This window comes from Scleropages formosus, chromosome 14, assembly GCF_900964775.1.
Source record: "Scleropages formosus chromosome 14, fSclFor1.1, whole genome shotgun sequence".
Lineage (NCBI taxonomy): Eukaryota > Metazoa > Chordata > Actinopteri > Osteoglossiformes > Osteoglossidae > Scleropages > Scleropages formosus.
In genome coordinates, this window is record NC_041819.1 from 12,362,755 (window position 1) to 12,464,442 (window position 101,688).

General features: G+C 42.5%; 8 protein-coding genes and 1 long non-coding RNA gene across 21 annotated transcripts in view; 3 read left to right on the forward strand and 6 right to left on the reverse strand.

The window, feature by feature from the left end:
• The window catches only part of LOC108920086 (serine/threonine-protein kinase SIK2-like), a 9,616-nt gene extending 3,488 nt beyond the window's left edge, over window positions 1–6,128 (forward strand). Inside the window, exons 4-14 of the mRNA XM_018728586.2 lie at window positions 563–626; window positions 953–1,114; window positions 1,376–1,500; window positions 1,662–1,785; window positions 1,999–2,204; window positions 2,484–2,624; window positions 2,732–2,839; window positions 2,948–3,173; window positions 3,369–3,617; window positions 3,780–3,939; window positions 4,064–6,128. Of these exons, the coding sequence (XP_018584102.2) occupies window positions 563–626; window positions 953–1,114; window positions 1,376–1,500; window positions 1,662–1,785; window positions 1,999–2,204; window positions 2,484–2,624; window positions 2,732–2,839; window positions 2,948–3,173; window positions 3,369–3,617; window positions 3,780–3,939; window positions 4,064–4,502 (2,004 nt within the window). The 3' untranslated portion in view covers window positions 4,503–6,128. The remainder of the gene's footprint in view (window positions 1–562; window positions 627–952; window positions 1,115–1,375; window positions 1,501–1,661; window positions 1,786–1,998; window positions 2,205–2,483; window positions 2,625–2,731; window positions 2,840–2,947; window positions 3,174–3,368; window positions 3,618–3,779; window positions 3,940–4,063) is intronic.
• Window positions 6,129–13,049: 6,921 nt separating this feature from the next.
• On the reverse strand, window positions 13,050–16,369 carry LOC108920039 (alpha-crystallin A chain-like). The gene is made up of 3 exons (XM_018728490.2): window positions 16,062–16,369; window positions 14,857–14,979; window positions 13,050–13,480 (listed from the first exon to the last, which is right to left on the reverse strand). Exons 1-3 carry the CDS (start codon window positions 16,257–16,259, stop codon window positions 13,271–13,273), a joined length of 531 nt encoding a protein of 176 aa, XP_018584006.1. The 5' UTR covers window positions 16,260–16,369; the 3' UTR covers window positions 13,050–13,270.
• Window positions 16,370–21,726: 5,357 nt separating this feature from the next.
• Window positions 21,727–29,868, reverse strand: LOC108920076 (cystathionine beta-synthase-like). 3 transcript variants are annotated; one of them, XM_018728567.2, is made up of 15 exons: window positions 29,712–29,868; window positions 27,038–27,289; window positions 26,663–26,769; window positions 25,959–26,093; window positions 25,477–25,556; window positions 25,143–25,347; window positions 24,883–24,974; window positions 24,447–24,572; window positions 24,155–24,239; window positions 23,821–23,926; window positions 23,536–23,613; window positions 23,100–23,234; window positions 22,809–22,917; window positions 22,542–22,626; window positions 21,727–22,419 (listed from the first exon to the last, which is right to left on the reverse strand). In XM_018728567.2, the coding sequence occupies exons 2-15, from the start codon at window positions 27,280–27,282 to the stop codon at window positions 22,289–22,291; spliced, it is 1,719 nt and encodes a 572-aa protein (XP_018584083.1). In that variant the 5' UTR covers window positions 27,283–27,289; window positions 29,712–29,868; the 3' UTR covers window positions 21,727–22,288. The 3 variants fall into 3 exon arrangements, with proteins under 3 accessions (XP_018584083.1, XP_018584082.1, XP_018584084.1); XM_018728566.2 differs by lacking the exon at window positions 29,712–29,868 and adding an exon at window positions 28,820–29,039; XM_018728568.2 differs by lacking the exon at window positions 29,712–29,868 and adding an exon at window positions 28,152–28,397.
• A 2,006-nt stretch (window positions 29,869–31,874) lies between these two features.
• Window positions 31,875–42,495, reverse strand: LOC108920077 (splicing factor U2AF 35 kDa subunit-like). Of its 5 annotated transcripts, none has more exons than XM_018728570.2 (8): window positions 42,407–42,495; window positions 38,945–39,032; window positions 35,295–35,361; window positions 33,949–33,998; window positions 33,721–33,819; window positions 33,490–33,623; window positions 32,834–32,926; window positions 31,875–32,278 (listed from the first exon to the last, which is right to left on the reverse strand). In XM_018728570.2, the coding sequence occupies exons 1-8, from the start codon at window positions 42,448–42,450 to the stop codon at window positions 32,158–32,160; spliced, it is 696 nt and encodes a 231-aa protein (XP_018584086.1). In that variant the 5' UTR covers window positions 42,451–42,495; the 3' UTR covers window positions 31,875–32,157. The 5 variants fall into 5 exon arrangements, with proteins under 5 accessions (XP_018584086.1, XP_018584088.1, XP_018584087.1 ...); XM_018728569.1 differs by lacking the exon at window positions 35,295–35,361 and adding an exon at window positions 36,630–36,696 and having other exon boundaries at window positions 31,883–32,278; XM_018728572.2 differs by lacking the exons at window positions 35,295–35,361; window positions 38,945–39,032; window positions 42,407–42,495 and adding exons at window positions 36,630–36,696; window positions 38,560–38,632 and having other exon boundaries at window positions 31,879–32,278.
• A 3,473-nt stretch (window positions 42,496–45,968) lies between these two features.
• On the forward strand, window positions 45,969–52,692 carry LOC108920033 (B- and T-lymphocyte attenuator-like). Of its 2 annotated transcripts, none has more exons than XM_018728485.2 (6): window positions 45,969–46,141; window positions 50,710–51,036; window positions 51,288–51,332; window positions 51,625–51,753; window positions 52,065–52,105; window positions 52,199–52,692. In XM_018728485.2, the coding sequence occupies exons 1-6, from the start codon at window positions 46,063–46,065 to the stop codon at window positions 52,595–52,597; spliced, it is 1,020 nt and encodes a 339-aa protein (XP_018584001.1). In that variant the 5' UTR covers window positions 45,969–46,062; the 3' UTR covers window positions 52,598–52,692. The 2 variants fall into 2 exon arrangements, with proteins under 2 accessions (XP_018584001.1, XP_018584002.1); XM_018728486.2 differs by lacking the exon at window positions 45,969–46,141 and adding an exon at window positions 46,592–47,026.
• A 6,216-nt stretch (window positions 52,693–58,908) lies between these two features.
• LOC108920096 (OX-2 membrane glycoprotein-like) lies at window positions 58,909–74,139 on the reverse strand. 5 transcript variants are annotated; one of them, XR_003798153.1, is made up of 9 exons: window positions 73,676–74,015; window positions 71,325–71,406; window positions 71,019–71,096; window positions 70,472–70,792; window positions 69,148–69,477; window positions 67,434–67,718; window positions 65,605–65,706; window positions 62,312–62,402; window positions 58,909–58,935 (listed from the first exon to the last, which is right to left on the reverse strand). XR_003798153.1 is itself a non-coding variant. In XM_018728603.2 (8 exons), exons 3-8 carry the CDS (start codon window positions 71,086–71,088, stop codon window positions 62,398–62,400), a joined length of 1,113 nt encoding a protein of 370 aa, XP_018584119.1. In that variant the 5' UTR covers window positions 71,089–71,096; window positions 71,325–71,406; window positions 74,023–74,139; the 3' UTR covers window positions 61,543–62,397. The 5 variants fall into 5 exon arrangements, 4 of the variants coding, with proteins under 4 accessions (XP_018584119.1, XP_018584118.1, XP_018584117.1 ...); XM_018728603.2 differs by lacking the exons at window positions 58,909–58,935; window positions 73,676–74,015 and adding an exon at window positions 74,023–74,139 and having other exon boundaries at window positions 61,543–62,402; XM_018728602.2 differs by lacking the exon at window positions 58,909–58,935 and having other exon boundaries at window positions 61,543–62,402; window positions 73,920–74,015.
• A 370-nt stretch (window positions 74,140–74,509) lies between these two features.
• On the reverse strand, window positions 74,510–80,273 carry LOC108920007 (OX-2 membrane glycoprotein-like). Of its 2 annotated transcripts, none has more exons than XM_029258066.1 (11): window positions 79,735–80,273; window positions 78,260–78,598; window positions 77,782–78,090; window positions 76,914–76,958; window positions 76,553–76,631; window positions 76,027–76,089; window positions 75,811–75,840; window positions 75,625–75,657; window positions 75,011–75,040; window positions 74,855–74,881; window positions 74,510–74,661 (listed from the first exon to the last, which is right to left on the reverse strand). In XM_029258066.1, the coding sequence occupies exons 1-11, from the start codon at window positions 79,781–79,783 to the stop codon at window positions 74,649–74,651; spliced, it is 1,017 nt and encodes a 338-aa protein (XP_029113899.1). In that variant the 5' UTR covers window positions 79,784–80,273; the 3' UTR covers window positions 74,510–74,648. The 2 variants fall into 2 exon arrangements, with proteins under 2 accessions (XP_029113899.1, XP_018583966.2); XM_018728450.2 differs by having other exon boundaries at window positions 76,553–76,634.
• A 1,718-nt stretch (window positions 80,274–81,991) lies between these two features.
• On the forward strand, window positions 81,992–86,485 carry LOC108920097 (uncharacterized). The gene is made up of 3 exons (XR_001964975.2): window positions 81,992–82,332; window positions 82,525–83,146; window positions 86,052–86,485. It is a non-coding gene; the product is annotated as an uncharacterized LOC108920097 (long non-coding RNA).
• A 181-nt stretch (window positions 86,486–86,666) lies between these two features.
• Window positions 86,667–87,676, reverse strand: LOC108920005 (OX-2 membrane glycoprotein-like). Its single transcript, XM_018728449.2, has 3 exons — window positions 87,493–87,676; window positions 87,109–87,389; window positions 86,667–86,681 (listed from the first exon to the last, which is right to left on the reverse strand). Exons 1-3 carry the CDS (start codon window positions 87,674–87,676, stop codon window positions 86,667–86,669), a joined length of 480 nt encoding a protein of 159 aa, XP_018583965.2.
• Window positions 87,677–101,688: the final 14,012 nt, after the last annotated feature.

A 101,688-nucleotide genomic window follows, 5' to 3' on the forward strand; every position in this document is an offset into this window, starting at 1 on the left:
CATCGGTGTCCTTTTTACTTCACTCCTATACATTTATCATGCAACTAATTTGTAGGTCTGCCACAGGGAAGTTGTCAGCTGTCTACATCGAAGTATACACTTCTCTTTTCAGTTGTATTATTTTTTTCAGCATGAACAGGGAACATTTATTAATAATTTCTGTACAAACCTTCCCCTTTTTGTTCCTTAATGCATCTGGTTTAGGTATATTGCATTCATATCCCCAAGGCTTTATGAAATTGTAGTCTTCTTGTAAAACAGAAATTCTGGGAAAGGAGCAGGAAGTTGCGATTTTTGTGGTAGCGCCGAGTTCTATTTCAGTTTGCCCTTGTTCTTGTAACAAGCTGGGGCTTGCATGTAAACACTCCAAGGACCAAGAGGAATGATAGTATGGAAACTATGGTCTCTACTAAAAAGGGGCAGAAAGTGTGTATTCAGTTACATAATGATTAAACATATAGTGTAAAATTAACATTTTTGAAGTATATGTAAATATACAAATATCATGTTTATGTACACGTCACTAAAAATTAAGTATTTTTTTGTGTCTTGTGTCTTATAGGTAATGGAAACAAAAGACATGTTGTACATTGTTACAGAATATGCAAAAAATGGAGAGATGTTTGGTAAGTTATGATTGCAATTACCTCATTCACCATGTTTTCTCTCATAGCTGACGTTGCTGTTTAGTAAATGGATGTCTTGTAACTGCCTGCTTTGACGCACTCTTCAGCTCGAGGCAGCAGGTGGTCAAATGACGTTAAAGGAATAAACTGAGCAGCTGCATAGCAGAGAGATTTGTAGTGCTATGATCTGCCCGGTCTTGTTTAAGGTGTTTTATTACACTAGTGAGTTCAAAATAAAACAAACGAAAGTGATCTTCTCCAGGCTAACAATTTATGCCAAGACCTTTGAATTTTAAAGTAATCTGTAATTTTGGTTCCCGCTGCAGACTATCTGACTTCTAATGGCCGAATGAGTGAAGAAGAGGCAAGGCTAAAATTCTGGCAGATCTTGACAGCGGTGGAGTACTGCCACGAGCACCACATTGTCCACAGGGACTTGAAGACTGAGAACCTTCTTCTGGATGCCAACATGAACATCAAACTGGCAGGTACAAAAGTCTGTTAGTGAATGAATGCTTATGAGTGCTTGAGGGCTTCCAGCTGAAGATACGCAATTCGTTGGTAAAGTCAGGACTGCGGTGGATGATGCAAACGTGGACAACACGTGATTTCTTATCATGGCCGTTAGTGTTATGAAATGCTGAGTTGATTTACGTTACACTGTAACTGTAACTCAGCCAGTGCTAAATGGAAGAGAAACCAAACTCTGGTTGAGGAATGAAAAAGTTTCATTTCCCTTTTTCTTCTAGACTTCGGTTTTGGAAACTTCTACAGTCCTGGGGAACCCCTCTCAACTTGGTGTGGGAGTCCCCCCTATGCAGCGCCGGAAGTCTTTGAGGGGAAGGAGTATGAGGGACCTCAGCTGGACATCTGGGTAGGATCATTGTAGACATGCTGCAGCATTAGGACCGTGCTCAAAGCTGTAACTTTTCAGCACTTTATGTCTTGGCTTGCTTTTCTGAAGTGCCTTGATAAATGGTCACTAAAGAAAGTCTAAAGTGGATGATAATTCCTTATTGTTCCTTTCCCCACCAGAGTCTAGGGGTGGTACTGTACGTGCTCGTGTGTGGGTCCCTCCCTTTTGATGGTGCCAGCCTTCCTGCACTGAGACAGAGAGTCACAGAGGGTCGATTCCGAATTCCGTTCTTCATGTCACAAGGTATGCACGAGTCGTCTGTGGTCTCCTCTGATGTAGGTAACAGGCACACAGATGTTTTTCAAGGAATGCCAACTCACGTGCAAGCACATCTCTGCAAAGCAAACAAAAACACACGTGTTTAAGAGGAAAATATCCTCAACCAGTAATAAGCAGGCACCGATATGTTTCTGGATCCTAGATTCATCCTTTTCATCTCATTTTTTTTTTTTCCAGACTGTGAGAACTTGATCCGGAAGATGCTGGTGGTAGACCCGGCAAAACGGATCACCATTTCTCAGATTAAACTGCACCGCTGGATGTTGGCTGATCCGGCAGCCTCCTGTCATGTCCTTCCATACAACTCCAACCTGAGTGACTGCAGCGAGTCGGTGCTGGGAATAATGCAGACTCTGGGCATCGACAGGCAGAGGACCATTGAGGTACAAGGATTGGTGTGGTCTTAGTATATATAAAGGACTGAGCCATTAAAGAAACTGTACTTGATGTACGCATGAGTTGTTTGTGCTGCAGACACCTCGGTAGACACAGCTTCCCTTTATACTCTGCTAAGTAAGAGTTCTCTAGTCCATACAGTCCAGAACAGCTAATTTAGTTCCCACTGTGGTCCAAGAACGGATTAGTGTGGGAATTAAATGAGGCAAATCCTCTGACACTTGTCTGTAGCCATAACGACTCCCTCCGTCTGCCTGCCATTGCAGTCTCTTCAGAACAGTAGCTACAACCACTTCTCCGCCATCTATTACCTGCTGCAAGAGAGGGTGAAGGACCATCGCAGCCACCAGCTGGGCCGGCAGAGTGGGAACTGGCTGCGGAGTGCCTCCGACTCCTCCGCCGCAGAGGTGAGGTAACTTAGCAAGTGTGGTGGTTTGCATCATATTTGTACTGCTCTCAGCCGAGGCAAGGTTTGTGTGGAGTTTGCTCACGGTTTTATCCCGTTCTTTGCTAGGGAGTTGTGGAACCTTCTGAGAGCTTTAGGACAGTCTTTCCGTTCCCAGCTAAGGAAAACCTTCCCATCCACTCGGAGATGGAGTGTGGCACCAGCGGCTTGTTCCAGGTGAGCTGATTGTTCCAGGCCTTGGGGTCTGGTGGACAATTCAGTGACTGCAACGCTTTTCTTTCCGTGCATGTAGTGTCTCATGCAAATTTCGCCTTCTTTCCCCAGCGAGTGGTTTTCCCCGGAGAGGCCAGCCTCAATGGGCTGCTACGCACGCGCTCCATCTCACCCAGCAGCCTCCTGGACACCACTATCAGCGAAGAGGTGTGTCCTCGGGAGTTGGAAGAGGACGAGGGGCTTCAATCAACCTCCCCTGCCCACGTACTCAGCACCACCTCCCGCAGACATACCCTGGCCGAGGTTTCAGCGCGCTTCCACCAGTGCACACCTCCCTGTAAGCGTGCTGCATTTAAACATACATATTATGTGCGGAAGCATGGCTTGTCAGATTATCTGACTAAGTGGATGCCACAACAAATGCTGCCAAATGTAAAATAAAAGTTGAGCCTGAAAAAAACCATTTGCTTTCAGGGCCGTTCACATAAAGGAGCCCCTGTGTTTTTCCTGATGCATCTTTTTCCCGACACAGGTATCGTGGTGTCCTCTGTCAGCCCCTCGGATGGCGCTTCCTCGGACAGCTGCTTGAAGTCCTCATCCTGCTCCAGCAGCAGTGCAACTTTGTCCTCTGTCTTGACCTCTGCTGGAGGTCTAGGCTCCCCTGCCACCACAGGGATGCCTTTCACACAGTCCTCCAACCTGCTGCCTCAGGCTCAGGGCAGCCTCCCTGGAGCCAACTTTCAGGAGGGCCGCCGGGCCTCAGACACCTCGCTCACACAGGGTAAGTCTCCATGCTCAGTAACTCTGTTATCATCTCTGAATCAAGGTATTTTCTGCAGGAACAAATTCTGTTTGTTTCTGAATTAAGAGCCAGAAGGGATGGATTTTTGCTTGTAGGCTGACCATCAAAACACTTTCCTTTGGGCCTTCTCTGGCTCTCCAGGTCTAAGAGCATTCCGCCAGCATCTGAGGAAGTCTACTCGTGCCAATGGTCTTTTGGGACTCAACAAGATCAAGGGTCTGGGCAGACAGGCATGTGCCCCCGGTTCCACTGGTGCCCGAGAGCACCGTAGTCTACTGGAGGAGGTGCTGCTTCAGCAAAGGTGAGGGCACCTTCCAGTCAGCTTTATCCATATTTAGCCACACTCAAGTCCGAAGAATTTGCACCGATCCCTTTACTTGTGAAATTCCCAATACCGAATGTTGTTCGCTTCTGTTCCTCCTCAGAATGCTGCAGATGCAGCACCAGCAGAAACAGCCCATGTCTTCACATCAACCAAAGTCGACCCCATCATCTGGCCTCTTCTGCCCGACCGTTGTCTTTGTTGACCCCCCCACCACACCCCCGCATTTGACTGAGCCCCAGCAGGTACTTCCTCACTGCCCTGCTCCTCTTAACATGCAGACCGCCCTCTGGCAGCAGTCTGTAGAGTCTTCCTCGACATCTTTGTCCCCGGTGGCTTCTGCCGCCCATCTTCTGGAGGCTCAACTGCATATTAGTCATCGCCCCCAGGGCCAGGCACGACCTCAGCTCCCAGCACATTTCTCCTTCCTGCCCCACCAGGTAGGCTGGAATGTGGCCATAGCACCCAGCCGAGACTCGGAGCTGCAAAGGCTTGGAAATGTGAGACAGCAGCAGCTCAGCAGCTGTTTGATGGTCAAGTAAAGAGACACATTTTGGAATACTGCTCTAGGAAGTGGAGTACTGGCAAACGCATTCATACAACACTGAAATGGAAGAAGAGTAAAGTGAAGGCTATTCACCTGGAGGAAGACTGAGCAGACCACAGCTCTGGACAGTAGGATTGTTCTGAAAGGAACCGGAGACTGATTCTTCCAGTGCCAGTGTTTGAGAAAGAAATAAGGAAAGAAAAAACAGACTACAAGTGATAAGTTGTTTTTCACATATTCATATATATTATGTCTTTGTTAATGCGATTCTAGCAATAATGAAACTTCTGTGAAGGCCCTCACCCCGACCCTCAGAAAGCAATACTGGACTGGGATGTGGGGCTCAGAAGGTTACCATGCAATAGGTACGTGTCAGTCACTGGTCTCACTATAAACACTGACCAGTCTGCTTACTGTACATTAGAAATAATACTGATGGCACAGACGATCGGTTTGTTTGCTGGCTTATGAAGTTGAGGAATGCAGGAGGATTCTGCACCCCTGAGAACAACCTAGATTAATTTAGCTCACATTTGTTGCAAATAACCAAAGCTTCCTTGCTTGTAAGTTGGTCTTTGTTAGCGATACAGAATGTCTAAAATATGCAGTACCAAGCTTTTCCGAAACCTTGTAAATTAGTCCTTTGACTCCTCTTTGGAAACTGTACAGACAACAGCTAAGCTTGGGTAACACAAAGTAAAACCACAGAGGCCTTAGAAATGCTGCATAATTAGTGAGAACAAATATGCTTTCTTTTTGTCTGGAACAGAACTAATTGCAGACGCCAGAATTGTTGCCCGGCTCTATGCGGTATATTTGGTTCAGTGACATCCACATGCTTTGTCCTGGTGTTCTGTGTGTAGCAACAGGAAAGGACCTGCAGCTTATCCGAACATCTACGGGACTAAAGACGCAACAGATCCCATATTTTTCTGCTTTGACCACTACCCCGCTTTTGTTTTTCCAGCATATCTACCTCCTCGTACATTGCATGATCTCCCAGTGGTCTTGCAATTGCTGCAGTTCACCCTTTTAGTGTGGCCTGTTGCAGTTCAGCTTAATTTTTTTTGAGTGTTTTTAAAAATCGCTCCTGTTTTAGCCACTGTTTGCAACAAAGCTTTTTTTAATGTAGCACACTGACGTAGCATATGTGCAATATTTCAAAATGAAGTGCAGACACCAAGAAAATAGAAGGATAGGAAGCAAAGTTACTGCGCTTGTTACGTTTGTCTTTCAGATTTTTGTTTTTGTGTCTATAGGAGTAACGGAAGAAAAACATTTGTTTGAATGATCAAAAATAATAATAAAAACACATTTAGGAAGAGTCATTGGTTGCAGACGTAAGTAGGATGAAGGTCATTTTGTGTTGCCTTTCATATAGATGGCTTTATAATAATACAACAGCGTTAGACTAAGCCAAAGATGGGTCTACGTGTCCATAAATGCTGCTTTCTATTACACAGACTATAGAGAACTACTCGAAATCCTGCGAAACAGTGGGGTTGGTCTGTAAAACATACATCCAGTGTTAGATATTCAGGGTGACAGCCCATATCAATTCGATAGATTACAGTTGTTACTGATCTATTGGTTTGTACTTTCTACCCCCCCCCCCCCTTTTCAGATAATCAAAAAACCATGTGTAGCAATAGAATTCACAAAGCATTATTGCCATGCATCACGTATTTATATTTTGTCATGGAACCTTTTAAAAGATTTGCACTTTGCATTTTGCTGTTTACCAAATGATTTTTCTGAATTTGCTCTAAACACCACACCCCTGTAGTGGTAACTCCTTGTCTTCCATGATAAATAGTTCTAATAAATGACGTTATTATCAGTGTTATTTCCAGTAATGGTTGTGCCTTCTGAATAAATACAATGATGAAATGATCAAAAATATGACATATTGTAAACCAGCTATACGCGTTGAAAGTTGTTTTTAGCTCAGCTTAAAAGCAGAGACTTTCTGTGAAGCCATGAGCTAGAAGTTCTTCTATACTCCCAGCTCCCATATTTGTGCTATTTCAGCAATGCACTTTATTTTTTTCATCTCTAATATGTGTTTCTTTTGTTGACTGTTTGTTGACTTAGAGTGATGCATCTTTATTACATTCTGACTGAGGAATAATTGAAACACTACATTTGTGTTCTTTACGTTCAGAACAATGTCATTTTTTCATTGTTTTGTCATTTGCATTACAGAAATGTTTTTCTGATTTCCAAGTTGTCTTGTGTACCTGTATGCGAGATTGATCTATTTAAGCTGCTATTTATTAAAATAAATTTACTTTGAAATATGAAGTGTTTATATCACAGTGTTTCTCATCATTTGCTTTGGTACTCTAAAGGTCAACTACTCATGTTTAGGTTATGACAGGAATAACAAAAACATGAAACAATGTGTGATACACACCAAAAAATGAAATTCTACCTCTTTCAAGTTTCATAGTGACCATCACTTAATGCCATTACTCATTGCATATGAGTAAAAATGCTTGAGGTGAACAGCCTCATCAGGCAGAAAGCTCATCTTCCTTCTTATGTACCACAATGGATTCCAAAAACCAGCCTTTTCATCCCACCACTGCGTGATTCTTCTGAACAAAAAAAGTGCTCTCGTCTTCCATCGTCATTATTCTTCATCACTGTTATTCTGTGCAGAAGTACGGCATTTCCCTTTAGAAATAACTTTATGTGAGAAATTTCATATAAAGGTATATTCTTCACGGTCGAGGACCCGCACTGAGCGGACTCACCGAAGGAAGTGTGTGGGTGAATGATGTATCAATGTCAAACACCACAGACGCTGTTATGAAAACACTGAGTAATCTGTCAAGATTTCACCAAAGGCAGTACACAAATGAGAGATGCTGAGTCCAGGCCTCTCTAGAGCCCAGTCCATACAGGCGGTTACGGCTGTTAAGAAGACAAAGGTTTTCCCTGAAATTGCACGATCTCTATCTGACATTATTTCCCATGGCACTTAATTTCCAGAGGTCACCGAAAATTTTCCGTTCCAGACTTTTCCATTCTTATACAGTAATGACGGTACACACCAAGCAGACAACCGTGTTTGCGAGATGTGCGGGATAAAATTGTCATGATACGTTAAATTTTTCAGATTTTTTTAAGGTCACTGCATTAATTTTCATTAATTATTTATTTTAAATCTGTAATTCCGAACGAGAAAGGCCTGATGTGGCAATTGCTGACATCCTCACCTAAAAAGCACATAATTCCCAGCCCTAGCACCGTTTTTACACCATAACACGTCACAAAAAATTTACATGCGTTATCCTTCCAATTTCTGACGAATGCAAAAGTCATTAAACTCTCATCAGTCATCAATAAGTGATGCAATTCTCAAAAGGTCTCTGAATAAGTTAAAGAAAGCAAGTGTCTTAATATTTTGCCATTTTGAGAACGGACGCCACCGAACACCTTGACGTGTGCGGAGCGGCCCTTCCAGCTCAATGAGGGAAGGAACTCGTCCGCTTAAAATGATACTTTCTGTCCTTGTGCATTATGCTGCGAGTGTTTTCGTGGGACATGAGCATAAATATTAGAAAACCCATGAAGGATTCATTTACTTCTGACGGTTCGGCGGGTGACGTTGTCCTTTTTAGGAAGCAAATTCGGGAAAACAGGGAGGAAGTGAGACTGAACGGGAGAGGCACAGAAATGTGGTTCCCTGCTACCCCGTGCATAATTATAAATAAATTGTCGGCGACAGAATTATTTGGGTTAGCTGACGGTACGTTTTGTGCGAGGCTCAAAGAAAACAAACCTTTCGGGCCTCACCCGCGACACTGAAGGAAACCGCACTGGGGTATTGCGCACCGAACGTTTTAATTCACCGCCGTCGTGCTCTCCGCAAGCCTTCGTTCAAAGGAGCGTGGAAAAAACCTAGAGATAAAGAGGCACGGCTCTGCTCGGTGAACCTGAACACAAAAGGGCTCCGCTGGAATGTTTTGCCAAACAGCAGTGCCTCGCGTACAATATTAACTAGCGCTAAGCATTCCAGGGCACTACGTGCGTCATTGCGCTCACAGTTGACCCTGAAAGGCTGAGAGAAAATCTTTCTCCTGCTCTCCCCACCTCTCCCCAGCACACACGTTACATTATCAGGATGCTGCAATAACAACGTCCACATATAATGAATAACCAGCTCGGCCTCCTTTGTTCCCAGAGCCTTACGGGGAGCAGCTGTAAGACAGCGTGGCGGGCTCAACGCTGCCCAGTCTGCGCATGAACCCTCGAGCTCCCGGCGGCCGCGAGCTCCACGCTGGGATTTCTCGGCACGTTCCTCGTCCCCGTCGGAGCCAGAGCGACGTGGAGCCGGCGGGGCCGCGGCGTCTAGGTGTGGGGTGTTGCGAGTGTGCTGCCTCCCGGCGGCCGGGGCCCTGGCGTCTCAGCCAGCTTCGCAATAGTCAGCGTGGTCAGCAAGGTGCCTGTCCACCCGACTCCTCGCCGGGTGTGTGTAAACAGCTGGCGTACGCAGTCAGTGCTCAATCGGTGCTGTCAGTGCTCGGTCAGCGCTCGGTCAGTGCTCGGTCAGTGCTCAGTCAGTGTTCAGTCAGAGTACTTGGCTCTACTCTGCCTCTAACTGAAATTTTGTGATCCCTTGTGCTGGTGAAATCCAGTTTACTTCAACTGTCATACCAAAGTGAGCAAAAAACAGCTATTGTACTCAGTTTACTAAAGTGCTTCTCATATTAATTTTGTTTCACATTCATATTCTGCTGAAACAGAATATGACTGTGAAACAAAATGAATATGAGAAAACATATTACTAACTTGGGGGGCGTGGTGGCGCAGTGGGTTGGACCGCGGTCCTGCTGTCCGGTGGGTCTGGGGTTCGAGTCCCGCTTGGGGTGCCTTGCGATGGACTGGCGTCCCGTCCTGGGTGTGTCCCCTCCCCCTCCGGCCTTACGCCCTGTGTTGCCGGGTAGGCTCCGGTTCCCCCGTGACCCCGTATGGGACAAGCGGTTCTGAAAACGTGTGTGTGTATTACTAACTTATGGCTTAACACTCTCACGTTTTGCATTACCAACATTAATAAGAGCCTCAGGCCTTGTACCAGTCAGTCAGGATTGCTGCACTGCCCCCCCCCTTCCCCCAAGTCCCTTTTACTTAGCAATAGCATGTAAACTTTTAATCATCTTACTGAATTTCCCAGAGTATTTCAAGGGCTCCTTCCGGCTATGGACACCCTATTATACCCACGTACAGCCTTGAAATCCCTTGTTAAGTGATGTCACTGAAAGTTTGCTGTCATTTTAAGTGTTGAACCTCTTATCAAAGCCTCTGTATTATTATTATTATTATTATTATTATTCTTGGAAGCTTGGAAGCTCAGCAATAATAAACTGTTACTAGATACAGTGCAGAGAAACAACATATGTTCATTTTAGTTGCCCTTATGGATTCAGCCGTTTCAAAACAGCAAATAAAATTCAGAGTCATGCCCGTTTTTTCACATATACTTTTTTCCTGCACCATATTTCAGTCTGCCGCAGCGGTCGACCTCTCCCAGCCCAGAGGTGCGCTGTCCGTTCGTGCGCTGAGAGACTGCGCCGTTTCCCCGCATGACACACAATGCGGTGAGGGCTTGTTCAGTCGACACGTTTCTGCTCTCACATTCCCACGACACAGTTAAACAGCAGGCCCCCGCAGTCCTCCACCCCCACCCCCCACAACCCGCCTCCACATCACTTTCAGAGTACGTGCTGTGAGATCTCTGAAATGACTGCAAAGAGGGAGGGAGGGAGGGAGGAACAGGACACCTTGCTTCCACACTGACACCGTGCCTCCGAGTCTGTTGGCTCAGCGCTTTACTGACTGCTGCCCTCAGTCTAAGAGCTCTTATCGCAGTCTCCCTGACACATGATGCATCTGCCCCCCTGACGTGTCTCCGCATTGTGCAAGACGCGGGGGGGAACTGCGGATGATGTCTACAGATGGCATGACACAGTAATGGACTGCCGTCGGTCACACTACAAACACAGATTGAGGTCATCAGGCGCCATGTGCGTAAACATACAGGGTGTGCGTTGCCTCTATGTTCAGCATCACCCATGCCTTTCCGTAGGCTTACAGTACCGCAGAAGTGCTGTTCAGCAGAAGCACTGACACATTCTGCATTAAAATGGCAAGGCATCTTCTGCTTCCCACATACTCAGAAATAAGGTGACATGGAGTTGATTTTCTCACTAATTTAATGTTCTGTTTGCAAATAAGGAAAATTCTGACTTCGAAGAAAAAGCGTACCGTCTCTGAACTATGGGCTTCATGTTTTAAAATATACGATGACATGAATACTCAGCGTATTGTGAAATTTTCAGTTGGCTGCATTTTGAAACCACGATACAGCCGATCCTGTTAGGGCTCGTGAAAAACGATGAAAAGGAGGACTGCAGCTGATTGTTCGCAAAGATGTGAAATGAGTGGAAAAGAAAGGGGCAAATTTTTTGGAAAAATGCTTATGAATATAGGTTATACTTAAACTAGCTGCATTCTAAGAACTGGTAGTTCCAAGGTCACGGAGGGTAAGCCAGTTATTTTGCCTTTGAAATCATTAACCTAAACCATTTACATTACATTTACATTTATTCATTTGGACAGATGGTTTTGTCCAAAGCGATGTACATCTTAGCAAAAGTACAATTTATGCATGACATTAAGAGATAGAGACATAGTTGCAGACATGTGATTCTTAAGTAAACCTAATTTGTTACCTACCACTTGCTGCACCGAGGTTCATCGTTCAAGTAGGTGCATAAAACACGGGATAGACAAATCCTCATACCCTCCTACCAATTTCTTTTTTTTAAATAATATTATAAAACCAAATATATTATTAAACCAAGGGCAAAATGTGTTCCAAACGCATTTTCTGAGCAGGGAGGTGGGTCCAAATGACCCGTGACATGTTTGTGAGATAATTACAAATCGTTCTAGTCATATGTTGCTTCGCGGCAGCAACATGAGCCTGCTGTGTGTGACACGTTGCGTTTGCGGCGGTGATTCAGTTTGGCCCCAGGGTCACAAGGGGATGTAGAGCCGCTGTCCAACTGGAGCTGTCAGTCCAGAGTCCGTTTCCCTCCAATACCCTGTGCAGAGCACAGCCGTTCCGGTTCTTGCCGAACACTGAGTCCACTGTCCCGTCAGGAAAATGCTCTACTGTAGCAGAAGTCATGGTGTCGATAACCAAGAAAAAGACATCAAAACTGTCCTTCTGTGTCATCAACTTTGAGTCGCTGCTATGTACAGTAAAGATCTTAGTGCTCTAACATTTATTCATTTAGCTGATGCTTCCTTACCCTGCCTTTACACAACTGGGTAATTCTACTGGAGTATTTCTAGGGTGACAGGGGTGCGGTGGTGCAGCGGGTTTGGCCGGGTCCTGCTCTCTGGTGGGTCTGGGGTTCAAGTCCTGCTTAGGGTGCCTTGTGGTGGACTGGCGTCCCGTCCTGGGTGTGTCCCCTCCCCCTCCAGCCTTGTGCCCTGCATTGCCAGGTTAGACTCCGGTTTGCCGTGACCCTGATTGGGACAAGCAGTTTCAGTCAATGTGTGTGTGTGTGTGTGTGTGTGTGTGTGTGTGTGTGTGTTTCTAGGGTGAGTACTTTGCTCCAGGGTACTACAGCTGGGGCTGGGATTTGAACCTGCAACAGCTCCAAGCACTAAACTACCAATAACCCCTTCAGTGGCTCCAATTCAAGGCCTGTTCCACACTGTAGATAATCAGTACTGAACAGGGCAGTTAAGGTCACAGCGAGTGAAACTAGCCATGGCTGGGAAAAGGGATTCAGGAAATTAAGCTCTGGGTGGGATGGTGTCACCGTCTGGGTGACACAGCCTCTGGAATGTGCTGATGTCATGGTTAACACCCCATGGGACCGCTACGTTCGGGAAACGAGGCCATTTCGCCTTATTAAACATTAACAAAGTCAAACAGTGTTGAAAGTATTAAGGAACCACATGCACCCAAGGAGAAAAAAGAAAATCGGATCAAAATGATGGAATCTAGGGTCCCGGAGCGCAAAGAAAGCCTCATTTTACACTTAGTTCCAGGATTACTTGCTGATTTCTGGCTTTCACCTACTCCATAACTTTGTCAGATCTTCACTTGTTATTCTCCAAACTACTGAGTGAAACACACACAGACACACACACAAGTGTTTTATGTTACTTTTATAGCTTTATTCACTTTTTAGCAGATATCTGTCAGATGTCAGTGTGACAGAGCATGAAGTAGAAGATGAGGGGGGTGGAAGAAGGCATACAAGTGTGAAATAAGCTGGGTGGGTGGGTGGTAGCGGTGATGGAGTCCATCTTGAAACACGTTGTGAGACTGAACAGCCGAGTGCACATAACCCATTAGAACCCCAGTCGTTCTCCAGGTTTCCACCTCAGTTCTCCTTTGTCTCTTGGGTTTAAGGCAGACAAGGGTTGGATTCAGCGGTGTCACACATGGTTACTCCTTTTCCTTTGGATCTCAAATACCATCCTTCTCATTCCATTCTCGGAGCAGATCATCATAATGACGATGACTCTGATGATTAATGATGTATTAATAGTAATGACTATTGCTAAAAAGAGAACATAAGAAGCTAGACATGCGCTGACATCTATGAATGGCTCTTGGCGTCAGGGGACGAGGAATGATTGATGTGGTAAAGGTGTACCTGCACACACATCTGTCACTGCCTTTGCCCTCAGCACCTGTGCCCCTCCCTTTGGCTTCTGGGCCACGTCCACCTAAGAGGAGGCAGCCGAGTTGGGCTTGTCCTCACGGGTGATGGGGATGCTGCGGTCGCCGCGGTTGGAGTCTGTTGCCGAGGAAACCCTGGGCACGCAGAGGGTCAGGAGCCCATCGTAAGACAGTGTGCAGGTGATGGCTGTCTGGTCCACATTTGGAGGAAGGCGGTAGCGGCGATGAAACTCACGGGCAATAAACCCGTGATCATCCTGGATCGAAGCAGAGTAGGGAGGAAGATTGTAATGCAGAAAAAGAACAGATACAAAAGAAAGAAGCGGAATGGGAATGTGAGTAGCAAAAACAAGGACACGAATGGACAAAAGACTGGTCGACCAGTCGGTGTCCAGTGTCGTCTGCTCATAATTAATCTATGGATCATGTTAGGGTTTGGAGACTCTAAACATGCAGAAGTAATGCACTGAAAAAATCCCATAATAAAGAAAAAAGCCTCCAATTGAAAGAAGGAAAGACGGAGACTGTGGGACTACTTGAAATAGTAAATAAATGACACAGTACCAATACCAGCGTCACGCTATTTGTCTAACGGGGAATTACAGCATCCAGTGCCATCTACTGTTTGCAGCATGCGCACACACACACACACACACACACACACACACACACACACACACGCACGCACACACACACACAGAGGAATGTGTGAGGCTTTTGTGGGAATCATTGCAATTGTCTGATTTATAGCATCGCAGTAATTACATAGGAATAAAAAAATCATGAGAAAACTGTTTTCACCCTTGATTGGATGACTTGCGTCACATTTGTACTGGTTACTGTACGCGCTACAAAATCCAATTACTTGCCACAGTGCGTTCGCTGTGCGCAGCGTCTATCTGCCGAGGAGTCGGTCTCCAGCTGGGATTTGCCTGATGCGCATGAGTGTGGCGGCTTATTTGCGCACTTTGGAGTCATTTGTCTGCAAACGTGGCCCCGATACAGTGGTGTGGAGGAGGCGGCAGGCGATGACGGCACCGCTTCTCATGCTACGTCTGCTTTCTAACCAGGGCCTCTGCTCCGCAGGACAGAAACCCCCCTGTCTCGCACCCACACACACGTGACGTGCGGCTGCTCTCGTGTTGATAACGGCTACAAATGTTTTCAAAGGACATCTCAGAGAGAACGGAAGAGTCTGGGACCAGAAATTTAGCCCTTTTTTGCGCACACAGCAGCAGGAGAGATCCCTCAGCCAGCCTCACGTGATTCACTGAGAAGACCCACTAGACCACTGAATGACTTCTAAGGTCCTGGACACCTGCAGCATGAAGGTGCGAAGCATGAATTAGAGCGACAATGAGCCAGCATCCCCTGGAGCTCATCAATAACGCAGGCTGCTTTGAATCTCACTTGTTTAGAGTTCCTCAAAACTGGGCCAGATGAGATTAACGGACAATTACGTCAGATGATGACTGGTTTGTGTCAAACGTATTCCAGATGACCCCACAGACCCCAAGGGCTGAGCTGCCCACGCTGCTGTGGATTAGCTCGTCTGCAGCAACAGAATGGAACAGAACGCCTTTCCCGGGTGATCTGTGCCGGCTGCGCTGCGGTGGGCCAACCGGCTGCTCACCTGCCTCTCTCCATGTTTGCCGTGGATCTCCACGCAGTCGTCCAGAACCTTAACGCTGAGCTCATCAGGGGAGAAGTGCTTCACATCCAGGTGGACCGTGAACTTGTCCCTGTCAGACCTCACCTGTGGGAAGCACAAGGGATTGCTGCAGGTCACAGCTGGTGGAAATGGATTATCGGAAATGAGAAATGATAAAAATGAAATATAGAATTACAGATGGTCAGACCGCAATCACCGACCTCAAGATCATAGGTCAGATTTTTTTCTGGCAAATTCTCATAGTCCATGATGAACAGTGCATTTGTTTTTCACTGACAATAATTCCAACACTTCTGATTTAGTACCCATACATTTCCCTAAAGTCCATTAGCACTATGTACACATGGCTGTATCTGATGTGCATCCCCGAGCCAGACAAATTACATGGTCTGATGACATTATAGGTCAAGACATTTCCAATAGCTTCATCACACTGAGCTCTCAGCCTATTTTTACCTCTACGGAATAATATTGCATCAAAATAGACTAGTGCTCCACGGCGGAATGGACTCAAGTCTACGCAACTCCTCCTAATGGACAACGTTGTGTCTGTTTCATGTTCTACATATCAGGAGCACAGTCTGCCTACCTCTGCTTCACCTCGTTCTCTTTCCAAATGCAGGTCTACTGAAAGCCATGAAGTGCATTTTATAAATTTGTGTAATTTTCAGGCATTTCGCTTTGCAATATTCACATGCTCCCGCACCTATTTAGCACATTGTCAAATAACTGCTCAGATCCCAGGGATTCAGTGTGATGACCCATGATTCATTGCATCGATGCTGAGAAACCTGGTTTTGCAGATGCTGAAAAGACAGTGAGTGAGTTTTGACTGATGTGCTTTTGCTGACAAAAGCCAGTTCAACGAAGCTACAAAGGGTATGCAGAGAAAAAATAAGAACCATGTGACTCTTTGGAGACTCTGAACGTGCCTCAGAAAAGAGAGCATGAGAAAAAAATTCAGTGACACACTGCCCATAATTTTAGGGGGTGGTGAAGTGATTTTGTTTTGGATAAAATAAACAATGGAAAATTAACAAAAGGCAGTAAAGCAAAGCCAAGACAATTTGACAATTTGACACCGAGAAGACAAAGCTAGTAATTACTCTCATGTGGTGTGCTCCACATCTGCAGCTAAAAACGTCATTGCAGATCACATTTCGTACCTCAGAGATGCCAGAACTGGAGGAGTCCAGGAAGCTGCGGAACAGCGAATGTCTGTAGTAGGGACTGATGGTGGAGGAAGAGAATGGGAAGAAGTCGTAGTCAAAGATGCCCTCGGTAAAGAACTGGTCAAAGAGGCGGGGGGGGAAAAAGGGGCTCAGAGCACGGCGGAACCACGGGAGCTGGATGGCAACGTCCATGGTGTCTATCTTGGATGGGCTCCTGGTGCGGGTGCTTACTGGCAGCGACAGAGGCGCAAGCCGAGGGCTCGAGCTGAGCTACGGGGGAATGGGGCAGAAGAAAGAGCGAGCCCAAGGGCTGGGTGTCTCTTCTCCCTCTGCTGTTCCCTCTATATATACTTGCCCCAAAAAATGAGGGGCATTAGGCTGGATTTTTCTGGAATGGAATTATCTCATGGCAGCAGCGGTGCTGTCAGCAGAATGGGCCAGGGCGGTGCCGTGACCCGACGACAGCAGCCTGGTTGGCCCACTAGAGTCTGGACTTCATGCCAGTAACCGGCTTCTGCCAAAATAAACAGGGCAGCGAGGAACGGGGGGACAATGGGGAGAGGGGTTTCTGCAGCTCTTGCAACAAGATTCAAGTGTAACGGTGTGCACCAGGTGTGCACCAGGTGTGCACCAGGACCTGGCTGTCAAAGTGACAACACCTCCAGATTGGGGAGCAACCATTCAGCAGCCATTTCTTCTAAGTCAACGACTGAAAGAAAGCAGGCTATTCTGAACAAGTACTGAGGATGACGAGCTGCTTTTGTCTATTTAAAATCATGAAGAGTTTTGACAAAGGCATCGGGCACCTATGCATTTCTTGATGTGTGAACACAGATTAGATGTACAGTGACCAGTGGAGAGACTGTCTATGTTACAAGAACATAAACAGGGCAGGCTCCACATCACAAGGCCTTCAGGTAAACGAAGGTAAACCAGAGACACAGATTTCCTGATTTCTTCTGTTTTTGTGTATATCTCATACTAAATTGTTTCAGAAATTCAAACAAAATCTAACATAAAACAAAGGTAACCTGAGTAAACACAAAATACAGTTTTTAAATGATAATGTTATTTATCGAAGAAAAAAGTTATCCAATACCAACTGGGCCTGTGTGAAATGTACTTGCCCCCATAGCAGATTTCACCAAATTTATGAAACTGCATTCATAATGGGGTTCAGCTGGATTAGACGCACCCAGGCCTGATTACTGCCAGCCCTGTCCAATCAAATCAACGCTTAAATAGAACTCTTTCAGCCACATGAAGTTGGTTAAAAGGTCTTACCCAGTAACACACTATGGCAAAGTTGAAAGAAATTCCAGAAATGATGAGGAAGAAGGTGTTTGAAATACCACAGTCTGGGAAGGGTTATGAAGCTATTTCAAAGGCTCTAGGACTGCAGAACCACAGTGAGAGCCATTATCTCCCAATGGAAGAAACTCAGCACAGTAATGAACCTTCCCAGAAGTGGCCAACCTTCCAAAATTCCACGGAGAGCACAGCGAAGACTCATCTAGGAAGTCACAAAAGAGCCAAAGACAACATCAAGGGAACTACAGGCCTCTCTTGCATCAATAAAGTCACTGTTCATGACTCCACTCTCAGAAAGACACTGGGCAAAAATGGCATCTATGGAAGAGTGGCAGGGTGAAAACCAGTGCTAACCCAGAAGAACATTAAGGCTTGTCTGAATTTTGCCAACCAAAACCTGATGATCCTCTAAACCCTCTGGGAGAATGTTCTGTGGACTGATGAGCTGAAAGTGGAACTGTTTAGAAGATGGGTCACGTTACATCAGGTAAAAAAAAACACCAAATTCCACAAAAAAAATCATATCTATGGTCAAGCATGGTGGTGGCAGAGTGATGGTGTGGGGATGCTTTGCTGCTTCAGGGCCTGGGCAACTTGCAATAATTGAGAGAAATATGAATTCTGCTTTCTACCAGAAAATCCTAAAGGAGAATGTCTGGTCTTCAGTCCATAAGTTGAAACTGAAGCGCAACTGGATTAATGCATAAGACAATGATCCAAAGCATAGGAGTAAATCAACCTCTGAAGGGGTCAAAAAGGCAGGACCTTAAACAGGCAGCTCATGCTCGAAAACCCTTCAATATGGCGGAACTAAAAGAGTTGGCCAAAATTCCACCACAGCGCTGTGACAGACTGATCTCCAGTTATCAGAAGTGTTTGGTTGCAGTTATTGCAGCTAAAGGTGGCACAACCAGATTTTAAGTTTAAGGGGGAAATTAGTTTTTCACATGGGTGATAGGTGTTGGATAACTTTTTTGCTTTAATTAAAAAAAACTCAAGACTGTGTTCTGTGTTTACTCAGGTTGCCATTGTTTCGTGTTGTATTTTGTTTGAAGATCTAAAACGATTTAGAGGTGTGATATACACAAAAACAGAAGAAATCAGGAGGGGGGGAAAATACTCTTTCACAGCATACTAAATGCTCAGTTATTGAAGGTAACATTGCCATGCAGGCCTCATCCGATTGACGAAACAAAACATCTCACACTGAAAAACTTGAAACGATAGTGAAAATTAAACATTATGATCTTCCAATCTGTGACCCATACAGAGTCTCTGCGAGCAGCCTATGGTTTTGGAATAGACTCTGGACAAAGAGCACCCTGCAGAGGAAACTGGTTATTGAGGATGGATGGATGGACTTTTCCAGTGATGACCTCCCATCTGCGTTTTCGTTGCTCCTGCCATGTCCTCCAATCTGTATTCTTTTACAGAAGAGTCTGGTGTGTATGAATGCACTCTCTGAATACTTTATCCAGTATCTTGGCTGCTTGAGACCTACTGGCTGATGAAGAGTATTCTATTCTTCCAGCAACAACTACTACCGTGCTTTAACATAAGAAACACGATGGCATTTTTTATGGTCCCTGGACTGGTGTGTAATTCATCAGAACTAAATATGACCGATTGAACCTTCTTAGGAAAACCTTTGGGTTAGGACGAATTAAATAGGTTGTATCAAGATTTCAGGTCCTCAGCACAGATGCCCCCGACTCGGTGAACTGGGTGCGAGTTTACTGACTTCCAAGCTGGCTTTATGACAACTGTGTTGATGTAATCCTGAAGGGCTTTTCCCGAGCTCTGAAAAGAGGCTTATGGAAAACTGACAGCGCTGCCTTTTTTCCAGCCCAAAGACCAAAGTGGTATCACAAACAAGCATGGAATGCACAAGCGGTAGATTGTCGCAAAGCAGGGGCAGATGTAATGGGGGTTAAGCACTGGCAAACTTCTGCCCTGTCATCAAGTTTAGGGGTAAGATGTCTGTGGCTAAATTCTAATCACTTGGCTCATGCATTTACTTATGTGGCAGACACTTTTCTCCAGTGCAACTTACAATGTTAAGGTACCTAGAACTATTTACCCATTTATATAGCTGGGTAACTTTACAAGAGGGACTGAGGGTAAATACCTTGCTCAAGGCTACTACAGCCAGAGAGGACATACAAACCTGCAACCTCTGGGTCCAAAGCCAGCAGCTCAAACTACTATGCTACCAGCTGTCACATATGCATGTTTTTTTCCTTGATGCTCCTCCAAGAGCTGATTTTCAATATTTAGGCTTACATTATTTCATTTAACTGACACTTTTCTCCAATGCAATTTACAATGTCAAAACCATTTACAATTATAATTGTAAAAAAAAAAAAAAAATTAAAAATAGTAATTTTTTACCCATTCATACAGCTAGGTAATTTCATTGGAGCAATAAAGGGTAAGTACCTTGCTCAAGGGTACTACAGCTGGAGGTGAGACTCAAACCTGTAAGCGTTGGGTCTAAAGGCAGCAATTCAAACCACTACACTACCAGCTACCCCTACCCCAGAGTATAATAATATAATACACAGTGATAGCTGCAGGAACAGCCATCAGTATGTGGGGGAAATCGGTATGGAATCAGCTCAGTAGGGTACTTGGTCTTATTGACAGGACAATGCTGAATGTCAGCCGCTCTGTGGGCATCACAAGAACAGAATTTTTGAAACACCTAATCTGAACACTGCTTTGAACCACCAGAAGTGCAACAGTAGAGTACATTCAATCCAGTAACTGTGCAAATGGCCTCTTTCTGGTAATTTCCATGAACCAGAGGAGCACGTGCATGTGGCATTGCAGGGCAAGCATGACTCAGGGGACAAGAATCAATCAGCTTCAGCTAAACATCTGATTCCGAGGACTGCAAAATTCAAATCAGGCTGTCAGAGCAGGTGCTAAGTCCCCACCTGAGACGCAGGGCAAAGTAAACAGCACAGTGAACTAAATGCCAGTTGCAGATTATTTGTACAATTCTATTAGTGACAAAATTGTGGATACAACATATTGTGTACATTTTGCTGTAAGTTATGCATTAACTGTCCAAAGCGCCATATCTCTCACACACACACACACACACACACACACACACACACACACACACACACATTTTCGGAACCGCTTGTCCCATATGGGGTCACAGGGAACCGGAGCCTACCCGGCAACACAGGGCGTAAGGCTGGAGGGGGAGGGGACACACCCAGGACAGGACGCCAGTCCACCACAAGGCACCCCAAGCGGGACTTGAACCCCAGAGCCACCAGAGAGCAGGACCCGGTCCAGCCCACTGTGCCACCAGCGCCATATCAGTGAGTTCTAAATATTGCTCTTTTGATGCCCCCTGTTGGAGATACACAGGTGCAGCAAGCTGGTGCCCCTTAGCTACTGGTATGTCATGCTGCCGTGAGCGAAGGCCTGTATGGATTTGCCTTAACTTACCTGAAATGGCATGACAGCAAACCACCATTTATTTGGGCAAAATTGTAAACATTAACTTTGTCTTCCATGGGCTCAGCATTCAAATGTGGTTCCAAAAGTACTGAAACCATTCACCAAAAACATGACATAACACCTGGTTTGGGATGCATTGTTCTCTTAGAAGTTGTACAGTCTTTAAATGACAAACATTTGTTGTACAGGAACATCTGATACATGAATGAATTGAGAGTTCACTGTATTTAGAGCGATCAAACTCCATACACGTACGATTGTGTGTTGTACTTCTTATCCCACCTCTTCCTCACACAACTGGTAGTGAATAGTTGCAATAATACACCCACACCATACGTCTTTGTGCTGAGATTATCCAGTCATCAGAAACAGGAAGTCCTGTGATTGTATGCATGGTTTTCCATACAAACCGGAACCCATTTCCTACTTATTAGTCCATTGCAATCATGTACAATACTAGTAATACAAGACAAACTGAAACATCTACAACTGGAAATCAAAATGATTATTTAAGGACCATTTAAAGGCCTGCAGCAGCTGTCCTTAATTGCACCTGGGACAATCCACTGTGAATGCAAGTTTGTACACACACACACACACACACACACACACACAGGCTGAAGCCACAAATTAAACTTAATTTGTTATTAAATCATTTTAGACAGATAGTGTTGAGGAATACATACTATAGTGACAATACAACGGTGCATAAAGTGGAAAGAAACAAACTAAGTTTACTTAAGAATCACACGTCTGCAACTATGTCTCTCTTTCTCCTAATGTAATGCACAAATTGTATTTTCTCTGAGATGTACGTCGCTTTGGAGAAAAGAGTCTGCTATATGAATAAATGTAAATGTCAGTGAAACTACGCAGATACACTTGTTTTAACCAAATGTTCCAATTGCTGGATCACTGAAAATTAAATCAGTGAACATGAAGCTACAAAATGCAGACAACTGATTCAACAAAATTTTAGAAACAAAAGAATTATGAGTACATACTCACTGAAATCAATATATTCATCCAGACTACTTTTGAGTGTTTTAAAAAAATGCAGTAGATAGCCAAGCACTGCTTGAGCAATGCAAAGTATGCCAAGGACTTAAGTGCTAATGTGTTCATTTAACGGTTTACACTCATTCCATTCAACATTAAAAGCTCAGCTAAGTCCAAGTCAATACATTCTAAACAAAAACATACACAGTGGGTTGTCAGGGTTGAGACTCGTTGACCTAAAGCATCATGGAAATCACGTGACAAACCAGAATTGCCCATAACTGATAGGAAAGCCTTATAAACATCCTGACTTCTTCACTGATCCCAATTACTTAGACACTGTGACATCAGTGTCAGCAGCAGTGCTCAAAGGGCGTGAGAGAGCTGGTGTCTTTGTGGTACTAGACCATGCTCTTTCACACGGGAAGCTGCTAGAGATCTTCGGTGCACTCCGACACGGAGCGCTCCCTCTTCTCCCGGGCTGTGACAAAGTTGAGGAGGTCAATGGCTGTCACAACTCCAAACACCATCTGCTTAAGGTTAGAGGAGCCATCTGCCATGTCTGTGCAACCCAAAAGAAAGGAAATGGGAGAAACCAAATGGGTTCTCTTGTTACTATAGCAGACCTGATGATACTTGGTATGAACCCTAACCTTTATTTAACATATGGAGTCAGAGACTTACACTGTATTTGCTCATGGATCACCAGGGCAAAGTGATCTGTTTCAAGAATACGGGACAATTTGCCCAGATTGTCAGTCAGATGAATCTGAGGAAGGCAAAAGGTCAGAAGATGAATATCTAACAGATCTTGGCCATATTCCTTACAACTGTTAGATCCTATCCTGCGGAAGAGAACGAGGTCCTGGCCAAGAGGAAATGCAAATAACTGATCTAAAACTAAGCTTGGAGGAGAACAAACTGAGCTAAATCTATTGTAAATGGGCTTGCCTGTTTGAACTGCTTGTAGAGGACCTTGCTGACCGGGTCAGAAGGTTTCACTTTTCCTGCCAGGACAGACGAGAGCATGTTCCCGAGTGTAACCATGCCCAAAATCAACCTGCAGGAGGGTATGCAGAAGGCAGGAATCAGGCAATGATGTCAAGCTGGTTTATTATACTATCTGTAAAGAGACCATGAGCTGGTATCAGCACAGCAGCTGATGACCAGATTTAAGAGTGGCTACCAAGGCAAGAGCCTGACCCGGATCTACCATGATCTGCCATGATCTGCCATACCCACCCAGACTCATCAACCACGGGAGCCTGGTCAAAGGCCTTCTCCTTTAGAATCCTGATGGTCTTCTGGCAGGTGACAGTGGGCAGGACAGTCAAAGGAGCAGACAGGTTCAAATTCTGGAGCTTCAGATTCCACCACCTAGAAAGCAGAACCAAAAGGTAACTTCAGCTCTAAGTTAAAGACAGTTTCGGTTTGATTACCACATGTTTGTCTGACAGACAGTTTTAGGGCATGGTGTTCAAGGGTAGGTCCTGCAAAGAAGGTCACTATGCTATTGCATTTTGCACTCAAATGCACCAGGACAATCACCAGAATGCAACAATTTTACTTGACAGACTTGTGTTGCCATGATATGGCTGCAAATTCCATCAAGTGAGAACCAAGACCTCAGCCATCTCTGGCCTTCTCAATTTTGTTTCTGATGAAGAGAAGCTCTCACCAGGGCTTCGAGACCATGATGTCCTCCTCCCTAAGGAATCCTTTGTCACACATCCATTTGTCACTCAGGAATTTGGACCTGAAACAAGTCAGAAACTATAAGAGCTCATAGAGCAAACCCATCAATACCCAATATCAACGTTCTCCACCATACAAGGACCCACTACCCATTCTCAGCTGTAGGACAGTTAATAATTCAGAATTAATGCATTTTGTTCTCAGATACTTTGACCTGTTGGCTAGTTAACACCCATCCCTGTCCTCCAGCATTCCTCAGCACACTCACATGTAGTTACGGGTGGAATCGGGCAGGATAACCACACAATGCTGTCCTTCCTTCAGCTCCCTGGCTGCCTTCACTGCAGCTGCCATGGCACTTCCTGAGCTGCCCCCTGTGATATTCCAGAGGCCACTTTATCAGACTGTCAACTCCAACCATGTCTCCTGCCCTCGTTCCTCCAACTGCCTACCAAAACATCCATTATCCTTGACACCAGCTACCTGAGTTCATTCCCACTGAACCTTAATACCCTGCAGCAGCTCTCAGACAATGCATGCTCCTCACCACTCTCTGCATTTTAAACAACCGGCTCTTTTAAATTGTATGTCACAGAACATACCGCACAAGAGACCCTCATCTCTGATGAGCATGCGAGACATGGCAAAAGACTCCTCATCGTTGCACTTATACCAGCGGTCCACCACCTGTCACAAAAAACAGTTGATTCTCCGAGATTATGGCTCATTATGGTCCAGTAACAGGATAGTTTTAGATGGAAAATATGCTCTAATTTCTAAGAACTACTGGTTTTATTTCATCTGGCATGGGTCATTTGTTGCCTAATAACTTTGAATTTATTCAAGTGTGTTAGCAGACTGGCTAAGAGGAATAGATTTTGAAGAGAGACTTACGGATCTGTCCAGCACAGTAGGAATGAAGTCGTACCCGATGCCCTCTACCTCATACTGGGTCTTATCTGTCTTGTTGAGCTCCTCTGGTTCTGCCAGAATTGAGCCCTCAGGGTCCACTCCAATTATCTGGAAAACAGATGGAACAGTGTGAGAATAACCCCCATAGGAAAACTTTAAACTGCATAACCACCCATAAGATACACATCACAATCAAGACTCAAATCAGCCCTTTCTAACCAGTCTTTTCTAATCATTTCCACTGGTACAGGGCTCATTTCCTGCCCTTTGACTAGTGATTAGTCTGATATGACAATAAAATTTAAAAAAAAAAAAAAAAAACATCACCATGCAATTGATTCCTGTGAAGGAGACAACCTAGACATTTCACAAAATGAGTAAATGGCCCAGATGAGTTTGTGGTACAACGGGAACTGACCTTGATGTTTGGACATTTCTCTTTGAGCTTTCGACCGATGCCCGTGATGGTGCCCCCTGTGCCCGCTCCAGCCACCAGCATGTCCACTTTACCTGCATGAAATTGCAAAGTTTGCATGTATAAGAACAGAGACATACTACAGCTCAATAATGTACACCAATGTACTAGATTTCTCCTAAAATTCCACCTGCATCTGGCCTCTCCGAATTCACCAAAAATCATTTTAAAAAAAGTAGAGAGCTAAACAAGGCTGAACTCACCATCGCATTGGTCCAGGATCTCCTCAGCTGTAGTGCTATAATGAGCCAGGGGGTTGCTGGGATTGCGATACTGGTCCAGGATGTGAGAGTTGGGGATTTCGTTCTTTAGCCTCCAGGCAACACCCACGTGGGACTCAGGGGAGTCAAAACGAGCACTAGTTGGCGTCCGGACAATCTCTGCACCCAAGGCTCTTAGCACGTCGACCTGAAATGGACCAGTTGGTCTTAATGTTTATCTCAGCCCAGGGGTTTGCAGCTTTCCTAGGCAGTGGATGAATTAGCACTATTCCATTCATTTATTTCTCACTTCAGTTCTCAGTGTAGTAACCAGTACCTTCTCCATGCTCATTTTCTCAGGCATGACAATAATGCAGCGGTAGCCCTTCACAGCAGCAGTCAGGGCCAGACCAATACCTGAGGGAGAGAGAAGCCCAGTAAAAGGGGGCAGCTGGTGGTGTAGTGGTTAGAGCATGGCAGGTTGCAGGTTCAAATCTCCCCTCCAGGTGTAGTATCCTTGAACAAGGTACTTACATTACATTGCTCCAGTAAAATTACACAGCTGTACAAATGAGTAATTGTAAGCTGCTTTGGAGAAAAGCATCAGCTGAATGAATAAACGTAAACGTTTTTAATGGGAGGGACACAAGGCACAGTGATTTAGCCTGAAAACTAGTTACAGAACTACTACAGACTACAAGGACCAACTATGTATCAGTACATCTACAGTCTTTGTCAGTCATGCAAAGTAATTGCTCTCTATTTGGTCATTCGGGTTTTAACTGTTTGATTCTGGCGGGAATAACCCATGTCCTGTACCAGTGTTGCCGGATGTGGGCTCGATGATGGTGTCCCCTGGTTTGAGGATCCCGTCCCTCTCAGCATCTTCCACCATGTGGAGGCTAATCCTGTCCTTCACACTGCCACCCGCATTGAAGAACTCGCACTTCGCCACTGCTCACGGCCACAGTGTTACAGATGAGCAAAGAAAATTGGGGGAAAAAAATGGAAGGATACCATCAAATTATCTTAGTGCTGGGTTCATGTTTAATTTGGGTGAAGGGCGCTATAAAACCAGCATGGTAAGCAGGGAAAGAAGTAACTACAAAGGAAACACATTCAAAAAAGAATAAAGGCAAATATGAGCTCAATACACTTATTAAAAGAGCGATTAAAAGTATTTTTTGGAAGGCGATTAAAGAAGCAAAGCTCTTTGGCACGGTAACATTTGGCATCTGTTCCACAACATTCACTTCCCACCGGCTCATGAGTTCAAAGACAATCCAGGTCACGAGGATGTCTAGGAATGGCGTGTGTCTGACAAATACAGTACAATGAACAAGGCCTCACTATAGAAATAATTACTTTTAAAAAATGCTCATTCACGGGTGAGCTGCTGGTGCTCTAGCCTTCATGACATCTTAACACCATTACCAAGAACGGCTGAGCAGTAGGGCTATGAGCAGAACTACAACAGCCAAGCTGTAATACATAACCCAAAGAGTTCTGTCCCGGACACTCACGCAGCTCGCACTTGAGCCCAAAAGTCTCGGAAATCTTGTTGATGCGGACCAGAGGAGTCTCCCCTATTTTCTTGAGGATGTTGGGCAGGATACTGGAGGCTTTCGTCCTGATGAGAAGGGATGTATGTAATGAGGGCAACCATAGTGAAAGAACATGTGGCTGCTTAGAATGGTTACGTGCCACTAAAGTTTAAATTACAAATTAAAAAGCGAAATCCTTGGTGATTAGACAACTGCACATTGAAGCAAAGTCTCCTGAAAATCTTACAGGCTTAATCCAGACTTAACTCTCTTTCAGGGATGTGTACAGGGAAAGAAGACAAGAGAGCAATGTGAGGAAAGGCAAAGAGGTGGAACAGGAAGACTGAGGCCAACCTTTCGGGAAAGAAGTGAGGCGACTCGGCAGCTGAGCTCCCTAGGCGCCAGGTACACTTGCTGGGCAGGTCGGGACTGATCCACTTCCTCTCCATAGAGCTGTCCTCCCCGCTCATGCGGACAGATGATGACCAGATGCTGGTCTCGTCTTCAGTTGACTGTTGACTTCCAGACGAAAACTTGGTACTCCCCTCCAGTTTCATCAGGCCCTGCTCAACACCGTTCTTGGGGGGGACTGAAGGCATGACTCACCTGCATGGGATGACAGGTAGAAGGCGAGTCATCAAAACTTGACATGAAATAAATTACTGAGGCTCATTTATTACATTTAAATTTATTCATTTAGCAGATTCAGCTTCTCTCCAGAGCGACGTGCTTCACAGAGAAAAATACGAGTGCATTACGTAATTAGGTACAAGATTAAGGAGAGCATTGTATACCGTTCCTATTACTTAGCTGAAGTATAATGATCAAGACGTGCAAATGAGCAAAACTAAACGTCACTTTGGATAACAGCTTGAACAAAATAACAGAAACAGACAAGGGTGGCACAGGACAACTTTTCCAGCAAAACATGGTCAATATGTATAAAATAAGACTGTATTTGCCCATCGACCTATTCTGCACCCTATGTGTGCTCCTCAAGGAACCCACAAGAAAGACAAACTGAAAGCAGGTACCTCTTACCTGGGAATTTCAGGTAAAAACCACCAAAAGACAGAAACAACCACTATGACCCTGAGTTAACCTGGGAAAGATTAATGTGCACAGTGGACTCTTGACCCATTTCATATCTCACTCACACACACTCACACACACACTGGCTGAAGCTGCTTGTCCCGAGCGGGGGGCTGGCGACCTGGAGCCTACCCCAGCAACACAGGGCGTAAGGCTAGGGGGGGATGGGACACTAGTCCATCACAAGGCAGCCCAAGGGGGACTCGAACCCCAGACCCACCAGAGAGCAGGACCTGACTAAACCCACTGCGCCACTGCACCACCCTGCCCCCCCCAATTCATATCACATTTACCCAAATTCACTTGCTTTTTTCGGTTGTCTGTGTGAACCAAAAAGATCATAATAACTGGATTAATGTAGTCCTGCCTGTAATACCTGTTGCTCAGAGTTAAACATTCACCAGTGATCTGAAGGAACAGCTTGGCACCCATCTACTCTCTCTCTCTCGCCCCCAAACACATACTAATAAACCTGGAAAACATGAAAATGTACAAGAAACAAAAAGTGATGTTTTTAAGAGGAGGGTATTTTCCATTGTGGGGACAATGGAACAGGCAGCTTCTGCGGCTTTGCTGTTCCTGTTCTTTTAAAAAAATGTCCCATCAAGGAATTGAGAGGCAAATGAACACACAACTAATGTCTCCAAAAAAAAAAAAAAAACATACCTTAACTACTCTTCCACAATTTTTACCATAAGCCCTATGAATACTCCTCATTATTTTAAATGGGGAAAAAAAAGGGAATTAAAACAAACAAAAGAGTTAGATCAGAGGGAAAGAGATTGGAATCGAGCAGGGAAAACCTGAAGAATACAAGAGCTGCTCCCAGGAGTATGAGGAGCCCCAGGCTGTGATGCTCATCACCGGACCACATCGCCAGTTACACGGTTTCTGACGCCCATCGGAACTGGAGCGGAGAGGGTCCCTTCGACTCCTCTCGTCCATCCAGCTGTTGGCTTTGCTCTACCCTGCACGCGGCCGCGGTGGGAGATGCCCCCCCATCTGAGGAAGGCGATCATCAGGTACCCTGATGAAGGAACTTACCCTGAATTGATCCAGCAAAAACACCCAGCAGTACAAATAGGGAAATCACAGCAGAGCTCACTATGTACTGGTGCAAGTGACGAAAGTGGACAAAAGTGGACAAAAGTGACAGCTAACGAAAGTGCTGCAGTCCCTTTTATAAGTGTCACGAGGTTAACTGTTAAGTTGAAAAGGCCATAATAATGTCACACGTTAGAAACACGCTGCTGCTGCTACTACTAGTGTTATTCCACAAACGTTACGCAAGAGGGACGAGAAGTGACCGCAGTAACTCGTCAACATCGTCCGCAAATACGCGCGCCAGGACCTTTAAGTTTCTGCCCCCAAAACGGTCCTGCCTCGTTTCGCTGTTCGCTCCATTTTTCTGTTCTTCCAGAACTCGCCAACAAGCACGTCTCACATGTGGGAAATGTATTTCAGCTCTCTTTTTTAAATCGCATGTTTTTAAAACCCTCTGCACATTTGAAGTGTTGTTCCACAGTTTGTTTTTTTTTTAACTCTTTCTGTTGGCACGTGGCGTGAAGGGATCCAAAGTCATAACAGCACAAGAGCCGTTTTACTCCCAGCTTCTCGCACATACAGGCGGTACTACACGCTGTATTTATGAACGCAGGAAAGTAACGTTCCGTTGTCGGTGCTCCGATTTTGCTGTGGTTTCTCTCTCTCACACACACACACACACACACACACACACACACACACACACACACACACACAGACACAGACAGACAGACAGACAGACAGACAGAGGTACGGACGGACTCATTTCTCTAAATGGGGCCGCATCTCGTAATTATGATATATATACAACCCGGAGACTATTAGGCTCACAGCGCTCGACGATGATGAGGATTTATTTCATTGAGGTAAATGATGTGTTTGTGTCCCTTACCTGTTCCGGGGAAGCGGGTCGACGACGGATCGCTGCGCTGTGTGTCGGCTACTGTAAGGCACACTGACTGAGCGGAGCCGCGGGGCGTAAGAGCACGCGGCCAATGGGCTCCGAGGGAGCCATGTTTGGAGCACGAGCCGGGGCCCCGCGGTGCGTTCGGGTTCGGGTTCGGGTTCGGGTTCGAGTAAGAGTGGAGCTCATGTCTTCGACTGCTACTCATCTCACTGACTGTGTGTGGATTAAAACAAAAGTCAAAGGGTTCAGTCAGTGTCAACTGGTCTAGAGATTTCAATGAATTCCAATTTAATTATTTTCAGCAAAATGCACTGTGGCACACACACATTTTCAGAACCGCTTGTCCCATAGGGGGTCACGGGGGACCGGAGCCTACCCGGCAACACAGGGCGTAAGGCCGGAGGGGGAGGGGACACACCCAGGACGGGACGCCAGTCCGCCGCAAGGCACCCCAAGCGGGACTCGAACCCCAGACCCACCGGACAGCAGGACTGTGGTCCAACCCACTGCGCCACTGCGCCCCCGCTCACTGTGGCACAAACAGTGTGAAAAGTGTCAGCCGACATTTAGTAACATTTTCCCGACACCGACATGATAAAGTCCACTTTGTGGGTCTCCCTCCCGTCATTCGGCTCATAAAAGCGGCACTGGAGGTTTAGGACACGCAGTCCACGGGTACGTGGGCTCATTCCACCAGCGGAACCGTTTCTTTATTCCATAGTTCTGGTAAAAGTTATGCCAGTCAGCGTGGGCTTTCGGAGACCCAAAACCTAAACAGCCGAAGCCTCAAAAAAAAACAAACTTTTACAGCAAAGACCTGTTGATTCATCATGTTTAAATTGTATTTTTCCATTTGGCACTTTCCATTTTCCACTTGGCATTTTCTATTAGGGACATCTGCTAGTTTAGCGGTTAAAGCTGCTGCCTTTTGGACCCGTAGGTTACAGGTTTGAGCCCCACCTCCAGCCATAGTACTTACCCTAAAATTACTCAGCTCTATAAATGGGTGAACAATTGTCAAGTACCTTAACATTGTAAGTTGCTTTGGAGAAAAGTGTCACATAATCCAAATGGTATCTTGAAAGTTCCATCCAAAAACAAGTTGTGTAAGCAGTTCACTGTGGAAAATGACCAGTGGAAAGTACTTGTAGCAATCCTGTTGATTTAAAGTCAAGAGTTTTACACTTTAATATTCTGGAGCGCTGCGTGTGACTTCTGACACACCTTTAGTCATTGCTGCGGACTGAAGGCCATCACATGCTGACAGCGCACAGTGAAGCCATCACCGTGCCTCTCTGTGCCTTAACCATAGGGACTCGTCGATTTCCCTGTCTCCCCGCTGTTGATGCACTGTAGAGCAGCAGGGCAGGGGTTCGAATGACCGCTCCAGAAACTACTCACAAAATAGCAACATTGTCCTTGGTTGTATTACCACATCCCAGACTGGGCAGCCATTTGGCCTCGGACCCTCAGCTCTCCTGTACCAGCCGTGCTGTTTTCTTTTCCTCTGTTGCCTTTTATCCCCAAAAGAATTTTTACAGTTCTGTATCATTATCGCTAATGTGGTTTGTTGCGTTTCATCCGACCTTGTCATACTGTATCATGTTAAGTACTCTGAAGCAACAAGCTGGGAAGGGACAATACACAGAAATGAACTGAATCGTGACATGAGTTTACCAGTACACCCCAGGGACATCTCCTCTTTGTCAGCAATTTTCTCTATAGAAAAAGGCAGAACATATGACAGATCTTCCCAGAAATGGAATATTAAAACCATGTTTTTACACTGACTGCTTAAAATTCACAGATGGAGAACTTTAATGAAAAGGCTTAATTTAATGGGCTTGCATGCACTGTTTGCACAAATACCACTCATACTACAAGTGTTGCAAGTTTAATGGAATACAGGCACTCAGTGGATGATTTCCTGAACTTGCAGCTTAAAACAAACAGAGCAACACCCATTTCAAAATGTAGACTTTGCACTGATAAACAACACTCCAAACCGACAGTTATTTCATTACCTCTAAAAGGTACATTTTACAAAAACACAAACTTTTTAATTTTTGGGATATGTTTCCCATCATAAGGCTAATTCAGCATACTCCTCTTTGAGTGAGACTACGGGAAACAGAACTAAGAACAAACCTGTTTATTTCATAAGACAAGTTCAATGGCATGATACATTTTGGAAAAAAAACAAATGTAGGCTGTAACGAGTTAAGAGTACTTGGAAGTTCCTTCTTTACATTTTTTTTCCCCTCAATCCTGAACCAAAAAAAAAGTCAGTGAAGTTTTTTTATGAGTCAAAGTGTCTTGTTTCTATATACTAAAAAAAAAAAAAGGCCAAAAGTATCCAACTGAAGAGTTCTGAGACTGTCACTGGAAGACGACAATTCTAAGCAGGTGGAGGCGAAGGACATGGGTTAGCTCAGAAGCGTCCAGATCGTTCTCGGTCCCTTGAACGTCTCCTTTCCCGGTCCCGGCCACCCCCTCTGCCCCTGTCCCGAGAGCGGGAATGGGGGTCACGAGAGCGGGAGCGAGAGCGATGCCTGCAGACAGGAGGGCAGGAGATGTTAGTTCCCATATGAAGGATGGGCAGATTGAAGCCAGAATTCTTGCTGCTCTCTCAAGGTAACCTCTATGGAACAAAGCAGCCAGTCTGCCTGCTATGCTTATGGCATATATGTACACGACCAGTACAACAAGAATAAGGAAATGAAATAAATCATTAAATTTCTACACAGATGTTGAATTCCTTAGAAATTACTTCACAGAAATAGTAATGATGAACTCTTTCAAAGGGCTTCCTTGATCACCAAGGTTGATAATAATGCATAAGTCGATCACTGTGTCATTTTCAAATCTAAATATCTATGCTCTCCATGGACAAAGAACAGGTCTACATTAAGTTGTATTTAATTTTGTACATAGTTTTAGAACCATTACACCAGGCAGGCTAATGCATGCACTTTACAAGATGATGTGATCTTCAGGAGGCAACTTCATGCTTCGCATCATGTTGAAGGCTGAACAGACTTATGTAGTTGCCCAATATACTAAGATACTAATTTTCTAAGCCAGATAGAAAGAAGGTCATTTCTTACTTTTTACGACGACGTCCATACAGTTCCCTACGGAGCTCTCGAGAGATGGGCTTCAAATGCATGAAGTTGCAGAAACCACCTCTTGTGCACTCACTGTGAGGGAGAGAGAAAGACTTCACTTATTACAGTCTCTGGTCTAATGCTTTGTCTTATATCAGCGCAACAGATCAGTGTTCATGGTTAGTACCAAGTTTTACATTAACCACTGCATTTCTAAAACCTGTAAACATATTATATCCCAGGTCTCAACCACATATTTGTAACTAACAGCAAAACTGGATTTTGAAATTGTGAAAATCCTTGATGGAAAAAGAAGCATGGGAGAAACATACTAGTACTTCCAGGTGGTCATGTAAACTCTGAATGGTACATGTATCCCAGTAGGGATTCACTTATATCATTTGTGTAGAAATTGGCCACTTCCTAATTAATGTCTTTATATCAATGTGGATCTAAAACTCAATGATCTCTATCGCAACTTTGATCAAGAAGAAAATTTCACATACGCAACATGAAATCAGAGGTGTGGCTGAGATGTTAACTGTTCAAATGTTCTCGTTATTCAATAGGGAAATGAATGGGTTTTCACATTTTTACAGTCAACAAATACCAAAAACGAAGTATAAATGAAACTGGAGAAGCAAAGGGATACCAACCCCATCTCATACTGGCGACAGCAGGCTTCCCTGAAGTCTGTGACTGGGGAAAGCTCAGCATGGATGGGCTGCCCATTGAACCAGCGGTTATTCAGGTCCATAACTGCTTTCTCTGCATCCTCTTCACGACGGAACTGTACATAAGGGGAGCACATGTTTAACAAACATGGTGATGCCCAACAGCATATCCCATCTATTTATTATGGGCCATATGACTACATAAATATTTACCTTCACATATACATTCCCAACCAAATGGTCCCCAAGGTTGTCACAAACATTCATCTCTTCCACTTCTCCATATTTCTCCTCCATCTCTGTGAACACTTCCTGAAGGCAAGGATAGATGATATTAATGCGCAGATCACCATACCACAGGTCCCAAAAGCAGCAGATGTTGCCCACACTCCACAATGAAGAAGCGTTGCCTGTGTGAAACCCATGTCAACTAGCAATCACCTCAAAGAATTCATCATAGTGCTCCTGCATCTCCACATCACTGATTGCACCTAAAAAGGGCCAGAAATAGATACCCGTTAGCTGACAGGTTATCAGATAAATATATTAAAAAAAATACAAAACTACTGAATCAGACACCTTCCAGCAGTATAAAATCAAGTCTGTATCAGTCTTATAAAAATTATCCTAATATTCTCATAACAGTTGCATAAATCAAACAAAGCTAAGTTAGTCTTACTGCCAGTATTATAAAAGTACTTTAAATAAATGTGTAAACAGAAGATGGACTGCTTCCTCTAAGAAACTACATTATACTTAGGATTAGACTGGAAAATGTCTGTGGGAAGACTATTAAAAACACATTCGAGATATTTAGCTTTTTAAATGTTTCAAAACAGGAAAAGCTGGAAGGTGTATAAAAATCAAACTGAAACTGTGACATTTTCCCCATGTTGTTGTCTCCATGTTTTATTTATCGCTCACAAAACCCAAATGAGTACGATGTGTAGTACACACAAGCAAAAATAATTTAAGTTGTAAGCTCATTGGGGTATGCTCATTCTGTTACTGCTAGGGATGGAATTAGCATTGAAATGAATCTTAACATTCATAATCCTCAGTCTAGTTTGCATGCAATCACAGTTGACATAGCACTATATAACACAAATCCGGTCTTACTCTCACCCATATCCCTACTCATTTCCATCTAAACTTAAAAAAAAAAAAAAAAAAGTTCTGCATATTTGAAAGAGTGGAATACGGTGGACTGTTGGCTGCAGTGTTGTCAGATTTAAATGTTTTGTTGAGGAATTACTGTGTGGGTTATTTGAAACTCTTAAATATTTAGTTAGTGAGACAAAGACTTTTTACTTTTTTCTAAAAATGTGACCCACCCCACCCGCACAAGTTCGGAATTGTTTATCTTGAAACTCCACTGCGAGCCCTTTCCTGCTGGTCCCACTGAAAAGCATGGACCACTAACAAAGGAATGGAATGCATGCATGTTTAACTTGAAATACAAGTGTATGCCCTCAGCCCTGGTTGTGGATGAAGCACTTCCACGTGATAAATTAATTAGCTTGCTGTATCCCACCTAAGGTCTATGGCTGCTTCAGGCACCATTACTACTTAAAAGAGCTGAACAATCATCTTAAATGTACCTCTTCATGACCAGAGCTGAACAAACCTTTTTAGTCACGTAAACACTGCACATACACACAACTTAAGTGGACAATTTCAGTATTCAGTAACCAGGAGAAAACTACAGAAAACATACATTGTGTACCTATGTATAACATGAGTGATAAGTCAATGCCGCAGGATCCTGTAAACGAGTGGAAACTTACAGCGCAAACCATCAGCGGACTGGGCAGTGTTTTGAGGGTTACGGTATATGTTCAAGAGGGCAATGGTCTGAAATACAAAATGTACATTTTTGGTGATGAAAGAAATTATGCAAACTGAAGAGGCAAGGTCACGTCACCAGTTTCTGCTCATGAGACCAGGTACGCAGACTCTGCTGAAAGAAAGGGGTTAAGAAAATTCCATGGATCTCATCTGAAAAGCCAGTTACCATGAGGAACGCAGATGTACTCATTTTGCATCAGTCCAGTCCACAGTGGGACAAGGTTTAAAAAAAAACACTAGTTAGTGCTACCTCATCCAACCAAGAATTTCAGAACCCTAGTTGACACAAACTCACACTTGACTAGCCCTTCTTAAATAACCTTGTGCAGATTTTAGTTACCCAAATTATCATTTATTCTGAGCTCCTTATATGAGAAAGACATTTCATACAGGTTAAGGAAGACTTCTTAAACAGCCACTCTCCTGCAAAAGAATTGAAACCTTTGCTCACAGGATTCACAGTAACACTTACCTGTGCGGTAGCAAGTGGCAATGCGTCAGCTCTGCTAGTCGGGTCTCAACAGTCAGGTGCCACCCATGCAACCCGAATGGCAGAAAATGCTACATGGGTTTGGATGTATTGCACCCACAACAAGGCAACTGTGTGGTACAGCATTCAAGTGCGCCAAATTTTTTTTTTTTTTTTTTTTTTTTTTTTTTTAAAAAAGGCACCTAATGGTTGGCCACTAATACTGAAATTAACACTAGCTTAGAACAATGTACACAGCTCAACTTTGGTCCCTCTATACAAATTTGCTATTTTTTTTGTTTTAATTTGAATCAATGAGACGGACAAAAAAAAAAAAAAAAACGATGTGAGCCCGCAATAAATTCTGGGGACAGTCAAAAAAACTGAAGAGCTTATTTCTGTGCTTTTTGAATGCACACCATCAAAACAAAAAAATGAATGACCAAATAAGCCACAGGTTGTAAATCTTATGCAGGTTTTAAAATGCACAGCTGACGAGTAGTAACATAAAAAAAAGTAGAGAACGGATTTTAGTACTAAAGTGGCACTTTCAAGGTGTACACCAAAGACGATTCTGAGTGATTCTGGGACGGCTGATGCTATTGTGAGTTGCCATCTTCTACTGTTGTGCTATTGAGGGCCTGCACATGTGACGTGCTGAGAATTCAGAATCCCCGTGCTAACAGTGCTGAGGCAATCCCTCATAGCTCCACCGACACCAGGTCTTACGCAACCTAGATTCTGGGGAGGAAAAAGGGGTTTCTGTACACCTACATCTAAGAGATTTTTGAATTACGGGACTTACAGTGAGAGCCGTCGGCCGTCTGTGCACTGTTTTGGGGATTACGGTAGATGTTTTGAATCAAGATGGTCTGCAGAGGGAAAAAATAAAAATCAAATGAAATCCCATTGAAAAGGCTACTGAGTTTTTGCTGCTCAGTTGTTTGGGTTCATGGCCAAGATAAAGCTCTTTTGGGGGGGATTTAAAAAATAAAAAAATAAATAAAAAAAAAACTCAGAATAACCTCTAATTCTGAGTTTAATAATAAGTAATATATCCTCTTAAAATGTGGGATACTTTAGATTATCAATTTTGTGTATTCCCGAACTTTTCAAGCCTCAAACGCTTCTGAAAAATCATAACAGGAAAATAGGCAGAACTCTTCTGTACCACAAACAAAAAACAGGGCAAACTGAGACAAAATAGTACTGCATTGCTTGCAACCCTGCAATGACTAAGCTTTTGACATCCATTTGCACTGAATGCTTAAGAGAAACTGTCCCATCAGTACACTTGGCATTTAAGAGCAATGACTCCACAACAAGAGGTTCACTGGCAAAGTGGCTGTTTTCAGAAATGCCTGTGTCAATCTGCAGACCAAAAATTTTGCCTGAAAACATCCAGACTACACAAACTGTATTAACTCACAGCAAATTAGGCAAAAAATTATCACAATTAAACAAACTGAATATTTTCTTTGTTAAATGGACTTCAGAACAAGTTTCTATGTAGCTATAATTTAGTTAAAAGATCCTACGCAGTAGCAGGAAAGATGAAGCCATCACAGCTAACAGATGACAAGCTGCAGAAAGGATCAGTTTTCAGAAATGAAGTTCTTCTATACATGCTTTTTTTTTTTTTTTTTTACTAATTGAACATACAACTGCTGCAGAATCTAAAGGCAAAAAAAAATACACATGAAAAATTTTGTCCCAGGCTAATTACATGTACAGTGAAATGACAAGAACTGCATGTCCACTTATATACATTGTGCTTTCATCCACATTTCATGTTGACAAACTTTCCTATTATATCTATCAAGCTTTGGGACACTAATACTTCAATATTGAGAGGTTCATTCTGGTTCATGGTAATTCTACAGGAATACCTAAATTAATTCAATAATTAATTACAACTAAAATACAAAGATCTAAATGCAAAGAAACAATAACACAGTTCTAAAGTGGTAAAATCCAGTAAAAAAAAGACTGGAACTCAGCAATCCCTCAGAACTAGGTGTTCTACCCCCACTGCGGACAAAAACAATAACAGCACGAATGCAACAATATATCAGTTCTCAGAAATATTTATAAGAAAGGTTTTATGTTGGAGGCTCTGAAATACCCAGTATATTTTTGGAAACACCTGCACAAAATGGTAAGGCTTTAGAACAGACACATCAGTAACTTTCCTTGCACCCTGTAAATGGGATCTACATTATTATAATAAAAAAAGACACTCTCCATTTAATGAAAGCAAAGTTGCCACTGAAATGAACTACAGTAAAAATACAAAAAACAAAAAAAAAATTAAAAACTTCAAGGTTTAAAAATTGAATTCTAGCCAGTACAAAATGATGATTTCTGCACACACTGTCTCCCAATTAAATATGACCTGAATCATATAGATACTAGAGTTGCTGTTGCGGTACTAAGGCCGCCGGATTACAGAGAGCAGAGGAAAGGGAAAATAATCTTTCCTTTTGGAGTGGTATTCTGCAGAAAACTGTACACTTAAAACCGTCTATTCTGAGTTTGATGCACCTCCTTGTGCGATGAACATCGGTGCATAAAGTGGAAAGAAACTTAAGTTTACTTAAGAATTACACGTCTGCAACTATGTCTCTCTTTCTCCTAATGTAATGCACAAACTGTATTTTCACTGAGATGGATGTCGCTTTGGAAAAAAGCATCTGCTAAATTAATAAATGTAAAATGCAGAACTATCAACTCACATTTTGGACACAGATGAACCAGAAGAAAAGAATGTGTGCTGTTAACTGGAACCACTGTGACGTAATGACTATCCATGAGCCACCTTAATAACAATCTATTGGCACATCATTTTTGTCACATCATCACAGCATATACTGTGTGCTTAACAATTCTTCACTCAAACTCTGCAAGAACAAATAAATCCATTAGTAACAAAGACATACAGAGCACTAACTGAACAGTATCCATCTTAACTCTTCATTTTAAAATAAAGTTAATTTAACTGCCAGGTGTAGACTTACTGCCATGATGAGCTATGGCTAAAGCTCATAGTTCTTATTAACACTCTGCAAACAGCTATTTTCAAAGCAGTAAAATAAAGTTGCAAGAGAATAAGTTACTTACCTGGCTGAACGTCGGCTTATTATGTAACCTGGAACAGCGGTCTCCATGGCGACAAGCTCCAATTTTAAAGTAGAAAGAACAGTTGACTCTGTTCCAAAACAAAATAAATTGTGGATAATAAACTTGCTTTAAGTATAAAAATGCATGACTTCATGGTGAAGACTACTAACAGCAGTTTTTTAAAACAGGTACCAAAATGGGGAAACTGGTTTTCCGACAACAGGACTGCTCACACTGCAACAACGTTTTTTTTTTTTTTTTTTTAAAAAAAAGAGGTATTGCAAGCTTTAACACCATGTAGAGATAAAAAAAAAAAAAAAAGTGCCTTGCTATGTAAATAACTCATTAAAGAAGTACAACTCAGTCTCACTATTTTTCACTTCTACATTTATTTAACTTATAAATTTGTCAGTAGTGACTTACAAAATAAGGTATCTTATACTTTGCTAGTTGCAATTATTTTCATAGTTACACATCTAAATTTACATTTATTCATTTAGCTAATTAATGCTTTTCTCCAAAGCAACTTACAGTGTTAAGCTACCTACAGTTATTTACCCATTTATACAACTGGGCAATTTATTGGAGCATTTCAGGGTAAGTACCTTGCTAATCGGTACTACAGTTGGAGGTGGGATTCAAACTAGTGACCTATGGAATTTACACTATATCAATTCAGCGTAAGAACACGGCAGTAAAGCTGTAAAAGGGATCCAAACATGTAGCTCAATTAAAAGCCAACAGCTCTAACCACTGCCTCCTTCTGCTATTAAGTTCACTTAGCCCTCCTATAATGGACTCCTAAGCAACAAAAAACACTGCAACGGCTTAGGAAAATAGACCGTTTTTCATGCATTGTGTTTATTATTCAGTGGTATTTTTGCTCACTACACAATCTTTTTTCCCCCCCCTCTTTTAATATAGGTACTGAATGGAGACAAATTCTCCTATTTATTGTCACACTTCTTCCAAAATAAACAGTCTACATACAGGTCTCCCATTTCTCACATGGCATTGTTTATGCTAGCATAAGTTATTTACAATATAAAAGCCATGAAGAACATATTGGTAAAGAATGTCTAGTTTATTTCTGAAAGTTAATATTAAGGGGCAGCAGACAGCATGGTGGTTAAAACTGCACTGAACGGACACCGGTCTGAATCCTGTCGTCACCTGTACCACTGAACAAGACATCATCTTGAATTGATACAGTACACATCTACCTATATCACAGTACTCACACACACACACACACACATTTTCTGAACCGCTTGTCCCATACGGGGTCGTGGGGAACCGGAGCCTAACCCGACAACACAGGACATAAGGCTGGAAGGGACACACCCAGGACGGGGCACCAGTCCGTCACAAAGCACCCCAAGCGGGACTCAAACCCAGACCCACCGGAGAGCAGGACCCGGTCCAACCCACTGCGCCACCGCACCCCCCCCCCGTAACAGTATTGCAGGTTGGGATTCTATATAATTCCTTGCAAATATTAACCTGAGCCAACAGGTAATGTAATAGTTGAGCACAGGGGCATATGCTAAAGGCAAGGATGCTGGTTTAAGGCCCATACTCTGCTAGCAGTGTAGTAACATTGATCAAGGTACTCATCTAATACAGTAGGAATATCCAGCCATGGGGGATGGAAAAGCCGCCACGACTCTGTCCAGTCTCAGCAGGAGAGTGTGGATGAATGGCATGCTCTCCAAGCGTACTAAGATCAAAGTCTACTGTGTTTGCGTTCTTGGAGTTCTGCTCTATGGAAGCGAAACGTGGACTTTGTATGCCCACCAGGAGAAAAGACTGAATGCATTCCACCTGCGTTGCCTCAGACGCATCCTCCAGATCTCGTGGAAGGACAAAATTACTAACAGTGACGTCCTTAATCAGGCTGGATTGCCAAGCATGCAGACCATCCTCAGGCAACGCAGGCTACGGTGGCTAGGGCACGTCCGTCGGATGGATGATGGAAGGATCCCGAAAGACATCCTGTATGGGGAACTGGCCTCTGGTGTACGACCAACCGGACGGCCTGATTTGCGTTTCAAGGATGTGTGCAAAAAGGATTTGAGAGAGCTTGACATTAATGTGAACGGCTGGGAGGAGCTGGCAACTGATCGTTGCAGTTGGAGGCAGGAACTTCATCAAGGTCTGGGACGTGGCGAACAAAAGCTGCGACTACAGGCTGAGGAGAGGCGAAGACGCAGGAAGGTCAGGCTTCAAGTGGAACATACGTACGGCACCCAGCACATCTGTTGCAACTGCGGCAAGGACTGTCACTCTCGATTGGGCCTTCACGGTCACGGCCGGCGATGCAAACCACCGTGAAGCGGACAAAACCAAGGTGCAATTCCATGGTCTTTCTAGCCTGATGGATGCCAATGATGCCAATGATCCACCCATGGAAACATTAATGGGGGTGGCTGGTGGTGTTGTGGTTAGAGCTGCTGCCTCTGGATCCTAAGATTGCAGGTTTGAGTCTCACCTCCAGCTGTAGTAACTAACCCTAACCCTTGAGAAAGGCACTTACCCTAAATTCCTCCAATAAAATTACCCAACTGTATAAATGGGTAAATAACTGTAAGTAGTTTAATACTGTAAGTCGCTTTGGAAAGCATCAGCTGTGAATATGAATATTCAATATGAATACTAAAAATGAATAAAGTAAGAATGAATAAGTTATTGTGCGTGGCTTCGGATAATAATAGTATTAGCAAAGCAACAATATTTAACAGCAATATTGACACATGAAAGGCAGAAACTTAAGTAATTTCCCAAATAAAACTGATTGATTCCTAAATAATGAAGGAAGGACAGACCAGATTGAAAACTGCTGCAACAGAGAGAGACACACACCCCGGCAGTGACTGTAGGTGAGTGGGCCATGGGGTACTGCTTTACCAACACCAGTCGCTCATCACAGTGTATCCCTACTGAGGAGGTTCTCGTCACACCATGGCTTGGACTGGAGTTCCTTCATAAATCATGGTAAGAAACAAAGAACCGATAGAGACACCAGGCCCCCCGGCTGTGTTGGAGGGAGGGTCTTGCGGCCTATGAGCGGTACCCGAGCTGACCCCTTTTTTCAGCACTTACTACTAGGCTGTTTGCATGATTAGTTAGCTTTTAATGGTCGTATGTATGAGACCTCAGGCTCAGTCAGGACAAGACATGGTTCAAATCTGTTTTGCTGGAGACAGACATTTGAAATTCTCCTCGTAAAGCGAGGCGATCTGTGCGCTCGCGACACTCCACTCGTCCCTCAATTCACTCACGTCACTCTCACTCACTCACTGTCCCCGAACCGTTAGCCTGTGTGTTAGCTAAACAGTCTGACTCAGAGCTCGGGCAAAACTGAAACCATTTCCAGCCCGGCGCAGTGCGGCTAAAAGCAGACTGCTGCTGCTGCTCCCGTCGCACCTCATTTACAGGGAAAGCAAAGGGAATTTTACGTACTTATCTTTCTCTGTGCCGAAAATGGAGGCCAAGTACTCCGCCATCTTGCAGTCCTCGCGCTACGTCACAGAGCGGGTTTCCCGCCGCGGGGTTTCCATGGCGACAGCTTCGCTATTGCGTACGGCAGCGCGTGGCTTTCGTTGTTTGTTCGTACTCTGGAGCCAGGGGTTTTGTCGCATTATAAATTAATCAGTGAAATATTGTACACGTTCAGATAAATGTGATTTCCCTACGGAGTGCTGCGCACTGACGTTGTAATTATTGTGTCCGTGGTACCCATAAGTCCTACCCAAAGCGAATTAACAAGTTCTGAGATCATAAGGCATTACAGATATGTTAATTTTGCTAAAGACAGTTTGACGCTAAATGGCCTGTCAGTAGATAGTCTGACTCAAGGATATGCTAGAAAAGAGTCTTCGGCCTGTTCATAGTCCGGTGTGTGGCTCTGCTACTGTAGGCCTGACCACCGACAGCTGATTAATTTATTCTAGTAATTGCAATAAAGGCTGTAACCTGCAATGCAAGAGTGCATACTGATTAGTACAGGTAGTATATATTTCTTTAGTATAGATTCTGGTAAAACTGATTCCTAAATTATGCCCAAGATAAAAAGGTAATCCATTAATTGTTGATAAACCAATAGCTGCTTTATTAACATATTAACATGTAGTAGGACTTGTAAGTCTCCTGCTTTTACAAACAGCTTTCTTTTTTGGTTTCCTAGAAATTGTGGTCATGCAGCAGCCAAAGTATCAAAAATCCATTGCTCCTATTCACTGGTTTTTTTAACTAACCTTTTTCCTGGCTTGTTATCCCGAAATATTTGGTCATAAGAACTGAAACCTTTCAAACCACACACACACACACACACACACACACATTTTCAGAACCGCTTGTCCCATACGGGGTCACGGGGAACCGGAGCCTACCCGACAACACAGGGCGTAAGGCCGGAGGGGGAGGGGACACACCCAGGACGGGACGCCAGTCCGTCACAAGGCACCCCAAGCGGGACTTGAACCCCAGACCCACCGGAAAGCAGGACCGTGGTCCAACCCACTGCACCACCGCACCACCGCACCCCCTCCTTTCAAACCAATAAAAACATAATTTTGTGGATGGTAAATGATACACAATATGCATTATGTCTATTGTTTAATCAGTTGATACTGTCAATAAAATGTACCATATAACATATATCTGATAGTTTTCCCCCAGACAACTTACAATGCTAATATACTTACAATTACTTATCCTTTTATACAGCTAGATAATTTTAGCAGCACAATTTAGGGTGGGATTCAAACCTGCAACTTTTGGGTCCAAAGGTAGCAGCACTATCCACTACACTACCAGCTGCCTCTGTATGTTACTATATTATTGTAATATATTAATGCACTGAATGGGAATCCATAGATGTGTTCAAATCCATTGACCTTCTACAGGAATTCAAAAGAAAACTGCAGCTTGTGTGTGTGAGAGATTCATTGTAGCTTATTGACCATTATTGATCTGCTATATATAACTCTGTAACATTTTATCATATTTAGCAACAAAAAGACTTCAAAAAGCTCCATTCCACATATTTTAATATTCCCAGTGAATTTTAGCAGTATTGGGTGAATATAGCTAAATTAACATGGTGATAGGATGGGTGTAAATGGCTGCAGTAAAACCTAAAGCTATATATTTGTTCAATTGTTGATTTATTGTCAATAACAACTTGTCTGATACAGGGTTGTGGAGGTCCAGAACCTGACCCAGGAGAACAGGGCTGAAGGCTGCGTCCACCCTGGATAGATGCCAGTTTATCACATGGCAGTCATCATCACATGGCAACCTAACACTTTTAGGTTGACCAATTCACCTGAAACACAAATTTAGTATACAAGATGATACCAGTGCACCCAAAGGAAACCCAGAACCGAATGCACAGCCCAGGAGTAGTAGTAGCAATAATAATAATAATAACAATAATGTCATACATTTCACCTGCACAGTTATACAGAGGAAAACAGACCCTTTTAAAATTCTACACAAGGGGGCGGCCTACTATTGTAAACTAGATTGGTTGTTTTTTAATACAGCACATGTACTGTTTTAGTAACACTGGACAGTTTTGTGTGTGTGTGTCTATCTCCTTGATGTTGTTAAATTGATATATTTAATATACATAAGTTAATATGCTTGCATTTAGCAGGTCATATCACTGAGTGTCAGTAGTAGCAGTACCTTGTCTCACACCCTATACGACCAGGTCAAGCTGTGGACCACAGTGACCCTGCATTAGACAAGCAGTATTGATGATGGATAGATGGATAGATGGATGGATGGTCAGTTATAGTAAATTTACTGGAGTGTCATAATTAGTCTACTTTGCGTTCAGCCATAGGTTCAAGGGCAGATGTGTCCCAGTAATGTCCAACAAAGCCCACAGTTTTCCCCCCATATGTTATATAACTTCTCTGAATACTATTGCTGATAATTTTAGGTCCCCCAGTTCCTGACCAATTGATATTCCTCTAAATTACACTCATTACAGTGTATTTACTGCTGAAAAAGAAATTATTTGTTACAATTCAAATACACATTTAAACAATATATGTTGCAGTTTTATGGGACTTCGAGCTAATTAGTTTTCAATGACTTGTAATAAAAAAAATGTAAATACTATCCACAAATCTTTTTATTCTTTCATTTGCTGTAAGAATTTTGTTGGTCTATAGACTTCCATTTTTTGTTTCATCCTTAATTTGAATCTTGTGTTTTATCATTAATTTCCTTAGTAAAGTAGAAAATATGCCATGTCTGAGATATCAGATTTAAAATTTTCTTTACCTGTGAGAATTTTGATAGCTTCTTCTTTACACATTGTGTTGCTGCTCTGTAGGTAATGCGGCCTTCGTTAAAAGTTTCCAGTCTGCTACGCTGGCAGATTAAACTTTCATATTATCAAATTCTGTGTCCAGAAATCATGAATTTCTTTAAAAAAGAAAAAAAAAAAAAACTATTGTGATTATTATCCTTTAGCCGATACTTTTATTGAAAGGTATTTATCGTTTGCAAATGCATACCTCTAAATCAACAAATCAGCTTCAATTGAGGAAATGTCTTTCTTGCACTTGAACCACCAACCTTTACTGTTACAAATCTGCGTTCTGAAGTACGACCCTATTTGCCAAATCACCTTGCAGTTTATTTTAATAGAGCATTAACCTGCAGCTCTGTATCTGTTTCAAAAGACATTTCAGTAGCTGGTAAAGTTAACAAGAATGAAACTGGCTTTTCCTGTAATAGATTGTTCATGTGACTTTTGAGAATTGCAGAAGCGCAGATTTTTGATGAGGTTTACCATCTGTGAATAACCAAAGTTTCTCAGGTCGGCTCCTTGTTTTGATGCGGATTGCGCGCTGGGAGCAAGACGGGGGGCAAGAGTCGCAGTACAGGTAAAACTCGAAATGAAACCAGGGAGGAGGAGTCTTCTGAGAGGATGAGAAACCACAGATGTGCCACGAGCCGGAGTCAAATTTTAGCTGTTTTATGCTCAAAGTTCGGAGTGCAGACAAGTTCACTGTCGGCGCTGCCTGTCTGACAAACACAGAGACAGATACCAAGCGTGTGGATGCTGCCACGCTCGGAGCAGCATTCTTACAAGCATGACAAGAGCCTGGCTCAACAGGATCTCCTTGACTTTGTCCATCTTGCTGCTGCCGTGTATCCATGGAGATGCTCAGAGTAAGTAAGACAATCAAGCTCTCAGTGAAGCCGGCGCTGGGACGTGGAGTGACAGAGGTAGACGAAGCTACAAAGATGTGAATGACGCTCTAAAAAGTATGAAAACGTGATTTCGAAATGCATCGCAGGTGCGTTCGAAGTGAGTGTGCCGTTCTGTCATTCCATTACAAAGAACTCAATACTCCGATCAGTTGGTCATTGTGTCCATATCGTACATAGCTTGGCCTTGTACTCGAAAACTATAACATAATGCATGCGGTGAAATGGTATTTTGTTGCAGTTTATTAAGGGCGGGAGGGTAGTTTTCCATATGTGGATTTTTGCAGATCTGTTCGGATGACGGCACATATGAAGAGCAACTGTTCTGTGTGTCATTTGTGGTGTAATTGTATCATCGGTTATTTAAAATATTTAATAACGGATGACTCTGCTATATTTCAGGTAGAATAAAATAATTATTGGAGTTCATATTTTTTTCTGAAATAGAAAACACGCCAAGGCCGTGTCTAACAAGGAGTATTTTCTGGCCTGCTCTGTGATAGCTTAAACCTCAAAGGAAGCAGTTTCGCTGCTCTGCTCGTCTGGAGAGCGGAAGTGTGGGTCCAGGTTCGAATGAGAAAATTTACAACGCAGACGCAAAATGTTATGAAATGAGAGAAAAAACGACTTTGCACAATTTGAAAGGGACGCTGATGTTTTTAGCAGTGCAACGGTCTATGTTACACAGGGAACCATGGCAAAACACTTGCTGCAAAGCTGTTTTTAAGCCCACAGGCCATCATAAATGAGTCAGATGGCAAACGTACAGAACAAGAACCATCACCTTGTACCAGTGATGCAGCACCATGGAAAGCAGGTGCCATTTTGGAAGAAATTACAAAAATGGTGTGTGTGTGTGAGTCAGAATTTTTCATTTTAAACAGTTTGTTTTTGTACCGTGAGTCTGGAATAGTATGGAACAAATTTCCCTGGTAAATGCCAATACAGAAAGAAAACCTTAAACATATGTTTTAATTATTTTGTGATAGCAATAAATCGCAATACCTGCACATATAAATCTACAGGATGTTATTTGGTCTTCAAAAGCCTGACTGGACTAATGTTAATTCCTTTTTGGTACAGTCTGGTTCTTGGTAGGTATTACGTACGTTTACTAGTAAATGCAGCAGAAGACTGTTTTTGGAAAAAGTGAAGTTTTTTAAAAAATATGAGTAGGAGTAAGATAACATATAAGATATTTGAGATATGTTTAATGTCCAGGACTGAATCACAGTCATACATAATTTCCTGTTATGTTATCTGATTGTGTTCTTCAGTTTCCCTATTATATCTTTCCAAGTGGTAAGTTCACACAAATAACAGAATGCCATGCAGGCCCAGTGCTCAGAATTGCAAGTTCAAATTGTTGGAGGGATCATAAAAATGTTTCCAGAATTTTAATAAAGTCTCCTAACAACACAATTTCAAAACCTGTAGTTTAGAACATCTATTGGGCAATTAAATAATGTCATGTAATTAGCAAATGTCAAATAATTATATGAATTTAAGTTGTTGGCTTAGGATGTATGTAAATGTTTGTGTACCTTATTAAAAAAAATTGGAGGAGGGTGATCAGGATTAGTCTATCTTGAGTTTTGCGCACCAACTCGAGCGATGAACATCGGTGCATAAAGTGGAAAGAAACAAACTAAGTTTACTTAAGAATCATATGTCTGCAGCTATGTCTATTTTTCTTTATGTAATGCACAAATTTGTATTTTTGCTGAGATGTACGTCGCTTTGGAAAAAAGCATCTGCTAACTGAATAAATGTAAATGTGCTATTTTATTGTAAAAACTATAGTACTGCATATAATTAAACTTGTATTTGTTCTGTCATTCGTTTCATCAAATTCTAGAAATTCCAGTAACCCTAGTTGCTGGGTGTCAAGTAAGAATTTGTGTGCGGCGAGCATTCTGGTGACCAGTACTGTAGGACTACTCTTCAGTTATGGATCTTGAAAATAAGTCATTGTGTTATTTACTTATTTATTTATTTATTCATTTACAGTGGCACAGTGAGTAGTGCTGCTGTCTCACAGCGCCTGGGTGGTGCAAGGAAATGTAGGTTTGATCCCCGCTCATTCTGTGTGGAGTTTGTGTTTTCTCCCCGTGTCTGCGTGGGTTTCCTCCGGGTGCTCTGGTTTCCTCCCACAATCCAAAGACATGCTGTTCAGGTGTGAATGACAGAGAGAGTGTGTTCCACTGATGTATGGATGAGTGACTTACTGTAAGTAGTGTATCTAGCAGTGTAAGTCACTGCGGTGAATAAGGTGTGTGTGGGCTGATAACACTACATAGTATCCATTGTAAGTCGATTTGGAGAAAAGCGTCTGCTAAGTGAATAAATGTGAATTATTTGTTTGTTTGTTGCGTAATAACATTAAAACTTTGCTTGAAAATAAGAGAAGAAAACTTTGCCAATTTTGTAAAGTAAAACTTGTAAAGAGGGGGTTGCAGTGGTGCGGTGGTGCAGCGGGTTTGGCCACGTCCTGCTTTCTGGTGGGTCTGGGGTTCAAGTCCCACTTGGGGTGCCTTGTGACGGATGGTGTCCCATCCTGGATGTGTCCCCTCGCTCTCCCGCCTTACGCCCTGAGTTGCTACGTTAGGCTCTGGTTTGCCGCAACCCTGGTTGGGATAAGCAATATTTGTCTGTGTGCGTGAACTTGTGAAGAAATAAGAGTTGCTACAGGCACTGATGCAGCTTGTTTAAAGAAAAATACCAATCTTGAAAATGGTGCGAGGGAGACGTGGTTGAACCAGACTGAGAATGGGCAGTGCTACATGACAGCATGTGAAATCAGACTTCACAGTTGGTTTTTTCACTGTGTCAGTTGGCCCTTTCCTAACAATACTGTGGTAACATTTAGGTCCGTAACATCCAGACGAAATTCTTGCCACGTCTCCATAGTTCAGACCTTGCTGGAGTACAGGGGCTGTGTGACTGCCCTTGTCTTTGTGCAGTAAACATTTACACTTGTTCACCGCTTGCTACAAAGTGAGTAGAAAATAAAATTATAAAATCATAATATTATTTCTGCTGCCTTAGCCTCACTTGAGATTTGAGATAAAGTGTATTTCTTTAACCATTATACCACCTTCTTCAGCTCATACAAAACACATTACTGTTTCATAACGGTACATTGGTGCTCTATGTCACCTAATCTGTCTCAGTGAACTACGAGATATTTAAGTTCATCCGCATAAGAACATGCCATAAGATGACATGAACACAAAAAGATACTGGAAGAAAGGTGGTTTTTCACTTCTCTAACATAGAGAAGTAGTGAATGCTCATGGAATCAATAATGCACAACACAATGAACTTGCACAGTAACCTTTACACCAACATATACAGTAAAGACATGAGCAAAGATTTATGCACACCACAGATGTACTCATCTAGTTCTCGAGAACAAGCTGAAGGGTGACTTCGTAGCCCGGCAGACCACTGCTTGTGTTCTTGGTGCCACTTTCCCCACACAAATACAGTTTTACACATAACAAAGGTTTCATCCACTACAGCCCAACCAGAGTATCCCTCGCTCTCAAGTTTTTAGCACACTCTTCTCGAAATATCCTTCTTCCACCTTAGATTGGCTTTGGCAGTCAAATAATTCCGAAATGCGTATCCATTTTTCCTTGCACCTCCAGTAGCTGGTGAGGATTTCATGCTTTTGTTCTGAAATGCTTGTTCATAATATCTTTCCCTTTGACTTCCATGTAAGCATCACTTTTGCCACTCTTCCTTGGGAAATATCATCAAGTTTTTAGTGCTGAAGCCTCAGCCAAATGTGGCCCATGATCCAGCTTTTCTCAAAGGCACTCAGGTCTATCCTTACAACCATGGTAGCCAAATGAATAACGGGATGTGCCCGACGTTTTTATTTACGTCCTTAAAAATGGTGGGATGTTCATTGCTTCATCATCTGAAGAACTACACCTTTATATATGACGGTTTAATACATTACAGATACAAATACAATTAAGAACAACACTATTTAGGGCACAGCCTTGTATTTTGAAGATTGTTAATGTAAGTTCTAGGGCTCTGTTGTTGTACCTTCTAGTAAGTCAAGTAACCTGAACTTAGAATACTCACTCACTTCAGTAATTACTTGTCCTGGGCAGGGTCACAGTGGTGCAGAGGCTATCCTGAAACCACTGGCCACAAAGCTGGGGGGGGTGCACCTTGGATGGGATGCCAGTACGTCGCAGGGTAACCACACACCCATTCATACTCACACTGCAGGCAATTTAGCATCACCAATGCCCCTGAACTGTGTGTCTTTGGACTGTGGGAGGGGACTGGAGCAACTAGGGGAAACCCACACAGTTGCAGGGAGAACGTGCAAATTCCACACATACTGAGCCAGACTGAGACTTACCCTGAAACAGCCCCAGACGCGGTGAGGCGGCAGCGCTACCTGCTGTGTCGCTGTGCCACCCACATAAAATACCGAGCTGCATAAATAGGTAAAACTCAACTGAGACTGACAGCAGATGTTTTGTCTTTGTTTGATGTTTCAGCAAAGACCGATGTATGTACAGTCCGAACACCTGTAAGAGCGAGGAATGTTTTTGCACTGGAACCACTGAAAATTCACTGTGAAATACAATTCTGCGAGATGAAATTCAACGTGTCCTGGTGTAAAATCGATGATACAAATGACTGCAGGAATATTGATGAAACACCTCACATCAGAACCCTTCTGAAAACCACTCCAGAGGACATCAATGTGCACCTGTCATACCTACACTTCACTCAGACTTCACGGAGTGATTCTGGTCAATACAGGTGTAAAATTTCAGGGAGCATAACATCGGTGAGCCACTCCATTCATGTCAATGTCACAGGTAAGCAGTCTCCAAAAATTCTTCATGCTCAAGTTCCAAAGCTTTAACAACTTGAGCTTGATAAATGCACCCATTGTATTTTTCTGTGAGATGTACGTTATTTGGAGAAAAGCATCTGTGAAATGAATAAATGTAAATTTAAATGTAAATAAATGTGCTTTACAAAAACAAAACTATTAAAATTGCTATTATACTTTATACACAGTGGGCCATATTCACAAAGTTATTTTTTTATTTTTTTTTTTTCCCAGATGCACCAAGTGACAGGAACATCAGCTCTGCAATTAACACAACAAGTAAAAATTCATTTACTCAGTATCAAGATACAGTTAAGCTTGACGATGCAATTTTTAGAAAATTTTAATATTTATGCTTTTTTAAATAGTGGTATGGTTTCATGTTATTCTTAGTTCTTTGTGACACTAGAAAAGTAGCACAGATGGAAACCTCGTCATCAGATTCAATATTAGTGTTCCTTGCATTATTACGCACACTGGAAGTAAAATTGCACAGAAAATTGGCACCCAGAAATAAGGACACGCTAATCTGACTAAGAAATAGGACAGTCTGTTTTTTTTCTTCTTTCAGATGCTCCTGTCAACGATTTACAGCCAGGACTGCAGGCCAAGCTGCCGTATATTTACTTTTTAGCTGGCATCATAACAATCCTTATCATAGTGATTGGGATCTCTGTATTTATTATGCGAAGATGCGAAGGTCAGTATTCATTTGTACATTGATGTCCGCCGTATTTCCAGAATAGAAGAGAAAACATTGTGTCACAAGGATGGAATATAACACAGTAGAGCTGAAGGTTCCCATGTAAATTGTACTTGTTTTAATGGTGACATCAGAGAAACTGACTGCGCTTTGAGAAGTGTGCCTCTGCACCTGTGACTCTCCGTCTACCGGTGGAATGCACCTTTCGTTGAGATGTTGGAGAAGAGCGCCTGCTAAAAGAATGAGTGTAAACGCAAATAAGTATTAGACAACTAGAAGGAATAGCTGATTTCACATTTCTTTCTCAGGATCGCAGAAAAGAGAAAAAGCTGAAAACTCCCAGAATCAGGTAAAAGTGATTTGCACCCTTCGTTGTCGCTACATAAAATCAGGGTAACACTATCACTAATAAGCGTCTGGTGCGGATTCTCAATTGTTTCAGTTGCGCTTACAGTCCAGCACACCAGAGAATTCCTGCCAAGCCACACTCGGCCCTGAATCCCTCATGCGGCCGAAGAGCGTGTGCGTCCACCCAGCTCCGCACTTGGACCATGCAAGTGGCGTTTATGACAACGTTCCTACGACGACAACGTCCCAGTTGAAGTCCACCAAGGCCTCTGTGAGAGCGCCGCTCACTAGGCGGGAGACACCTAACGTGACGTCCGCCGTGATACTCGCAGAGAGTATCTATGACAACGATGGGGCCGATGAGAAGGGCGAGGAAAGCTGCCTCGTGTACGCCGCTCTCAACCATAAGGCTGTCCGGGAGGGTCACAGCCCCATACACTCCTCCATTTTTGAGGAAGACCTCTCAGAATACGCTCCCATTCGGGTCTCCTGAACCTAGAGCGAGTCCATGGCTCAGGTTGCGAAGAAAGCGATACCTGGGAACTTTGGGTATATACTGTACTCCATGAATCTTTAGCGCATACTACATGTACTGGTGAGGGAAGTCTTCCTCTCGAAATTCCTTTTCATTTCGTTCCTGACTGGACACTTTCTTGGCTATCATTCTCAGGGACTGGTTGCTGAAAGAATGTTTTTTTTGTGGGAAAGCCCTTTCAATCTATCATGATTTGTCATGGGTTTTATTTCTACTGACTGTTATTGCAGTCGTTGCGATAAAGCATTTTACCCAACGCTGTTCACGAAACGCAGTTGAATGTCAGCGGAAAATGTGAAATGTGTTCCTGCCTCATGGTACTCGACCCTCACGGCAGGCATCCGGAGATTCAACGTGAACGTGCCCATTCAGATAAACATAGTTACATATGTCACCTGTGCGGAAGGTGTTTTTCTTTTAGGGAAACACGGGTATGTTCACAGAAACAATAAAGTCTCTAGTCAAACTATGCCAAATGGACACCCAAATTGTGGCTTTCATTTTATTTAGATACTTCAGCATATTGAGCAAAACACACACAGCTATTATGAGCTGAAGGAGCAAACCGTTTAACTGATGAGTGTGAACCACTGTGGAGTGGAAACAGAAGCAGGTGTGAGTTGCTGGGATGGCTAGAGAGCAGCGAAAAGTTGTGTTGTTGAAGCGAGCTGCTTTAAAGTGACACAGAGAGGAGCGAAAGATGGTGAACGGTTTGGAAAGATCATCAACTGGCAGTTTCTCATCTTACACGGTTGAGGCAAGCTGACCAAGAGGCCTACCAAGGGAACGTATTCGGATCCTCTCCCTCCATGCAGCCCAAACAGTCCACGTGTAAAATGCATATTTTTTGTGTGTCGCAGCACAATGATGAGGGAATGTGAATGCCCCAGTACGTATCTGTTCGTATTGTATATTTATAGTGTAGGATTTTATATTTGTTATTTTATTTGTCATTTCTAGGCAGTTAGAAGCTGTTATTCATAGCTTATTGTAGAGTATTTAAGACCTGTGAAGAATTTGTAAGGCCTTTATCTGTAAGTATCAATGCACTTCACTTTAATTAAGTTAAAAAACTAGAATACACACTTCACTGTTGTTTACAGGTTGCTAAACTTAAATTGTATTCATTGTATAATTTCAGAAGGATTTTTTTTTTTTTTTATCTACCTGAGATCATGAAAATACGAAGCAAATATTCCAGGACTATTGCTTGATGAAGACATGGATTGTATATTGTGTTTACATTATTAAATGTGACCCTTAAAAATTCTACAATAACAACTGGTCAGAGTTGTATTTTTCACACTGCATCCTGCATTACTTCAGGTCAAATGTATATCTTTTCTTTGGCATTAATTGCTCTTTGCGCTACATGTTTTCTACTCGCTGCATTGCGTTATTTATTTCCATCATTTATGTCGAAGCCTGATCACGTGCTGACCAAGGCCAGCCTGTCTATTCTGTTTTAGCTGAGCTCAGATTATTCCAGTCCTCTGGAAAATGTAAGACATTCAGTACACATCTACTTAATATCATATTTTCACATTTAGGGTTTATATCCACTAATTGACACAAATTTAATCACTCTACTTTTTGGTGTCACACATGCATTCTCTGAATATTTCTCATGAGCCCATATCCATTCTTACCACCTTTTTTGCTAATTCTGTAGCTTTTCTGGTTACTGCTGTTAATGGGGAAACGCATTTTAACACAAACCATTAGATGAAAGCCGAGATGCACCAGTTTCACAGTTTGCACACCGGTAGGTTTTTGCAGTTTACCTGAGCAATATACAGGATATCCGCAGCAACTCGTTCTCAATGAGAAATACTGAACAGTTTCAGTTGTTATTGCATTAAAAGAAGGTGATGACAGAAATATTAAACTTGGAACCATCTTAATTTTCAAAATATGTTTGTACACATATACTACATTACTATACATAGGTTGATTTAGTTTGAATCACTGCAATGCACTGCACTATGTTCAGAGGGCTATAAATAACATTGTGCTGTACACTGTACTAGGAAGTCTATAAATATCATACTCTGATCCTTAATTTAGCAGCCATTCAATACAGGTATTTAATTTTACTTTAGTAAAATTGATTATGTTGCTTACACTTTAACATTTATACATGCATTTTTTAATCTGTATTATGTATAAAGGTATGTTATATATTTAAATTTATGCAAGAATGGAGTTCCATTAAAGAAAATGAAAGCTTAAGCTGAGTGTCTGGTGTGTTTCACAGGAACAAGTGGTCATATGCTTGGTGGCATGTGACAATGATGACACTGACAGTTTGCGGTGAAAGGAATGGGGGAGTTGGATGGTGATGACAAAGCAATGATAATTGCTGATAATATTACTCATCAGTACAAAAATAAAGCAGTTTATCTCATGAAGCAAATATAGTATAACACAAAATCAACTAAGTGCAGCAAACAGGCAAGAAATCTCAGGAAAAATGGGAGATAATCAGTTGAAGTATCCCCACACCATCATCTGCCCCTGAAATGCACAGTGTCATAGTGACATAAGACATATAAGGTTAAAATAGTTTGGATGAGGGTTTGGCCTGCAGCTGCTCTCTGGTGGGTCTGGGGTTCAAGCCCTGCTTGGGATGCCTTGTGATGGACTGTGTCCCATCCTGGGTGTGTCCCCTCCTCCTCCAGCCTTGTGCCCTGTGTTGCCGAGTTAGGCTCTGGCTCACTGCGACCCTGCTCAGGACAAGCAGTTTCAGTGTGTGTGTGTGTGTGTGTGTGTGTGTGTGTGTGTGTGTGTGTGTGTGTGTAGTTTGGATGAAAAAGAAGTCCCTTAAGAGCTTCTGAGGGTGCCGGCTATTTTGCTTAAGAAATTGACGCGCAGACAGTGCCCCCTGGCGGCCGCATGTAACAGTGTCATGTTTTGACAGAAGCTCGCATTGAAAACTTGAGCCACGAAAAGAAAAGCGCCTCTACAACATTTCACATGCAAAAGTGGGAAGTAGTCGTTGTTACTGAAAAAGGAAACACTCCACTGATATCTTCAGTACAGTTTACATTTATTCGTTTAGCTGACACTTTTCTCAAAGGCAGGTTATAATGAGTCCCTTGTTCACACATTTATTCATTTACCTGAAACTTTTCTCCAAAGTGACACATAGGATTAAAGCCTGCATACTGGGAGTCTAAAGGCAGTAGTTTTAAGGAGTACTCTATCAGCTGCCCCATACAGCCTCTCAGTTCAGGACAAGTACTTTACTCAAATGGAAGGGTAGTACAGTAGGAGGTGGGGTTTGAACCAGGCTCCATCAAGCAGACAGAAGCTGTAACCACCTACTGTCCTTACCATTTCTCACACACACACACACACACCTTCAGAACCACTTGTCCCATATGGGGTCGCGGGGAACCAGAGCCTACCCAGCAACTCAGGGCGTAAGGCTGGAGGGGGAGGGGACACACCCAGGATGGGACACCAGTCCACCGCAAGGCACCCCAAGCAGGACTCGAACCCCAGACCTACCAGAGAGGAGGACCCGGTCCAACCCACTGCGCCACCGCACCTCCCTTTGGTTTTATTATGTGCCGCAAAACATAACATTCCAACAAACTAATAAAAGACTCAGTAATAACGTGTTTGTCACTAGGTCTCACAGCACTGATGGCACGTTTTTCATTAACATGATGATGATACCTTGTTTTCACAACAGCCACTGCTAGTACATGGAGTTCCACCACAAACTGGGAACTAACAGGCGGCACCATGAGTGGAGGATGGGGCTCTGTGTTGTGACTGGTCACTGGGGAACAAAACAGGTATTGAGGCCCCGCCAGCGCGTCTGCTCGCTCACTATGGGTTCAGCAGGCTGTCACTGATGCAGAATGCCAAAGAGGTGGTTGCCATCGTTACCTGAGCTTCCGGTCGCGAGACTGACGCGCACATTATGGTCGGAAAGCACCGAGCGGCCGTGTCGCGGAGTTCGAGCGAAGCTGCGCACATGCAGTAGGGGACTCCAGCTTCTCTTACACCACGTTCCGCTGCTCATTCACAATGGGGGAAAACATGTCTAATCGGAGGGCTCGGCTTCCTAGGCGTGGAGGACAAACAAGAGAGATCACAGTATTTGAGCAGGACGGGGGGGGGGGGGGGGGAGAGTGCTCGGCACGCACGCACACACACAATGTCTACAACCGCTTGTCACGGCAAACCGGAGCCTAATCCGGCAACACAAGGCGCAAGGCTAGAGGAGAGGGTACACACCTAGGATGGGACGCCGGGCACCCCAAGTAGGACTCGAACCCCAGACCCACCCAGTGCTCAGCAGACTTCCTTTAACAAGAACAACCTTTTTCACTTTAAAGTGAATTATTTGCTTTAATAAGCACTAATAAGATGCTATCAGTCCCCATAATAGAGCCAGTGTTATTTCCAGGAAATCACAGATGTAAGGACTTGGGCGAGAGGAGACAGACTGCTTCTCGGCCCTTCCTGTTATTTTGAATACGCCTGGTTCTTTCTAAACTTAATGTTAGACGACAGCGCAGGAGCGCGGTTTTCACCGCCTTTCGCGTATCGTGTCAAGTTATCCACCGGTTTTCTGACAGCTCCTGCACGGGAGACCAATGTCGTTCAGCAACCAATCGTGATGAAGATTTAGGTCACATGCTTAGTGACACACCAATCATAGCTCGTGCCTTGGCCAGCGGCCCAATGACGTAGGAGGTTCATTCACAGTTGCTTGGATTTAGAAAGTGGTTGTGTTTTAGGGGTTTACTGAGGCTTGTTGAGCCGTATAATTTATAGAAGCTCAGGCATATATTTATGACTTCTAAAGGTCCGTTCATAGCGTAGCTTGCGTGCCTGGAGATGTAATTCTAACGCATCCCAATACCGTGTCCGAATTCCGTATAATAATTCAACACATCATGCGCTCCGCTGACGTTTAACTAGTCCGTTCCGTAGTTAAATAAATCAAAAACGGATTTCATTCTAGCGCTTGTGATTTCTGAGTTTTCATCTTCGTTTCCTCAAAACGAATGAATATATCGTAACGACAACGATGTCAGAATAACAAGAAAATTAGACAACGACAAGTGTAACAATGAACAAGAACTTGATAATTGAAGGTCATGAGAATTGTAACGAAGGCTGTGTGTTCATCTGTGTCTTCTTCTTCTCACACGATGACGATGGCTTGGACTTTAGCAATTCTTAACGAATCCAGGTCACACTTGGCAAGTGTGTAGCGTTTCTTTTATGAACGAGTGTTGAATAGTCTTGAGATCGTTCTTTTCTGGACAATGAATGGAATGCGAACATTCATTCACCGTGAAGTCTTTTCTTCTCGCCCTCCGCACACATCCTCCTCTATGATTATGATGCCTTACTGCCAATTACTACTGTATTAGAGAAATAAATTATGAATACCTCGAAAATACCAAATTAATCAGTGTTCGAGGCCTTATTATTGTTAATGAATGTGCTTTTGCTGAATAGAAATTGCTTAGTGTGGTAAAAGCCTCAGGACTAGCAATATAATGATGATGTGTCATTCCGGTTTTGCGGAAAAATAAAAGCTCTGCTCTCTTATCTTGGCCGATTTCAGTTGCAGCCAAGGTAATTCAACATGTTTTTGGCATTACAATTGGTGGAAGCTGGAGTGGGGGCCGGGTGGGCTGCTGACAAGTTTTCGCACAATACTTCCAGAGTGGGACAATCTGAGTGTTTTCATTTGCAGGCACTTTCGTGCAATGAATGTAGGAACATTTACATTTCTTCATTTAGCTGACACGTTTCTCCCAAGTGGAGAGGGGGGGTGTGGTGGCGCAGTGGGTTGGACCGGGTTGGACTGGGTCCTGCTCTCCGGTGGGTCTGGGGTTTGAATCCCGCTTGGGGTGCCTTGCGACGGACTGGTGTCCCATCCTGGGTGCGTCCCCTCCCTCTCCGGCCTTATGCCCTGTGTTGCCGGGTTAGGCTCTGGTTCCCTGTGACCCTGTATGGGACAAGCGGTTCAGAAAGTGTGTGTGTGTGTGTGTGTGTGTGTGTGTGTGTGTGTGTGTGTGTGTGTGTGTGTGTGTGTGTTTCTTTCTTCCAATGTTACGGTTACAAGCTTACACTTACCCATTTATACAGCTGGGAGAGGGGGGATGCAGTGGGTAGGACTGGGTCCTGCCCTCTGGTTGGTCTGGGGTTGAAGTCCTGCTTGGGGTGTCTTGCAATGGACTGGCATCCTGTCCTGGGTGTGTCCCCTCCCTCTCCAGCCTTACGCCCTGTGTTGCCAGGTTAGACTCTGGCTCCCCGTGACCCTGTATGGGACAAGTGGTTTCAGACTGTGTGTGTGTACAGGTGGGTAATTTTACTGGAGCAATTTAGGGTAAGTACCTCGCTCAAGGGAATTGTAGCTGATGGTGGAATTTAAACCTGTGACCTGTTTAGGCAGCGGCTCTAACGGCCACGCCCCCCCCACACACACACACACACACATACACACTACAGGCAATTCAGAGAGTTCAATCCACCTGAACTGCATGTCTTTGGACTGTTACAGCGCAGTGCTGCCTTTAGCATAGTGCAGCCTAGTATAAATAACATATCCATCATGAGCAATGAAAACATGGGCCTTCCCTACCATTGTTAGGTCTCATGCAGTCCAATCTACTATGTGCTTAACAGAGAGATCTTGTCTTTCCTTGAATAACCAAAATTGTGGGAAAAGAACAAAGCAAGCAAGTGAGCCTGTGTTGTTCAATGAATATAAACTGGATGATTTAATTGCTGTATAGCCTTATCTCAGAATTCTGGGAAATGCTGTGTTGGTATTGGTGAGTGTGAAGCATGGGTCTGATCCAAAAACAATGGCAGTGTCTTGGACTCACTATCTCCTGGACAGGAATGCTTGTGGCTAGGTATACAGATGACACTGGCAAATCCATGAGGGATTGTTCACTATGGGAAAAGAGAGTCACTTCCAGCTTTTTCTTTGGCAACATCCTGGTATTTTGGCTATTGCGAATGGGGGTGTGGGATGAAGATAAGTCTTCTAAGAGTCTGCCAAAAAGCACATTTCAAAATGAGAGAGAGAGACTCCATGTACATATACCCTTAGATGGGTAAAAATGGCCTTCAACACAAGCTTCTAGAGGAACCAGGAAGGCTGATGACATAGTACAGGGGTGGCACAGTGAGTAGCGCTACTGTTTCAGTATGCTTGTAGGATGTGAGAGGATGTGAGTTCAATCTGTGTGGAGTTTGCATGTTCTCCCTGTGTCTGCATGGGTTTCCTCCCACAATCCAAAGACAGGTTGTGCCTCCTCACTGAAGAATTTTCAGAATATATTTGCCTTTTAGTCAAGATACCTTGAGTCATCATCAATTTAGAGGGATTACATAATGGAAAGAGGTGAAGTGTTTAATCTTTAGGATGAGAAAGCCTGTCTCACATTTTGTTATATACTGTCCTTTCCCATTTTTCAAGGGTGGACAATATATGACGGTAAAGTATTTCACTGAAAGTGTTTGCTTGCTGTTAAAGAGGAAGTATTGCTTCCTAGGCAACACTCATGTTTTTTCCCTATGCCTAAGGGGATTGAAAGGACAACCAACTGAAACTTTCAGCTTCATTATCTTCGTTGTATCCAAGTCGGGCAGCAGGGTTACAATGAGTCATTAAATTTATGCCACATGAAAGATGTTTATGTTGTTACATAAAACAACAGTGCAGAGGGAAATTATTCAGATCAAAACTAATGCCTGGTATGAACAGTTACACTATGAAATTTTTGAAAAATTGACAGTTGCAAAGTACAGTTAAAATGAACCAAGCCACAAGATCCACTAGGTTTAAATGCAAAATGAACAATGTATACACAGGAAACATGTTAAAATATACACAATAAATGCCATAACAAAAATGAATACATTTTAATGTAAGAAATGCACAAAGAATACACGTTGCGTGTCAAGAATAGCTATATCATGCCCAAACTCAAAGGAACATGCATTTATTTATATGATGCAGTACAATGTATTTCATAATTCATGCCTGGTGCATTATATACATCTACACACAAAGTTATATGTGTTTAACACGTTTTTCTAAACTGCACATGCAATAAGTAATAGAAAATGTAATGTACTGTATGTAACCTCTACAAGACATTCAAGCACTTCACATGTTTTTGACCAAGCATTTTACTTTTTAACAACAATACAAAGTATGACGTTTCACTGTTTCAATTACACTGGAAACTCTTGCTTAATAATTACATTAACATTAGATAAGACAACTGTCAGTTTCCAGCTAAAATGTATACAAAAGAATTTCCATTAGCATAGTGTAATCATTTAATAAATAATCTGTGGAGTTAAAATACTCTGGTATAATACTCTGTCTTTAGAACATCTTTAGAAGTGCAGTAAATGTTTTTCTCAGTGTAAATGTTCCTTGTAACAAGTGAAAAATTAAAAGGCACAAAAGCTGAAAGGATGACATAAAATTCTTGCACAAAATAAAGTATACTAAACATTAAACAAGACCCATGTTGGTGCAGCACAATGTATTTGACAACTGTTCAGTGATGCAGATAATTCTGAACATTAAGGGGCATGGCTAGCAGGCTATATACTTCACATGACAGTATTCCAATCAATCGGGCAGCACAGCAGCACAGTGAGTAGTGCTGCTGTCTCACAGTGCCTGGGTGGTATGAGAAGATGTGGGTTTGATTCCCTGCTCAGTCTGTGTGGAGTTTGCATGTTCTCCCTGTGTCTGTGTGAGTTTGCTCTGGTTTCCTCCCACAGCCCAAAGACATGCTGCTAAGGTTCACCCACAGTGTGTGAGTGACGGAGAGAGAGTGTGTTCCACTGATGTATGGATTAGTGACCCAGTGTATCTAGCAGTGTAAGTCACCATGGTGAATAAGGTATGTGGGCTGATAACACTACATAGAGTTCATTAGAAGTCACTGTGGAGAAAAGTGACTGCTGAATAAATGTAAAATCATTCAAATATAGCAACAAACTGTAGAAATGAAGTAAACTGAAAAGCAGATAAATAGTACATCTGGGGGACTGACCTAGACAGCTTTATTCATATTACGGTATTTCAGTTCCAGCAAAGTCACATTGCAAAACACCATCAACTGATTCTTAACCAATGTGACACTGCCAGCTATCATAATTCTCTTGATGTAACAGTTTGTATATGAACAAATAAATATTACAAGTTCCAAAGTCATGCTTCAAACATAGTGATAATTTTCATCTTTTTAGTGACATCCGATGCCAGACGTGCATTACTCAAAACAAGATAAACATGTGGCAACACAGGAACTTGAAGCTGTAATATCTATTTGCCACAATCTACACACGATCAGCTGCACCTTTCTCAAGGGAAATGGGTGCGAGAGGTCACGGCTAAATGGGTACTTTGTAAGCAGTGCACACGAAACTCTGCTGGCGTCACACCACTGCCCACCCACACACAGTGAGTGACCCCTTCTGACTACCCCAGTGTCATGTTGATGTTACCTGACATTAGTCACACTTCTGGCAGGATGCTAAAAATGTATTCCTCCATGCTTTCAAGCATCAGACTACAGCCTTTGCCAAGTCCTCTCAACTCTAATGCCAAAGCATCTGATCAAGTATTCAAGCTGTTTGCATGTGTGAGCAAAAACGTACTTCAGAGATGTCCGGCATGAAGTCCACATCATAGCTGGGAAGTGACACTTCACTTTCATAGTCCTCCTGGGTTTTCTGTCTAAAAGTTAATCTGCAGGGAGAAAGAAAGGAGTTTGTTTGTCAAACAGGGCCCTAGAATTCCAGAAGATTCTCATCGGTAAAATGTGGACTAAAGCATGATAATCTTAAGGCCTTGAACTTAATCACTCTTAAATAAACGTTCAAATTTAACAGGGGAAGTGAAGGAATGTGAACTCTTGGCCTCCTACTGTACTATCACAGTATTTCAGCACATGGTTTGTGATTCATGTCATTAGCTTGGATTTGTCAGCAGCATGAATTGCCTTGTTCTCCATCTTTAACATAACCCTTCAGCATCAGTGCTGCTTGAAATTGGTTGCCTGTGTACAACCAAAACATTACAGACATGGCAGTGATAAGGAGAGGGTGGAAAAGTACCGAACCACAGTAAGTTTCCACATTGATAACCCTGCCCTGAATTTATTGCCCACGCCCCCTCGCTCCAGGTCCCTGAATCACCAGACGTTCCACTGCCGGAAGACTGGTCTCTAAGCAACATGTGTTGGACAGGCATGGAAAGACATCAAAAAATCAACTTAGGAGGTTATTTAAAGCCTTGATTAAACAAGAGTGGTAAAAGAAAACATTCTGAAAATCACGCTGAGACATTTGTTTGCTTTTTAGGGGTAGCTGTACCAATCCGCCCTCTTTTAAAATACACTGCCTTCATAAATGTCATCATGCCATTCAGAACCGGAGAACTGCTGCTGTACTTTTGAAAGATGTAGCTTCAAAAACAGGAGTATTAACCGGTGTACCACAGCTAAAATAATGTCTTCAGCGAAATTCCATGCTAACCTTTCCATACTGTGGACCAGTGTGAGCTAGACTATTTCCTTGAAAACCAACCATATTTTTATGTTTTCTTTCCTTCACTGACAAACTGTCACGTTCCAGCTTATTTCAATGACAGAAAACAACACAGGACTGGTTACTACTTTAAGATGCATCAAATATTGTTTAAATATTAAACATTCTTTTCCCACAGGACATGTGCTATAGCACCTGGGCAACACATAACCACATTTTTTGCATTTTGTTGATATTTACTTGATCGCAATTAAACTGCCCACTCTGGTTGACTCCACATTACACAAGCAGAAGCTGAAGCTCATGACTGTTTAAAACATTTTAAAAGTACTGTTAAAAATCAAGCTGTCAGCATGTAAAAAATGAGACCATAAACAGAAACGAGTCCAAAAGTAAAAACAAAAAAAAAACCTACTCGTGGCTTTATGTATGTGATCACTGTTATGAAAGTTTTTTGTTTGCATTAGTACAACCTGATTGGATACAACCAGCTATCTTTATCAGTATATACTTGCATGGACACAGATTCTGATATAGAATGTTAGTGCTAAATTCTGTTTTGAGGCTATTGAAGTTATGGGACATGAAAAATAAATCCAACCAATGTGTTTCCTGAAAATTCACAGATTTTTTCAGACACTGAGCAATGCTTTACTCCAGGTCACAATGGAGAGGTAAAACAAAGTCAGGTTTGTAATCAGCACCCAGGTCTCAGGGAAGGCACAGTGTTAAAATGATCGAGCAAAGCCGACCCTCGCAGGAAGGAAGGCCAGGAGGTGCTCAGGCAGGGCCGTGCTGTTGCTCTGCTGGAAGGAGTTATTCTTATCACAGCATAAAAAGAGCATTGTATCAGCATGCCTCCACTCCACGAGGTGAGGCTGACTGGTGTCAGAGGACTTCCCAACGGGCCCTGGAAAGACGTCCGCGCTAACATCCCGTCCCAGAGAGACCGCCCCACAGAGATCCGGTCTGCTCCTTTAGGCCTGTCTTCCCTACAATGTTCTCACAAAAATCAGCCTTTCTTCATAACTGCTCTCTTGAGCTAAACAAAACTGAACTGTGATACTTCTAGCTGTACGGTTCTACTACTGTTTGGAAAAAAACTCAATTTTTTCCAAATTTTCTTTTGCTGGCTCTGTGAGCCTGTGTGGTGTTCCACAGACAGAGCAGCCTTAAAAACCTTAATTTTCCAAATCCACAAACTGCAATACCAGTAGAGAAGCTTAGAAAATACAGGAAATTTCTATTATCTTTAATCCCTGTAGTCAAATCTAAAACCAGCAGGTACAAAAAACACCCAGTTTCATTGCTGTCTTTGGACTGGATGTTAAAGGAAGTATGTGCTACCTTTCATAAGGGCACTGAAGTCACAGTGCTACGTCCACCATGTATGTTGATAATGTTCATCATTAATAAAGAGCATTGAGTACTAGCATAAACAACACATTAGAGCATTGGCAAGACATCAGTTGCATATGCCACAAGATATGCATTTTGATCTTTATATTAACAAAATTGCAGACAGTCAAGACACAGCAGTAAGACAACCTTGGATTTAAAGAATTTTCATAACTATTAAATATCAACCTCCTGATCTCCTAACTGCTCTATAAACTTGCATCACATCATCTGTCACAGTCACCTTTGTACCATCGTACCTTTGTGTCAGACTCGATTCCACGGGCAGCTATGCGTGTGATGCACTCCAGCAAAAACAGTGGTATCAGACTAACTCTCCAATTTCTGGCCAGCTTCATGCCAATGCGCCTTAATACCACAACAGTGTAACCTGAAATAGTGCCAGCCACCTCGTTTCCTGGCTGTGGCTTGTTCTGCCTGGCACGCAAAGCTTTACAGTGACTAACTGCACTCTTTCATCAATCATTCATTGAAAAGGTACTGCGTTTCCTTAGGATGTACATGTTGACCCACCAAGCTATCCAATGGGACAGTTCATAGTGTATACTGACTGTGATGAAGGAAAGATATGTCAAGGGATGAGCTTCTGAAACTGCATAAATTAGGTGATGGCACAGGATTGGCATATGTGGAGTGTCTTTCCTGTGCAAAGGACATTTTCCTGCTTAAATCAAGCATTGTACTGTTGCATGATGAAGTGTCACTGAGCTGTGAGATCCTGTTTACGTACTCAAGAATAAAGGTTTCAGAGTCCGCCAAAACAACAGTACTGAAACAAATGTGGGTACACTTTCTCCAAGCTATCTCTGTACAACTCCGTAGACCAACTGTAGTAAAAGCAACCATTTCATCTTCACACAACCACACACACACACACACACACACACACACACACACACACACACACGCACACACACACACTCTTCAAGTGGCTCTTTCTGCGCAGAGTGGCTGCTTTAATGGCGATGCCAGGCTACACTCACAGTCCTTGCGCAGGAAGCACTTCCAGAGGCAGATGCAGAGACACAGGATGAGGAGCACAGCCATGGTGGTCACTGAGATGAGAATGGTGAGGGCTTTTCCAACTGCAACATAATTCAAGAAATGTCACAAACATTATACAGACATGTACACAGCCTCACTCCCAGACACAGATTTGTACAAACACCCAAATACCACAGAGAATTATCACCAAAATTGCCTTTAATTATATATTTATGCCACTCATATGTAAGTATAAAATCATATTTTTTAGCCTTTGAACCACTAAAGTATTTATTTCCTTAAGGATTTCATTGCAATCATATATACCGATTCACTTGCAGAAATTTTAAACTTCTTTGTCAAAACCCAAGTTTGGTTGTTAATTAAAAATGGCACTTTAATGGAATCAGACCTGTTTCCCATCTGATGAGATGATGCAGAACAAAGACAAGAGAAAATGTTTGTCTTCATGTAAACCATTCACAGTCATTGAAACACTTTCTCTTAACTGCACTCTCAGCAAGAAAAACCCATAATTCAGCAAATTTGATCATGGTATCAACTCAAAAAGAAGAGGTAATGAAAGCAGAAATTTTAGATTGTCAAAAAATGGTTTATAAACCAATGTACAGATCCAAAAAGACAACATTGTACACATTATCCCCAATTCCTGAAAAATGCATATGTGAACACAAAAAAAATATGGGTCACAATATGTGCTTTTATATTGTGTGTACCATGCTGTGGAGGTATGTTAATCCAAGGGGTGTGTGAAATAGCATGTGATAGTGCAAATCATCATCAGAAACACGTTCCCACTGCTGATACTGGGCTGAAGCCCACAAGCCGTCTGGACATCAATAACCTGAAAATTGCTGTCTTTCAACTTGCCACAACCTACAAGGCACACACACACACACACACACACACACACACACACATTTGCTGAAGCCACTTGTCCCAAGTGGGGTCACGGTGAGCCGGAGCCTAACTCGGCAACACAGGGCGTAAGGCTGGAGGGGGAGGGGACACACCCAGGATGGGACGCCAGGCCGTCACAAGGAACCCCAAGTGGGACTCAAACCCCAGACTTAAACGCACCTCTGTTTCGAAACCCTCAGAGCTTTACCATGTTTGTTCATCATGGTTTATATATGCTTTAGTCAAAAGAGAGTGGATTACAGTAATTTCATCCTCAAACACTGAAATGGTTATTTTTTCTTAGGTTCTGTTTTTCACACTTTCTGTAGCTTTGCAGTTCTAACAGTCATGGTTATTTTACTTATTAAGAATATAATTTGAAAATGTACTTTTTTTTCAGACTAAACATTTAAATCTACAGAAGAGAGCATATAAATTCAGAAAAGTGAAACATGGTAGCCCTTAAGTTCATTTTATTGCTCAGAACAGAACAAGGAGTGGAAGCAGAAAAACAGAAGAAAAAGCTAATTTTATAAAAGCTAATTTTGAAAGAACATGCCATGTCTGTCATAAAACAACAGGAACTTCAAAAATATGAAGTTATGTGAACCTCGGTGAACTTTCTGCAGGCACATTATGAATAGTAAAGTTCGCTGACAGTTTTCATGTTCTCCGGTATGGAGAAAAATACACAATGTTGTCAGAAAGCTAAAAACATCACAGCCTGAAGGATGGGGAAATCAAACACCATGGGCTAGGATTGTTATTTGTGAACCTGCTCAAATTGTGGAAGGAAAGCTGAATTCTACAGCAGCTGAATACTACAGCTGGGTGGTGTTTTCAAACAAGGTCAGCTCTAAGCCTACTCTATATCTATCAGTCACACAAGTGGGAAGGTCAAACTCACTCTTGCTGTTAATGGAGATTGAAATGGGTGAGTCCAGGCCATGGTGGTACACAATGCACATGACGGACTGCTCCTCGAGCAGGCTGGCTTGGAACAGCAGGGTGCTGATGACCAGTGAGGTCCCATCACTTAGCTCGAATTCTGAGGACACAGCAGGGCCCAGTGTCCGGTTGTCCCCGTCCACGTTCCAAAGGATCACGGGAGCTGGGCGAGCCACTGCCGTGCAGTTGGCCTCGATCACATCTGAAGACTGGGTCCTGTAATTCAACTGGGGCTGGGGCAGAACTGCAGGGAAGAGGCACATGGCAAATTGAGGATGTCTATAAGACACTTATTTTGTAAGGATTTGTATTACAACTAACTTAATGTATTTTCAAGTCTCAAAATAGCTTGCTGAATGCACTTCACGAACCCACAACCTGAAGCTCTTCTTCGTCTTTAATCTGTGGTTCATAGTTCAGGCTCCCACAACACGGTTCATACCAATTTGAATTAAGTGCATTATGAACACTGAAATTTAGGGACACCTTATTGCTTGTTACATAACCACTTTGATTTAGGTCCTTGTGAAAGGACCAGGGGACACTATCTACTTTCACATCCCTGTTCTCCAAAGATGTTAGTTGTGGAAGGAGAAGATATGTTGATCTGGGAGAATTAGCAATGTCTGATCTGCTGGAGTTTGCAGTTTTCCTGGACTTCAACACTTGAAACCCCTGGTGCCACCTGGTTTCTACATTATGGCCAAACAGCACACTGGCTCCTCTATGTCAGCAGCAAGGACACCAGCTCCTGCAGAGACGAGGACAAGGTCTTTGCTGCAGCCTCAGACAGGCAAGATTACGCATTCCATTTTACAAAAAAAAATAGAGAAACATGGTGGAAAAGCAGAAACCCATATGGCCAACACTGTTTCAGTCCAAGCGGTATTATGCTGCTAGTGAGATGCACACACCCCATTGTGTGCTGAAAGAGTCCTACTTTACAAATCGCTTCTTTCTGCATTAGCGCTGGAGCTGCTGGTGTGCCCACACTGCAGACAAAAGCGCACTGTTTGCAGTTACAATGTGGAGGTGGACAGAGGAGGGTTGTGTTTGGCTGAGAGGAGCAGAGTCAAACTGTGGATCAGTGTTGGAATTTATCACAACTGGAGCCTCAGTATTCACAGCTGATACTGCACAGCTCTGCCACCCTTATGGTTTTAGTTCTGTTTGCAGAAACAACACCTGAATTTTAGTCAGGAGGGCACTGCACAGAGCAAGGCAGGAAATTCTGACTAATGGCTGATATAAAGGCCAATGCTTTTTTTAACCCACGGGGGTAAGATGATATTTGTTGCTACTGATGAGTTCTACATCACTGCAAAATAGAAGAGAAAAAACTGCTTTGAAAGATGAAAAGAGGAATTCATTTGCATGATTCACGATTAAGTGTGATGAAACATGGCTCAGACGTAGTACAAAGTGTATGCTACACTTCTGTTTTCCTAACACATATTTCTTTCCATATATGCCATGTTTAACCGACTTCTTAGAGTAAATTGTATTCTACTTGCACACAGTGTAGAGGATGTAAAACATTTGCATGTACTGTAACACAGAGAGAATGTATTTCTCAGGTAAACTCATTATTTAAGAGAATCTATGTGCCAAATATACAAACCGCCAAAATGCACAAACTTTAGGCCAAGTCCCCATCTGGTCCTCATGCGTACCGTAGACGATGAGACAGGCCGTAGCACTCTTGGTGCCCTCAGGGAAGGTATGGAACTCGCAGGTGTAGCAACCCTCATCCTCTGTCCTCACAGGTTTGATGGAGAGGTGTGTCTCGCCCATTCCACGGCTCAGGGTCCCACGGCCCACGAGAGGATCAAGGACTTGGAGATCACCGTGTTTGTTGACAAAGGCCACGCTCCTGGTGTCACCCTGCTCTGCGGTCTTCGTCCAGAGGACTTGTGTGACGTTCATGGGGAGGTCATACCTACAGGACAAGGTCACCAGCTTCCCACTCACTGCTGTCTTGTTCCCCTCCAAGATGACATCAGCTGTCATATTCACAGACACACACCCGCACGCACACACAGACACAGAAACACACACATTATAGCACAGGTGTACATGAAAGGAGGAACAAAATTTGCTGGCGAACATACTGGTGCTTGATTGTCCGTGTTGCTTTAACAAAATTATTGTCAGCATACAAATGTAACATGTCCAGCCAGTCATTGTATATCATTCTATTTCATAAAATTCCAGTTGTTTTCCCCATTTATTATGACAAAAATAATAATTCGGTCTCAGCTGCTTTAAAAGTTAGTTGATGTTGGTAAAGGCAGCAGGTAGAGTAGTGGTTAGAGCTGCTACTATCCACTCAAAGGGCCAAAGTTTGAATCCAGTCTCCTACTGTACTACCCTTAAGCAAGGTACTTACCTTGATTTGCTCCTGTAAAAACTACCAAACTGTTCACATGGGTAAACTGTTGTAAGTAACCTAGATTCTAGACCTAACACTGCTGTTAAAATGAAGAGGTTTGAAATAATGACAATGTTCTTCTGTTTATACACAATACTTATGTATCCAGCTTTAGTTGTCCTAAACTTAACTCAGTGACTAGTAATAAAATTTACTATAGAAATTTCACTGATCTCTTGTGCAGCTGACAGTTTGCAGGAACACATAAAGATGTAATATGAAATCAATACTAAGGTAGCCATAGATGAGGCTGTCTGTTTCCGTTTTAGGATTGCCAAACTATGATGGTTTACATTTATTTATTTAGTTAATGCTTTTCCCAAAGCACCGTACAATGCTAAGGTAATTCTACCCATTTATACAACTGGGTAATTTTTTTTTGTTAATGGAGCAATTTTAGAGTAAATACCTTGCTCAAGGGTACTACAACCAGAGGTGGGACTCAAACCTTGAACCTTTGGGTCCAAAGGCAGTAACTGTAAGCACTATGGTACCAGCTGTCTTTTGGGTCATTATTTAACCCAGACAATCATCATTTCATCTCAGGACTGCGGGACAGAACTCACCAGTCACTGTGAGACAAGTCTGGCCCTTCTGCGATCCACTAGGATAAATGTCAAATACACATTTGAAGCAGCCTTCATCCTCCCGGCCCACCTTCCTGAGGGTGATGGCAGTGTTGCTGGTATCGGAGATGGTCTGGTATACACGCTTGCTGTCCTCAAAGCTGACTGCTTTACCAGGCTGGTATGTGAGCAGGATCTTTTCATGGTTGTCTATCCACTGCACCTGCTTTAATGTGTCCCCTTCATTCAGTGTCACGTTGCAGCCTAGTGTGAATGGGAGGCCCACCAGGGCCTGCATGTTTTTGGGGGCTGTGACCTCTCCTGTAATGGCAGTCATCAACGGGAAGAACTGTGTTAATCCACTGAACAAGGTCACTGATCTTAAACACTTAAAATTGCATAAGTACTTAAAGCAGAAGTGTTATTCAAGTGTTGTCAATATTGGACAGTTTCTAGCAATATCAACTACAACTAAACAGCTTATTGTTTTCTTTATTTTTGGAATTTTCTTGTATTTTCACTGTCTGGTAAAAACTTTAAGACACACCTTGAAGCTTGGATAGCATGAATAAGAATATAGAGAGCTGCAGGCATCGTGGCAGGGTGGTCTCTAACATCTCACAGTCTGCAAAGGAGAATAGAGATTCCTGGTTTGAATTAAGTTATAGGTTGCAAATGCCAAGAGAAAAAAAAAAAAAAAAAAACATTTTAAAATGTTAATAGCAGATGACACAAGCCAGAGGGAATATATACGCATGATAAAAAAAGTTACAAAGGGAATAGACCGATTTCTGGGTGCTTTACACCAGTATCAGTTCTTCAACTTGTTTCAGTCTGCAGTAGAGTTGCTTACTCGTCTTAGACGTCCTACTGTGAAGACAGCACTGTCAAGGCCCCAGGATCACCCAGACCTCATCTTTCTTACGAGGTGACGTCTGCAAACCAAGGGTTTAAATACCGTAAGACAATCACGCAGCAGAAATGTCAAGGAGTCACTTTAGAGACTGTCTCCAGAGCTGAGAGAAGCCCCTCCATTCAATGTCACATTGCAGCCTAGAGTGAATGGAAGGCCCTTCCGTTTCTAACATATGGCATCCTTCAGGGAACCAAATCAGTATTGCAATTACACATTAAATTCAGAAGTAGCACATATTTGTAACACGAACTTTGTAGATCTGGCTAGTGAAATAACTGCAATTCTGAAAAAGATTCATTAGATAGCTGCTTTCCTGGGCCAAGGGTAGATTCACCCGGGTTTCTTCAAGCCAGCTGCTCTGAGGACCAGACAACACAGTCCCCATTTGATCTTACTGGATGCCAACACAAAGTTAACTGAATAAATGTAAAAGCAGTGTAAAACTGTTTGTTAAATACCCTTTCATTTGAAAATGAAAAGTGACATGTTCACCAACTATTTTGTGACTGTGGTAATGAATCTATGCTACTGAAACACCAGAGAGAACACACAGTGATTACTTTAACAGTCATTCTAAGAATGGAAGTTTTGAAGAATGTGAACACCAATACAGCATTGCTGGAGAAGCAGAACAGCTGTAAACCGTGGTCTTGATCCTAGCAGGAATCTACCAGTTAAAACAACAAGTTGTACTGAGAGGGTTTAGAGAAAGTATGCACTGGCTTTTTCAGCACCACCGTAATGATCCAGTGGATATAGAATGGGTTGGGACACGATGTCCATCAAGTAATAATTTAATGGCATTCTTCATTCTAGCTATGCCACCATGTAACACTTTCATGCGTGTATCTTTGTGTCAGACACTACACTGCATCCCCCTCATACTGACCATATGATTATGGAAAACCCTGGGATGTTCATGTGTTATGAAAGAGTGCAAACTGTAACATGTCAGAATCAGAGTAAATTTGCTGGAAACTGACATGTCACAAGTGGCAATGGTGTACTTTATATATGTTTCTCTAGATACTTAAAAACGAAAAACCCGCCAATTGTTTCTAAATCCTGGATTTCTCAAAACAGCCACCCTTTTGCCCCCAAGACTAGAGCTTCACAAGCATGAAGCGTCTGGTTGACAAGTTTCAAGAGAAGAACTGACTGGTTCTGAATGTTACATATTTGGTAACAAGAAACGAACGTGACACTTTTAAACGGGAAATTGTAGGTGGCTGAAATGGAAAAAAACAAGATGAACTCAATTTGCGGTAAAATAAGGAATAGGGCTTGGGTGAAAGAAAGCTGGTGTTGTATGTAGGATTTTGGGGCAATTATGGGAAAGCACACTTCAAGAACATCGCAAGACGTTTTACAGTAATTTTCGGGACAGAGACGTTTTAGGCGGGAAATCCTTCCTTCGTCAAAGAGAAGCTGACGAAGGCTTCCCGCCAAAAAATGCGTCCGTCCGAATAAGAAAATATCTTCCGAAAATTTTCAGATGTGTTCTTCCATCAGTGCTCCAGCTGGCTGAGATACAAATGTAACATTATTTTATGTTTATGTAGTATCCGTGAGCAGTTTCATGAGCGAGCTGATCCTAAAAAGGGTTAGGATAGCGCCACTGCACACAATGGGCTTCTATTCACACCAGAACCTGTTACAGTTACAACACTGTTCGACTGTGCCTTCTAAACTTGAAGAAGTGCTGCCTTTCCCCTAAAAAACAAGCCAGTTTAATTCGAAATTATCGCTAAGGGCAAAAAAAAAAAAAAAAAACACAAATAATTTAACAATTTTATTGTTCCCAGACAACGGTGATTTAAAAAAAAAAAATTATCCACATTTCTGATCCGTTCTCTAGTCGGCTTCTGCATGAAATCCGAATTTCCAATTAAATTAACTTTATTAAATTAACTTTAAAAAGCAGGTTAAGTGGCCTATAAATATATGCATGTTAAAATAATTAAGTTTCAGTTGTTCCAGTGCCAAAAGATCTAGTAAACTACAGATGCAAAGCTTACACGTAAATTGCATTTGTCAATGTATGTACTTCTTGTCTGTAGGAGTTTGACTTGTGACATGCAGTAACTTACTGAGTAAGTAAAATCGGCAGCAACACGAGATTTAGCGTTGATATTTCTTGGAAAAAGATGCTATTTGATTCCTCATCTTCGGTTAAACATCAACACAAATCGTTCCACACAGACGTAGACTTATGCTGCGTATAAAAGTGTCAAAAAAGTAATCAAAGCAATATTTTTCCATCGGTATTGTAGGAAGAATTTACTTACCGCGTGAGCAGCTCGTACACACCCCCCCCCTGACACACACACAGCGCGACGTTCAGACTAGGATCCAGGACATGTCAGCTATAAGACTCCAAGGACTGAGCAGAACCACACATATTTGGAAATGGAAACGAACCGATCGTCGGCGGTCTGACCACCAAAATCCACAGTGACGTCATAGACTGAAGTACGATATTTCATCAAACACATTACTATTCTGTAGGCAGGTTGGCGATTCAGAAGTGACCTGAGGCGCAGTCCCGGGTATCCTCATGCACACCCACAGCCTAGGACCTGACCACTGATTTACCGACGGCAGCGCCACGATTTACTCAGGTAATCAGTCTCACCGAACGAGACAGCGGTGTAAACCATGTGATTGATGCGTCTCAAGTCGTTATAACAACCGCTCCATTTTTCAGCGCTCACGGGTACAGCGATGCTGACCTCCGGTGGCAACACGTCACTATTAGCGGATCCAGTCCTTTCCTTCTAACTTTACTTTATCTTCAAACCGCTTTTTTTTTCGGTCGTTTCACTGTAACTTTGCCATTACTTACTGTGTGATCATTTACCCATCGTTAGCTCCAGTGTTTGTTTTATAAGTGCTGATTCATGACACTATGCTTCATCTTTTAGTTTTGTTCGGTACACGCAGGATTCATGCATCTTCTTACCTTTTTATTAAAATTTTGTTCAGGCAAGTGACATGGCAAGACAATTAGTTGATAAAACATTTTCATTTTAGTGAAACTGAAGAAAAAACAAGAAACAAACAAACAAAAAAAGTGTACTGTGGTTGAAAAACGGAAAGAGATTCAGCCACACACCCGTGTGAAAGAAATAAGGACCACAAATAGAAGATAGAGTAATAAAACAATACAGTATATCAATAAAACTGAGTACAATGAGGAATGAATAATATGGACATTAATTCAGTGTGAATCATCACGCTTCATGGCCTCAAGTTCTGGTACTAAAAAAGGGACCTGAAAGAAAAAAGGGATCCTGTGAAACTGTGGCACATGCGTGCTTTACAAAAACTGAGAAGAAATTTACTGTAAAGAATCTTATTCATTGACATCTTAAAAAAATAGTATTGTCACCTTGTTTAAAAAGACAATAAAAATATTCAGAACAGGTTGGATGTGCTGAGATATGGTGCTCACATTGCATTCTTACCTTTTACACTTCTTTTCTCCAAATTGTCTAAAGCATAGGAAAGAATAAAAGCAAGAGAAAATGAAACTGCACATAACAACCAAAAACCCTTGAATTTAAAGACTCGCTATATTTAAAAAACTAAACAGAAGGAAAAGCGAAGAAGTTAGAAATTACCCGTTGTTTGTTGGAGAAGCTAACATGGATCTTTGGGGGAAAAAAAAAAAAAACATTAAAAAATTATGAATATACTATCTTGCATACAAAATAATTTACATAATAACAATTTATCACTACTGGAAAATCAGTTAAAATATATCACAAAAATATTTCAGAAATAAACATTTACATTTTGTTTGTGGAAGATTATATTTCAGACCTGAAACTGTATGAAAAACTTGAAATTGTTTGGTCTCTTGGATTGGAATATTATATAAGTCTATTGGATAAGCATTTTACACTCAGGTTATTTAAGGATCACTGATGTTAATAAATGAAGATGTTGAAGTCTTATTTTGAACTGAGGTGAAACTGGTCTGTGACTAAGGAAGAAAAATAATTAATGAAGTCTATATAAGAATACAGAAAAAAAATGCCAATATAGAAACAAATAAATGGAACATATGCTTACGCAGCTTTTTTCAGTAAGTCTTTTCCTGATGATGTTGTGCAGCTAACATAAAAAAGAGATTGGCTTGTACAGCAGACTTGCAAACTAAATCTATACTTTTTACTTATTAGAAAATTAGTTAAAATGTAGAATAAATAGTGTTTAAGAAATTAAGACTTACTCTCGTTTCTTTAGGGTGGTTTGTGGACTTATCCTGAAAAGTATGGAAAACTTCAGTTGGTTGAGTTCCCCAGGATTGGATTATGACGTTAGTTTGTAAATCTCCATTAATTTAATGAGTCTTTTTCAATCAAGTAATTTAAGGGTGAATGGTGTATAGTATTTTAAAAAAACATTAAAATCTTACTGTATTTTAAAGGAAGATGAAGCTGGTGTGCTATTGAGGAAAGAAAAATGGTTAATAAATTGCCTCCCACTTTGTCTTCCATTACAGTATACTATTTTAACATTAAAGCAAAATAAAAAAGGAACAAAAGTATTATAGATGCATACATGCTTAAGCATAGTTCAGAAACATAGTTCAGATAGAGGGTTCCATGGCCTCATGCAAAACAATACAGACCTGTTTGTTTCTGAAGATGAATCACTTGGATATTTAATGGCACTGCCTTGTGAAGAAGACTCTCTGCCAAATAGAGTGAAGAGAGATCAGCAGAAGGGAAAACAGACTTCAATGTCTAGAAACATTAGTTTAAAACAAGGATGTCCAGTCTTAATCGTGGTGGGTTGGTTAATTGGCAGTTTTTTGTGCTTCATTCCACATAAGTAACAAAATTTTTTACTGAACTGAAGTACCTTAAGCTTCTCTTACAGAACTTTGATTCTTTACATATTTTAAGAAAGCAGGAAAACCTTTATGCATTTGATCCTAACCAGTCTACAACTTGCAGCAACAAAAAAAACTAAAAGAATGTTTTATAATTGTTTTCGTTAGGAAAAACAGTTACAAAACATACTTCACTAGCTGTTACCGGTTAAGGGTAAAACCGGCACTGTTGGCATAACAAGCTTTCCTCGTTTAAGGAGAGGCCCAGTAAGGTCCAGCAAGGTCCAGCACTAGACTACACTACTGTCTGGGGCATTTCTACCTGCTCTGGTGCCGTCTTTTCCTGTGCAACCAGATTCCAAATCCAGCAGTGGCTATCAAAGGAATGATTGCCAAGACTACTGCTGTGAAGGAGAAACACAAGTGTGTCAACCATGAAAATCTCCCCTTCCTGCAAAACAGCCTTTTCTCAAGGTCAGCTGCTTTTCCTTGTACCAAAGGATTAAAAAATGACCTTAATGTTCCAGATTTCTTCAGAAAATGAAGAATTATGTGAATAAAACTGAAAAACAAAATTCAAAACAAACAGCAATCTGGAGAATCAAACACTTCAAATGCACTTGTACAAACATACAAATCCTAAACAACTTTTACATGAGGATATGGAATATACTTTTACCTACCTGTCATGCTCCAGTTAGAATCACTGTTTCTGCTGTCGCTGTGTCCTGAAACAAAACCCCAAAAATGTTAAGAAAGAAAAGACACATACACTCCATTGAAAGCTTGTGTACAATCTAAATCTTAAAATAAACTTAAAAAATGAAGAAATTATTACACTTGACTCTCCTTAGCTATTTGGTTTAACCCATGCAACTAAGGTTCACTTATTTTTCCACTAACACAATTTTTTTCTACTACATGCATGATTTTCTCTAAACCAACATAACTAACAACCACAAATAACATGGTAAAAGTAAGGGCAACAAGAGGCTGACATGCTTTAAAGCAGCAATGTGTCTCTCTCTATGTATATGCATATTCAATGACAATGTTCTGTTTATACACAGTACTTCAGTATCCAGTTTTAGTTCTCCTGAAGTTAGCTCAATGGCTAGTAATATAAAGTAATTTACTGTAGAAATTTCACTGATCTCTCATGGAATATCTGCAGGTGACAGTTTGCAGGAACACATAAAGATTTAATATGAAACGGAAACTAAGATAGTCATATATGAGAAAGTCTTTTTTTCATTTCGGGACTGCCAAACTATGATGGTTCATTATTTAACCCAGACTATCATCATCATTATCATCATCATCTCAGGACTGCAACCGCTTGTTCTGAGCGGGGTCATGGCAAACCAGAGCCTAACCTAACCCAACTCAACAGCACAGGGTGCAAGGCTGGAGGGGGAGGGGACACACCCTGGACTTGAACCCCAGACCCACCACACAGCAGGACCCAGCGAAGCCTACTGTGCCACCCCAACCCCTATATATACATATTTTTTTCTTTCCACTGCAAGAAGAAAGACATTATTTACTTACTTATTATGGGGATTCTTCTGTAGATCTCTTTTTTCTCCACTTTAAAGGGGTCTTCTGCAACACACTTCACTTTGATCTCTATGTCTGGAAGGCTAGACTGTACTACAGCTGTAGCATGGTTTGTGATGGTTGTTGTTCCATTGTGATGTACAGTTTCAGTTGTTGTGGAATTTTGTAGAATGGCATTTCTAGCATCCCATGACACATTTGGAGCAGGTCTCCCAGTTACAGAGCAGGACAGGGCATGTACTTGAAGACCATCATCCTGTACAACAGTTTGTCTTACTTCCAACATGGGCTCATGCAATTCTGTGAGGAAGAAAAAGAAATTAAACAAAAGCATGATTTCATGTTTTATCATTTACAATATAAGGACAGGCAGAAGAGTTTACCCATCATTTCAGAAATAGTGACAAACCACTGCAGGGATCATTATTTATCATTTGATTATGGGTGTTGTGTATCGTTAAGCCTTTACCATAGACTTTGAGGCAGGTCGTCCCAGAAATGGCCCCATCAGGAAAGGCATTGAACAGGCACTTGTAGCAAGACTCGTCCTCCTTCTTGACACCCTCAATAGCTATGGAACACTCCTGCAGTTCTGCCTCCCGGAAGTGGACATGATCACGGAAAGGGTCTGTGATTTTCATACCGTAGCGCTTGCTATAAGTGGCCATGTTTTCTGTCCTACCCTCAGTCACCCTCTGCCAGGTGACCTGCAGGACATCTTTGGGTGTTGTGAGCTCACACTTGAGAAGGGCTTCATCTCCAAGAGAGGCCACAACAGTCTGCTGTGTTCTTACCAATTCTGTGAGGACTGTAAGAGATAGTTAAGAAAAAAAACCAATTAAAAAAATTAACATCGCATTATACACACACACACACACACACACACACACATTTTCTGAACCACTTGTCCCATATGGGGTCACAGGGAACCAGAGCCTACTCAGCAACTTAGGGCCTAAGGGGAGGGGACACACCCAGGACAGGACACCAGTCCACCCCAAGGCACCCCAAGTGGGACTCGAACCCCAGACCCACCACAAAGAAGGACCCAGTCCAACCCACTGCACCACTGCATCCCCCTTACCTAACATTCCATTAACATTTGCCAAATCCTAACTGCACAAAAACTAGCATTCAGCAGTGTTTTATGTACGTTGCACACTCAATTTATAGTCATGGTAATAACAATGAAATTATTATTATTATTATTATTATTATTATTATATAGTGGTAGAGAGTGGAATTTAACTGTCTTTTCAGTTCTTTAGTTAGGATTTGAGTTGGTGATAATGATCTACACAACAACATGAGAAACTATTTGTATTTCATGCCATGGCCTTAGGTTTTTGAGCTTGTAGCAAACTTCCGTGTTTTATATAGCATAGTGATGAAGTAGCATAAGCCCGTCTACTGTTAGAGGTACAACCTGAGCACTGCTTGCTCAAAGTCCTAGTAACTAGAGTCCCAGCTCTCGTCTTTAGAATCAAAGTACAGTACCGTACTTCAGCACAGTTGTAAACTGTCCGACTCGGAATGTTATTACTACTTTTGAAGTCTTACGTACCTATTAGACTAGTATTATCATGTCTTAAAACGTGCGGGATAAGTATCAATATCATGTAATTGAAGGCAGTAGTAGAAACCTGACAATCCGAACTAGTCTAGAATCATCATGCAGGTCGTCAGTATATTAACATTTTTCACTTGTTAACTTTACAAAATAAAACATAATCGTCAGACAATAATCTGGCAGACGTGAAATCCATGTTGAAGAATACTCGTTATTATATTCTTTTACGTTTTTTCTGTTTTGCTGTCTCTTTGCGATCGGAAACCAGAGTAAGTTTAACTATTGTTATATTGACTTTCTCTAAATATTAACAAACACACGTGACGTTCCAGGTCTTATATTTTATGAAGTATGCTTTTAAATGTATTACTCACCCGCAGGAGACATCAAAAGGACTAAAAATAAGGATTTAATTTGTACCATTGTGAGATATTGCGAGATATACGTCCTTTCCCGCCAATATTTTGAACTGGATCGAACGCACTAAATTGAAAGTGAAACAAGTGTGGGGCAGAACTTATTAACCCTTTCTAAGCCATGGACCCCTTAACACCCAGCTCCGCGGAGCCGGCCAACTGCAAACGGCGTGTTTCCCTTTATGGTGTGCTCGTGCTCGCTTTGTTTTGAAAATTATAATAGTAACTTTCTCCCCGTGACGTCACCGGGCACACTGACACAGTGCACTGCTATATTATATGAGCCCTGAAGGGGCCCAAAGCTCGGTCATTTGTGCCAACTAATATTAACTTGAATGTTCATAAAAGAGGATGCATGTACTAAGTGAGGGTTTAGAGAAGCTGCCAGATGGCAGATGCATGAACAGGAACCAGGGAACCAGGTCAGAGACCAGGCCAGACTTGCCTCTCAGAGAAATGTGAACAATCTCTGCTGAGTACTGAGGGATGCCAATAACGCGACGGAGAAAGAACTGAAGTACCACAAGCCCTGCGAGAGAACGAAATATGGGGAGCCTCTACATGTGGACTTGTGTTCATATGGCTGTTTGTTTTACCTACAGCTTGGCTCAAGGTTTGTGCCTTTCAGTTCAGTTATAGTACATTTTTCAATGGACAAGCATCGTCCATTTCTGTGTATTTCATATAGTCACGTAAATGCTACGATACACTTTAATTCCCTATGACAGAGCATCACTCTGAAGTCTCTCTTCATGCTGATGTAACCTCGCTCGTGCCAAAACAAGATTCTACAATGCAAATAATAAAATTCAAAAAATGTTTGTTAGGAGTGGAATGGTAGTGCAGTGGGTAGCTCAGATGCCTTGCAGTGCCTGGGATGTACATTTCCAGCAAGGGTTTAAATCCAATGCTGTCTGAGTGGAGTTTGCATGGGTTTCCACCAGGTGCTCTGGTTTATGTTGTACATCCAAAAAATTAGCTGAAATAAAATAACAAAAGAGCTTAGTTGCATATTTCTCTAAGACATGTATTTCAGGTGTTCAAGTGAATTGTCATATCTGAATTGCCTGCAGTGTGTTCGTACAGTGATCTGCTCCATAGATGGGTAGATGATAGTAGTGTAGTGTATCAAGCATAAAATGTCACCTTGGATAAAATATGACAGCTAAATAATACATTTACATTTACATTTATTCATTTAGTAGACGCTTTTGTCCAAAGTGACGTACATCTCAGCAAAAGTACATTACATTACGAGAAAGAGACATGGCTGCAGACGTGTGACTCTCAAATAAACCTAATTTGTTACCTCACACTTGCTGCACCGATGTTCATCGTTCAAGTACGTGAATAAAACACAGGATAGACAAATCCTGATACCCTCCTAATAATACCCAGTAATCAATGAAATTATGATTTTTTTTGCTTTATAGAAAAAGGTATTTGGTAAATGAATAAATGTAAAAGTACTAATGTATTTGTATGTAAGTTTACTACAACAGAAAAGAATAGCTGAATACACACACACACATTTTCAGAACCGCTTGTCCCATACGGGGTCACGGGGAACCGGAGCCTACCCGGCAACACAGGGCGTAAGGCCGGAGGGGGAGGGGACACACCCAGGACGGGACGCCAGTCCGCCGCAAGGCACCCCAAGCGGGATTCGAACCCCAGACCTACTGGAGAGCAGGACTGTGGCCCAACCCACTGCGCCACCGCGCCCCCTAGCTGAATAAGATTACTTAAATATTTCTTTTGAGCCAGTTATGCCTAAATTATTCTTTATTTTCTTTCCTTGCTTATCATGTATTCTGCTACATTTCTAGAACAGAGGAAGGAGTATTTCAACTTGAACAGCAGTGTTGATTTGACCTGCACCAAAAAGAAGTTCTCAGTCGTGCAAAATGCATAATAACATCTGCTGTAATTTAATTTTATTCTTATGGTTTCGACTCATTTTCCCAGTAACTTGAACTTTAATTCCCCAGTGACAGGACACCATTCTGGAATTTCTCTGTATACTGATGTGACTTCACTCTCTTCAAAACAAGATTTCGCAGTGCAAATAATAAATGGTAACTAATATTTATTGTTGTCACAGATATTTATATTTCTTTAATGCCTATGTCAGTAACACAAACACACACTTGTAGTGTAGTTAATTATTACAGCAGTCAGTTTTTATGCCAAATTGTAATTTTTATGTATTTTGTTTCCTTTCCATGATCATGATCTATTCTACTACATTTCTAGAGCAGAGGAAGGAGTATTTTGACTTGAACAGCAGTGTGAATTTGTCTTGCACCAATAAGAAGTTGTCAGTTGTGTACGCTATATGGAACATTAACATCAATAATTCCAAATGCATAATAGCATCTAATATTGCAAAAGAAGAAGACACTTGTAAGGATGGAAAAGTTCTTCACAACATTACTAATGGTGAAGTCTACCTTCACATTCCTCGCTTTACAAAAAAAGATGAAGGACTTTATTATTGTGAAATAGCATCCAAAGAGGGAAGTCACTCTGCAGAAATCATAGTGTATGCTAGAGGTAAGAATTATTTCCTCAGTGAGAAATTTCACCTTTGAAAAGACAAGTAATTTTTTGACGATGGAAAACATATATGCATTGATTAATTTCAGCAATATGTTGATACAGACATAATGTCTTTGTATATCTCAAGTATACTAAGTTCAGTATCACATCTCATGATTATTAATATGTTCTTTCGGTGGGTCTCAGCCTCCCTAAGCATATCCACCAGGCTGGATGTGGACCACAGGGTCGCTGTGTGTTCAGCCACAGGAGCTCCTCCAGGTGCCTCCATCTCATGGAGGACATCATGGAACTCAACCGGTAACCAGAACTGCACACCAAACCCAGATGGCACCTTCAACATGGAGAGCCGTGTCAGCCTGCCTGATGGTGTCAATAGAATTGACCTGGAGTGCATCGTGACACATCCTGACTGGAACAAGAACCACACTGAGATATTTCATGTGCCTAGATCAACCAGTATGGGTCAGTATTTCTGTGAACCTTTTAAACTCTTAGAATAATTTTGATATATGTACAGTTGTGTTACAATAAATTACTCCCTAACTACGACTTTTTAACCACTTGAGAATGCACGCAAAAGAAATGTGAATTCTGACAGCGATTAAGAATTTTTGGACAAATGCAGTTTAAAAACAAGCCTTCAAACTGTCTGGCTAAGTCTGGAACACTGTCTTGTTAATATTTAAACTTAATTTTTTATTCTTCTTTTCACAGGCCCATCGTTAGAAATATTGCCATGTGTAATTTTTTCATTAATTTCGGTCGTTCTCTTTGGCTTTTCATCTATTGCCCTATTCAAGATAAGGTATGACAATCAAATCATTCACATTGTTGTATCTTCAACTAAATGCATAACTTGCTTCAATAAATATCAAGGTGTAGGAATCGAAAAAATGGAAGCGAAAGCTTTTAATAATTTTAGATGTCTGCAGGAAGAGTGTTGAAGGCCATAGTTGTTACTGAATGGGAGGCATGGCTAAAGTCTCACTTCTCCCGTGACCTCTTAAGTTCATGTAATGTGTAAATGTTCATACTCTATAACTGTGAGATCATACCTGTTAAACAATGCATAAATCTTCACGCAACTATTCCGTAACGTAAATGTTTAGATATATTTAAAAAATACTAGGAAGGAATCGTTGATATTTGGATAGTTTTATAGAGCCACTTGTGTGATGTACATTGATTCATATGATGAAAAGAAAGAAACTAACTGCACTTAAGAATCATGCATCTCTGCCAATCATGTCTCTCTGCTAATTTAATGCACACATCGTATTTTCTATAAGATGTACGGCACTTTGGGGAAAAGAGTCTGCTAAATTAATAAATGCAAAGAAAATGAGAACTGTCTTGCAAGTGTACAGCAATCATTTTACATTTATTAATTTAGTTGATGCTTTTCTCCAAAGCAACTTACTATCTTAAGGTTAAATTTATCACAAGCTTACAATTATTTGCCTAGTTACACAGCTGGGTAATTTTACTGCAGCAATTCAGGACAAGTACCTTACTCAAGAGTACTACAACCAGAGGTGGTGACTGAACCTGCAACCTTTGGATACAAAGGAAGCAGCGCCAACCACTACACTACCAGCTGTCTCAAGGTTTAGCTCTATCGACTGTGGATACGATAGTGAAGGATGCTGCACGTATAAAGGCGCACGTAAAAAGAACAGCTAGCATGAAAACAACAATAACAAAGAACGTCAAGGTGCAATAATTGAGATGGAAAAATTATTAATGTTATTATGCTGAATGGTGGGGGAGGAAGGGGAATCCGACTTAGGTACATTTTGACTTACGTTAGGTGTTCAAGAACGGTCTAATTGTGTAAGTCGAGGGGTGTCTGTATATACAGTTGTGTTACAATAAATTGTTGTCTAGAGTGAAAGACAGAAGAGTGCTCAAGGCCAGAGTTGTTACTGAGTGGAAGGCATGGCTATAGTGACCGTACAGAGTGGTTAATATGTTTCTGAATGTTTTATACAGATGTGGAAGCTGAGAGCAAGATTTTGATTGCATCACAAAAATGGGATGTGTCTCTGTATATAATATATATACACACATTCCAGTTATTAACTGCCAAATGCTTTTATATGTTTAAACATGTTTTTTACAAATAGTATGCACTGTAACATCATGGCAATTTAACACTTAACTTATGGCCTATAGATTCCCTGTTTTAAAGTACATACAGCTGTCAGGAAAATGTCCCCACATGGAATGTGCTTCCATGAAACACTTTCATTCAGGTTGTTTCACCGTTTACAGCTTCTGTCTCACTGCTCTGTTGTGTAACATGTGAGCACAACAATCTGCTTCTTAACAGTAACAAAAGTATGTGTTTCCAGTATGCTGAATAAGCTTTAGCACTAAAAAATTTAATGTTAATCTAGTGAGATCATGACACTTGGAAAAAGATTTTTTAAAAAGTCTGAATAATTTCACTGAGTAATTGGTAGCAGCAGATGCTGGAAAGACAATACAGATAGAAGTTTAGTAACTTTGTGTTTCCAGTTTAGTACATAGCACATAACAATAAAATATTACATGGTAACTATGAAAATTGTAGAAAACCCAATTAAAAGTCAAATACTTTTAACACAATGCTTATATGATAGTAGTATACTAATGTTTATATCTATATCTCCATTTTAAAGCTCAATGAACAAGTGAAATTTTAAGACATAAGACAACACATAATAAAGGAATGCTTTGTGACATGAGAAAACAAATAAAAAAGATATAATAGACTCCAATTCTATGTATATAGAATCCTCGATTTAGCTGCAGTGAGCTACCTAAAAAATACCTTTCAATGAAGCTGGAATATCAAGTGTACTGTGGTAGAGTTCCTCACAAAGAAAATGTAGTTACTGGTGGTAAGGAGCTTCAATGGTGGTATCAAAAGAAAGGAACTAACCTCCACAGAGGACAGGTTTCAACCCTTTATACAGAAGGAAAACTGTGCACTGGTTCCTGAGGATGGGTGTAATATAGTTAACTTGATGACTTAACTGATGAACGAGATGTACCATGCTGAGCTGGGAATTCAAGCTACCATTCAGCAATAATATCATTGTTACTTGTAAACTGGCTTCAAATTGTTACTTAATCTAGAATGCCCAGGAGGGGTGGGCAGCCACTGACTCTTGGACCCCCAGAGGTTTTTATTTCTCACTCGATTTTCGGTTGGGAGTTTTTGTTACCTTCCCTCTGTGGCCAGTAGGCGTACTTATACTTCTCTAAAAGCATTATATTACGATAGTCGGTTGCCGACTGTCATCTTTGTTTCTTTGTTTTTCTTGCCTTATGCCTGTGTTAAAGTGCTCTGTGTCACTACGTGAGAAGAGCTCTCTATAAAAAAATAAATTGAATTTAACTTCTCAGAAACATGAAAACAACCTTTTTACCACCGAGGTAAAGTGGGTTTCAATACTGGGTAGGAGAGGCTCTCTCCAGAAACCATTCCCCAAGAAGTCATGCAGCTGTAGAGGCCTGGAAATACATATACACGCATACACAACATCAAATTAAACACACTGAAATGACATTTTCAAAACTGTAAAGACAGAAATGATGAGACTATTGTATAGATGGAAAAGTTTAAGTGACTACAGTATATCGGGAGCTCTGGGAAGAACACTGATACTGGGAAAGAGTGTGTGAGACGGCGGAGTTCTTTACTCACCTCTTTCTTTCTTTAGACTTGAAGAGCGCAGAAGGCGACAAATGAACTTAGAACAATCATGATCTTCAGATGAAAACTGCTGTCATCTGGGAAACACAAAAGTACCCTTTTTCTTGTTAAACTAAAGAAATTCCATCGAATGTTATTTGAAAAGCCCGACACACGACATATTCCCAAAACAACCCTCATGAAAGTACCGTGATCTCAACTACTTTTCCCGTATATCTAAACAAGTAAAGTTGTCAAACTTCCTACTGTTCCTGTCAGTCTGTTTTGTTGAGAAGCAGAGGATCAAAACAGAAAGTGGAATCTCATCTGTAGCAAACTGGAGGACCCGGTTGATCCTCCCTGTTCAGAGGAGACCAACCATGTGGGATTTCACAGAGGGACACCGAAAGCTCACAGGTCACGAGATGAGGGATCGCGGGTCCCCTCCTTCCACACAACCCGTACCCCACCGTGTCGTCATTGTGCACTTTTGCAATTCCTCCTGTGACTCTGCTGTACTGCACAGCAGCTCAAAATGAATCAGAGAGCCCAAGCAGCATGTGGTTGTGTTGTGCAACTCACTTCTGTGGACTGGGTGCTCGATCGACTGATTTCCACATTCAGACAACGATCTCTTAAAGTCTCAAACGCTCACCATCTGGCAACCCAGGCAACCAACATTATTTTTGCGCACAACCACCTGCTCCGCAAAGAAAATCCTACACTAAAAGTGAACTGATAGACAGGTTACCAGGCTCTAGCTTGCTGCGACCCCACTCCGGACAAGCAGTTTTTAGCCACTGTGTGTGTGTTATTGGGCAGCTGGAGTTAGAGCTGCTGCCTTTGTACCTAAAGGTCACAGGTTTGAATCTCAGCTCCAGCTGTAGTATCCTTGAGCAAGGAACTTACCCTGAGGTGCTCCAGTAAAATTAGCACTGGGTAAATAAGTGCAGGTAGCTTAAGGCTAAGTCACTTTAGAGAAAAGCGCCAGTTAAATGAATAAAAGTGTTAATAATGTTGGTGTTCTGATCATCTTCACCTGCAGAAGACGCTAGCTGATCCTCTTGTAAATGAATCCTCCTCACGATCCTTTTCTGAGTCTCCTGACCGCCCACCAGACAGTCCACATGTGTTCGTGGGGACGTGGACAGGTCTAATCTCAGGCTACTCGTTACGGTAACAGTTCCGTCGCTGTTGGTGTTGCTCGAGGTGGTCTCCATCGGTCCTGACTTTTGGTCCTCCGACACCCCCCACTGAACCTCAGGTGCCGGTTTGCCAGTGGCTGAACAGGTAACCACCACTGGCTTCTCTGTGTCAAGTGCAGGAGCAACCAGTGGTCTCTTCCAAGTTCTCACCGTCCTTACTCCTTTAACAAGAAAAGAAAAGTCCGGTAAAAGAAGGCACTGCATCACATACTGTTTCCTAAATAACAGACAGAAAGACGGGAAAGGCAGTGAACATTGCTGCACCCCGGACGATGAGGCAGATCTGTTTGCGAGTGGTTCCCTTGGGGTAAATGTTGAAGGAACAGATGTAGCAGCCCTCGTCCTCCAGGGAGACCCCCCGCACTGTGATGGCGGTGGAGTCCAGGGAGGTTTCTGTGAGGAGGACCTTGTCTGCGAACGGCTCCAAAACCGAATCCTCAAGGTGCATGCCATATGCAGCTACAGTCTCCACTGAGCCGTTGGTCCGATGTCTGTGCCACGTGACCTGCTTGACCCCCTTTGGGTCCGAGACGGTGCAGGATAAAGTTACGTTTTCATGGAAGTCAGCCACAGTTGACCCCTGTGCTTCGATTTGGGTAGTTATGGCTGCAACAATAATGCAGAAATACATCAATGTAGCTGTTTGTACTATAGATTTATTTACCATTAATAAGACATGTGACAACTGACAACTCAGAAAGTTCTTCTGCCAAGCCGGCTCTGTATCAACAAGTGAGATTCCTTAATGCCAGTCCTTTATTGTCTTTCCCCTTCCTTCCATCCAATTTCAATAACCACTGGTCTTGAGCAGGGTCAGGCTTAACCGGAGCCTATCCCCAAATCATTAGGTGCAAGGCTGAGGGAGGTACACCCTAGATGGGATGACAGTCTGTTGCAGAACAGTCACACGCACAAACAGTCATTGACCCATTTATATAGTAAGGGTAATTTAGTCACCAATTCACCTGAACTGCATGACTTTGGACTGCGGGAGGAAACAGGAGCACACAGAGATAACCCATGCAAACATGAGGAGAACATACAAAGTCCACAGAGACTGAGCAGGATCAATCCTTCATTTATTAATAAAAATAAACTACACAAAATTCCAGTACTTCAATAGTAAAATATTGCACATTAAATTTAAGATATTCCAGGTAAAATACCTCATAGAATTGTTTTTTTTTTTTTTTTTAAATCAGTCATTAAACCATTACACAGCATTGATAAAACTCCTCTGGTAGTTCAAGCTAATAGAAACACATATGTAACACTTCAACACTACGATATCATTGCCCTTAAATATGTGAAAACCTGTATCGTAACATCTTGCAAATTTACTCAAAAATCAGACAAAACAAAACACTGAGCATTACCTTCAAATAATGGCCAGCAACAGAAAAAAAGTGCCACTTCCAATATAATATTCATTTTGCTTGCTAGAGGTCTTAGGGTTATTTAGTTGCGATGTGTTTCAGACCAGATGCTCACACACATTTCACTTTAGAGTACAGTACTTATGGGGTTTCCTATTGTTGCTTTCAAAGAAACACTGGAAGTCCCTGTTGGAAAGTCCTACTTATTACAACCCCAGAGGGTGGAATCCCTGTTCATCAGAAGCACCGTTTGAGATCCATGCGACTAACCCAACACTCCTGTTTTCAGTTAGCCTCATAATCAATTCTGAGTCCTATAAAAGGGAGTAAAGTTAGATCACTGGTGTGTGGCTTCTTGATCAGCTCTTTACAGCTTCCTCTGTGATTCTACAGTGATTCTTGCTCACTAACCTGTTTTTCATGGTGTTGTTTAGTGTTTATCTGTTCTAATCCCAAAGTCCTGTCCTGTCTATGCCAGTCTTTTGTGAGCCTGTCCAGGTCTTGTGTACCTCCCTGTTGCTGCCTTGTCTCTTTGTGTTACTGTGTTCACATCAGTTTCGCTTACTGTAAGAACACTTTGTGTGCATTTTAGTCTGTGTCACCCATGTACCTTATCTCTGGGTTCGCACTGTGCGCTCGTGTATAGACACTCTACAGTTGAGGTCATTGTACTTTATGTCCGTCTCCGGAACTTACAGCGAAAGATGCCCATCTTAGTTTCATGTCTAGACATAACACTACTGGCTGCCTCAGCTCTGAAAAGTTATTAATGTTTTCAGGGGCAGAAATAATACCAAGAAATACATCTTCAATTACAGTGATAAGTGGGCAGTGTGGTGGCACTGCAGGTAGCTCAGGTGTCTTAGATCCTAGGATGTGTGTTTCGTTGCGGGTATAAAACTGCCTGTCTCGAATTTGCTTGTTCTTCCACTGTGCTCTGGTTTCCTTCCACAGACCAATGTGTGTTTCAGGTGAAATGGTGATCTTGTAGTGCTGTAACTGAGCAAGTGAGTATGTGATCTGCAATAAACTGGTGTCCCATCCAGGACATAGCCTGTGTCCTGCTCTAGGCTTGGCAAGAAAAAAAACCTCTGAGGGTCCACGGGCCAGTGGTTGCCCACCCCTCCTGGGCGTTCTAGAAAGTAACAATTGTAAGCCAGTGTAACAAGTAATAATGATCATGTTGCTAAATGGTATCTTGGATCCCCAGCTCAGCATGGAACGTCTCGTTCGTCATGGTAGTTGGACATCATCCTCTGTCAGCAAGGGATTCATCTGTCACCACTGGCTGGCCTCCTCAGGTCTTATGTAGCGAGGTAGTGCTCAACAAGAAGAAAGAGGAGAGTTAGTAATTTGTTACTTAAGTTAATGTAATATGCATTTTTATAAAGGTGATAAAAAACAACCAAGGCAGGTTGAATTACATTTCGAGGTGGAATGCCTGAGTGAACATGTAAGTCTTTAGTTGGGATTTGAAAACAGAAACAGAAGGGACATTTCTAACAGTAACTGGTAGACTATTCCACAGTTTAGGTGTTCTATAACTAAAGGCATGACCTCCTACTGAAGTCTTATTGATCACAGGTACTTTAAGGTAACCTGCATCTAATGAACAGAGATATCATCCTAGGATATAAGAATTAATGATCTCACAAAGGTAAGCCGGAGCAATGCCATGTACTGCCTTATATGTCAAAAGCAGGATTTTATAATCAACTCTAAAAGCGACTGGGAGCCAATGCAACGATTTAAATACAGGTGATATATAGTCAAACTTCCTAGTTCTAGTGACAATTCTCGCAGCAGCATTTTGTACCAATTGTAGCCTGGATACAGTCTGGTATGGACAACCCGAAAATAAAGCATTATAGTAATCCAGCCTGCTGGAAACAAAAGCATGAACCAGTTTCTCAGAATCCCGTCTACATAGGAATTGCCGAAATTTAGCTATGTTTCTTAACTGAAGGAAGCACAACTTAGTCAAAGCATTTACATGCGATACAAATGACAGCTTTCTATCCAGCAGGACACCCAAATCCTTGACACAATCCGTACGCTTGAAGGTAATACCATTTGTTATAAAGATTGGCGTGATTATGTAGAGAGTTTTGGCATCACCACCAACCACAAGTACCTCTGTTTTACTGGCATTTAGAGATGAAAAATTTTTACTTATCCATAATTTTCTACTGGTAAAACAATTAGCTAACGACACCACATGTGATGGATCATCAGGCTTAAACGATACATAAAGTTGTGTGTCATCGGCATACGAATGGAAATTCACATTGTGTTTGCGAATAATGTCACCCAATGATAACATATAGAGTGAGAACAATAATGGTACCAAAACAGAGCCTTGCGGCACACCATACTGAACCATAGTTGAGATGGAGGGGGTGCAGTCATCATATTTCAGTACAAGTTGTTCACGGTTAGCTAGATACGATTCAAACCACTTCAGAACGGTACCTCTTAGTCCAACCAGGTTTCCAAGTCTACTCAGTAGGATACTATGGTCTACAGTATCAAATGCCGCACTCAAGTCCAGTAACATAAAAATAGAGATCTGACCAGCATCAGAAGAGATGAGAATATCATTAACAACACGTGTGAGTACCATTTCAGTGCTGTGACTGGTGCAGAAACCAGACTGAAATTTTTCAAATATATTATGATGATTAAGATATTTTACAATTTGAGAAGCTACGATTTTTTCTAGAATTTTGGATAAAAATGGTCGATTGGAGATCAGTCTATAATTACATGGGTTATTGCAATCCAGATCCGATTTCTTTAGTAGGGGTCTAATAACGGCGGTTTTAAAAGCTTTTTGAACACAGCCATTTAGTAACGACGTATTAACAATATTAACAATCCTTGTTGTTAATATTAAGATGTTTTCTAAGGCAGAGAATGCTAAAAATTTAGTTCTGTATATTGATAGAATTTTCTGTCCATAATTCTTATCCTCTGTTTGCAATAAAATGTCTTACGTAGTATGATGTCTTGTCTTTTCTAATGTGCTCTAAAATCCATGACATGGCAAAACTAAAAATAAAGGTGATACATCTTCAATCATGTGTTCTGTACTCTGAAGGCAATGGGAAATTTCACAATATATGAGGTCCTGTTTCATTATTGATTGATGGGATTTCCATAAAAAGTCCAAAATTTCAGCAAATGTGTTATCTAAAAGGGGGTGCGGTGGCGCAGTGGGTTGGACCATGGTGCTGGTTTCTGGTGGGTCTGGGGTTCGAGTCCTGCTTGGGGTGCCTTGCGACGGACTGGCGTCCCGTCCTGGGTGTGTCCCCTCCCCCTCCGGCCTTACGCCCTGTGTTACCGGGTAGGCTCCGGTTCCCCGCGACCCCGTATGGGACAAGCGGTTCTGAAAATGTGTGTGTGTGTGTGTGTTATCTAAAATTTTATGAATGCATTGCAGGTGTTATTTCACAAATTCATAATGGCAAAAACTGTTTAGCCTTCAGAACATACAGTGGATGGTCAACAGGATAGTAATGATGCAAGGAGTTAGATGATGGTTTCAACATTGCTGGTTTCCCGTGCAAAGTGGAGCCAGGGGCATAGACAGACTAGTATAAGCACTATGGATGGTGAAGAATGTCAATGGAGTCACAGACAATGTCGTCTAGTGTGGGTCTGAAAAATCACTCACAAATGAAGGATCAGTTTCAGAACAGTCAGAAACAACCATAGTGAAAGGATAAATGCAAATCTTCCTGAAATCTGATGGCATGTTGGTAGGAGCTACAGCCAGGGGTGTGCAAACAGTACTGCTTGGAAGTATGTGAATCTTACAGGGATGGTCATTATTCTTGCGTAAAATATGAAACTTGTAAAATCTAAATCTTAAACTTACAATGATAAATAAATTATTGATTTACACACCTGATTCTACTTACCTACTTGGTTTAACCAATGCAATTTGGGGTTCACTTATTTTTGCACTTGCACTGTTTCTGTGTTTCTACTACGCAAATGATTTCCTCTAAAACAACATATGTAATTGGTCATTACACACCACTTCTGTCAGATGAGAAACACTGCTTCTCGTCAAATAACCATTCTGTGGTCAACCTAAGGGAAACAAGGGCCTCACATACGTTCAAGCAGTGTTATATAAATAACGTACGGTTAAATAAAGGAAGTGTGATGTCAGCTTGCGTCTACATTGAAAATGTTAATATATTACTCTCTTACCACTGTCTTTTGAAATAGATGGCTGTGAGCTGGTTGGATGTGGAACTTTGGTACAAGGTGGAGCTACACCACCTGGATAGCTCCCTGATGTCTGCACCATCGTATTTCTCAGAGACAGTATTGACTGCCTCCTCTAATAATACACTTAAGAAGGAACAAGAAGGCAGTTGATCTCGGACTGAAAAACAAGGCAGGATTATGAGACAGAAGAGCTCCTTGAAATGATGCAGGATTGTGGGTTTTTTTAGTGTTATGACGTGTTTTGTTGGTCGTCTTTCTGCTCCCTGGGTGTCCTTAACTACTCCAGTCTTCTAGGCGACACAGACACACTCCATATGCTGCTGCTCTGCTCCTGCTGCTGCTACTGACACTCGGCAAGTTGCGCACACTGGTCCTGTCACTGAGGCAGGCTTACTGGCGCGACTGAGGAACTGGAGCATCGTGGGAGACAGCCACACCTTGTCTCCTTGTCCAGGAACAGCGGTGCACTTCTAGTGTCTGTAGTCCAAGTCAGGTGTTGCTACCTGTTCTGATGATGCAAGCCCCCACTTTTGTCTCATTAGAAACATTGTTAGGCTTGCCCAAGGTTGTTGTCTCAACACCTATTTCTGAAAACAGATCCAACTATGGGGTTCAAAAAGTCTGTTTTGATGACACCCCGGGCTGTCCTGTACATATCTACATCTGTCTTCGATTTTAGTGTCAACTGAACTGCTATATAATAAAAAAATTGCCAGTAAATAAGATATTGTTAAACTTTCTGTATTGACAATTTTATATTTGCTCTAGAAAATTAAGCATTTGGTTCAAGGTGCAAGAGAAAAGCAATGTATTGTATTCCATATAGCCTAACCATCGGAAAGACAAAGACTGAAATGAAGTAATTACTCATAACCATTTTTAGGGGTGGGACTGCAAATAGAAGAATGAAAAATTTATGTTAAATGTTTAGAATTCAGTGGCTTACAATTAGCCATTTTTAAGGCTTGTCTTTGACAAATATTGTACTTATCCAAAGGTAGTTCATGTTTTACTACAACAGAACTGATATTTCTGCAGATTCCTCAGAATTAAGGTCCACTACCATGTAAGGGGGATCTCCTCTGTCCCAAGAATTATAAGAGATCTGGAGTCTTTTTTTAGTTGTTTAGTCGTGGTTCTAGTCATTCAGTTGAGTCCAGCTTTGTGACCTTATGGAATTCAGCAGCTCATTCATGTGTTTGCAGCTGTGTCTCAGAGCTTAGCTGTAACAGAAACAGACCCCTTTATCTTAATGAGCGACAGAAATCATATTCTGATAATTCCATACTCATATTCCACTTTTTGGAATTTTATTTAATCAAATTAACTTCATTCAAAAGTTTACAAACACAAGTGGGCCAGGGGCTACAAATATGAACATTCAGGAGAAAGAAGTGTTATCTAAGCAACTAAAATTAAAGGTGAAATGACCAAAAGAATCAATAACCGGCATTATTATATTCATGATGCTGCTCATGTTTAGGAATCCCTGCCATTTACTAAAATTAATAAATTAAAAAGATTGTTGTCCGGAAGAGCATACTAAACACTTAACAGTTCTGTTGATAACATTTATAATAATTCTGATTATTTATTTGCAATAAAATATCTCTTATGTAGCCCTACGGAATCTATTCCCATGTGTAGCTGGGTATTTGGGGTGAAAAATAGTTATATAAATGGAGAGGGTTATGGTTTTGTAACTTGATGTTTTTTATTCCTATATATATATCGTACGTTTTTTTTTGGTGTTTATTGGTAGGAAAAATGTCATTTAGGGACTGCCCAATCGGTGCTGGTGGGGAAAGCGCTCGCGACCTTGTGGGGCGGGATCTTCCGGTAGAGAAGAGGAAGAAGAGGGAGTAAGAAGGAGAGTTGGAACACCGCAATAAAAAGCCTATATTTTCTGTTTTTCTTAAAGAAGTTAAGCAGTACATTGACACTATCAAGGAATGTGATAATAAGAAGGCTATTAAGACTGTTTCTTATTGTGATAATTTTAAGGTCTTGATGTAATATTTGGTTATTGGAGTGTTTTATAATTTCCCTTTTTTTAAAAAAAAAAATTCCCCCTGGCTAGGTTGACTGTTCTGAATTAATATTCTGGTATTGTGTGTGATTTATTTCATAATTAAAAAAAAAAAAAAGAGAGAGAGTTGGAACACCGCGTGGGGCGAAAGGGAGTTTTTTTTTTTGAGACCGGGCTAGGAGGACGAGCCGGTTTTGGTTCGTTCTCGCTCGGATGTTTCGTTAAACTACGCGAGCATAACAGCCAGCGGGCTTGCGGTCAGTTGGTTTTGAGTAGTTTAAGGGAAAGAGGGGGAACGGAGCACGTCACGTGTGTGGGAGACACCGTGATCGTTGCACCTATCTAGTTTTTTTTTTTTTTTTCGGAGTTGTGGGCAGTGGAAGTAATACTGTAAGTGTTAGGGTTTTGCCAGCGCGACTGGACCGCGGAGAGAGTGTGGCCAGGACTCGCCATCATCGCTCCACCCTCTCGCTGAAGAGAGAGCGGATGTGAGGACGGGTCGCTGTCGCCGGGTCGGTTTCCCGCATCGCACGACGAAAAGCGTGACGGCGGGGTCCGGGGAACTTCCCTCGGTGGTGGACGAGCCAAGAAGGGAAGGAGGAAGGAGCTCCAGAATAAAGCGCGCCAACGTCACAACGAGAGACGGACGGTACCAGAGACTGAGTCATATAAAAAAAGGAAAAAAACCGCCGAGCACAAAAAAAGTGTTCGTTTTCTTTGTTGGTATGAATATTGTAAATGTTTATTTGTGTGAACTAGTAGTTTTACATTAAATGTTCGTTGGGTATATTTCACCTGATGTTGTGACAGTCCCTGCCTGTGTCACACGGGGGGGGAAGCAGTACACGCATCCCAAAGTTGTGTTGTAGACACTACCGATTCACCTAGTAATGTTAAAAAAAAAAAAAACATTAGAATTGAGTGGGTGGGCTACATATAATATATCTTAAAATATATCTTGACCTTGTCGTTTTCTTCTGCAGACTAAAAAAATAATCCATAACATGGCCATAAACCCAGTGAAGGCGATGTATCTCACAACTTGAAAACTTCCATTTTCATTAATGATTCTTGAATCATTATGTGTTCTGCGTCCTGAAGGGAAAAAACATGAAATTTTATCGTATGTAAGAGTTTCCTGTTAATAAACACGAGATTTCCGTAAGGAGTTCATCATTTCAGCAAATGTGTCTTCGTTTCTAAGCAAAATTATACTCGAATGGACAGTTGGTGTTACCTCACTCTGTGGAATTTGTACCTTTTGTGAAATTTACAGATTTTTAATTTACAAAATCTTGGAAAGATCAAGAAATTAAAGATCTGTCCAGCTCATGTGTGGCGTAAAAGTTCATGCACCGTAACTTCATGATCTTCCCCAGATAGGCCTTTACGCAGCCGCTACGCCGGCATTGTATGTCATTGTTTGTTTGTGTACTGTTGTGTTTACTCAATAAACACACTGAGAATGATATTGTTAACTGGCACGTAGCCTCGTTTAATGTTCACGCTGGGTTTTCACAACCATGTGCTTTTTACGTATTCCTCCTAAATCCGCTTCCTTGCTACCTAGGTATCCTTCCTGTACCTACCGAACACATCTGCCCTCTATCGGTAATAACATAAACAACAACTGATCACCACATGTACCTTATTTTTTTTAAAAGAATAAATAAATGAACATTTTTGGTAGGCGGTTATCAGGATTCATCTATCCTGCATTTTATGCACCTACACGTGCGATGAACATCAGTGCATCAAGGGAAAGGTAACAAACCAGGTTTACTTAAGAATCACATGTCTGTAGCCGTGTCTCTTTCTCCTAATGTACAAATTGTGTTTTCGCTGAGATGTACATCGCTTTGGATAAAAGCATCTGCTAAATAACTGTAAATGTAAATTCATTCCTCTTCGGTGGGCTCACCACCTGCCGGAGAAACCATAAGGGGCCGGTGCGTTGTGATTTGGGCGGTGGTCGGGGCCGAGTGCCCGGCCGACCCGGACCTCGGGCGCCAACTCTGGTTTTTGGGACTTGGAATGTCACCTCACTGGCGGGGAAGGAGCCTGAGCTGGTGCGGGAAGTTGAGAGATACCGTCTAGATATAGTCGGGCTCACTTCCACTCACAGCTTGGGTTCTGGAACCACTCTACTCGACCGAGGGTGGACTCTCCACTATTCTGGCGTTGCCCAAGGTGAGAGGCGGCGGGCTGGTGTGGGCTTATTAATAGCCCCCCAGTTCAGCCGCCATGTGTTGGAGTCTACCCCGGTGAATGAGAGGGTCATCTCCCTACGCCTTCGGGTCAGGGAACGGTCTCTCACTGTCGTTTGTGCTTATGCGCCTAGCGGCAGTGTAGAGTACCCGGCCTTTTTAGAGTCCCTGGGGGGCGTGCTGGAAAGCGCTCCCACTGGGGACTCTGTCGTTCTACTGGGGGACTTTAACGCCCACGTGGGCAGCGACAGTGATACCTGGAGGGGCGTGATTGGGAGGAACGGCCTCCCTGATCTGAACCCGAGCGGTGAGTTGTTATTGGATTTCTGTGCTAGTCGCGGTTTATCCATAACGAACACCATGTTCATGCATAAGGGTGTCCACCAGTGCACTTGGCACCAGGACACCCTAGGTCGGAGGTCGATGATCGACTTTGTAGTCGTTTCTTCTGACCTTCGGCCATATGTCTTGGACACTCGGGTGAAGAGAGGGGCTGAGCTGTCAACTGATCACCACCTGGTGGTGAGTTGGATTCGATGGCGGGGGAAAAAGCTGGACAGACCTGGCAGGCCCAAACGCATAGTGAGGGTCTGTTGGGAACGTTTGGCGGAGGCCCCTGTCAGAGAGGTCTTCAACTCCCACCTCCGACAGAGCTTCAACCAGGTCCCGAGGGAGGTGGGGGACATTGAGTCTGAATGGACTATGTTCCGCTCCTCCATTGTCGGGGCGGCTGTTCGGAGCTGCGGCCATAAGGTCTCCGGTGCCTGTCGCGGCGGCAATCCCCGAACACGGTGGTGGACACCGGAAGTAAGGGATGCCGTCAAGCTGAAGAAGGAGTTCTATCGGGCCTGGCTGGCTCATGGGACTCCTGAAGCAGCTGACGGGTACCGACGGGCCAAACGGAGCGCGGCTCTGGCAGTCGCCGCGGCAAAAACTCGGGCTTGGGAGGAGTTCGGTGAGGCCATGGAGGAAGACTTTCGGTCGGCCTCAAAGAGATTCTGGCAAACCGTCCGGCGACTCAGAGGGGGGAAGCGGTGTTCCACGAACACTGTTTACAGTGGAAGTGGTGCGCTGCTGACCTCAGCTGAGGATGTTCTCGGGCGGTGGAAGGAGTACTTTGAGGATCTCCTCAATCCCTCCGACACGCCTTCCGTAGAGGAAGCTGAGGCTGGGGACTCGGAGGGGGACTCGTCCATTACCCTGGCTGAAGTTGCTGAGGTAGTCAAAAAACTCCTCGGTGGCAAGGCTCCGGGGGTGGATGAGATCCGCCCCGAGTTTCTCAAGTCTCTGGATGTTGTGGGGCTGTCTTGGCTGACACGCCTCTGCAGCATCGCGTGGAGTTCGGGAACGGTGCCTCTGGACTGGCAGACCGGGGTGGTGGTCCCTCTTTTTAAGAAGGGGGACCGGAGATTGTGTTCCAACTACAGGGGGATCACACTCCTTAGCCTCCCTGGGAAAGTCTATGCCAGGGTACTGGAAAGGAGAATCCGACCGATAGTCGAACCTCGGATTCAGGAGGAGCAATGCGGTTTTCGCCCCGGCCGTGGAACACTGGACCAGCTCTATACCCTCACTAGGGTGTTGGAGGGTTCGTGGGAGTTTGCCCAACCAGTCCATATGTGTTTTGTGGACCTGGAGAAGGCATTCGACCGTGTCCCTCGTGGCATCCTGTGGGGGGTGCTTCGGGATTATGGGGTTCGGGGCTCGTTGCTACGGGCTGTTCGTTCCCTGTATGACCGGAGCAGGAGCTTGGTTCGCATTGCCGGCAGTAAGTCAGACCTGTTCCCGGTGCATGTTGGACTCCGCCAGGGCTGCCCTTTGTCACCGATTCTGTTCATTATTTTTATGGACAGAATTTCTAGGCGCAGTCAGGGAACGGAGGGTGTCTGTTTTGGTGGCCGCGAGATCTCGTCTCTGCTTTTTGCGGACGATGTGGTCCTGTTGGCTTCATCAAGTCAAGACTTGCAGCGTGCACTGGGGAGGTTTGCAGCCGAGTGCGAAGCGGCGGGGATGAGAATCAGCACCTCCAAATCCGAGGCCATGGTTCTCAGTCGGAAAAAGGTGGATTGCTCCCTCCGGGTTAGGGGGGAGTTGCTCCCTCAAGTGGAGGAGTTTAAGTATCTTGGGGTCTTGTTCACGAGTGAGGGAAAAATGGAGCGGCAGGTCGACAGACGGATCGGTGCGGCGTCTGCAGTAATGCGGTCATTGTACCGGTCTGTTGTGGTGAAGAGGGAGCTGAGTCGTAAGGCGAAGCTCTCAATTTACCGGTCGATCTACGTTCCTACCCTCACCTATGGTCATGAACTCTGGATCATGACCGAAAGAATGAGATCGCGGATACAAGCGGCAGAAATGAGTTTCCTCCGCAGAGTGGCTGGGCGCACCCTTAGGGATAGGGTGAGGAGCTCAGTCACCCGGGAGGAGCTCGGAGTAGAGCCGCTGCTCCTCCGCATCGAGAGGAGCCAGTTGAGGTGGCTCGGGCATCTGTTCCGGATGCCTCCTGGACGCCTCCCTGGGGAGGTGCTCCGGGCTTGTCCCACTGGGAGGAGGCCTCGGGGCAGACCCAGGACACGTTGGAGAGACTATGTCTCCCGGCTGGCCTGGGAACGCCTTGGGGTTCCCCCAGAGGAACTAGAGGAGGTGTGCGGGGAGAGGGAGGTCTGGAGTACTCTGCTCGGACTGCTGCCCCCGCGACCCGGCCCCGGATAAAAGCGGAGGAAGATGGATGGATGGATGGATGTAAATTCATTCTCCAGATGCTGATTTGTTCAGTTAGATTTTTTTTTAAACTGATAACTACTTTAAGTTTATTTTACTTACTTTATTTTATTAATCACTTTCAATCAACATCAGATGAGTCTTCAAACTTTATTGGCTGTAATTTTCCTTGGTATACTTCATTTGTGTCAGAAGGACACAGTTTGTGAATTCTGTGTTGAGACAGAAGGTACTTACCCAGTGTACAGATGCTGAAGTGTGTGGTATTCATTCCTCCATAGTAAATATGTTCACAGGTGTAACTGCCTTCATCGGACTGGTGTAAGACACTGATGTAGAGCACAGCTCTGTCCCCCTCTATCTGCACTGTTACTCTGGACTCACAGGTGCTGAGCAGTTGAGATTGATTTTGGTCAAACCGAACAGCCGCACTGCACTGTTGTCCACTGGTCCTGTTTATCTTCCAGGTCACAAGCACTGATTCATTAAATACTGTGTCTGGACACATGAGAAAGATGTTTTGTCCTACTTCCAAACATCCCATTTCAGGTCCTGTTTTGAAAAGATTAAAGTTTTGCTTAATTTTACAACAAAATTAAATCAACCCAGAAATGTACAATTAACATTTCATGAGACTAGAAATCTCATTAAAAAGGATTTATACTATATATTCAATTGTGAAAAGGTAAATGTGTGCAATAAATTCATATACATAGCAATATAATAAACATAACAAATATTACCACTTTGCATGTCAAAATTTGAGAGTATAAATGAAAGGTGGTAGATGTCCTTACCCTCAGGTACTGAGCACACACTTATGAGCAGCAGGGATAATGCAAAGCACAGAGTGTTCATCTGCACGTGTTGTAGAGCGGCGGTAAGAGTGTTTGAGCTGGAACACAGCTTGCTGTAGCAAAGGAGCTGTAAAAGTGTCTCCGAATTAGGTTATTTTGAAAATGACGTTGATGCCAGAGATGATGAAGACAGAGCTGGTGGTCAGAAAGGAAGCTGTGGTTCGGTTAGAAGTAAAAGTGTAACAGTCTCTGTCTCTACAGAACGAGCCACACAAGTCCTGTTGTCAGAGGCCAGAACCCTGCAGGTTTTACACAGTTTGTTTCAAACAGCATCTGTCTGGAGCTGTACAGCTCTGTTTTACTTACACATTTGGTTGTTAGTTTGTCTTTATTTAGGATAGGATTACATAGAATAGGATGGAGCTTTATGAATTTCTGCAGCTTACTAAAGTAAGTAAAGTAAAGTAAAATTCACACAGCAGCTGAACACAAACATTTAGCTAAAACCCTTTGTCCAAGGTTGTGTGTGACGGTAGAGTTTTGTATTGACTTAAAAAGATTTATAGAGCTGCTCAGGGTAAGTATAATGTTGCACTAAGATACTAAAGGAGAATTTAAACCAAGGAGCTCAAATTATAAGGCCACAGCCCTAAGCACTGTTCTACCTTCTGTAGACGTTCAGAATAACTGTAAATATTATTTGTTTTTTAAAAAAAAACACAACACATAAAATTTGTCAAAATTATGTGTATTAAAGCGTACCAGCTGAACTGAGAACAAGAATTATAAATGAAGAACAGAAGTATAAAGTACAGGTGCTTTCAGCACTCAAACCCCAAAACACTGAGCAGATCAGTAGAGCACAGATGCAGAGCGGTAGCTATAAATATGAGTGGGGCTTCTCTCAGGGTGAAAAAACTGAGAAGCCTCATCATATTGCTGGAAAAAACAGTTTAACACTGTGAAAGGAAATAAACTGAAGGCAGGCATGACTTCGCAGGGCAGTGAGCCTGAGAAGAAACGGTGGTCTCTTGGGTTGTTAGTATAGCACTTTAAGAAAAAAAGAGTTGTATACACAACTTTGAGATCAC

What these genes read in the sequence shown, in the direction of transcription:
- LOC108920039 (XM_018728490.2), bottom strand. Translation starts at nt 16,259, where the DNA reads ATGGACGTTGCCATCCAGCTCCCGTGGTTCCGCCGTGCTCTGAGCCCC. An exon ending in CCAGTTCTGGCATCTCTGAG is followed by an intron (nt 14,980 to 16,061) that starts GTACGAAATGTG and finishes TGCTTCCCACAG; the next exon opens with GTGAGGTCTGACAGGGACAA. An exon ending in GCAAACATGGAGAGAGGCAG is followed by an intron (nt 13,481 to 14,856) that starts GTGAGCAGCCGG and finishes GCTTCGATCCAG; the next exon opens with GATGATCACGGGTTTATTGC.
- LOC108920076 (XM_018728567.2), bottom strand. Translation starts at nt 27,282, where the DNA reads ATGCCTTCAGTCCCCCCCAAGAACGGTGTTGAGCAGGGCCTGATGAAA. An exon ending in AGAAATGTCCAAACATCAAG is followed by an intron (nt 24,573 to 24,882) that starts GTCAGTTCCCGT and finishes TCTGTTTTCCAG; the next exon opens with ATAATTGGAGTGGACCCTGA. An exon ending in GATTCCACCCGTAACTACAT is followed by an intron (nt 23,614 to 23,820) that starts GTGAGTGTGCTG and finishes GACTTGTTTCAG; the next exon opens with GTCCAAATTCCTGAGTGACA.
- LOC108920077 (XM_018728570.2), bottom strand. Translation starts at nt 42,450, where the DNA reads ATGGCGGAGTACTTGGCCTCCATTTTCGGCACAGAGAAAGATAA. An exon ending in TTGGGAATGTATATGTGAAG is followed by an intron (nt 33,624 to 33,720) that starts GTAAATATTTAT and finishes CCTTATGTACAG; the next exon opens with TTCCGTCGTGAAGAGGATGC. An exon ending in TGTCGCCAGTATGAGATGGG is followed by an intron (nt 32,927 to 33,489) that starts GTTGGTATCCCT and finishes TCTCCCTCACAG; the next exon opens with TGAGTGCACAAGAGGTGGTT.
- LOC108920033 (XM_018728485.2), top strand. Translation starts at nt 46,063, where the DNA reads ATGACAAGAGCCTGGCTCAACAGGATCTCCTTGACTTTGTCCATCTTG. An exon ending in TATCCATGGAGATGCTCAGA is followed by an intron (nt 46,142 to 50,709) that starts GTAAGTAAGACA and finishes TTGATGTTTCAG; the next exon opens with CAAAGACCGATGTATGTACA. An exon ending in CTGAAAACTCCCAGAATCAG is followed by an intron (nt 52,106 to 52,198) that starts GTAAAAGTGATT and finishes CAATTGTTTCAG; the next exon opens with TTGCGCTTACAGTCCAGCAC.
- LOC108920096 (XM_018728603.2), bottom strand. Translation starts at nt 71,088, where the DNA reads ATGTTAGAGACCACCCTGCCACGATGCCTGCAGCTCTCTATATTCTTA. An exon ending in GACTTGTCTCACAGTGACTG is followed by an intron (nt 69,478 to 70,471) that starts GTGAGTTCTGTC and finishes TGAATATGACAG; the next exon opens with CTGATGTCATCTTGGAGGGG. An exon ending in AATCTCCATTAACAGCAAGA is followed by an intron (nt 65,707 to 67,433) that starts GTGAGTTTGACC and finishes ATTATGTTGCAG; the next exon opens with TTGGAAAAGCCCTCACCATT.
- LOC108920007 (XM_018728450.2), bottom strand. Translation starts at nt 79,783, where the DNA reads ATGGTACAAATTAAATCCTTATTTTTAGTCCTTTTGATGTCTCCTGCG. An exon ending in CAGAAGAATCCCCATAATAA is followed by an intron (nt 76,959 to 77,781) that starts GTAAGTAAATAA and finishes GTTTTGTTTCAG; the next exon opens with GACACAGCGACAGCAGAAAC. An exon ending in AAAAGACGGCACCAGAGCAG is followed by an intron (nt 76,090 to 76,552) that starts GTAGAAATGCCC and finishes TCTATTTGGCAG; the next exon opens with AGAGTCTTCTTCACAAGGCA.
- LOC108920005 (XM_018728449.2), bottom strand. Translation starts at nt 87,676, where the DNA reads ATGCACCTTGAGGATTCGGTTTTGGAGCCGTTCGCAGACAAGGTCCTC. An exon ending in GATCTGCCTCATCGTCCGGG is followed by an intron (nt 87,390 to 87,492) that starts GTGCAGCAATGT and finishes TTCTTGTTAAAG; the next exon opens with GAGTAAGGACGGTGAGAACT.